This window comes from Chanodichthys erythropterus, chromosome 13, assembly GCF_024489055.1.
Source record: "Chanodichthys erythropterus isolate Z2021 chromosome 13, ASM2448905v1, whole genome shotgun sequence".
In the NCBI taxonomy this organism is placed as follows: Eukaryota; Metazoa; Chordata; class Actinopteri; order Cypriniformes; family Xenocyprididae; genus Chanodichthys; species Chanodichthys erythropterus.
The window spans coordinates 10,385,542-10,529,720 of NC_090233.1; the positions used below are offsets into that span (position 1 = coordinate 10,385,542).

The 144,179-nt window shown below is 39.0% G+C and overlaps 4 protein-coding genes across 6 annotated transcripts; all 4 read right to left on the reverse strand.

Annotated features, from left to right (window-relative positions):
* Positions 1 to 14,271: 14,271 nt before the first annotated feature.
* On the reverse strand, positions 14,272 to 52,709 carry LOC137034929 (phosphatidylinositol transfer protein beta isoform-like). The gene is made up of 11 exons (XM_067408176.1): positions 52,690 to 52,709; positions 51,218 to 51,248; positions 49,740 to 49,885; positions 49,508 to 49,599; positions 49,166 to 49,173; positions 43,979 to 44,053; positions 43,576 to 43,659; positions 40,553 to 40,630; positions 37,526 to 37,636; positions 36,877 to 36,999; positions 14,272 to 14,448 (listed from the first exon to the last, which is right to left on the reverse strand). Exons 1-11 carry the CDS (start codon positions 52,707 to 52,709, stop codon positions 14,272 to 14,274), a joined length of 945 nt encoding a protein of 314 aa, XP_067264277.1.
* An 8,626-nt stretch (positions 52,710 to 61,335) lies between these two features.
* On the reverse strand, positions 61,336 to 74,008 carry kat5b (K(lysine) acetyltransferase 5b). 3 transcript variants are annotated; one of them, XM_067407259.1, is made up of 16 exons: positions 73,973 to 74,008; positions 73,823 to 73,889; positions 72,567 to 72,635; positions 72,312 to 72,448; positions 72,098 to 72,166; positions 70,069 to 70,242; positions 69,791 to 69,862; positions 69,196 to 69,258; positions 68,570 to 68,818; positions 67,876 to 67,929; positions 67,360 to 67,449; positions 66,909 to 67,049; positions 65,262 to 65,355; positions 64,918 to 65,077; positions 63,557 to 63,629; positions 61,336 to 63,413 (listed from the first exon to the last, which is right to left on the reverse strand). In XM_067407259.1, exons 1-16 carry the CDS (start codon positions 73,985 to 73,987, stop codon positions 63,279 to 63,281), a joined length of 1,662 nt encoding a protein of 553 aa, XP_067263360.1. In that variant the 5' UTR covers positions 73,988 to 74,008; the 3' UTR covers positions 61,336 to 63,278. The 3 variants fall into 3 exon arrangements, with proteins under 3 accessions (XP_067263360.1, XP_067263359.1, XP_067263361.1); XM_067407258.1 differs by having other exon boundaries at positions 63,557 to 63,638; XM_067407260.1 differs by lacking the exon at positions 67,876 to 67,929 and having other exon boundaries at positions 63,557 to 63,638.
* A 2,707-nt stretch (positions 74,009 to 76,715) lies between these two features.
* On the reverse strand, positions 76,716 to 91,869 carry fermt3a (FERM domain containing kindlin 3a). The gene is made up of 15 exons (XM_067407500.1): positions 91,720 to 91,869; positions 90,747 to 90,871; positions 90,280 to 90,513; positions 90,025 to 90,141; positions 88,777 to 88,945; positions 87,523 to 87,625; positions 86,882 to 86,989; positions 86,642 to 86,770; positions 83,907 to 83,953; positions 83,544 to 83,668; positions 83,362 to 83,468; positions 81,458 to 81,673; positions 81,195 to 81,319; positions 79,986 to 80,127; positions 76,716 to 79,852 (listed from the first exon to the last, which is right to left on the reverse strand). Exons 2-15 carry the CDS (start codon positions 90,868 to 90,870, stop codon positions 79,673 to 79,675), a joined length of 1,926 nt encoding a protein of 641 aa, XP_067263601.1. The 5' UTR covers position 90,871; positions 91,720 to 91,869; the 3' UTR covers positions 76,716 to 79,672.
* Positions 91,870 to 95,682: 3,813 nt separating this feature from the next.
* On the reverse strand, positions 95,683 to 115,405 carry stip1 (stress-induced phosphoprotein 1). Its single transcript, XM_067406364.1, has 14 exons — positions 115,328 to 115,405; positions 110,938 to 111,147; positions 110,675 to 110,816; positions 106,873 to 107,014; positions 106,409 to 106,574; positions 106,197 to 106,323; positions 105,065 to 105,167; positions 104,792 to 104,912; positions 104,585 to 104,681; positions 104,335 to 104,459; positions 101,982 to 102,018; positions 101,781 to 101,884; positions 101,489 to 101,661; positions 95,683 to 96,537 (listed from the first exon to the last, which is right to left on the reverse strand). Exons 1-14 carry the CDS (start codon positions 115,334 to 115,336, stop codon positions 96,465 to 96,467), a joined length of 1,629 nt encoding a protein of 542 aa, XP_067262465.1. The 5' UTR covers positions 115,337 to 115,405; the 3' UTR covers positions 95,683 to 96,464.
* Positions 115,406 to 144,179: the final 28,774 nt, after the last annotated feature.

Consider the following 144,179-nt stretch of genomic DNA (forward strand, 5'->3'; position numbering starts at 1 on the left):
GGATTTTCCTCCACCTGCCGGATTAAACTTTTCATCGTGTGTGCCTTCGACCTCTTCTGCCTTGCCTGCTTCTCTTACGATCCAGACGCCATTCCAACATGCTTCGGCCGTGCCCGCTACGCCAAACTTCAGTCTCTCCACGGCTGTTCCAGCTCAAGAGTTTGGTAGGAGTTTTGTTTCACCTGCTGCAGTAACGGTGTCACCCCAAATAAGAGCTAACATCATCCAAGGTAAGAACATAAACCTGGCAACCTTATTGCTTCCTTCACCTGCAGCTGACAGACAAATGGTTGACTGTGGTGACGTGGCAGTCTTTCTCAAAACGTCCGATCCCAGATCACAACGAAATCTCTCATTTGGCGAATTCGTTATTGCTTTCAGCATCTACCGAGACATTCTGTGCCAAGTGTTCCCAGATCGAAGGGAAGAGCTCGATCTTTACCTAACCATGATGGCGGATTTTAATCAAAGATATGGAGGAACTCTATTTTACGAATATCACAAATCTTTTTCTGCCAAATCCGCTTCTTACATTTGCCTGTACAACACAAAACTGAACTGGTCAGTTACCGACACCGAACTGCTCGTCCGTCATTTTGGCGGTCAAAAGATCTTAGCATGCACTATATGTAGCGCTCACGGACACTCGGCTTCATTCTGCCCTAAAGCATTCGCTACTAAAGACCCGGCCGCTGTCCATAGTGCTGAAAACGTAAGCGCTCCTCTCGACCGTAAAGGTCGCCCTATTGTGGAGTTTAACGGCATTAGCCTATGTAATAATTTCAATGAGTCTGTGTGTTCCTTTTCTCAATGTAAATTTGCTCATATTTGTAGCTTTTGCAAGGATCCACACCCGAAATCAGTCTGCCCTCGCCGGTACAGGCCAGCAACCCGAGGGAAGACCCAAATTCAGAAAAAATTCTGAACAGACACCCATCAACACCTATTAATATTCCAGTCCTCTCTAGCTACCTCTCTTCTCACCCCGATCCAACTTTCGTTGATTACTTAACCACCGGTCTGTCTCAAGGGTTTCGGGTGGGCATCCTTTCCCATCTTACATCTTCTTTTGTGACAAAAAACCTTCGATCCGCTTTATCAGAGCCTGATGTGGTTTCAGCTCTGTTAGAGAAGGAAGTAAATAAAGGTTACGTTATTGGCCCTTTTGCTTCTCCTCCCTTTTCTCCTTTTCGGATCAATTCTATCGGCGTTGCTACTCGTAAATATTCTGGTAAAAAACGTCTCATCTTCGACATGTCTTCTCCTCATTCTATTCATACCGCAAGTGTTAACGAACTAATCCCTTTAGCTCCGTTTTCTCTGCATTATGCTTCAGTCGACCATGCCATTCATTTAATCAAGATAGCCGGTCAAGGCGCTTGGCTGGCTAAAGCCGACATTACTGATGCTTTCAAGACTATGCCCATTCACCCCTCCGACTGGCCATTATTCGGCGTTAGATGGGAATCAAAATTTTACTTTGCAGTGAGGCTCACGTTCGGGTGTAGAAGTAGTCCCCATATTTTTAATTCTCTTTCTGAAGCCCTGTGTTGGATCCTGCTAAACGCCTGTAAACTTCCATTCGTTTTACATTTGCTCGACGATTTTCTGCTGATCGATTTTCCTTCTTCCCAATCTTCAATTCTCGACACGCTTAAGCAAGTTTTTAGTGATATCGGCGTTCCCCTTTCAGAGGAAAAAACCATGGGCCCCTCAACTTCGCTAGAATTTCTCGGCATCTTACTCGATACTGTCAACATGCAAGCCTCTCTTCCAAACGAGAAGCTTTTACGAATTAGGGAGTTTCTGGAAACTTTTTCTTCGTTACCTTCCGTATCTAAGCGCGACATGCTTTCTCTGCTCGGTCACTTAAATTTCGCTATGAGTATTATTCCTCAAGGCAGGACATTTATTTCTCGGCTGTTAACTCTCGCGCACTCCGTGCCAAAATTAAGCGACCCAATTCAGGTAGACGAAGGGTGTTTGTCTGATCTCAGCTTTTGGTCTCGCTTAATAAATCATTGGAACGGTATTTCCTTTTTCTATAATGATGTTCCTGAATCATCCATAGATTTGCAATTGTTCACTGACGCTGCCCCTTCTATCGGTTTCGGGGGGTTTTTTAAAGGGCAATGGTTTGCCGAGGAATGGCCAAAAGCATTTCCCAAGCCTGAATCAGGTTCCGTCTCTTCCGCTCTTCATGAAATCTACCCTTTGGCGGTAGCCAGTGTTCTCTGGGGCTCCGAGTGGTCTCGCAAACGTATTATGATGTTTTGCGATAACGAAGCCACGGTCGCTATCATCAACAAAGGTAGATCTTCCTCTCTGTTGATCATGCCAGTTCTAAGACGTTTAATTTGGCAATCCGTCGTTCATAATTTTATTATTTTGGCCGCGCACATTCCTGGTCACCGTAATATCATTGCTGACTCTTTCTCGCTTTCGTTTCCAGGCTTTCAGACGGCTCTGCCCTTCAGCCAATCAGGATCCAACACCATGCCCTCCACTAGCAAGGATCATATTAAATTAGACCAATTGCTCAAATCGGCTAGTCACTATATCTCCAAAGGCGTGGCTCCTTCCACACTTAAAGCTTATACTTCAGCATGGTCTTCATTTCTTATGTTTTGTTTTTCCCTTCAGATTTCTTTATTTCCCATTCTAATATCGACCGTCTGTGCTTTTCTAGTTCACAATTTTGAAAATCGCAAACTTAAAATTTCTTCCATCCGTAGGTCGCTCGCAGGCATTCAATTTTATGCAAGATATTTTAATCCTAATTACCCAAGTCTTTTCTCCGTGCCATCCATTCGCTTATTACTCAAAGGGATGGCTAACTCGTCCAGCAAACCTCCAGATCACCGCCTTCCAATTACTTTGTCTATTTTACAAAGATTAATTCTTTCCATCCGCAATGGTCTCTTTTCCCCTTATATTAACATTTTGCTGGAAGCAGTGTTTCTATCAGCCTTCTACGGTTTCATGCGCCCAGGGGAATTTACTTCAGACTCTAAACATTTCAATCCTGCCCTTGGTCTGTCTTTTTCTGATTTAGGTTTTTCACCCAATTTATTTACTCTTTTTCTGAAGCATTCTAAGAATGATTCTCAAGGATCTGGTGTCACTCTAACCTTTTCTAAACTTAATAACAGCTTCTGTCCTTTCAATTCCATGATCAAATATCTCAAAGTCCGGCCTAAAACTCTCGATCATTTTCCCCTTTTCCTCTTACCTGATGGAGCACCCCTCACTAAAGCTTGGTTCAGGACTCATTTAGCTACCACCATAGAAAGCTGCAGCCTTTCCCCCTCGCTATATACTGGTCACTCTTTTAGGATCGGGGCTGCCACCACAGCAGCCCAACGAGGAGTTTCATCTTCAGCCATCAAGCTCCTGGGCAGATGGTCCTCCTCTGCATTCGAATCCTATATTAGACCAGATTCTAAAACCATCCTCGAAGCTCAACAAGCTCTCTCAAGTCAAGTTTAAGGTAAAATCATGCAAATACTGGTGGTGGTGTTTTCGTATTTCATTTAATCATTTCCAGCTTCTATAGCTGTTCAATTTTTGGGGGCTCGTGCGGCCTCATCTCTGTGTGGCCTATCGTGGCCGTGTGACCCATTGCGGCTTTGTCTCTGTGTGGCCGATCGCGGCCTCGTCTCTGTGTGGCCTATTGTGGCTGTGTGGCCCATTGCGGCCTTGTCTCTGCGTGGCCGATCGTGGCCTTGTCTCCGTGTGGCCTATCGTGGCTGCGTGGCCGATCACGGCCTTGTCTCTGCGTGGCCGATCGTGGCCTTGTCTCCGTGTGGCCTATCGTGGCTGTGTGGCCGATCGCGGCCTCGTCTCTGTGTGGCCTATCGTGGCTGTGCGGCCGATCGCGGCCTTGTCTCTATGTGCCTATCGTGGCGTGTGGCCGATCGCGGCCTTGTCTCTGTGTGGCCTATCGTGGCTGTGTGGCCGATCGCGGCCTTGTCTCTGTGTGGCCTATCGTGGCTGTGTGGCCGATCGCGGCCTTGTCTCTGTGTGGCCCATCGTGGCCGTGTGGCCGATCGCGGCCTTGTCTCTGTGTAGCCTATCGTGGCTGCGTGGCCGACTGCGGCCTCCTCTCCGTGTTGCTTGTTTTCCTTGTCGCTCTCTTCCTTTTACGTTTTAATATGTTTTTCTCTGTTTCAGGAACTGCAAGATTCTTCTCGGGTGGGTATTCATTCCCCCTCACAGTTTTGAGGGGAAGTGGGCTCCGTCCCGGCAGTCACGTCTCACCACCATTTTTGGGGGTTGGCTACGCCCCTGCCTTCAGCTTCAGGCAGGATACGCAACGTCTGCAACCCTCAGTATCGTGAGCTACGGACGGGGCCTACGCCAAAGATCATAAACTTTCTATATATTCTGCTTACCGTTCGGTAATAAATATCAGTGTTACGTCATTTTGCCTCCTGAGTCTTTCTGGTAGAAATGAAGCTCTAGCGCAAGTTCTGCTGGGAAGACTCAAATGTTACGTCACTTATCAATTCAGATCTAACCAATCATTATCTAACACTTGGAGTATAAAAGATCAGCACTTACGCTTGTCTGAGTTCGCAGATGCTGACGGAAACTTTCACCTCCATCCTCCCCACCACCACCAGGATGGTCCCTGTCCATACTCCTCGGGGGTTGGCTACGCCCCTGCCTTCAGCTTCAGGCAGGATACGCAACGTCTGCAACCCTCAGTATCGTGAGCTACGGACGGGGCCTACGCCAAAGATCATAAACTTTCTATATATTCTGCTTACCGTTCGGTAATAAATATCAGTGTTACGTCATTTTGCCTCCTGAGTCTTTCTGGTAGAACTGTTATTCAGTTCCAAAACAAATTTAAAAATTTGGGAGTAATATTTGATTCCAATTTAACATTTGATCTTCACGTATGAAATACTGTTAAAGTTTCTTTTTTTCATCTCAGAAATATATCCAGATTACGGTCCATGCTGAGTTTTCCTGTAGCTGAAAAATTAGTTAATACCCTGGTTTTCTCTAGAATTGATTATTGTAATGTCCTGTTAGCAGGAGCATCAAAATCTACTTTGAACAAACTACAGTGGGTTCAAAACTCTGCTGCGCGTATTTTGACTAGGACAAGACAAAGAGATCATAACACCTATTTTAGAGACCTTGCATTGGCTGCCTGTCAAATTTCGTATTGATTTTAAAATTCTTATGTTAACCTACAAGGCATTAAATGGACTTGCTCCTCAATATCTTGCTGAGCTTTTAATACCATACATTCCGACACGTGAACTTCGTTCGGCTGATGCTGGTTTTTTAGTTGTCCCGGTAACACAGTTAAGAACAATGGGTGATAGGGTGTTCTCTTCAGTTGCCCCAAAGTTATGGAATTCTCTGCCTTCCGAGATTAGAAATGCAGCATCCCTAAAAATGTTTAAATCATCACTTAAAACTCATTATTTTAGGGAAGCATTTGGGTGAAAAGTGATTCTTGTGGTTGTCATGGGATGTTTTTTTTTCCCTATTGTTTATAAATATCTTTTGTAATGTGTCTTTATTTTGCTTATTTTATTTATCTTAATTTTTACTTATGTAAAGCGATTTGAGAAATGACTTTAAAAGCGCTATACAAAATAAAGTTATTATTATTATTATTATTATTATATTAGCTGTGTGAACTTTGTTTACGCAATGATAGAGTCGGGAGGGGGCGGAGAGCGCACGATTTAAAGGGGCCTGAATCGGCACATTTCTAATTATGCCTCAAAATAGGCAGTTAAAAAAAATAATTAAAAAAAAATCTATAGGGTACTTTAAGCTGCAACTTCAGACACATTCAGGGGACACTTTAGACTTATATTACATCTTGTAAAAAAAAAAAAACATTCGATGGCACCTTTAACAGACAATAAAACTGGTGAAAGTCTGAGGGACACTATCAAGTAACCAGTGGTGTAAAGTATTTGAGTAAATGAAATTAGTTACAGTACTTAAGTGTCTTTATTTGCTACTTTGTACTTTTACTGAGTATCAAAGATATTAGCAACGTTTACTTATTTTAAATAAGTAACATATTTGTAACGAGTAATGCAATTACTCATTAAATTTTACATGACAACTTTTTCTGCAGCAGTTTATTTCTGTTAAAAAAGAAGTGATATCGCCATCTTTTGCCCACAAGGCTACTTTATGGCTGCGTTCCAGTTCATTTTTTTTATGCCCTTCCCTCGCTAACTTCCCTCAGCCTCATCGACTCGGATGTACGTCATTGCTTACGTTGCATGAGCGCCCACTACTGGCAGAACCTTTTTAATTGGCTGAATTGGAATGTCCTAAACCCTTGATCACTTGGAATCCGCTATGGAGTTGATTATTTTTATTTTTTCCCTTACGAAATTGTTTAATGCAGCATTCTATAGGTGTGTTTGGGCTGTTTTAATTATATTTAAAAAAAAATAATAAAAATAATATATCATAGAGTTTTTGTGGTGGAGTAAATTAAATGCGATATGCGGTGACATCACAATCGTATTGCATTGTGGTATATGGTGCTGACTGAAGTGTACATATGAAGTAGACTCACTCTCTCTGTTAAAATGGAGGCAGCGAGGGTCTGTCCATAAACTTCCCTCATCCACTTCACGAAGTGGAATGCACTTCAAAATGGCGGCAGGGATTCCCCCGAGAGGAAGTGCTTAGGGAAGTTTGTGAGAGCGTGTCTAAAAGTGGAGTGGAATGCAATGCAAGTGCATTAGCAGGTAGTATCGTATATAAAATGAGGACACGGATGCAGCCAGTAACGAGGCCAAAACCAGCACGTCCGGTGCAAGTAAGCTTTGACTATTTGATCTTTAATAATTTTATCTATCAAGAGACGTTTTTGAAGGATATTGTTTTACTTATGCCATGTTTGAGCACTTGGGCTTAACTGAGACTTGACTGTTTGTAAATGTTTAAGAGGCTGTCGACTTTGATTTATTGCAATATTGAGGTGTTCAGGTTTATTTCGATTTTAGAAAATAAAAATGTGATTGCTCTCCTCACAAATCAACTGTTCCTTGTTTTTCAGTGTCATGTCAGTTATAATCAGACTTGTAATAGTCATTTTCGCTGCAAGGTATAATTTTTCTTAAGTATAGTTTTCAGGTACTCTTTACACCTGCTAGTATAACAATGTGAACACTTAACTATAAGCAGGTCAGTAGTCTATTCATATAGACTATTGTCTACCAGTAATTTCCTGAAATTATTTCTTGCAAAATTCACTTTCTTAAAATAACAAGAATCAAATATAAGCTGGTGAAAGAATTTATCTCTGTGGCAGTTTGTACGTGGGACCAGTAAAAATACAATTCTGAGTCTTAGAACAGAGAAGTTGGCAGTGGTATAAAGCAATGCTCATCATGACACTGTTTTGGAACTGCCTGTTTTTAAAACTGATGACATCCAAAAATCCTTTCTGTTTTTTATTATTATTTTGCTCAGAGTTGTCCTTCCTTTGTGGAGGGGAAGTAGTGCAATGCAACCCTTTCTCTGAAGAATATCCAATCCTGTCAGTCAGTAGTAGTCAGTTTAGAGCTGTAGGTCAAGGGTTTAAGTATCATCTGTCATCTAAAGGAAAGCAATTGTTCACAGAGAGAAACAAAAAATGGAGAAAATGGAGGTGGAGCAACAGTAATAGAACACTTAAGCTGCATCTGAAATTGCATTCTTCCCTACTATGTAGTACATCCAGATTACATTCATACTACACATTCATACTATAGAACATACTTTTTTTATTGGTCGTGGAGTAATTGCCTATCCAAAACAAGTACCTACTCAAGAGAGTATGCGATTTCAGATGCAGCCTTAAGCCCGGGATACACTGCACGATTTTTGGCTGTCCCAGACGAAAGATTGCAATCGTTAAACAACCGTGCCGATTTCTGTGATCATGGCTCCTAATCTTCTTAAAATCTGCTAATTCTTTATTTTGATGCTCCACCAACAGACATTCTACTGACTATAAGTAATTTGCAACTACATGTCAACTTATTCTACTAAACCGAACCCTAACAGCCTAATAATGCTCTAATGAGAGTTATTGTGATTACTGAGAGTTAGTTGACGTAGTAACAAAGTTACTCATGGTTAGAAGAATGTCTAAAGTGGGCCATTGAAATAAAGTAACATTTCTCCTTATATAGAACATTTTTGACATTAAGGGTTCTTAGGGTTCTAGAACACACTGAACCTTCTAAGAGTGAACTGTTCAATTTTTTTTTTTTTTTTTTTTGACACTTTGTAGTATTTCCTCATCTCATGTCATGCAGGAAATGTTCTCTGGGACCTGGGTTCATCCTGCATGGGACCGCAGGAAGTACATCACAGCTCTAACAGAAGGCCAAAATTAGCACAGTGGATTTGTTCGACCTTAGGACTGCAGTCAGTCAGAACCGCTATAGAGGCTTTAGTTTAGTTAATGACTGTTGTCATTGATCTATTTCCCACATAGCTGTGCTACTGTAGTTTCATTTCTCTGTATCATTACACGGTCTCTTCTGTCCCATTAAATGCAACAATTTCATGTTTATTGATAGTTTTTAAATTAAGAAATCACACAATAAAAGGATTTTTATCATGAAATTCAAGCGTTTTGAAATATCATGTGCCATGAAAAATCTCCATGAAGAGATTTTAAAGAAGTTCAATATTAAGAAGCAAGAGATTCATTTTACAAACCGTCAAGGCCTGTTTAAAGATTGTATGCAAAGGTTCCATTGAGGGACGAGAAGGAGATCCAAATTCCAACACAAACCAATCCTAAATGTTCCAGTTTGAACAGTGGACAGAACATGATTTCTGCTGTTGCTCATATACTACTTTAGAAACATTTTCAAACAATCTAAGGGACTGTTCTGCAGCTCAGTTTATTTCTCTGTGACGCTCATCCAGTAAAGGGAAGATAGAGATGCAAGCCAAGAGATCAGTGGCCAGACTGAACATTCCTCCTGCTTGCTTTATGCCAACTCTTTCAGCTTTCCAAACCTATTGGATATGGGTGTTAAAAACTGACTTGATATGATCATGAACTACAGGTTACAGGGTGATATGGCCAGCAGCCATATCACCCTGTAGCCCAAGACTGGTTGCCCACTGAAGCTAAGCAGGGCTGAACCTGGTTAGTACCTGGATGGGAGACCTCCTGGGAAAACTAGGTTGCTGCTGGAAGAGGTGTTAGTGAGGCCAGCAGGGGGTGCTCACCCTGTGGTCTGTGTGGGTCCTAACACCCCAGTATAGTGATGGGGACACTATACTGACAAAAAGCACTGTCCTACGGATGAGACGTTAAACCGAGGTCCTGACTCTCTCTGTGGTCGTTAAAAATCCCAGGATGTCCTTCGAAAAGAGTAGGGGTGTAACCCCGACATCCTGGCCAAACTTGCCCATTGGCCTCTGTCCATCATGGCCTCCTAATCATCCCTATACACTGATTGGCTTCCTCACTCTGTCTCCTCTCTACCAATAAGCTGGTGTGTGGTGGGCGTTCTGGCGCAATATGGCTGCCGTCGCATCATCCAGGTGAATGCTGCACATTGGTGGTGGTTGAGGAGATTCCCCCCTCAATATGTAAAGCGCTTTGAGTGCCCAGAAAAGCACTATATAAAAATTCAGTACAACTGAACAAATACTCTGTTTACTACTATAATGTATACTTAGAATTGTACTTCACAATTAAAAATAACTAAATAATGAATAATTAATTAAAAGGACTGTAAAACCCCACAAACCTTCAGTAGACCACTATATGAAATACTGAGGGGGAAAAAACTTACAATGAAAATAATATTTGCATAATTTTATAAATATATTTGTTAGAAATTCTTTGTACAAATTTGTTTCAGGATGTTTTTTTTTTTTTTTTTTTTTATAAATGGGCAAAATGTGAAGAATTTTAATCCTATTAATAAAAAGCTTCAATAAGCCAAAATTCGTTCAGAAATATTGGATTGTGCAACAGTCCGTCTAGAATAACTGGCAAAGAGGCTCAATCAAATGATCCAGAAACCTACAGAACTGGTTTTGTGTGGTTTGATAGTCTGTAACTCTATGTGAGCAACAATAGTGATGATTGGCTTCACAAAATAACCATGAGATGATGAGACAAAATTATGTTGAAATTTAATCAACTATATTTCATTATCTTTAAGCACACACAAAAAGAACATTCTCACTATTTTGAATTTCAGATGCATTTACACACATGCATTCAAAATCACATTTTAATTCCTATAAGCATTAAACAGTAGATTTCTAAACTAAACACTTGATTTGATATTGTCTATAACCAGTCCCAATACACTATTTCTTTTTCTCTCTCTGATAACACATTTGTCTGAAGTCAGGAAATACAGTACTCAGAGTTAATGAGAATAAAATGTTACTGCTTATTCTCCCACCAGTAGGAATGTAAAAAAAAAAAAAACAACAAAAAAAAAAACCATAAACAAGCAGAAAAATGATTATCCAAGCAGGTATACTTGACAGCATGTGCTTGCGAAATTTAAATATAACCATCGCATAGACAGTAACATTATAAAAGGTGCCCCTTCGGAACTCATTTAATCTTTATAACAATATTCAACTATATTTAAATGCAGTTTGCAAACACAAAGTATGGCAGATCATTATAGGATATTAAACTCTGTAGGAAGTTCTTAGATGGAGGATTTCATATTTTGATTCAACAGTTATTTATGCCATCGTGTTACACAAACTTAAAAATACTGCTTTTGTATTCTAAATGCATCCAGCATTACATTACAAAAATGTGATTTTTTGCCAGTTGGAAATTGACTAGTTTAAGTTTTCAATGAGGTAAAAGATATTTCATACACAGAGAAAAAATAAAAAAACAAGGCAGGACAAGTCAGTACAAGCATGGAGGAACATATCTTGAAAACAGTGTAAAAGTACCTTGACAAATATACTGTAACACTGGCTCTTTAATAATGTTCATGTAATACAGATTTACTTTTTTTATTCACTTTAAGTCTTAAGATTTATTCACTCTTAAGTCATCCCAACCTCTCTGAAGTAAACGACAAAATGTTCATTTTTGGTTAATCAGTTTCTTTAGCATAGAACATAATCTTTGAACACTTTGAACACTATCTGTAATATTCCAAAAGGCCAGTGTTACAACAGATTTTGAAAAGAAGCATGCGATTAAACGCACTGAAAGCAATCATCAACCTTAAACGTCTTAGGGGAAATCACCATACAGGAATTCACACCTGGGAGTGTTGTGCATCTGTGTGTATATATATGCTTGTACAGTTGTGTTCTTTGGAGCGAAGAGTGTTTGGAAATGGGATGTTCCCAAAGTCAGTTCTTAATAAAGCCCAGGCAGGACAAGACAAGAGCGAAGGAAGTTAACGGTATGGCCTGGCCCTGCCCTGAGGGAAACGGCTGGAAAACTGCTTTAAATGATCAAGTGAATGAACAAGACCAAAAAAAAGTGCTTCAGCATTTGTGATAAAGGCACATGGGGGAGAGAAGTTTATATCTAAAATATCAGTAACAAATCTAAATGTAGAGCTCATGATTGAGTAAATCTAATGGGATTGGTTGAATTGCTTTGAGTTGGACAGGACAACGTTGTCTCTCTTCTTGAGGACAGGTTTATTATCCTCAGCCGTTGTGGTCGTGGTTGGTCTCATTCATCAGCTGCACTGGTTCCTCGCACTTGACCTTGTTTGCGAAGCTAAAAAAGAAATTGTAGAAAGAGATGTTTCTGTTTGGACAGAGTCATAGATTATGGCTCATGTAGTTGCCACAAAAACAAACATATACAGTACATTACTTATCAAATTTTGGAATTATTATGATCTTTAATGTTTTTGAAAGTCTCTTATGCTCAACCAGGTTGGGTGTTGATCATATGCTCGGTTGTTTCAACCTGTTTGGGTCAGATATGGACAAACCCAACCCTTGGGTTTAAAACAACGGTTGAGTTTGTCCATATTTGACCCAAACATGGATTGAAACAATCCAGCATTTTTAGAGTGCACAAATACTGTAATATTGTGAAATATTAGTACAGTTTAAAAGTTTTCTATTTGAATATATTTTAAAATGTAATTTATTCCTAAATTCTCAGCAGCCTTTTTTCTAGACTTCAGTGTCGCATGATCTTTTAGAAATCATTGTAATATGCTGTTCCCATTCAGTCGGTCACGTTCGACGTACGTTGGACAGACCGACGAATAGGAATCTCGCCAGAGAAGCCAATCTACTTCGAGTGTAACTAAACGAGCCAATGCACATTGGCATGCAATCATCTGCACCAGCTGCTCACCTCGCAGCGCGGGTATATAATGAGCAGCAGGTGCGTTGCATCTTCAGCTTTTCGCTTCGGAGCCGAACTACTGCAAACACGGTGGTTTCTACGAGCGAGTGTTTGAAGAACGGACTTCAACGAGCCAGCTCTCTCTCTGACTGCTCTTTTCGTCCGGTGCAGGAGGAACAGCACAGCAGCGGGGCCGATTTTTTCTTCTTTGCTTTGTGTTTTGCCTTTTTTATTTGAGCAAATTAAGCTGTGTATCAGCGTGAAGGCCGTTTTCACGGCTGGTGACGGTGCGCTTAAGAGCGCTAAAAAGCTGTTCTCACAGCTGGTAAGAGCAGCGTCTGCAAAGAGAGTGCACACGACAGGCTGCACATTCCCTGTCTGTGCTGCAGCGGCTATTCCCCTGCGTGCTTCAGCACCTAAAAGAGTCAGTCCTTGAAAGAGCTTACACGAGTAGTTCGCGTCTTTTTAAAGATGTCGTTCTACTTGTGTGCTGCTGGATGCGGTCGTTACCTGGCGCCCCGGGATGGTCACCAACGCTGTATCGCGTGCTTGGGCTTAAGGCACGCTGAGGCGGCGTTTGTGGACGAGTCATGTACCCATTGTGGGATGATGACCGTCACGGAGTTGCGGTCTAGACTCCAGTTCCTGCAAAGGGGCGGAGTCCCGGTGCCGTTGCCTCGTTCCAATCCTCCTCAGAGGGTTGCTTCGGGCAGCGGCACTGGTGACCTGAGGATCACGGTGAGCGCGCTTCCTTCGGGGAACCAACCCCCTAGGAACCCTCATCCCTCCTGCACTCCGCAGCCAGTAGAGCTGCCGGGGGAGCGCGGTGGACCACTCCAGAGGTGTGTACCATCCGTATCCTTCGGAGCTCCCCAGGATGACCGGATGTCGATCGCTGCATCGGAGGGTGAGCCTGATACTTCCGGGGATGACGATTCGGCGCAGCTGCCTCCCTCGGGAGTGACAACTGTGCCCGATTCAGACCCGGAAATGATGGCTATGCTTTCCCGGGCCGCCAACAGGGTCGGGCTCGTGTGGAATCCTCCACCGTGTCCCGAACCCTCGAGGTTGGACGATTGGTATCTCGGGGTGGCAAGGGCTGGTTCTCAGCCCCCCACCCCAGTGCCTTTCTTCCGGGAGGTGCATGAAGAGCTCACTGGCACGTGGACGGCACCTTTTACTGCCCGAAACCGTGTCGGTGGGTCCTCCTCCCTCACCACACTTGACGGCGGGGCAGCGAAAGGTTATACGCGCGTACCCCCTGTGGAACGGGCCGTTGCTATGCAACTGTGCCCTAACTCCACCTGGCGGGGGGAGCCGTCTCTCCCTTCCCGGGCCTGTAAGCACTCGTCGGATCTTACCGGCAAGGCTTACCAGGCCTGTGGGGAAGCTGCCTCTGCCCTACACGCTATGGCGTTGTTGCAGGTCCATCAGGCCAAGGCACTGAGGGATCTGCACGAGGGTGGTCATGACCCACAAGTTCTTCAGGAACTTCGTGCCGCGACGGACCTCGCGCTTCGTGCGACGAAGGTTACGGCGCGGTCAGTGGGTCGTGCGATGTCCACACTTGTGGTCCAGGAGCGCCATCTCTGGCTGTGTCTCGCGGACATGAGGGATACCGACAAGGTCAGGTTTCTTAATTCCCCCGTGTCCCAGACCGGCCTCTTCGGCGACGCGGTCGAGAACTTTGCCCAACAGTTCTCGACTGTACAGAAGCAGTCTGAGGCCATCAGTCATATCCTGCCGAGGCGGTCAGCTGCTGCTCCACCACCGCCCGCAGCACCTCAGACTGCTCGTCGCCGAGGGCGCCCCCCTGCGGCCGCCCCCGCTCCCGCGCCCCAGCAGCAGCAGCCTCCGGCTAAGCGGCGCGGTGGAGCCGGTCGCGGTCGGGGTGCCCAGCCCGTCCCGCCACCCCCCAAGAAGAAGGGTGGCAAGGCCAATTCCAAGCGGCCCTAGGACGGGCGACCCGGAGATGGAGAGGACTGCTCTACAGGAGGTGGTGACCGCACCGCTCCTTCCCCCGGAGGAGGGCCGGGTGGAGAATCTTTTGTTTCCTTCTGTTTTTGATCCGCCGCTGGCCCAACAGCCAGCGGTACCCAAATTCTCAATAAAAGAGCAGTTTCCTCTATCTGCGGGTCCGAAGAAGGCTCGGAGAGCAGTGGGAGGGCAAGAACCTCACCACTCTCATCCCCCTCTTCTCTCGCCAGCGGACAGCAGCGAGCAGCAGGCAGTCAAAGCCTCGACTGCTCCCTCTGTCCACCCGTGGAAGCAGGTAAGTGTTGCACAGCACACTGTGACGCCGCGTCGGGCCGCCTCGCAGAGAGAGCCCCCCGGGCCGCGTCCCTGCGTTCCACCTCGCTGCGGGTGCGCCTGTGGTTCCTCTGGTCCCGCTGGTACGGTCTCTGGGGGCCTGGTTAGCGCTCACCAGTCCGTCCCGCTGGCTCATTCGGACCATCAGGCTCGGCTATGCGATTCAGTTCGCCCGGCGTCCCCCCAGGTTCAGGGGTGTCCACTTCATTGTAGTGAAAGATGTCGATGCCCCTGTCTTGCGTGCGGAGATCGCAGTCCTACTGGCGAAGGATGCGATAGAGCCGGTCCCTCCAGCCGATATGAGGTCAGGGTTCTACAGTCCCTACTTCATTGTACCCAAGAAAAGCGGCGGATTACGACCGATTCTGGATCTGCGCGTCTTGAATCGGAGCCTTCACAAGCTACCGTTCAAGATGCTCACGCAGAAGCGCACTTTCGAATGCGTCCGTCCCCGGGATTGGTTTGCAGCGATCGACCTGAAGGACGCGTACTTTCATGTCTCGATCCTTCCGCGACACAGGCCTTTCCTGCGGTTCGCGTTCGAAGGTCGGGCATATCAGTACAGAGTCCTACCCTTCGGGCTGGCCCTGTCTCCCCGCGTCTTCACGAAGGTCGTGGAGGGAGCCCTTGTTCCCATGAGAGAACAGGGTGTTCGCATTCTCAACTATCTCGACGACTGGCTCATTTTAGCACAGTCCCGGGATCAGTTGTGCGAGCACAGGGATTTGGTGCTCAGACACCTCAGCCAGTTGGGGCTTCAGGTCAACTGGGAAAAGAGCAAACTCGCCCCGGTGCAGAGGATCTCTTTTCTCGGTATGGAGTTGGATTCGGTCGAGCAGATAGCACGCCTCACAGAGGAACGTGCTCGGTCAGTGTTGAACTGCCTGAATACGTTCAACGGCAGGACAGCGGTCCCACTGAAGTTCTTTCAGAGGCTCCTGGGGCATATGGCGGCTGCTGCGGCTGTAACACCGCTCGGTCTGCTTCATATGAGACCGCTTCAGCACTGGCTTCACGGCCGAGTCCCGAGATGGGCGTGGCAGCGCGGCACGTTCCGGGTGTCAATCACTCAGGAGTGCCGCCGAACCTTCAGTCCGTGGTCGGACCCCTTGTTTCTTCGGGCAGGAGTGCCCTTAGAACAGGTGTCCCAGCATGCTGTGGTGTTCACAGATGCTTCTGCCACCGGCTGGGGTGCCACGTACAACGGGCATGCAGGTCAGGGGTTTGGACGGGACCCCATCTGCATTGGCACATCAACTGCCTCGAGTTGCTGGCAGTACGCCTTGCTCTGAGCCGCCTCAAAGGCCTGCTACGGGGCAAGCATGTACTGGTCCGTACGGACAACACTGCGACCGTTGCGTACATCAACCATCAAGGTGGTCTACGCTCCCGTCGCATGTCGCAACTCGCCCGCCATCTCCTCCTGTGGAGTCGGAAGTTTCTGAGGTCGCTTCGCGCAATTCATGTCCCCGGTGTGCTCAACCGTGTGGCCGACGAGCTATCACGAGCTGCGCTGCCAGGAGAATGACGACTCCACCCCCAGGTGGTTCAGCTGATCTGGAGAGAGTTCGGAGAGGCTCAGGTAGACCTGTTTGCCTCACCAGAAACCTCCCACTGCCAGTTGTTTTACTCTCTGAGCAGGGGAACACTCGGGACAGACGCACTGGCACTCAGCTGGCCCCGGGGCCTGCGCAAATATGCGTTTCCCCCAGTGAGCCTACTTGCACAGACTCTGTGCAAAGTCAGGGAGGACGAGGAGCAGGTCTTGCTGATTGCGCCTTACTGGCCCAACCTGACCTGGTTCCCAGAACTCGCACTCCTCGCGACAGCCCCTCCCTGGCCCATTCCTCTGAGGAACGACCTTCTTTCTCAGAGACGGGGCACTCTTTGGCACCCGCGTCCAGACCTCTGGAAACTCCATGTCTGGTCCCTGGGCGGGACGTGGAGGTTCTAGGTGACTTACCCCCCGAGGTACTTAACACCATCACTTCGGCTCGCGCACTGTCTACGAAACGTGCTTACGCCTCGAAGTGGAACCTGTTCGTCGAGTGGTGCTCTTCTCGCCGGGAAGACCCCCGAAGATGCTCGATCGGTGTCGTGCTTTCCTTCTTGCAGCAGGGGTTGGAGCGTAGGCTGTCCCCCTCCACCCTCAAAGTCCATTCTGCTGCTATCTCCGCTTACCACGACCACATAGATGGCAAATCTGTTGGTCAGCACGACCTGGTCGTCAGGATCCTTAGGGGGGCGAGACGGTTAAATCCTCCTCGTCCCCCCTCCATACCCTCTTGGGACCTTACTCTGGTGCTCAGAGCACTTCAGATTGCTCCCTTTGAGCCTTTGCTGTCAGCAGACTTAAAGATTCTGTCTATGAAGACTTTGCTGCTGGTGGTATTGGCCTCCGTCAAGAGGGTAGGGGACCTGCAGTCATTTTCGGTCGACGAATCATGCCTACAGTTCGGGCCGGGTGATAGCCATGTGGTACTAAGACCCCGGCCTGGCTATGTGCCCAAGGTTCCTACCACTCCCTTCAGGGACCAGGTAGTGAGCCTGCAAGTGCTGCCCTCGGAGGAGGCAGACCCAGCCCTGGCTTTGCTCTGTCCAGTTCGCGCCTTGCGACTGTACATAGACAGAACTCGAAGCTTCAGGACCTCAGACCAGCTCTTTGTCTGTTACGGAGGCCAGCAGAAGGGAAAGGCTGTCTCCAAGCAGAGGATGGCCCACTGGATAGTGGATGCCATCGCCCTGGCTTACCAAGCTCAGGGCGTGCCCTGCCCGCTCAGGTTGCATGCTCACTCCACGAGAGGTGTGGCATCCTCCTGGGCGCTGGCTCGTGGCGCCTCGCTAACAGACATTTGTAGAGCTGCGGGCTGGGCGACACCTAACACGTTCGCTAGATACTATAGCCTTCGTGTCGAGCCGGTCTCCTCCCGTGTTCTCGCCTCAGGTCAGAGGCACGGAGAGGCCCCGGCTTAGTGGCGGCTTGCTGCGCTACAGGCGCGTTCTATTCTCCAGAGAGTCCCTACGGGCAGACCCTGTTGAGTCCTCCGGTTACCCTTCGGCAGCCGACGTGCGGAGCGTCTGGCGCCAGGCCTATACTCCGTTGTATCCTTGAGAACCGGATTTAGGCTGGGTTACATATGTGTGACCCTACGGGGATCCCATATGGCTTTTTCCACGGCTGCTCCTAAACGAAGCCCGTGTCTTTCCCTCTGGGAGAACCCATCTCTATCAAGTTGGAGTCACCCCAGTTCTTCCATATGTAGCACAGCCCTACAGGGTTAGTCCATATGTACTTCTCCACATAACTCCTTCGGGGAAGGATGTGGCTTCCGCAGCGTTCCTTCAAACGAAGGTTACGCTTTCCCAGCGTTATCCAATAGTCTCACTGAATGGGTTTTGGAACAACAGTGATCGACCCTCTCTGTGTGTTAGCCCTGTCCCACCGTCCGCAGGCAAGGGGGTTCAGGTGGCTTACAACAGAGCGCTGGAGGAGGGCAGCTCCTGTGGCGCTTTGGTAGGGATTCCTATTCGTCGGTCTGTCCGACGTACGTCGAACGTGACCGACTGAATGGGAACGTCTCGGTTACATAGGTAACCCTCGTTCCCTGAAGGAGGGAACGGAGACGTACGTCCCGTCGCCACAGTTGTTGTCCTGCTGTGCTGCCGCCTGCTTGGTTCGGCTCCTCAGCGAAAACCTGAAGATGCAACGCACCTGCTGCTCATTATATACCCGCGCTGCGAGGTGAGCAGCTGGTGCAGATGATTGCATGCCAATGTGCATTGGCTCGTTTAGTTACACTCGAAGTAGATTGGCTTCTCTGGCGAGATTCCTATTCGTCGGTCTGTCCGACGAACGTCTCCGTTCCCTCCTTCAGGGAACGAGGGTTACCTTTGTAACCGAGACGATTTGGTGCTCAAATATTATTGGTGCACAATTATTAATAATGGTTCTTATCAATGTTGAAAACAATTTTTGCTGCTTAATATTTTTGGGAACCATGATTTCTTTGATAAATAGAACGTTCAGTGTACAGCATTTATTTGAAAAAGAAATTGTTTGTAACATTATAAATTACGGATGCATGATATAACAGCCACCATATCGGTATAGGCCTATATTATATTATATTATATTATATTATATATATATATAAAAAATATAATATAATATATATATATATATATATATATATATATATATATATATATATATATATATATAATGAATAATATATATATATAATATAAGAATAAATCTGTCTATATATATCTCTGTCTATCTCTCTCTCTCTCTCTCTATATATATATATATATATATATATATATATATATATATATTATTTGAGTCACTTCAAAAAGGAAAATACAGTTAAAGGATTAGTTCACTTTCAAATAAAATTTCTCATAATTTACTCAGCCCCATGTCATCCAAGATGTCCATGTCCTTCTTTCTTCAGTCGAAAAGAAGGTTTTTGATGAAAACATTCCAGGATTATTCTCCTTATAGTGGACTTCAATGAACTCCAAACGGTTTAATTACAGTTTCAGTGCAGCTTCAAAAGGGCTTTAAATGGTTTAAAAAAATACAACTGTATATGCTTTATAAACACAAATGATCGCCTTAAGTGGTTCCACCAAAACCGCACTTTCGTATTCTTCAAAAAGCTTACATTGTATGTAAACATTTTACTTACGGAAAAAATGGAACTGGTGCTGCGTTCGTTCCATAAGTTGAATAGGGAAGGCGTAGGACATACAGCGTAAGCTTTTTGAAGAAAATGAAAGTGCGGTTTGGTGGAACCACTTGGAAGGCGATCATTTGTTTATATAAAGCATATACATTTACATTTTTTTTGCTAGATAAGACCCTTATTCCTCGTCTGGTATCGTTTAAAGCCCTTTGAAGCTGCACTGAAACTGTCATTTTGACCTTGAACCGTCTGGAGTCCAGTGAAGTCCACTATAAGGAGAATAATCCTGGAATGTTTTCATTAGAAACCTTAATTTCTTTTCGACTGATGAAAGAAAGACATGAACATCGTGGATGACATGGGGGTGAGTAAATTATCAGGAAAATTTTAAAGTGAACTAATCCTTTAAGTGCAACATGTGCAGCGCAAGTCTGTCGTATAAGCTACATAAAATTATAATGAGAACATTATAATTGTGTGCTTGGGACATGGCTTTTAATGATGAAACTTTTATCTTTGTAATCAGGCTCTCAAAAATAATATAAAAATTTGGATTCAGATTTATCAGCCAATATATATCGGTAATCAGCTTTCAAATATAAATAATTATGGGTTATCACTATCAGCAAAAATTTTCATATTGGTGCATCCCTATTATAAATGTATTTACCGTCACTTTTGATCAATTTAATGTGCAATTTAAAAGAATTTCTTTCTTTCTCCTTTTTTTTTTTAACTCATACATACCCCAAACTTTTGGATGGTACAGTTTTCACCATAAATATTAAGCAGCACAACTGTTTTCAACATTGATATTAATAAGAAATGTTTCTTGAGCACAAAATCAGCATATTAGAATGATTCCTGAGGGATCACATGACACTGAAGAATACCAGGTTCTGTCATGAAACTCTAGATGACGCAGACTGATTTTGGCAGCAATCGCATCTCTTTCCACATTGTGCAGCTGATTGGTTGCTGCTGCATCAGTGGCCAATGAGCTGCGGCTCAACATTCAAATACTGGTAGTGTTTCCTGTTAGCTGTCTGCAGTGCACTTTCAGAAACGCTCCACCTTCCCCAGCTCCACCTGTATAGATCTGCTACAGGGGTTATTTCATGTATGTTATATGTGCAGAAGCAGCATGTCTTACATGCTCACAGCAATGTTTTTGAATGTATTGGCAGCAGCAAGTCTCAGTACTTGATCTGCAGCAACAGCAGTGTAGCAGATCTATTCTGCCAAGACCAAATACATTAACATTGACATATACATTACCATGCCAATCTCTCCAAGAGTTGTCATGACAGAACTGGAGTAATGATGCTGAAAATTCAGCTTTGCATCACAGGAATAAATTACATTTTTAAAATATTCAAATAGAAAGCAGTTCCTAGAAATTGTAATAATATTTCACATTATTACTGTTTTATTGTATTTTTTATTTTTTTTATCAAATATATGCAGCCTTAATGAGCATAGAGACGTCTTTCAATACATTTGTGTGTGTGTGTGTGTATTTCTGTGCAAATGACAGGAAGAACCGACTTGAGTTCAGGACCTTGAGCTCAAGTCGTAACAAAGCCAATTACTGGCTGAAATTGGTGGTGCTCGGTAAGAATTCTTAAACAGACAAACGTTAATATCACCTGAGCAGAAAGCAGTGGGAACTAACCCGTCCATTCCTCATTTGGAATCATGGCACAGGTGCTTTTCAAGCACAGAAATCCATTTGTATGTTAATGAGCCCTCATGAAAGTTGAAGCATGCCACACATGCTCGACACACATCAAGTGCGCACAGACTGTTAGAGCCCCAGAAAACCACAGACATTCTGTTAGTGTCGCACAGAGGTTGGACTGAGTCACTGTTAGTCAATAACAGACATTCTTTTCCCAAGCAATGGACCAGCTATTCTACCTTTTATCCATTCACCCTCTACAGACAACAAAAATTGCTCTCTGAAGGAATTCTATTACTTGGTAATGGGTGAGTGTCTTCTTGTTGAAAACATGCTGCAGATACATTTCCACTGTGATAAACTAATTCCAAGATTAAAATGTGAAGTAAAGTATTATATACAGATTTTATTTATTTATTTATTGCCAATGCAGATTGAACTGGGGAAATTTACTGTGCATAAATATTTCTTGCTGGCCTTGAAACTGTACTTTGCAGTTATTGCTTTTATTAAAAATATATGTTTGTCTGTAGGACAGTTGAATTTTTTAATTGTTTTCTTTTCCTTGCATATTAGTGACAAGGATGAGCCATGGAGCCATTGTGATTTTGTTCCTCATTTATTTGTTTTGGTGACTTAATGTAAGAATTATAAAACATTTGTCAAAAAATCCTTTACGCATCCTAGATAAATTTCTGATAGGAGATGTCACACTGAGGTCACAGCATAACAAATGTTTTCATTTAAACAGTTTGATTTGACTGACTTGAAACAAACAAAATAAATGAATATATATACAGTGGGTACGGAAAGTATTCAGACCCCCTTAAATTTTTCACTCTTTGTTATATTGCAGCCATTTGCTAAAATCATTTAAGTTCTTTTTTTTTTTTCCTCATTAATGTACACACAGCACCCCATATTGACAGAAAAACACAGAATTGTTGACATTTTTGCAGATTTATTAAAAAAGAAAAACTGAAATATCACATGGTCCTAAGTATTCAGACCCTTTGCTGTGACACTCATATATTTAACTCAGGTGCTGTCCATTTCTTCTGATCATCCTTGAGATGGTTCTACACCTTCATTTGAGTCCAGCTGTGTTTGATTATACTGATTGGACTTGATTAGGAAAGCCACACACCTGTCTATATAAGACCTTACAGCTCACAGTGCATGTCAGAGCAAATGAGCATCATGAGGTCAAAGGAACTGCCTGAAGAGCTCAGAGACAGAATTGTGGCAAGGCACAGATCTGGCCAAGGTTACAAAAAAAATTTCTGTTGCACTTAAGGTTCCTAAGAGCACAGTGGCCTCCATAATCCTTAAATGGAAGACGTTTGGGATGACCAGAACCCTTCCTAGAGCTGGCCGTCCGGCCAAACTGAGCTATCGGGGGAGAAGAGCCTTGGTGAGAGAGGTAAAGAAGAACCCAAAGATCACTGTGGCTGAGCTCCAGAGATGCAGTCGGGAGATGGGAGAAAGTTGTAGAAAGTCAGCCATCACTGCAGCCCTCCACCAGTCGGGGCTTTATGGCAGAGTGGCCCGACGGAAGCCTCTCCTCAGTGCAAGACACATGAAAGCCCGCATGGAGTTTGCCAAGATGGTGAGAAATAAGATTCTCTGGTCAGATGAGACCAAGATAGAACTTTTTGGCCTTAATTCTAAGCGGTATGTGTGGAGAAAACCAGGATCTGCTCATCACCTGTCCAATACAGTCCCAACAGTGAAGCATGGTGGTGGCAGCATCATGCTGTGGGGGTGTTTTTCAGCTGCAGGGACAGGACGACTGGTTGCAATCGAGGGAAAGATGAATGCGGCCAAGTACAGGGATATCCTGGATGAAAACCTTCTCCAGAGTGCTCAGGACCTCAGACTGGGCCGAAGGTTTACCTTCCAACAAGACAATGACCCTAAGCACACAGCTAAAATAACGAAGGAGTGGCTTCACAACAACTCTGTGACTGTTCTTAAACCCAATTGAGCATCTCTGGAGAGACCTAAAAATGGCTGTCCACCAACGTTTACCATCCAACCTGACAAAACTGGAAGGATCTGCAAGGAGGAATGGCAGAGGATCCCCAAATCCAGGTGTGAAAAACTTGTTGCATCTTTCCCAAAAAGACTCATGGCTGTATCAGATCAAAAGGGTGCTTCTACTAAATACTGAGCAAAGGGTCTGAATACTTAGGACCATGTTATATTTCAGTTTTTCTTTTTTAATAAATCTGCAAAAATGTCAACAATTCTGTGTTTTTCTGTCAATATGGGGTGCTGTGTGTACATTAATGAGGAAAAAAATGAACTTAAATGAATTTAGCAAATGGCTGCAATATAACAAAGAGTGAAAAATTTAAGGGGATCTGAATACTTTCCGTACCCACTGTACTTTGGTTACCTCTGCCAAAAACCATGTGTACATTTAAAATGGAATATTTTAAAGGGATAGTTCACCCAAAAATGAAAATTTCCCCATGATATACTCACCCTCAAGCCATCCTAGGTGAATATGACTTTCTTCTTTCAGATGAATACAATCGGAGTTGGCTCTCCCAAGCTTTATAATGGCAGTAAATAGAGGATGAGATTTTGAAGCCCAAAAAAGTGCATCCATCCATTATAAAAGATAACCACACGGCTCTGGTGGGTTAATAAAGTCCTTCTGAAGCAAAGCAATGCATTTGTGTAAGAAAAACTGGCTTCCGGCAGACAGCAGTACACACGTCGCCTTACGACAAAAGAGTAACCCCTTATGTGATGTAGGAGTAGCGTAAGCTTTGGTACCTCTCACTGTTCAAACAAACAGGGCTGGGCAACAAGTTCCTCTTCTCCTATATTGAAATTCTCAAACATTTCTCTTTAAAAATTCTTGTTTTAGACTTTTAATTCGTGACCGGTGTTTTGTTTTGCTCTATCCTCTGCACTTCCGCGTTTGTCAGTGCGTAATGCGGCAGGTTAGAGTTCACTCTTTTGCTGTAAAATGATGCATAAGGCTGTCGGTCAGAAGCTAATTGTTTTAGTTTTTAAAGTTTTAAATATGGATATTTTTCTTACATAAACGCATCCTTTGCTTCAGAAGAACTTTATTAACCACCCGGAGCAGTGTGGTTATCTTCTATGAGGGATGGATGCATTTATTTTATGCTTCAAAATCTCATCCTCCATTTACCACCATTATAAAGCTTTGGAGAGCCAGGAAATTATTTCATATAACTCTGATTGTATTCATCTGAAAGAAGATAGTCATATACACCTAGGATGGCTTGAGGGTGAGTAAATCATGGGGTAATTTCCATTTTTGGGTGAACTAACCCCTTTAAAGTCTACAAATTATCAGTCATAGATCAAATATTTTACATCAAAATTCAACAACAAATTTGTTTATTTAGAATCTCCTTCTCGACAATTTAATGGTGTGTGTTTGTGGGAGGATTGCTTTGAACTTGAAAAGGGACAAAATCACAAAACTATTACACCATGTTTTATTGTCCTTGTAAAAGTATCACATTTTGGGGCTGGTCTCCCCAGGTCAATCCAAACTGTTTACTCTGTGTAACTCTGAACAGAAACTCTGAATAAACATAAAAAGCCTAAACTAAATCTATTTATCATATGAAGCGATTGTGTCTCTTCAGAAAATTTGGACTAAACTGGTCAATTCATAGTTTTACTCTTTATTAACTTTTTGAAGTGTCAAAATGGTAGTTGCTAAGACTGTCAATTGAGAAGATATTTAAAATATCTTCATTTATGTTTCAAATATGAACAAAAGTCTTACGGTTTTGGAACGACATGAGGGTGAGTAAATGATGATAGAATTTTCATTTTTGGGTGAACCAACCCTTTAACAGTAGTCAATAACACACAATCACCTATTCCATCTGATGCATATTGCACAGACAAATGGAAAAAAGCTTTGCAAAAATTAAAACATCCAATCAGGGGTACGTTTTCCATCCAACGACATAACTCGCAGCTTAAACACCATAGTACAATGCATTGTTGGAGAAACTAACTAGCTAGTCACAAATGTTTCCCGAAAACTTGTCACACATCCGTTGTTCGAACCACATTGGTTCAACAATAATGACGTTACACAGGTGGTGGAGTAATAGAGTGGTGTAGGTATGACGTCAGAACCCGCAAGTTTAATTCGCCACTGGTTCCTTCGAGATTTTCCTTGGGGTTTTTCAATTTATAACCAATTATAAAACCCCATAGAAAAAAATCTCAAAGGAACCATTTCCATAATGACAAACGCAATATACCAAGAGCAGTGCAAATTTGCAACTGGTTTAAAACATGCAACTGGTTTAAAACATGCAACTGGTTTAAAACATGCTTTTTAGGGTGCATTCACACTTGTAGTTCGGTTCGTTTGGTTCATTTGGTCCGGACCAAAAAAGAAAAAAAAACATTTAGTCCTGGTCCGGTTAGCGTTCACATTGGCAATTTTATCACCGAACCAAAAGATACCGAACCTTCAGGCATAGGGATACATTCACAACGTGATTGCTCGGATTTTATGACGTATTGCCTATTTCGTTGTGTGTGTGTATCGGTCCGTAGCCTGCATGTGATGGTATTTTGGCCAGCTGGAAACTCGTGAAGAGCTTATAAAATGTGCAAAGTAGTCAAAACGGCAGCGGGAATCCATCCGTCATACACACAAATGATCTGCTGCGTGGAGATGCGCGTCTGATGCCTGTCATGGGCAAACTCGTGACTATGATGAGAAAAACCGACATGCGTGAGGATTCTGTCCATTTTAGGGTCTCGTCTTTCTGTTTTTGGTTTGGTTACATGTCTTTGGTCCGTGTTGCGTTCATATATCATTCGGACCGCACCAGAGTTCGTTTGGAAGCGGACCAAGACCCATCTTTTGGTGCGCACCAGGGTTCGGATGGCAGTGTTCACATATGTTCAAATGAACCGCACTAACCGAGCAATCGCACCAGGGTTCGTTTTAATCAAACCAAACATGACAAGTGTGAACGCACCCTTAAGCATAAAAAATGGTGCAAATACCAGTAAATTGTCTAGCGCAAACTTTAGTAAATCACCTTGCATGATTAATTTATATACTCTCCTCCCATAAATTTTGCATCTGAAAGGGAAACTCCTCCAAATCCATATGCAATAAAGTAAGCCACAGAAAAAACTGTCTATGCTTTTTCAGTGCTAATTTTGCACTGCATGTCTTCCTGGCAGTCATTTTTTAATGCCAAAAGAGGGTTTGCACGATTAGCAAATCTGGCCCTATGTTTCCAACCAAAGGTCGAGAGACATAGTTCAAATCACACAACGCGGTTTGCGAATGTTCGTAGGAACTATGGTTTTGGGAAACACCAAATCTTTAAACTACGCTGGTAACGATGGAACTTGCGACCATAGTTGGCTAACAATGCCTTTGGGAAGCGCACCCCAGATTAGTTGTTTTTTTTTTAACACAATTTCCAAGAGTCAGATGTTACATCTGACAGAGTTTGAGGTTAATGAAAACATAAAATCATTGAAAGATATGCAAAGTTTGGGCCACTTTGAAGTAAATATTCATATATAAGCACAATTACATTTTTCTAAAGGAACTGTGTACATTGTTTAATTTTTTGCCATTTTCAAAGTGAGTTACAACATGTGCCACCAATTTTAGAATGACCCAACAATATATTGTGCAAAATCCTTTTATAGACACTACATACATAAATTTGAATAAATAAATAAATTTGCAACATATATCTGAATATTGATACATCCGAAATTCAAAACAGAGTCTGTCAATCCTTTGGACAACTCCATCAAGGGTTATGAAAAACTAAATACCTCCATCTGCTCAATTTCATCTCATCTTTCTTTCCAGTTTCTTTTCTTTCCCTCTCCCTTCTGCTTTCATCTAGCCATTATTCGTCAGTGGATGGCAGAAGAACTGCATTTGGACTGCACTCCAAAGAAACTCAGCAAGCATGCTAGGTTTGGAAGCACCACAAGACAATGCTATTTTTGTTCTGTCTGGATTCATACTGAAGGCTGGGTGGTCTCTAGGCAAACGATTACAGGCCAGTGCACAAAATCTGGCTTTTTACTAGCTTCATATGGATTCAAAGCCAAGTACGATGCAGTTACAGTTTGCAGATGCGTTCAAAAGAATAACTAGTACACTAATAGTCACAAGTTTTGACATGCTGGAGTGAATTTAAAAACCTTTATAATCTACAATCTAATGCTGAAGTTAGATTTGCAGAAAAAACAAACTTTCTTTAAAAAAAAGTGGATAGTTAAAGGGTTAGTTCACCCAAAAATGAAAATAATGTAATTTATTACTCACCCTCATGTCGTCCTAAACTCGTAAGACCTTTTTAATCTTCGGAACAAAAATTAAGATATTTTTGATGAAATCAGTGAGGCCTCTATTGCCAGCAATGTCACCGAACTTCTCAAGGTCCAGAAAGGTACTCAAAACATATTTAAAACAGTTCATGTGAGTACAGTGGTTCTACTTTAATATTATAAAGTCACGAGAATACTTTTTGTGCTCCAAAAAAAAAAAAAAAAACTAAATAACGACTTTTCATCAATATCTGTCAGGGAGCGGACAGAGGACCCAAACGCAAGGTACAGAAAACAGAAAAGGTTTATTCAGTTTGGTTCAATAAATAACTCAGGCAGTCTGCCGTCCAAAGGCAGAAAGGATGAAGCAGGATGCAGAACTGGTAATTGACTCATGAAAAGACTTGGTAACTCAGGAAAAGTCTCGTCACAGACAGCGTACTTGAACTCGCAGCACCCAGGTAGTAATGAGCAGACAGCCCCAGCAGAGACACACAGCACCTCAGTCAGCGTCCCAACAGAAACACGACAAGACAGACTTGACTCGACTTAACTGACAGACTTCTTGAACTGCAAATAAACAGCAATAACGCATCCAACAATAAACTGGCAAAGAGGCCAGAAACAGGGCGACATTAAGTGAAGTTCCTAAACGTAATTTAGGGAGGAGCGAGCCCATCTAATCTTCCAATCAACAGCCAGAGTATATTAGCAGCTGCTAATATTCAGTCTAATATTCCTCTCTTCAGTCTCAGCTGTTCCAACATCTCTCCACCTCCCCAAACTCCACCTTCATCTCAGGTAGCTTGTCCTATGTAATCATATCCTATTATTTATTCACTGTGGGGGTATATCACAGCTCAAGCTGAAGCTGCTTCATCAAGCCCCTCATCAGTGAACAGCAAGCCAAACTAGCTAACCCAATACCTTTAAGATTATATGGGCAAACAAACTTGTTTAAATAGCACAGGAGAGGAAAACAAAGAGAAACAGGTGCAATTGCAATCAGTGGGCGCGCTGACTAAGATTGCCAACAGCAGACCTGCCAACATGTACGCATTTCGCGAACGATTTGTCACTCTATACTACGCAAAAACCCGTTGAGTCCTCTGTGCGCGCGTAGTACTCAAATCCAGCAAAAGAAAGAGTTTGACCAAACATATGGCTGGGTTCATTTTCCCAAATAGCAAGCGGGGATGAATGACAAATGCATACGGCCTATCAATAAAAAGATACCGCAAATCGACAGCAACACAAAAAATTCTGCGCGATCCTCCTTCCACTCCCGCCGTCTCAGTGACTGAATTCTCAGGCGAGGACAGTACAGCAGTCACGGTACTTCTGACTCCTTGAGGTAAACGGGTATAAAATGCTCAAGTAATGTTGAACAACAAATCTAAATAAAATTGAAATCGCTATATGGCTTAGTGATTATGAAAGTGCTGTGATGTGTGACTGATTGACAAGAGCGAGTCAGGAGAAACGGGCGTTTATTTATTTATTGTCAGTGTTGAGAAACGTATAGCCTACATGTGTTGCGTTATTGTGTTAATACTAACTAAAGTACCTAATTATGTTACATAGCCTACTTATTTTGTATGAAAACTAGCTCATTAGTTACTTATGCATTTAAAAGCACTGTTGTCTCAGTGCTGCGCGAGCTCTCCAGGCCTGGACTGGTAATCTGGCATACCGGGCAAATGCCCGGTGGGCCGACGCACTTGAGGGCGGGGCCGCTATATGATATGATTTTTTTTTAATAAACATAAAATTGACCAACGACCGGCCCATAAAGCAGGGACAGCGGCCCATTGGTTCATTTTCCATACTGACACTGGGCTGGCCCAATCACATCTCTTAACAGACTCCACCCCGTCCCCTCTGTTTCGCCAGAACATCTGTGGATTAGGAGGATGGAGAAACAAAAGTGCAAATGCAAGTGCAAGGGGGGTGCGGAGAAGTTGCGGGCAAAAAAAAATAAAAATAAAAAAAATAAAAAAAATGTAGAGGTTGATGCCTCAACGTGCAAAAATTACAGGCATGTTTAGTGCGGTTACTATAGCTTCAGTTTCCAAACTTACAGTAGGCTACCTGACGTGCAAAAACAGGTGAACATAGAAGACAATTGATGAGACCTGTATGGCAGAAGAGCAGTGAAGCCAATGAGGGACAGAGTAAGCAGGAGAGTATAATAGAAGCGGTAAGCAGGGTAGTTACATGATTAACAGCGATGGACTCATGATGCGACGACGACGATGATGCTTAAATGAATGAATATTATAAGACAACATAATCGTCGTCGTTATTATAAAGTCAGACTGTCACCTATAGGCTACTGCACTGGTCACTCAGTCAGCTAAAGTCAAATAGCACAGCAAAAGTTGTTTTGCACTGTTTTTTGTAGTTAGCAGTGCCCTTGTAGCTATCAGAGTTCACTTATGCAGTAACGGCCCTTCTCATAGAAAAACCTGCAATGATGCAATTTGATTTTTCAAAAAAAAAAAAAATCAGGTTATTATTATAATGTAATATTACTGATGATGTGTTTATTTCACAACGAGACTATGTCTATTTATAGCTGTTAGTCGTGATGATGGTCTACTAGATCTCACTTTTCAGCTATAAAAAGTTATGTTTTGTTGCTCTTGTACCCTATTACTCTGGTGTGAACACTTGGTTGTTTATGGCAAGTGAATAGCATTAATTATCATTTTATTAGGACGTTTTTTGTGAGTAATTTGGTAGTATAGTTTTCTTTTTCATTGTGCTATTTAAAACTAAGTATATTTGTAATTGTAAATTATAGTTTTTCTGCTGTCTGTTTCAGTGAAAAAAAAAATAAAAAAATTCTTTATAGAATTATCAGTATTCTACATCCACGTTCTAAGGGTTAGCTTTTATATCATGGAGCACATTGTCCATCTAGAAATCCTACTCTTACTAAGTGTACTTTTAATAACTGTACCAAATAATTGTAATACTCTGGGTGGTGTCCGACCGATTGTGGTGGGCCGGTCTGAGCAAAAATGCCAGGGCCATTTTTTTGTCCTAGTCCAGCCCTGGCTCTCTCTCATACACACAAGCGCCAGCGAGCACAGAGAGGGAAGATCATTGTAAAATGAAAATTGCCGCGGTTTAAAATTTGTTCTTGCTTGTGTTATTTTTTTGTCAGAAAACAATTTTAAATATAGCTGCAAGCAGCAATTACGGGGCCAAGCACAAAAATGGCACAAGAAGCAAGCCAACATGGCTGGGAGCATCAGACCAACAGCAGTAGTGAGCAATTAGAAAAAAAAGTTATTAGCATTTTTGTCAATTTTGTTATATCTTTTGACCACAAGGTGGCGCTGGTCCGAAACTTCTCAGGCTCCTTCAGTGCATTGTCCTGATGACCCATACCAAATTTATGAATTTTGGTCAAACCCATCAGAAGTTCTAAGCAAAAATGGCATTTTTAATATCTCCACTCCAGTAGGTGGCGCTGCGCCGAAACAGAGTATGCTGCCTCAGGTCATGCTTGTGAAGACACATACCAAGTTTGGTCTGAATATGTCAAAGCACTGAAGAGATACAGCTTCAAGAGTCGTTTTTGCATCATGCCTCAAATTCTTTGCTCTGGTATACGAAAACGGTTTGACATATCGACTTGAAATCCATAACTTTTTGTCGGCATGGTCTGACGATGACACGGTTCAATTTTGGTGAAAATCGGAGCAACGGTCTAGGAGGAGTTCGAAAAAGTAGGTTTTTAAAGAAAAACAATATGGCGGACAGGAAGTTTAGCTGACTATGGCAAATTTGATATCTTTGTTCTCAGCATGACCCAAGGAATCTACTGAGACCAGTTTCATTACAATTGGTGAATACAGTCAAAAGTTATTAGCATTTTTTGTAAATTTTGTTATAACTTTTGACCACAAGGCGGCGCTGTGCCGAAACTTCTCAGGCTCCTTCAGGGCATTGTGCTGATGACCCATACCAAGTTTTGTAAAGATACGTTAATGTGTTCGTAAAATACAGCATTTTAGCACAAAATTCAAAATGGCCGACGGCCAAAATGGCCGAATTGGGAAAATTGGATATCATTCGACTCGGCATGATTCCCCGAATCCAACGAGACCAAATTTTTGGACAAACCCATCAGAAGTTATAAGCAAAAATACCCATTTTTCATATCTCCGCACCAGTAGGTGGCGCTGCGCCGAAACACTGCATGGTACCTCAGGTCATGCTTGTGATGACATGTACCAAGTTTGGTCTGAATACGATAAAGCGTTGCGGAGATACAGCCTTACTTCTGTTTTTGCAAGCACTACGTACAATTCGTTCGTTAGTTTTTCGAAAACGGTTTGAGGAATCAACTTGAATTCCATAACTTTTTGTCAGCATGGTCTGAAGATGATCTGATTAAATTTTCATGAAAATCGGAGTAACAGCCTAGGAGGAGTTCGAAAAAGTAAGTTTTTCAGAAAATTCAAAATGGCGGAAAAATTTTCATGACGGAAAATGACGTCATATGGTGCGTTCGATTCGTCTTGAGCCAAGGAATAGCCGAGGAATTGTGTTTCTAGCCCTTATGGTTCAAAAGTTATTAACATAAACATAAGTGCAACTTTGGACAGCTGGTGGCGCTAGAGGGATTGAGTTAGAGTCTCCAAATTTGCTATGGACAAAGGTCAGACTGTCCTCTGACTGTGTGCCAAATGTCACAACTTTCCCGCAAGCGGTTCTATGGGCTGCCATAGACTTCAAGAGCGGAAGAAGAAGAAGAATAAAAAAAAAAAAAAAATTAAAAAAAGAACGCTAACAATAACAATAGGTGCCTCCGCACCTTCGGTGCTTGGCCCCTAATTACCCACCCGTGTTTTTAAGATTCGGTAAATGGCGGACTCTTTAGTTAACACAACCCCTCGTTATATAACTAACTTCTTTATATTCTTGAATACTCGATTCGTTTTGCACGTATGGGTCCTGTCTATTCACTGTTTACTGTTTTCTATAAGTATGTTTGTATTGGCTAACCTTTAATCAGCGAATGTTTGTCTTCTTCAAATACAGCATGTTACAAATAGATACCTTTTTTTCTGTGGGATTTAGTATATCCAATATTATTTCAATGTCCAAATATTTTAACATATTTGGATATTGGAATAATAAATTAAGTATTTTAAATGAATCACATGTAAACTCAATGTTTACTCTTTTCTAAGGGTTTCTTAATTTTAGACTAGTTTTCATTACAAAACCTGTGTAAAGGACTCAACTATCAGGTTAGTTGAATGTAAATAGAGCCTACTTGAAATTGCAAACAAAAATGTTTAGTCCATATTAAATATGTGAATGTGATTCACTTGTGGTTGTCAGTTTGTATAAGCACACATTATGCAATGCAATATTAATCATGAATAAAAAAATGCTTTTGAGCAGGTGTAGTGAAATTTTTAATTGTGTCAAATTATAAAACTTTAACAGTCAAAATTAGATTAACGAAGATGGGTGTATGTTTGTGCTTTGTGTATTGTATTCTCAAAAATATAAAATGTCCTGTCCCGTCAAACTGGTACTCGAAAAAATTTTCCAAGGTTGGCAGGTCTGCAGCAGGTGGGCCAAGTGAAGGAACGAAGCAGGGGGAAAAGAAAGGGAGAGATGGCAGATTTGAATGCAAGTTTACTGTCAGTTGTGAAGGAAATATAGTCCCACCCTCTGCCGAGACATAGTCACAAAGAGAACGTTGTTGCGAGGGGGAGGTTAACATTTTTGATTAAATATTACGAGTGCACATGCAAAAAAATAAGGATGTGCACAGATAAATCATTAAAAAAACAAAAAAAACACAACAACATTGCAACATTCTGAAAAAAAAAAAAAAAAAAGAATTTTCTTTTTTTATTTCATGGTAACTTTAACAACTGTGACACCTGTCAAAATGTGAGCATTGCGTCATGTTAAAGGCACAATCTGCAAGATTTTTGGATTAAAGTATCCAAAAACCACTAGAACAATGTTGTATATTTTGTTGACTTGTGTAATTACATTATCTCAAATATTTCCAAGAATGTTTAAAATCCTGAGAAATAAGCAATTTTAACCAGGACACGGACTGTGTCCGTGCGTTGTTACCCCACATACGCTAACTGCGTTACCCAACATATGCCGGAAGATGACCGTATGACCATATGACCGGAAGAAGCGGAAGCATAATACTGCGACATAATAAAAGCTCCACTGCTCCCGAGACGTGTGTCTAAGGTGGTAAAACTAAGTAAAACTTTTAAATATTAAACTAAAACTGCCAGCAGGCGGCAGCAAGTCACTGTTTTTATGAGTGAGTCATTGAGTCATTCATTCAGTAACGAAGCAAGTGGCTGTGAATGAATCACTGAATCATTGACTCTCACGATTTGTTCAAAGCCGCAGAATTGTTCGCGAAACACAGAGGTGTGTTGTAGTTCTGCTGTGGTTTTCGTTGTTATTATAAATTATTAATTTATAATAACAACGAAACAAACCGATCGTTTCGTGTCTTAGGACATCAATGTGTTGTCACGAGCCGCAGGGTTTAATTTGGAATTGTCTAAGCATATTTTTTGACTCTGATAAATTGTGTTACCATTCATTCGCATTATAAAACTGACAGACGGCAACGGTTGGAGTTAAAAATCATCTTTTGTGTTCGACTGAAGAAACAAAGTCACCTACATCTTGGATGCCCTGGGGGTAAGCAGATAAACATCAAATTTTCATTTTTTGGTGAACTATCCCTTTAACTGCCCTCATATCATCTCTTTAATATGGCTTAAATGTGTCAGTGCAAGATTTTGTGACAGTCACAACATCTTTGACAGTGGGGAATGCATCTCTATAATAACCCTTATAGTAAAAAGATACATGTGCCTTGTCTTTAAGCTGTTATGCATAATAATGGGCCAGATATTCACCTTTGCATTAATGTCATTACACTTGTTAGTGAAAGAAAAGATGGACAGTATAGACTGTCATTCACACAAAATGGGTAATGCTGCAAAAGAACCACATTAATTAACTAGCAAATTGTGCCATGTTTTTTTTTTTTTTTTTTTTTTCCTTAAATTCCCTTAAAAGTGATTATTTGTTAGATTGATAATCAAAGATTGTCTGGTGAGTGGTTCACAATTGTCTCGACTTAATTAACAATACTCATGTTGTCTTGTTTTCTGTCTTTCAGGTGAAGACAGAGATGAGGAGGCATTTCTTCTCTTAGATGAGGACACTATCAAAAATTGTGTCCCTCAAGTTCAATCCAGTTATTGAATGTTGTCAAATGTTTGAGAGAGAATGAGTTGTTTTTCTATTTTTTCTAATGTCTAATGTTATTACAGTGTGACCTAAGATAAATAGGTCTAAGTTTATGTTTGAGCTTATGTAGAGTTTAATTTAATTTAATGCAATAAAAATGTCTAAGTGTAAAAAAGTGCTTGAAGTGTGTAAGTGCCTGAAGTTTTATTTTCTGAAATAAGGCATACTTGCATAGTAATCCAAGTTAGGTTATTTTTGACCTTTGACCTATGGTTAAAAAGGGACCTACTAATTTCTGGGTTATTTCAACCCAGATATTGGGGTTGCTCTTTTGACCCAGAAGTTGGGTTATATTAACTACAATTTTGGGTTATTTTAACCCAAAATTTGGGTCAAAAAGAATAACCCATTTTTCTGGGTTGAAATAACCCATAAATTAGTTGGTCCCTTTTTAACCCAGGAGTTTTTAGTGTGTACCAACTCAATTTCTGACACGCTCCATGCACATGAGTCTGTCGACAACAGGACAAATGGAAGAGTAAAAGAATCTCTGCTTTGACGTGTCCTGTTTTGCGTTACTGTACAGAGTTCAGAAGGATCCCAGCATCAGAAACAAGTGGATGATTTATTTTTAATGACGTCCTGGATTGCGTCTAAAGATTAAATGTTTGTTCAGAGCATTTGACTGCAGCTTTTGTAATGGAGAGTTTTTAAAGAAACCTGTTGAAAGCTGAAGCAGCCAACTGTATTGGACTTGACAGCAGCCAACCGTAGTAAAACCATACGTAAACAATTTCAATTGTTTGTGGAATACTTTGGGGGGGGGGGAATACTTTGGAATACTTTTTCCAAAGCAATGATGTTAAACAATCATAACAGTGGCTGTTTACTGACAGCCTTAAGTCTTAAAGGTGCCCTAGTACCAGTTTTTACAAGATGTAATATAAGTCTAAGGTGTCCCCTGAATGTGTCTGAAGTTTCAGCTCAAAATACCCCATAGATTTTTTTAAATTAATTTTTTTAACTGCCTATTTTGGGGCATCATTAACTATGCACCGATTCAGGCTGCGGCCCCTTTAAATCGCGCGCTCCCTGCCCTCCCGAGCTCTCGACTATAATTCAGTGCACTTACAAAGTTCACACAGTTAATATAACCCTCAAATTGATCTTTACAAGATGTTCGTCATGCATACCGCATGCATGCTTTGGATCATGTGAGTATTGTATTTATTTGGATGTTTACATTTGATTCTGAATGAGTTTGATAGTGCTCCGTGGCTAAAGCTAACATTACACACTGTTGGAGAGATTTATAAAGAATGAAGTTGTATTTATGAATTATACAGACTGCAAGTGTTTAAAAATGAAAATAGCGACGGCTCTTGTCTCCATGAATACAGTAAGAAACCATGGTAACTTTAACCACATTTAACAGTACATTAGCAACATGCTAACGAAACATTTAGAAAGACAATTTACAAATATCACTAAAAATATCATGATATCATGGATCATGTCAGTTATTATTGCTCCATCTGCATTTTTCGCTATTGTTCTTGCTTGCTTACCTAGTCTGATGATTCTGCTGTGCAAAGATCCAGACGTTAATACTGGCTGCCCTTGTGTAATGCCTTGAACATGAGCTGGCATATGCAAATATTGGGGGCGTACATATTAATGATCCCGACTGTTACGTAACAGTCGGTGTTATGTTGAGGTTATGTTATGTCTTTTAAACAAATGAGATTTATATAAGAAGGAGGAAACAATGGTGTTTGAGACTCATCGTATGCCATTTCCATGTACTAAACTCTTGTTATTCAACTATGATTATAGGGCACCTTTAAAGGAGCTGCTCCTTAAAAAGCATATCATTCTGACAGAGGCTCAGAATGAGGGTTGAAAATAATAATTTTTCTGCATATATTTTTTTGTGTGTGATAAAAATGTTATTAACATTATAAGTGATCCTCAAGGAACAGCATTTTATGCTACGTTTTATAATATTATTAAACTATTATATTTAAAAAAAAAAAATTGCTTATTATGGCAGATGTATTGTACACCCCTACAAAAGTTATAAACCCTGAAAAGTATTCTGGGAGAAAATGTCTCCTAAAACAACATTACTTATCTGGATAAAACTAAAATGGAAAAAAAAAAAAAAAAATCATACTAACCAGCGCTTTTCTACATGACAGCTAAGTCGGGGTTTGACTACAGATTTAGCACAATCTGTGTAATGTGTGAATGTGTATGAGTATACGCACCTCCTCCAGCTCTTTCTGTGTCTCCTCTTCCATCCTTCTGATATCCTCCATGTTGAGCTCTACCCACTTATCAATCCAGCAGAACAGCTGCCGGTGGAAGTTGGTGAAGATTCTCTTCTCTTGCTTAGTAAATGACCAAAAAACAAAACACATAAATCCCAAACTATTCCACAGAATTATAACCCAATTCAGACAAACAGTACATTTACATGATAGAATTACACTTACTCTAAATACATAGTAAAATTTTAAGTAGGAATGTCAACATTAAAAGGATAGTTCAGAATGATCGCAACCAAGTAGAACTAGCCCCCTATTGACTACCATATTATTTTTTCCTACTATGGTAGTCAATGGGGGGTGAGATCTGCTTGGTTACCAACATATATAGAATATTGTCCTTTGTGTACAGCAGAACAAAGACATTTATACACGTTTGAATCAACTTGAGGGGAGAAAATGATGACAGAATTTTCATTTTTGGGTGAACTATCCCTTTAAAATGTTAAAATTATTAATAACAAATATCTCAGAAAAGTGAAATTTGGTAGAGTTGTATTCCTAATATACAATAATAATTCACTTTAGATGGTATTAAATTAAAACCACTTCTAATATATATGAGTTAATGCATTTCTGGAGATCTTACCTTGTGAATGAAGCTTTCTACCCTGTTCTGCAGGCCCCACCATTTAAACTTGACCGTGACAAGCTTGTAAGCACACATTCGTGGGCAGTCAGGGTTATTAACCAGTTCTTTCTGTGAGGTTTCAAACATACATTAATGAAACTCTGTCGACCATGCAGAAATTAAATTTTACCTCAAACACTTATACAGTACAGAGGTCCTAAAATCAAATAATTACAGTATAGAGATACATTATGCAGATGCTTTACTTATAGAAGATGTCCAGAATAGATGAGGTAATAATTGGCAAAAACACATAGATGCTCCACAATCTAACAAGCCTTGTGAAGATTAATCTAATCTTCAGTACACACAAGTGAAGACAGCTCTTATTCATATTCATGTGGACACGCACATGTCTTAGTTTGTGCCAATCACTGTGATGCCTTTTACGGTCCATCAAAGCGGAGTGATTCATCTTCATTAGTTCTTAACTGCAAAACACTTCCACTAATGCACTCATTGGTAATTTACACAGGGGTCATTGCAGAAATAGCACTGTACATTCTTACTGAACTATTATTTTAGATTGCACTGCGGTTTAAATTCACAAGACCAGGAAGAAAACCATGCAAATTAAGTTAACTTAAAAAATAAAAGTGGCCCATACAACCCGCCTGTGTGCTATAAGTGTGATAGCTTTATTTGAAGAATGGACTGAAATCATTATTCACTGAAAACCTTGACATTCAGCCCATCTCTCCCTGCTGTGTGTGCACATGCGCATGTGTGTGTGTGTGTGTGTGTGTCAGGGGTGTTTCCTCTGAAGGAGGCAAGGGAGGCAGAGCCTCCTCAAAAAAGTGGATGAGAAAATAATCTATATTACAATGATAACAACACAAATATTACAAAATGTGACATTAAAATGATATAAATATCTTGTTTTTCTAAAGTAACACTGTCCAACAGCGACACCCGCGGTGCATCTCTCTTGCCTCCCCTGAGCCCATTGACTTTTAACAGACCCCCAAAGGGTTTGACGGGGGGTTAGTTGAGAATGAACAGGGGAAAGTCACATGAGAGGAGGCAGTGCCTCCATCACACTGTGATTGGTTATGGTTTGGTTATGAGTGGCTCATGCGATAAATTCCGCCTCTTGTTTTCGTGCGCATAGAACATTAATTACATATAACGTAAAAATACAAACTAAAATTGTATTTGGTTTATTTTTTGTTTGTAATGTAAAGTAATGTTTATTTAACCAGGAAAATGTGACAACATTATACTGGGACATGAATTTACATTTGATTTAAAAACAAACAGCTGAAACATTCAAAGACTGAACTGAACACACATACCGATTGTTTCCTTCGACTGGAGCCGATTTATATACTCGCACATGGAATTTGAACACCGACTGTAACGCAAGACTGAACGCAACTGGCTCTGACTGGACGTGTTTGAGGGCGATCAGTCATAAGTATCAATTTACATTCATAATCGGCCTTACGATCGATAAGTGTGTGCGTGGCTTAAGTGTGGACTTTGCCTCCTAATGTTTAGAACACCACTGCATGCCACTGTGTGTGTATGTATGTATGTGTGTGTGTGTATGTATGTGTATATATATATATATATATATATATATATATATATATATATATATATATATATATATATATATATATATATATATATATATATATATATATATATATATACATACACCGCGTTCCAAATTATTATGCAAGTGAAATATCAGTAAGGTTTCAGTACAATAAACATTCAGATTTTAGTTCTTCTAAGAAAATGTTTGTTTGTTTATTTATCCATGTCTTTTTAGATAACTGGTATCAATCTCAGACAAAATTATTTGCCAGGTTTATGGAAACCCTACTTAGAGGTTGTTCCAAATTATTAAGCAAGTCACAGTTCTCATGCAATGATGTTGTGCGTAAAGATGCATTTCAGCCACTCCAAACCAAACCTCACAAAGAGAAACATTTACAGTGGGTGTAGAAATACATTTTCAAACAGTTTTATTGCTGTGGTATGCTGTGGTGTGGTTTTATACTATAGCTGAAAATGGCCAGTTCTGAACTCCGAGGGTATTAAAATGACTTTTGCAAGATATGTGGAGACCCTAAAGGGACCTTCCATCTTACTTCACAGTATTCCAGCCCAAATCATCACCCTCCAGCTCCTTGCTGACTGACGTCACAGTCTTGTTGGAACATGGTGGCCATTCACCAACCATCCAGAAATCCATCCATTTAGACCATCCATTGTAGTACGCATTAGTCAGTGAATAAAACTATTTAAAAATGAGTCTTCATGTATTTCTACACCCACTGTAAATGTTTCTCTTTGTGAGGTTTGGTTTGGACTGTCAGCCTGCATGGAGAGGTTATCAAGACTCCAGAGTCACCAGCAGCTTCAAATACCTGTTTGCTGCTCAACACTGGCTTTTTTATAGCTGCCCTTTTAATACAATAAATTTTTTTGACAGGAACTTTCATTAATAAGCCTTTATCTGGCTGTGCTCTAAATCACTCACAAATCTTATGATAATTTGATAATCTCCATTCAGTTTCACACAATATTACTTGTTTTCATGCCTTTTGCACAACATTGCACCATTTCATGCTTTTCATCTTCAGAAAGATCTTTCTTCCTCCCCATATTGCATGAGAACTGTGACTTGCTTAATAATGTGGAACAACCTCTAAGTAGGGTTTCCATAGATCTGGCAAATTATTTTGTCTGAGATTGATACCAGTTATCTAAAAAGACATGGATAAATAAACAAACAAACAAACAAACATTTTCTAAAATCTGAATGTTTATTGTACTGAAACCTTACAGATATGTCACTTGCATAATAATTTGGAATGCAGTGTACATAATATATATGATGCCTTTCTCTCTTTTTTTAATCCTTTACAAACTCTGGTCTTCATTCATTGTAACTGCTTGGGGGGTTATTAAAAAAATAAAAAAATAAAGTCATATGGTTTTAAAATGAAGGGAGAGAAAAGGGGTCCCTACCATCCAATTGGGTCCCAATGGTCCTCTGCCGGTCTTGACTGACTTAAAAATAGCTGGATCCTCATCTGCCTTGTAGTCCTGCATATAACAGATGACTAGGCTTAGTTTATGTATCTAAAATTTTGTGAATTAGACTTGATCATCAACATCAGTGAATTAACTATAAACTTTCATTTTGTGGATACTCACACTCTTAATCAATATAACATTTGGAAAGCTGCTGCACTTTTTTTGAAGAGCTTATTTACTTGTCAAAACTGCAAAATTTAAACCCTTAGTAAGCAGATTCATCAGGGAATATATGTCAAAACTTGAGTCAAGTACGCCCATATAGACTTAGGTTATGCCTAATAGAGCCCAAGTCATTAAAAAGTATTCAAGGACAGATGCAGTGAAGCAAGAAGTTAAGAAAAAACAGGGAACAAAAAACAGACTTAATAAACCTGAGAGGGTGGAAACTGGGAGAGATGGTGAGAAAAACAGCTGCTGGTAAAATAAATGGACGAAAAGCATTTAATTTTAACTGGACCTCCAGGGTCTCGCAATTGTAAATAAATCATGATACGCCTCCGGCAAAATAACAACTTCTCAGTTTCTGTACAGTTAGAGAGGCAAACAGGCATTGAGGGTTTGTGCACACACACACACACACACTGTCACACTGAGAACAAACCGACCTGTTTAATACCAAGTGTGCTGTCTGGAGGCCAAAGCATGATGATACGGTAACAATGCTTGGTGTGAATTCATGTAAAGCAGAGGTTTGTTTGTGTGCCAGGCTATATAAGCCCTTAATTACTCGAACCCAACTCACGGTTCTCAGCACAATGCCTGCAGCCATGCCTGAGGCCAGAGTCTGATAGGGCCCAAAGACACGGACAGCCAGGACACCAGAGAAAACTGCTTCATTAGACCATAATCCCTCTTTCCCCTCACACAAACACTCTTAACTAGCTAATCAATGGCAGAGAGGGCATTACATTAAAGTTATTTTCCACCCTCTCACATGTACGCATGATTCTTGAAACCGAAGACCTTGTTAAATTGGTTTTGCTTTCTTATATTTGTCATTAACTTTACTTAATAAAATTATTAGTTAGAAGCAAAATCTAAAGTAATAAATTTGCATAAAAGAAATTACAAAATAAATTACAAAGTAATTTATTGCTGTGATGCAAAGCTGAATTTTCAGCATCGTTACTCCAGTCTTCAGTGTCACATGATCCTTCAGAAATCATTCTAATATGCTGATTTGCTGCTCAATAAACATTTATGATTATTTTCAATGTTGAAAACAGTTGTGTACTTTTTTTTTTTTTTCAGGATTCCTTGATGAATAGAAAGTTCAAAAGAACAGCATTTATCTGAAAAACAAAGCTTCTGTAGCATTATACACTACCGTTCAAAAGTTTGGGGTCGGTAAGAATTTTTATTTTTATTTGTTTGAAAAGAAATTAAAGAAATGAATACTTTTATTCAGCAAGGATGCATTAAATCAATCAAAAGTGGCAGTAAAGACATTTATAATGTTACAAAAGATTAGATTTCAGAAAAACACTGTTCTTTTGAACTTTCTATTCATCAAATAATCCTGAAAAAAAATATTGTACACAAATATTTTGTACAATTGTACACATTAAATGTTTCTTGAGCAGCAGATCAGCATATTAGAATGATTTCTGAAGGATCATGTGACACTGAAGACTGGAGTAATGATGCTGAAATTCAGCTTTGCATCACAGGAATAAATTACTTTGTGAAATATATTCAAATAGAAAACAGTTATTTTAAATTGTAATAATATTTCACAATATTACTGTTTTTACTGTATTTTTAATTAAATAAATGTAGCCACTAATGCACTAATGCAAACTGAGCCGTTTTGAGACACTGAAAGATCAGGAGCTTCTCTTAGGTAAAAAGAAAATAGTGCCTTGCTTCAAGCACAAGCATTTTTGACAGCTTTTGGCATGCTTTTCATTAAATCCCCCATGGCTTATTGCAGACTCCTGTCGGACATCTACATGCAGATAAACTGATGTCAGATTATCTGCCACTTCCGTGTGCTACCTTTTGTCAGGACTCTGATATGTGTGAAAAAAATCTCATGAGTTTTTGAGCAGGTTAAGGGCCTCAAAAGCCTCTGAAACCTTGAAAAAAAAAGTATAATAAATATAGTTGGAAGCAGCGATGAGGAGCCCAAGCACTACAGTACCACCCGGTGGATTTAGGAAAACAATGCACGATAGACACACGGATTTAACCTCTGGTAGAACTTTGGTTGTTAGCTGCCAAGTTTGGAGATTAATTTTGTCGCACTTGATGTTATGTGAATTAAAATTGGGAAAACAAGATTGGGAAAGGCTAAATGGTCCCAAAAAAGTCATACTTGTATTCATACATAGTAAACAAATTGGAAATATGGAAATAAAGAAGTGGGGAGGGGGGATACAATGTACAAATCAGCCTGCTAGCAATGTCATGTTTTTTTGTTTTTTTTCCCCAGGGAATGCATGAACTGATAAAATGTATATTTTCAATGCAATAAGTCGCTTTGAATAAAAAGGTCTGCCAAATGCATACATGTAAATAATACACTATAGTACTTTATCTACCAGACTAATTCAAAACATTTGAACACTAATAAGACAAAAACATCTTGACATTTGAAGATGTCCCATTGGAAACCATTATGACATTTTTTCCACCTGATGAGTCTGTTACGCTCAACAGACTGACTGATGCTATCATACTGGCTGGCTTGCAAGCAAGTTTCACTGTAGTCTATAATATTTCATCATCTACAGAGTATTCTTTGTAATATGTTTATAAAGAATAGAGAATTTATTAATTTTGACAACTTTTTCAGGAAATCACACCTGTAAAAATTTCTTGTTAATACCAGGTTTTCTTTCTCATGGGAACCCTGATGATTAAATAGGTTATAGATGTTCAAATAGGAAGTTTTATTTCTGTTTTGTAATTATATTGAGTGTAGTAGCTCAATAAAACAGGGTACTTACACCAGGGGCTACTTGTTCGTTGTCTGCAATGTCAATGGGTGTGACCTCCACAGACTTCCATGTAGAACTGTCCAATTTGTGAACCTGTTATTCATAGGTTAGAGGAAGAAGAGGAGAAGGTATAGGAGAAGTTTAGAGGAGAAGCTATCCAAATAATAATCAATATAAACAATAATCCAAAATTTATGTCAATTTTCTACCAGTTTATCATGTATTGTTCACCCTAATGATAACATTTAAAATGGAATTTGATCTTGATATAATTTACATTGACCCTTACCCAACCTCAGGACGTAACCAGTTTGATAAGTATTCCCTCTTATGAGCCCACTGAATTCACAGATTGCATGTTTCATGAAAACACAGAATACATTTTCGAATTAATATATACAAAAGCACTCACATTCTCTAGTGTTCCAAGGTCAGGTTTGTGCCATGTCTCAATCTTGATGAAAAAATCATCCTTCATGTACTCATTCTGGGAGAACAAAAATCAAAATATTTTATTGTCTTTACAGTAAATAACCATATGGTAGGTCTATGTGCATACAATATGAAATAATATATAGGCTAATATTTCAAAACAGATAAATTCCTAAAAGATCTCTTAATTTGATTCAGTCGCAAAGCATCATGTTTGCAGGTTCAATTTCAAATGGGGTGAATTAATGAGAACTATATCAGCTATCAATCAAAAGGTTGGGGTCAGTAAGATTTTATTTATTTCTAATCAGTCTAATATCACAGGATCATGTGACACTGAGTTATGACTGCTGAAAATTCAGCTTTGAAAAATAAAATTACATTTTAAAACATACTAAAATAGAAATGGATTATTTAAATTCATATTTCACACCATTACATTTTTACTGTGTTTTTAATCAAATAAATGCAGTCTTGTGGAGTACAGGAAACGTCTAGGTTATGTAACCCTCGTTCCTAAAAGGAGTGGTGGGAACTTTGGGCACATATCCAGGCAGGGGTCTCAAGATAATGTGCAAGTTGGCCAGCCTGAATTCCATGTATGCTTCATCAACTCATAATGCCTGCAGGTCCCCGACCCTCTTAACAGATGCCCATGCCGTCAGGAGCACTGTTTTTAAAGAAAGAATCTTCAGCTGTACTGAGAGCAAAGGCTCAAATGGAGCTCTCTGAAGCGCAGATAGAACCACTGTAAGGTCCCAAGAGGGCCCCTCTCAGGTACCTGATAATCAGGTCATGTTTCCCAATAGACTTAGCCTCAATGAGATCATGGTGACCCGTAATGGAAGCCAACATAGACCTTCAGGGTGGAAGGAGACAGCCTTCGTTCCAACCCATCTAGAAGGAAGGAGAGCACTGACCTGATTTCCAGGGGTCATCTTGATGAGAAGAACACCAAGAGACAAAGAGGTTCCACTTCAAAGCGTAAGCCTGTCTAGTAGATGTCAAGTGATGGTAGCTAACACTTGAGGAGGCAGGGTACCTAAACCTTCCACGTCCCATCCAAAACCCACATATGCAGGTTCCAAAGATCAGGATGCGGGTGCCAGAGGGTGCCCCCTCTCTGAGAAAGAAGGTCCTTCCTCAGAGGAATTGACCAGGAGGGGCTGTCGTGAGGAGTACAAGTTTGGAGAACCAGGTCCAGCCGGGCCAATAAGGCACAACCATGAAGACCTGCTCCTCGTCCTCCCCTGATCTTGCACAATGTCTGTGCAGGAAGGCTCACTGGGGTAAATGCATACTTCCATAGGCCCTGTGGTCAGATGTGTGCCAGAGCCTCCGTGCCGAGGGTGTCCTCAGTCAGGGAGTAAAACAACTGGCAGTGGGAAGTGTCTGGAGAGGTAAACAGGTCTACCTGAGCATCTCCGAAGCATTCTCAAATCAGCTAAACCTTCGTGAAGACACGGGGAGACGAGGACAACCCGAATGGGAGAACCTTGTATTGTTATGCCTGCCCCCCGAAAGCAAACCACAGGAACGGTCTGTGTTGAGGAAGAGTGGAAACATCAAAGTATGCGTCCTTTAGGTCGATCGCTGCAAACCAATCCATACGACGAATGCACAATCGTATGATCAAATTGCCCATGATCATAGAGCGAACACCCTGAAACCAGGGGGGATGCCGGATGAACTGAATCGCATTGATCGATTGGATGAGCCAGCGGGGTGGACTGGGGAGCTCTAGCCAGGCCCCCAGAAACCAAGCCAGTGGGGTCAGAGGAACTACAGGCGTACCCACGATGGGACAGCATGGTGGAACAGAAGGCCCTGACATGGGAGGCATAGCATCCCTTAGTGAGGGCGTGTGTACACACGTCTGATTCCACATAATGGCAGAGGGGGCGTGAGAAGGCATTCTCGGGCTGGCTCTTACTGGTTACTGGCAACCGAGGAAGAGGGGGATGAGAGCTGCGAGGTGTTATGTCACCTGCTTACATCCGTGCCCTTTCAAGCCACGGAGGTAGAGAAAACAGCTCTTTGATTGAGAATTCAGGTGGAACAGAAAGAAAACGAGAACAAAAGATTCTCACCCGGCCCTCCTCCAGGGGAAGGAGTGGTCCTGCTACCATCTCCTGGAGAGCTGACATCTCTAGAGATAAAGCCGAAGACGGGCTTGTTAAGGTGTTAAGGCATCAGCAGGCCACCAGGGCAGAATATGTTTGATCCCCTTCAGGCTACTTCTGAGCAGCCGAGAATTGCTGGGCGAAACTCTTGACCGCATTGCCAAAGAGGCCAGCCTAGGAGACGGGGAGTTGCGGAGCTAAGTCCGATCAAACTCCCTCATGTCTGACAGGTTTAGCCATAGGTGGCGCTCCTGGACCACCAAAGTGGACATCACCTGACCAAGGGACCAACCAGTGACCTTCGTCTCCCGTAGAGCGAGGTCGTAGCAGTGCGCGCCTCCGGCATGAGTCCCTGGTCAGCACTGCCCTTGTGCAACTGTTTAAGCACCTTGGTCTGATGTACTTGCAGGATGGCCATGGTGTGCAAGGCGGAAGCGGCCTGACCTGCAGCTCTGTAAGCTTTGCCAACAAGCGTGGACGAGAAATTACAGGCCTTGGACGGGTGCTTGTGATCGCCAAGCCAGGTGGAGGCGTTCTGAGGAAACAGCTGTATATCAACAGAGCGCTCCACTGGGGGGATCCCCACATACCCCTTGGCCACTCCCCCATCAAGGGCAGTGAAGGTAGAGGTAGCCCCAGAATGGTTTCAGACAGTTAAAGGTGCCTTCCACAAACTGGTGACTTCCTGATGTACCTTCAGGAAGAATGAAACTGGTAGGGGGCGCTGGTGATCAGCATGTACATCCCCCAGGAACCAATCATCCAGCCTTGAGCCCTCGGGATACGGTGGAGGGTTCCACTCGAGCCCAATGCTCTCAGCTGCCCAGGAAAGCATGGCCGTCAGCTCGGTATTTAGACTCAGGCAACGCTGGCATCCCAGAGGAAGGCAACGCAGCCAAATCCTCATCTCCCAAGGACTCAAGCCTGCCTTGTGGTACTGTCGATCGACATCTGGTTGTCCGCCGGAGCCCCGAATGAGATGCTGGGACCCTGACGAGAGGGATCAGTGAACTCAGCCAGAATCTCCACAGCTTGCGGTGTTTGCTAGGGGGGTGTGGCCCGAGGAGGCTGTCTCATCACAGAGGCCCACACCTTCACCTTCAGATCACCCTGGCCACCAGCCAAAGTAGCCCCTTTCACGAGAAGAGGAACTAGATTGGGGCGTGGCAGAGGGGACTCTACCTCATTTGAATGGTCATATTTCCACAGTGGGAACATGAGTCATCCACGAACGCAGCCTCAGCATGCTGAAAGCCTAGACACGTGAGACTTGAAGCACACAGGGGAGACACAGAGCTGGAACAGAAGCAGGAAACTCTTCCAACAATCTCCGCTGAACCGCACCGTCACACCAACACCACTGAAGACTCGTAGATGCACACTCTGGTGAAAGCACAGCAACAATGAAGTGCTCAGTGAAAGCTTAAATGAGAGTATGCTCTCGCTGCTCCTTATATACCCACAGAGTGGTGCAGAGATTGTGATGCAAATTCCGCAGACCAAGGTACTCAGTGTACCATTGGCTCATTTTGTTACCACTCTAAGGTAATTGGGCTCTCGGGCGAGACCCCATTCGTCAGTACGTTCTGATGTAATGTCAAGCGTGACCGACTGAAAGAGAACCATAGTTACTATACCATTGGGCATTAAAGACCCAGTGAAATCAAGATCAAGATTTTTTTTTTTGCTTTTAGTCAATATCTATTAACTTTGTGGCATGCTTTCTAAATGTTAAAGCACTCCTAAAAGTTGACTAAGGCCGTGTGTCCACCTAAGCGTTTTTTTCCAGCTGCTAGCGTATTTTCAATTGTTTTCAATGGGAACGCTGCATTTTTTAAACGCCAGGAGCGTAGCGAGGCGCTGAGCATCTTTTTCATGCTCAAGCGCTGAGAGCTCGGCGTTTTTTACAGGTAGCCTCGAGTTGAAGAATGTTCAACTTTGAGTAAAACGCTGCGCTCATCACTGTCACTTTTTATCCAGCCATCCAATCAGAGTGAAGGAGGGGCGGGACAAATACAACACTGGCCAACTGATATTCCGTATCATAGCAACAAAGCGTCTCATTAGAAAAAAACGCTACGCTGCAGAAGCGCTCTCAAGCGCTCACAGACGGGCGTTTTAAGCAGAGCGCCTAGCGTTTTCACCTGGCTAAAAACGCTCTGGTGGACACACGGCCTAAAACTTGATGCAAATAAAACGTACAGTCTTTCAGGAAAATGACCAAATAATATTAATGAATCATCTTGTAATAATAATTAATAATAATAATTCCTTACATTTATATAGCGTTTTTCTGTGCACTCAAAGCACTTTACATATTGAGGGGGGAATCTCCTCAACCACCACCGATGTGCAGCATCCACCTGGATGATGTGACGGCAGCCATATTGCGCCAGAACGCCCACCATACACCAGCTTATTGGTGGAGAGGAGGCAGAGTGATGAAGCCAATCAGTATATGGGGATTATTAGGAGGCCATGATGGACAGAGGCCAATGGGCAAATTTGGCCAGGATGTCAGGGTTACACCCCTACTCTTTTCGAAGGACATCCTGGGATTTTTAACGACCACATAGAGAGTCAGGACCTCGGTTTAACGTCTCATCCGAAGGACGGTGCTCCCCATCACTATACTGGGGTGTTAGGACCCAAACAGACCAAAGGGTGAGCACCCCCTGCTGGCCTCACTAACACCTCTTCCAGCAGCTACCTGGTTTTTCCCTGGAGGTCTCCCATCCAGGTACTAACCAGGCTCAGCCCTGCTTAGCTTCACTGGGCAACCAGTCTTGGGCTACAGGGTGATATGGCTGCTGGCTTGAATGCGTGTATGCAGTTTTTTTGTCTAATAAAATGCCTTTTGGAATGAGAAAAAGTATGGTTATGTCCTGCAATGACATTTACTTAAGCACTTGAAGAAATTTCAAGAAAACTGTGTTTGTCAAACCATTTAACAGGGTTTTGAAATATGCCATTTCTTACACATGATAAACAAAAAGAGGCCATTTAATTTAATACAACGAACAAACAGTTTTCAGTGCACTTACCGTTACAACTGTGGCAAACATGTATTGCAAAAAAAGAGAAAAAACATATATATTAAACATATATTAAAAGTAAACTTCATATGAATATAAATTCTTAAAACCTAAAAAACTGAAACATGATTGATCAAACATAAAGAAAGTGCAACTTACTTAAGGTTGAATGTTTAGAATAGAAATTTACTGATGAAGCCAAAAAAAAAAAAAAAAGTATAATATGACTTTATAATTAACCAATTTAAAGCATTTATTTCACTGGGTGGTGCATATCTTTACTGTGCACATCTCTAACCTGACAGTCTGTGATGCATAACCGATAAGCTTGTATCAAAGTTTTCCACCCACTTGTTCTGCAATAAGGGTAGGCATTCCAGGCCTTTTCATGGAACACAAGTGAGCCTTCAGGAGCAATCACCTTTACAAAGCCTGGTACTTTGCTGGGCAGCAGAACATACAGAATGAAAAACACAAATGATGTTCAAATTAATATGTTGTCAAATTGTACTGAAAGCCAGGCTTTTTGTGAAGTCATCACTGGTATGCATACAGGTACACCCACATCTTCATATGTATATACCTTTTGAGATGGTAGATTTTGTGCGTGTACTGTCCTTTCTCGCCAGCCTTTTCATAGGGCTCATTCTTCAATATCTCTATGCCCTCTCCTCCGCCGGTCTCATTCTTGCTGGCTTCTGCCACAGAGTACAGCTGACCTACTTGATACTGAAACAAACCATAACAACCAAAAACATTTAGGCTATGTTCAGAATGGATTCTACCATACTGCTTACTGAATCTGGTGACTGTGGAGGCCATTTGAGTATAGTGAACTCATTGTCATGTTCAAGAGACCAGTTTGAGATGATTTGAGCTTTGTGACATGGTGCTGGAAGATGTCATCAGAAGATGTGGTCATAAAGGGATGGACATGGTCAGCAACAATACTCAAGTAGGCTGTGGCATTTAAATGATGTTCAATTGGTACTAAGGGATCCCCCTCATCATTACACCACCATCACCAGCCTAAACCATTGATGCAAGGCAGGATGGATCCATGCTTTAATGTTTTTTACACCAAATTCTGACCCTACCACCCGAATGTCACAGCAGAAATTGAGACTCATCAAACCAGGCAACGTTTTTGTAATCTTCTATTGTCCTATTTCGGAGAGCCCATGTGAATTGTAGCCTCAGCTTCCCGTTCTTAGCTGACAGGAGTGGCCTTCTGCTGCTGTAGCCCATCTGCTTCAAGATTCGATGTGTTGTGCATTCAGAGATGCTCTTCTGAACCTCGGTTGTAACAAGTGGTTATTTGAGTTACTGTTGCCTTTCTAGCAGCTTGAACCAGTATGGCCATTCTCCTCTGACCTCTGGAATCAACAAGGCATTTTTGCCCACAGAACTGCCGCTCACTGGACATTCTCTGAAAACCGTAGAGATGGATGTGCGTGAAAATCCCAGTAGAACAGCAGTTTCTGAAATACTGAGACCAGATCGTCTGGCACCAACAACCATGCCACATTCAAAGTCACTTAAATCATCTTTCTTCCCCATTCTGATGCTCAGTTTGAACTTCACCATATCATCTTGACCATGTCTACATGCCTAAATGCATTGAGTTGCTGCAATGTGATTGGCTGATTAAATATTTGTGTTAATGGGCAGCTGAACAGGTGTGCCTAATAAAGTGGCCAGCATGTGTAAAGTGATAATAAAAAGTATTCACACCCCTGTTAAAATTGCAGCTTTTTTAGATGTAAAAAGTAGCTAATGCTATGGGGAAACCCTCTTACACCACCATACTAAAGCCTTATTGAATCACACCAGTGTAAGTATGCTGGCCAATGGCGTTCAAATAGTATTAATAAAAGAGTAGGTCTCCAGACTATTGACTGTATGCTACTGTAAATACTTCAATATGCTACTGTAGTAAAACTATAACCTATGTTCACAGTCTTTCACAGAGGCATGAGTTAAAGAATTTATAAATTAATTTGACAGTATAGATTTATATTTAGCTGCACTATTTAAAAATAAAAGCAATAATAAACTCACCTCTTCAACAGTGCATGGCAAAACAATGTGGCTGAAACACACCGAGAGATACTGAAATGAGACTTACATACAGACAAAAAGACAATGCAATACAATTTACACATAGCATTCTTGGTGAGTCAAGAACATGACAGGCACAGGGGATATTGTAGCTCACCCAAAATGAAAATTATATATATATATATATATATATATATATATATATATATATATATATATATATATATATATATATATATATATATACTGCTGCACAATATACTGAAGTTATCAAAAGTGTATGCTATATAAAGAAATATTATAATATTGACCACACATCTTTGTTGATGCTAATTTATTCATTCTTGAAGTGAACTTTTGCCCGTAAGACTGCATGAAGATCGTGTGCAATACCAGTAGCTGTATCTCATATTGAAGGCTGGTTCTCCGGAGGTCACATTTCTCAGCAGTATACGTCATCGAGAATGTCTCATTTCAGAAAAGTAACCATTATAAAATTAACTGTTATTCTTTGTGAGACGTAATTTCAGTAATTTCTTTCTTACTTAGGATTTTAATGGTTACTTTCCTGAAATGACAAAACCAGCATTTTGGGGGGGCTGAAATTCGACATATTTAAGCTGTGAATATTACAACTGAAAACATTTCACACACAATTTCATTATTAAAAAATTCAATAATGCATATTCACCTTTCAAACTTAAATTTACAAAATGTTCTGTTTTTTTTTTAAATACCACCTATAATATTCAGAGGGCAATTTTTGGTCCATTTTATTTTATTTATTTTTTTACAGTAGAAATAAAATGGGATGGCATAAATGAGAGAATATTTTCACTTTTGGGTGGACTATCCCTTTAAGGAACAAGAATGAACAAAGTGTTTAATGTGTACATATGCCTTCTAATGTACTTTATAAGGCAACTTCAGATGTACTCACTCAGTTGCTTTTTTATTGTTAACTTATCCATGTGCTATTATTAAAAAAAATCATTATTATTATTTTTCAGAATTCATAAAAATCTAATTTACACACACATTATATATAACCACTGCTAGAGAAAAAAGCATTTGCAGACTATTGACTCAAACCATCATAGCCTATAGACCCTGTGACAACTAGCCCCGGTCTACCCTTAAAACAAAACTTCCAAGCAGACAAAGTTACAAATGAGCTACTAATAACTCTTCGCCACTTTTTTGAGATAATTTACGTCATGTAATAGAGGAAAGCAACAGTAAAGGTGATGACCAACTGCATGTGTTTAGTTGCTGTCAGAGCCGGTAGGCCAGACCTGAGTTCACCGGCATCACACACACACATTATCACACAAACGCACAACATCTAAAAGTCACGCAAACTATGTAGAGACTCTGTAAAGTGCAATAAAAACTATTCACTGTGTAATAACGAAACAGAAACGTCCATAAAATAAATAAAAAAAAAAAAAAAAATGAAATGTAACACTTACTATTCTTTGATGAGCACCATCTTCACCTCCGCGGCTGCGCCACTATACTGACGTCACATGCGCTTATAAAGGCGCTGCCTCTCTCTCTCTCTCTCTCTCTCTCTCTCTCTCTCTCTCTCTCTCACTGAACAGCGCTTTCTTCATTACGTCAAATTCTTCTCATAATAGCCACTTATCATCCTTTATTACAACGTTTTGACTTAAAAATGTTGACAATTAAGAGTAAAAGGTAGACATATGCCAGCAATATATATATATATATATATATATATATATATATATATATATATATATATATATATATATATATATATATATATATATATATATATATGAAGAGTTCAGATCCAAATATATTATATATATATAAATGCACAAATAACTAAATAACTAAATGCACAAATACCATAACCAAAATACTGTATAGGATTACTGTAAATATTCAAGTTCTCAGGAAAAAAGTAGGATACTATTAAATATAATTATTTAACATTATTAAATATTGTCCTGGATTGTGACAGACAATTCTAAGGAATATTTTGTTATCAAAGATAACAGCTACTTGAAGTCCTTTAAAGCATGTGTTTGGAAGTCTGTTGGATGTGGAATTCTGGCGAACAAGCCGCTGTTTTTAAGAAGATTACTGTGAGCATGAAACAGAGATGCCTTTGTGAACGGACACGTCACTGTTTTTTTCTTTCTTTTTTTCTTTTCATCATACAATTCGTGGAGGAAAACAGTGCCTATACCTTTGACAGGGAAAAAATACTGCACTGTTTATAGTATAACAGTTATGAAAATGATAGCCTATGTTATGAGACTTAAGTGAACTTAATGAAACTTAAATTACTGTTGATACATTTTAAGATGGAACAAAACAAACCAAATCTTCTTTTGTGGTCATAAGAGAAAACCGTGAAATCACCTGGTAGTCACTTTAGTCCTGAGGATAATGAACTCTCGACAGTGAGTCTAGACGGTAACATCTTTTGAGCTTGTTCACAGTAGCATCACGACAGTCTAAAACAGTGTTGTAAAAAGGACTCTTAACTCCATGAGGTTGTGTAAGGACAGAGCTATTGCAACTCTGGAATTAACAGAATTAACAGCTTTTCTAATTCTGTGTATTAACATCTTAAACATTCACAGTAGGATTTACTGTTACTACACAGGCAGTGGAGACTTACTAAGTTAAAGGAATAGCTCACCCAAAAATATGTGGGAATGATAATCCATTCTAACTTAAGTGGACATAATGTGTTTGTGTGTTATAATCATCATACTGTTAAAAGTTATAACCACACATGGCAAAGTTGTATAATGTTGGTATGATTATGCATGAGATTATACAAGATTTGTGAAGATTTTTTTTAAGGCATTTTGCATTATAAAGGCTTCATAGAAAGTGTTACCAAAGGGAATTTAAAGTAGTTTAGCATAAGGCATAACAAAATGTGAAAAATCCAGGGGTCTGAATACTTTTGCAAGGCACTCTAAATAGTCAAAATGAAGAAAAAAGTATTGTGCCATTTGGTTATCTGTGTATCTCTTATATATTTGAGAGATTTATTAAGTCAGCAGGTTAGCGCTAAGATGGCTGAGTAGGCAAGACAGTGTTGTAGTTGAGACCAGTGTCCTGTTGCATGAAGCTAGCTGAACAAACTCTAACCCCCAGTTTCACAGACATGACTTAACCTCTTCCACTCTGAGGCATTTTTTAGATTTCCGCCTGAATTTGACAAACCCAAAGTTTAAATGTTCGCCCTTCACACATACAGTGAGAGAAATGTAAAATATTGGTGTCATTGTAAAGAAAACCTCTCAAAATAACAAAATCAGACTGTAATACTTCAGAAATTACATTGTATGCATTTAAAATACTGTAATAAGCACTTAAAAAATAGGCGATTTTTGTTTTTTTTGTTTAAAATCCTGTTTTTGAAAATCTGTAAATCAGGTTCTGTTTGCTCTAGGGACCTGCTGATTGTTTTCTTTGATTCCACTAGGTGACAGCTTGTACTAGAAAAAAATATTTTGAATCTATCATCTTCTAAACAGAAGTTATTGAAATGTAACTGAAGGGAGGCAAAATGATATTTTAGCGTATGCAAGTGTTCTTTGGATTGTCCTTTGCAAAAACATGTTTTACAGACTGCATTACCCCAAAAATCCTATTTTTATTATATGGTATAGCACTTTATTTTATTATTTATTGATTTTCTTCATTTTCATCTTTGTTTCTGAGATGCAAAACAAGTACTATGCTAAAAGGCATAAAAGAATGAGATTTTGTTTAGCGTTTTATACTTTTTATTCTCCTTTCAGGTGACACAAGACAGTATAACACATAAAATAAAATGTATGTGGTCTTTAACAATGTAAACATGATCTACATCCTCCACATTTTTATCATTCTGTGCATCACTATAATATTTTGTCCCTTGTGTTGAGAGCATCACCTTCCTCTGGCCTGTCTTGAAGATGTGAAGCTGTGGACCATCTTTGCCGGTGTTGCAGTCGATTCTGTTCCCTTTGGAATGTGTGTTCCCCCTGCTGACTGCGCATGCGCCATGAAACACCGCTGGATGAACGGAAAGCGAAGGAGGACAAAAATATTGGCGCTACGTTTAAATGTCTTGCACTGTAGCATAATAAAATGATTCTCACTGTCCAGTTTTATTTCTGTGAATTGAATTAATCTTGGACTTGTTCATAGTTTATGTATTATGCCTGTATTTACTTTATTATGCCTGAATTTATTCAGTTGAATTGTGCCAACACAAATTAGCTTATGTCCAAACTTGATGCCTCATATTACTGCATTTTTATTTTTTAGCATTATTATTATAGCAAAAATACAGAGATGACATGTTTATGATATACAACAACAGTATACAAAATGTATTAACAATGTTCACTGTTTCCAAAGTAGCCTACACATGCTAAAATTTGAGTTCCTCAAATTATTGTCACAAGGGAAACAGATACTATGTTATATTTTGTTCCTTATATAAAAAAAAATGAATAAATATATATGGATACAATTATATGTTGTCATTATTGCCTTCTTTAATATTTTTCACATGCAAGATGCAAGGGTGCAATATAACATTCTTAACAAAATTAATGTGTAATTTCAAAGGGCACTAATGAAATCAATCAATCAAGAAGAAAAAGTGTTTGGAGGCAACAAGGTATTTTTCATGCAACACAATCAGATGTAGTGTTATTGTGAAACATGTATGCTTGAAAGAAAACTCTTGTTTGTAGAGCCCTGATGATGGCAAAAGGTGTCTCAGTTTCACACTGGGTTTGTGAAAGCCTGCCTCACCCACTTCAGAGGGACACTATTTCATGTGGCGTGTTTGCTTTGAAGGTGTGATAGCATTATATAAAAATATTAAATGTCCATTGAAATGGTACAATACTTTAAAGTTAATTTGTCTTATTACTTCAGTTTGCAGAACACATTGTGCAAAATTCTACAATAAACTTCTCCAGTGAGCCACAAGACATAACACGGTTCAGAATGGAGATTGCTTTAACACTGCTACACCAATCTGGTATGGCTACTTATGAATACCATTGATGTGCTTTTTGGTGTGCACCTTCACTAGTGTTGTACCTCCATAGATGACCTAAGTGAACTGTGCCACTTTTGTGGAGAGGCAGAAACAGTTGAAGACACTGGAGGAGAGACTGAAACATTTGAAGACTCTGAAGTTCTTTTATGTTGACAGATTGCTTGTGACTACTGCGGGCGGTGGTTCCATTTAAAACGTGTGGGCAATCCATCTACAGAGAAAGAATACAAATGTGTTTCTTGCAATAAATGACTCAGTTATGAAGCCTTTGTTTTTGGAGGGTTTTTTTCTCAATTTTCACTTTGGGTAAACTCTTTTCTTTTATAAAATTTGCCATTTAAAATCACCTGTGAACTCCTTGTGGTTCAAATAGGCCTGCAATGGAGGCTTCTGTACTAACCAAAGCCTTAATAAACATGGCATTAAAATCTGTAGTGCATTTTAAATTGGAAAAGGAATAAAGATTTAAAAAAAATAAATAAATAAAAAATGCTTAAAAAAAAAAAATACCACCTTCGAGGGGAAAAATAGTTTTTTGAACCTTTTGGGTCCCCATGCTTGTGAAAAGGGGAACACAGATTCTGAAGGGAACAATCAAATTTGCAATAATGCTAAATGGTAATATGAGGCATAAAGTTTGGACATAAGCTAATTTGTGTTGGCACAATTCAAATTTATAAATTCAGGCATAATACATAAACTATGAACAAGTCCAAGATTAATTTAATTCACAGAAATAAAACTGGACTGAATCATTTTATTATGCTACAGTGCAAGACATTTAAACGTAGCGCCAATATTTTTGTCCTCCTTCGCTTTCCGTCCATCCAGCGGTGTTTCATGGCGCATGCGCAGTCAGCAGGGGGAACACACATTCCAAAGGGAACAGAATCGACTGCAACACCGGTGGTCCAGGATCTCATGCAGTATCTGAAACAAAAAATAAAAGTTGTTAGTTAGTTGTTTACAATATAATAATATACATTTGACGATTTCAAAATGTAGATTTACTCAAATTACGATTTTATTGAAGTCTGCATACTTGTATACTAATATGTATGAGTATGCATACTTATACGCAGTTTCGTCAAATGTTTTGTCAAATGTAACAGTTTATTGGCTTAGTTGCTGTGCTTTGCCATTTCAAAATAATAATTTTATCATTAAATAAGCATTAGCATTGTAAATGCAGGAATATATGAGCTTACCAGTCAAGCGCAGAGTCCTCTCGAATCCCTCGAGAAAAGCGAGCTGTCATTTTCGCCAAATCATAACACGGCGTCACTGGTCAATGCCTCATCACGTTCAAGTGCTTCAAAAACGTTTCTATCGGTGCCATTGGTACTTTTCCCTCTCCATATGCCATTTTAGAAGTCAAAACAATACACAAACTATGAAAACACATGCAAATCTTCCATCAAACAGCTCCTCTCATCACTCGCAACGCGATCACACGCCCACCACGTGAAACTGAAGCTACGGTGTGATCCCGCCTGTCTGCCTCAATGATTTGTTGAATATCTCGCCATCTGATTGGACTAGAAGTTTGATTGACATGTCCCTGGACAAAAAGGATCTTTAGCTTTATACACATGCCTGATATGTATATCATCGTCATCACTGAAGGAAGCCAGACCGTTTGGATGATGGTGTGAAGATCGCGTGTTTCTTCATTCGTCTCCATTTTGTGTTTCGGACAACCGCGACATAACAGTGGATTATTTACCAATATAAGCTCACAGAAAAGTGAAAGTAGGCTCATTTGAAAGAAAACTTAATAAGGTAAAAGATGATATAGAGTTTGTGGCTGATTTTATCTTAGAGAAGCATTGAAAGGGGTAGAAATGTGACGTTTGTGTTTGTTTTTTCCACATTTATCAAATTTATTGCGCGATTCTTTTGAAGATCGTTCAAATGATGTTGTTAAAACAATAAAATAAACTATATAGCCGAATTCCTGAGAACGAGAGCTTTCTTCTGATATATGACATGTCTGTTTTATGAAATATGCGAAAAATTCATATTCATATTTATATTTCCTCATCGTAGTCAAGGGGAGGGGCGTTTTTGGCATGATTGTATATTTAAGCTTTATCTTACTAATTTGTGTAACATAAACACAGAACTAATTATATTCTTTGTAAAGATTAGATTCTAAGCTTTCAAATGGTACCATATATGGGTTGGTAGTATCTCCAGAAATTTTAAAACAAAATAAGTGAAAATATTGTGACGTCGTTTCGGCCCGCCCACGGGCCGGGAGAGTGGAAGAGGTTAAGCTAGTCCCAGACTAAAATGCATGTTTGAGCTGTTGTAACTGAAAGCAAATTGCACGGACATATCTTAAAACATCTCAGTGCCATTGTTTTGTCTCAAGATGCACACCAGTAATATTTTTTCTAAGGCAAGTTTATAAAAGCCACCCTTATTCAACTAAGGTCTAATCCTGGCTTAATCTAAGCCCCGTCTGTGAAACCAGGCCTGAGTTTTAAGAGTAAGTTTAGAGTTGACAAAAGAAAAACTATACATGTACTACCTGGTTTAGATCAGGTTCAGCGGGCTCAAAATGCTTGCTATAAACACTCAGAAACTGTGATAAATTGGAGTACACGCACCTGAAAATGTGTGATGTGCAGTGAACAACCAATCACACGGAACATGGAGAGCATCAGTTTATTCGACTTCTCGTGAGAGATGTTACAATTCAGCAATAAGATTTCGAGGTCATTATTAAAACTTTCATTTAAACGCATTTACAAGGCAGAAATAAACTGCTGCTGCAGCAAAGTAATGAAGTAAACCAGTGGTTCTCAACCCTATTCCTGTAGCACCCCCAGCAGTACACATTTTGAATGTTGCACAGTTTGCTACAATGTAAAGTAGTGAGTGTACAGCTTGTATAACAGTGGAAATTTGCTGTCCCCTCAAAATAACTCGACACACAGCCATAATATCTAAATCGCTGGCCACAAAAGTGAGTACACCCCTAAGAGAAAATGTCCAAATTGGGCCCAATTAGCCATTTTCTCTCCCCGGTGTCATGTGACTCGTTAGTGTTACAAGGTCTCAGGTGAGAATGGGGAGCAGGTGTGTTAAATTTGGTGTTATCGCTCTCACTCTCTCATACTGGTCACTGGAAGTTCAACATGGCACCTCATGGCAAAAAACTCTCTGAGGATCTGAAAAAAGGAGTTGTTGCTCTACATAAAGATGGAGTAGGCTATAAGAAGATTTCCAAGACCATACAGCGGTTTAACAGGACAGGTTCCACTCAGAACAGGCCTCGCCATGGTCGACAAAGAAGTTGAGTGCATGTGCTCAGCGTCATATCCAGAGGTTGTGTTTTGGAATTAGACGCATGAATGCTGCAGAGGTTGAAGGGGTGGGGGGGGTCAGCCTGTCAGTGTTCAGACCATACGCCGCACAATGCATCAAATTGGTCTCCATGGCTGTCGTCCCAGAAGGAAGCCTCTTCTAAAGATGATGCACAAGAAAGCCCACTAACAGTTTGCTGAAGACCAGCAGACTAAGGACATGGATTACTGAAACCATGTCCTGTGGTCTGATGAGACCAAGATAAACTTATTTGGCTCAGATGGTGTTAAGTGTGTGTGGCGGCAACGAGGTGAGGAGGACAAAGACAAGTGTGTCTTGCCTACAGTCAAGCATGGTGGTGGGAGTGTCATTGTCTGGGGCTGCATGAGTGCTGCCGGCACTGGGGAGCTACAGTTCATTGAGGGACAGTTCCATGAATGCCAACATGTACTGTAACATACTGATGCAGAGCCTGATCCCCTCCCTTCGGAGACTGGGCCGCAGGGCAGTGTTCCAACATGATAATGACTCCAAATACACCTCCAAGATCACCACTGCCTTGCTAAAGAAGCTGAGGCTAAAGCATGTCTCCAGACCTAAACCCTATTGAGCATCTGTGGAGCATCCTCAAATGGAAGATGGAGGAGCGCAAGGTCTCTAACATCCACCAGCTCCGTGATGTCATCATGGAGGAGTGGAAGAGGACTCCAGTGGCAACCTGTGAAGCTCTGGTGAACTCCATGCCCAAGAGGATTAAGGCAGTCCTAGAAAGTAATGGTGGCCACACAAAATATTGACACTTTGGGCCCAATTTGGACATTTTCACTTAGGGGTGTACTCACTTTTGAGGCCAGCAGTTTAGACATTATTGGCTGTGTGTTGAGTTATTTTGAGGGGACAGCAAATTTACACTGTTGTACAAGCTGTACACTCACTACTTTACATTGTACAAGTGTCATTTCTTCAGTGTTGTCACATGAAAAGATATATTTACTTCTGTGAAATACTGTATGTAAATTTCGCAAGCTTATTTTGTCCATTAGATCGAAAGATCTGAAAAAGCCCATACATTTTCCCGCCCATAGACCCTCCCCTCGAAGAAATCAGGACAGAAGAGGTTGAAAGTGGACAAAAGAGACGGATTAAAACACCAGGTGCCTGTACCATGAAGCTGGATTAGCTGGCTAGCCAGGTAAGTTTCAGATTAGTTTGCGCCAATCCTGGGTTTTAGATACCATGAAAGTAACTTGACTTTTAGTGGTGTTCATTGCCATAGTAACTTATGTTCCACGACTAACCTGCTCCGGGGCAGGTTATGTTCTGGGTTAGAGATTTCAAATTGAAATTGGACCAATCGGTAAGCTGAGTGACACTGACACACCCAACGTAATAGTCACTCCCCCAGTTTCTCTTCCTCTAAATTAAAGATCACTATATAGTAAAAACAAATATTTAACGATGAAATTGTCTGGTTTTAATGATAATATAATTTATATATTATTTGTATAATTATATGATCTATATTTTTTTATTAACCCATTGCACACACGCAAATTTAGTGTAACAGTAGTTATTAAGCACTTAGTTTCAATGAATATTAATATATATAGATCACATGTAATATAGGCCTAAATACGGAGTAAATATACTCTTTAAAAATTACTACATGTGACCTTGTATGTTTAAGTCTCTATCGCTATATATTATCAACTATATAAACTAACTCCACAACTTTCACTTGCACTGATAAAGATCATTTCTTTTATTTGTCGTCTTTCACAGACAAGTATTTTCCATTAGTGTAAATGCATTTAAATTCTTCATTTTCAGTGAGAGTTTGAATCGCGCTGGCTCTCTCACAAGAAGTGAATCACATTTTATTTCTGTTGCAAGGCATGTGATTGGCTGTTTGGCACTGATGTCACAGATTCATGTGCACACACTTCACAAACTCAAGATCAAAGACTGAGTTGATAGAGAAAATTGATGATCAGCATCATGGCACCAACAAAGTCGGATTGGAGTGGTTTGGTTTTGTCAACTCGAAACTAACCCTATAACCCTGAGTTTGTTCAACTACCATCATGGTACAGGCCCCAGGTGTAGATGGGAATGTGTCTCCCTCGTCTACTTGTGATCCAATCGACCAAAACGCATCTTAATACCAGGTGTAAACAGGGCCAATAAATGTGTGTGAGAGCAGCTGTGGCTAATTTGCACTCTTGATATTTTAGAATTCATTGTAGATTATTTGTAGATTTGAATAATTGCTCTGTATTTTCACATTTTTTCATATTTCCCATTAATTTCCTATCACAGTTATTTTTGACTGAACAGTGCAAATGACTTAATACCATTTAGTAATCCGTCCACCAATTTTTTTTTGTTCAAATAGCAAGTACAAGTCACAAAAAAACAGAGGGTTATACAAATTTTAAAATGACAGAAAATGACTTTATAAATACTTTAGAGCTACTATTTCTATACACATTATCATTTACCTAAAAGACAACAATTTTGTGCAGCGTTTGCTGGTTTACATTCAGTAAAAAAAAATTATAATAAAAAAAAGTAATAAATGTGCAGGTATTCAGATACATCCATGTGCATTTGACCCTAGACACATATAATACCAGTATAAAAAAGACATTTATTTTAAGTGTAGCATATTATGTACAGACACAATGACACTGTAACGCCCCATTTAAGCCCTGTTCACTCCACCAGCGATAAAGCGACATGATTGAATTAATTTTCAATGGAGAGCTGCCGACTTCCAGCGTCGATGTAGGCATGCACAGCAAAGCAAAGCTGAGTAAAGTTTAACTTTATGCAAACAAACAGCGACTTTCATGTGTCGGCAAAACAAAGAAGTTAAACATATGCAGTAGTTTAATTAAAAAAAATGTATTGCCAGGTGTTTATCAGAAATGCCTCTGTGTGGCCGCATATTCATAGCTGCAATGGCAAAGGGTGCAAATTGTTTATCTTTTTTATATTTTATATTATTTATGCACAGATTCCATCCAAATAACCCTTTCCCTCCAGAATGGTTTTTCTTTAGGGGAAAGAAAACTGATTCCATGTCAACAACATGGAACAACATGATTAACTTCTCTGTCTTAACACACATTACAGTATCTGGCATGTGACGATCACATGTGCACTGACTTCACTGCCATGTAGTTGCTCCTGAAAACCGCTGCTTATTTACATAAAGTTTCTTTTAACTTTGTTGCATAGCTGGGTACGCCTACATTTTGTACCAACGGGTTGTATCACCAGAAGTAAACAGCTCACCAATGAAAACGAATAAGGTCATGTCTCTACAGAGTGCTGATAACTGTGTGCAGAATACTGTTATTGGTCAAAGTAATAAAACATGGCATGGACCATAAATATAGGAATCTAGGAGGATCTTTTGAAATGGTGGGAGAAAAGTACATTAAAAACACATTCTTCCATTCTCACATACAGACAATTAACAGACTAACATGAATTTCACACAATATGAAATTTGTAAAAGTAGGTCACATAACATGCAGATGTGGACAGTGGAAACTTTTAACAACATTACACTGTTTTTGTTTTTCAAGTCAAGTCTGTTTGTGGAACAATTACAGTCTCTTGAATTGAATTCCTTGAGCAGCATGTGGCATGTTAGCTGGATGCTAGCAGTCCTCATTGTCTTTACCACTTGCCCCTCTTGCTCCAGTCTTTAGGAGTGAAATGCAAACATTTGGGGTCAATACGAAGGTGACGCTTCTGCATGGCCCGCTCGTGACCTTCCACTATGTCCTCTGATAGGGTGAGGATATACTGACCCTGCAAGGAGATCAATCAAGCTGAACTCAACTTAAGCAAAAATTAGAAAACCACCAATTGTAATGATATTAACATGCTACATCAAATTAGGGTGGATGGGAAATCTGAGAATGAGGAAGCAAACATCCCAATTGATCGCTTACCTTATAATAATTGATGAGGTTGAGGTATTGAAGAGTTGATATCACATCCTCTTTCTTGACACTGGTAATCTCACTGATTTCACTGAGAGAATCATAACGTTAAAAACAAAACAACTACAAATTGATTTCTTTAAAAGCTTCATTAAAACTGAGCCATCAAAATGGATATGAGTAAGAAGAAAGTGAGTTGGGAAGAAAATGTTGGTTCGTATTTGACCCCAAAATTAAAGGAAAAAATTATATTTTGCATAAAGTTGTATTTTGCATTGTAATATATGTTATGAGAATTAAACACATTAAACAAGTTTATCATTAGATTATCATTATTGTAATTTTTTTTAACATCTGCATGAAATAAAGGCAGCACAACAAATATTACCATGATGCATGCTTACAATTTAATATATCTCTGATGAAATTTTTTTTCTCCTTACAGTAATGAAAATTGGGCGTGTGGAGGTGTCACAATACTAGAATTTCTTTGGTACAATATCTTGAAAAATATTCAAATTTAATACCATTTTTTATTCCACAGGGGAAATTGCCACAATATTAAGACTAAATAATTTGAACAATATCAAAGCTAATTTATTTTTGACCATAATCAAAGTACTTTCTTATCTGAAACTCTGCTGTCAGATTCCTCGGGCCCAGTAGTTGTGGAATTGTAATAATTTTAATAATGATAATAACATTATTAATGTAATAATAATAATAATAATAAGACAGAAATATATTACTATTGTAATACAACTGCACTGTAAAATTAGAAAAATATTTCATAAGTATATGATTATTACTACTTTAATTAGTAAAATTACAATACTTATGACTTAATTTTTCACTTGCAAGACTTAAACCCTCAAGCTTTTATATTGGCATATATCTTTAAGTGTCTGAGTTTACGCCCACTTCTCATTATAAATCTCTGCCATGATCATCTGCCCCCAAAATTTGGAAATCATGCAAATTTGAAAACTGCCACACATTACACTCCCCAATGCATGCTGCATCAGCACTTGCAGAGCTGGAGTGTGATACATTTACTGTGAACCGGTCTGAGATTCTGAAAACACCACATCATAATCTGCTCGCTTCTAAGAATACAGTGATGCTGTACAACTGTCATGCAGACTATATACTTCTTTAATTAAAACACACTACAGTGCGTCTCAACTAGAAGTCGGAGAATGCTAGGGTGTACGCCAATTGCCAATAAAATAATGTTATAATGCCAAAAATATTAATGTAAATTTCTTTACGAAAAAAGGAAAAGAAAAGAGTGAAATTAAATAAAACTCTCCCACATACACTTTTTGGTTGTGATTTTTGATAGTGAAGTTAAAGAAGAAGATACTAACTTGATGGTGATCTGTGGCCGTTCTCCATTCTCCGATTTGAGGTTCATGAGGATCTCCAGAATTGTTTGAGACCAGTAAGAGCGATAGGAGAGCAGACCCAGATCAGACAGAGGCTTCTCTGGTGTACCTGTCTTTCCTTCCACTTTTGATAGCTCATAACCTGACAGATGCGAACAAGGCCCAAACATTCAGGGTTTTTTTATTTAAGGTTAGCTTGTACTACCTTACTCATTATTCTGAGATGGCAAGCGATAACTTTAAACGCATAGTAAAAATACAATAATAAAAAATGTGATCACATTCTATGTTCCTTAGTAAAAAGTCATAACTATATGATTACTCACTAAACTCAATTAGTAGTTTGCCATAGCCTCTTCTCTGGTACGGTGGTAAAGTCAAAATGCAGGCCACATTATAGTCTTCTGTTGATTCCTTTTCCTTTAATGGGAGGAAAAAAACAAAGACAATGGAAACACAATGCAAGCAAGCCTATCATATAAAAAACAAACAAAAATAGGACTAGCCAAAATGTAAAACAATTAGAATATCAGTGCATTGATGCAAGCAAAGCTACAGTTGTGGTCAGAATTATTGGCACCCTTGGTAAATATGATCAAAGATGACTGTAAAAATAATCACGTTATGAAATAAATGTTTTTCTCCAAAACACGGTGGCCACAATTATTGGCACCCCTAGAATTTTTTATGAGTAAAATATCTCTGAAGTATATCATATTTACATTTTTTTTAGCACACCAGGGTGATCATGAACCTGAAATTGTTCAGCCATGACTTCCTGTTCCACAAGAGTATAAACATGAGGAAACACAAATGCCAAATTCCCTTAATTATTCATCACAATGAGTAAAACCAAAGAATATAGTTCTGATGTGAGCAAAAGATTGTTGAGCTTCACAAAATAGAAAATGGCTGTAAGAAAATAGCTAAAGTATTGAATATCCCCATTTCCACCATCAGGCCAATAATTAAGAAGTTTCAATTAATAAACTAAAGATGTTACAAATCTGCCTGGAAGAGGTACTGTATCTAAATCGTCCTAATGCACGGTGAGGAGGAGAGTTTGAGTGGACAAAGACTCTCCAAGGATCACAGCTGGAGAATTGCAGAGATTAGTTGAGTCTTGAGTCTCAGAAAGCCTAAAATTAAATTATTAAACAGCACCTACATCCCCACAAGTTGTTTGGGAGGGTTTCAAGAAAAATCCTCTGCTCTCATCCTGAAACAATCTCCAGCATATTCAGCTGTCAGACAAGACTGGAACTTCAAACGGGACCGGCTTCTATGGTCAGATGAAACTAAAAAAAAGAGCTTTTTGGCAGCAAACCCACCAGATGGATTTGGTGCACACATGGATAAGAAGTACCCCATGCCCATGGTTAAATATACTATTCCATCTTTAATGTTGTGGGCCTATTTTTCTGCTGGTATCTGACCGCTTCTGCTAGAAATCTTATAAAGGGCTGTGGTTGGATTGTTCATCAGGACAATGATCCAAAACAAACATCAAAACCAACACAAAAATGTGTCACTGAGCACAAAATGAAGCTTCTGCCATGACCATCCCCTGACCTGAACCCTAAAGAAAATGAGTGGAGTGAACTGAAGAGAAGCACCACCAACATGGAAGTGGGAATCTGAAGGATCTGGAGAGATTCTGCATGAAGGAATGGTCTCTGATCTCTTGTCAGGTGTTCTCCAAACTCATCAGGCATTATAGGAGAAGACTCAGAGCTGTTCTCTTGGCAAAAGGAGGCTGCAAAAAGTATTGAATAAAAGGGTGCCAATAATTGTGGCCAACGAGTTTTGGAGAAAAACATTTATTTCATAATGTGACCCCCCCCCCCCCCCTTTTTGCTAAATTTTATGAATTGAAGATCAAAAGGATAAACAACGCAGATTTATTTTTACAATCATCTTTGATCATATTTACCAAGGGTGCCAATAATTCTGACCACAACTGTATATTGTACCTTGGAGAAGTAGCCGACTATGTGGAATCCCTTTGAGTCATACTCTGTCATAACATAGAAGAGGAAAGGATCTGTGTCATAGTACAGGGTCTTGTGGTCCAGGAAGCATTTGGCCAGTAAACACAAATTTTGGGAATATGTCTGTGCAATAAAAAAGAAAAAAACAACAGATTTAACAGGCCATCATGAAATGTATTTCCACAAACATGTCCCTCACAACCCTAACCCTCTAAATCAACATGTTCAGTTTAACCATGTGCTACAGTAAAGTAAGTGCTGGTCTACTCTTAATGCTATAATTTGTAGGACTTCACAATTTCAGATGACCTAGATTTTTAGATAAAATAGCAATTGTCTCATATTCATGAATATATTCCTATTTCCACAAATACACTGTATACATACATATACATACACACACTTTAATCATTTCAAACTAGAAGTTACCCACCTTGTTTTTCCTGCCATCTATTTCAAAAAAGGATATAGTTCCTTTGCGATAGATCTCATTTCCTGGTGGGTGTCGAAGGTTGCATTTCGTCTGTAACAGTTATAGACGGGTGACAGTTATCTGAGGGCATGTTGCTTAAGCCAAGTGCACACTAAAGCTTGACGTTTTAAGTGTGTCTGTGCTCAGGTGCTTGCTAATCCAAATAAGAAGTGCAAGTGGCAAATATAGAAGGTAAATTTTCAAAAAATTAAACTGATTATGGTAATATAAATTTACAATAATATTGGGCTTTGATTGGAAACATCTCATTAGACTGAATTTAATTTTTATACCTGTAACGAAATCAGCTAAATAATGTAAGAACATCGCCAGATGCAAGTAGAGCTTGACAAATTGAACTGTAAGAATAGTTTAACTTGCACAAATAAAGGACATGAGCAATTCAAATATAGTACAGCCTATAAAACAGCTGTTATATCAACTGCACCTTAGAAGCAAATTTGGTAGGCTATATACCTCGGGGTTTTTTTGTTTGTTTGTACATTCTTGTGCAATATTGCTTGCAGTAAACTATCAAAACAAAAATATGAAGAAAAAAATATTACAACAGATACACTACTGTTCAAAAGATTTTTTTAAATGATTTGTAAGGTTTGTCTGCTCTCAAAGGCTGCATTTATTTGATCAAAAAAAAATATATATATTGTGAAATATTATTAGAATTTAAAAATAGATATTTTCTTTTTAAATACATTTTAAAATACTATTTATTCCTGTGATGCATAGCATAATTACTCCAGGTTTCAGTGTCCCATGTTCCTTCAGAAATCATTCTAATATGCTGATTTGCTGCTCAAGAAACACTGATTATTATCAATGTTGAAAACAGTTGTGCTGCTTCATATATATTTTTTGGAAATTATAATTATTTTTCAGGATTATTTGATGAATAGAAAGAAAAGCATTTATTTGAAACAGAAATCTTTTCTAATATTATAAATGTCTTTATTACTTTTGATCAATTTAATGCATTCTTGCAGAAAAAAGTATTTTCATTCAAAAAAAAAAAAAATCTTTACTGACTTTAGAACAGTAGTGTACGTCATTTTTGGTACAGTTTTACTGAGACAGAACCAGACTCTCATATTTTGCTGTGAGAGAGTTTGACATTTTTTCTAAAGCTGTCAAACATCAGTCCTTAAGTTCTTACCAGGTGCCTCTGGAGACACTTGAGGCTCTTGAGGTACTTAAGACAAAATTCACAAAGGTAGAGGATGGGTAGGGTGGTGAGCTCCTGTGGATATGGAGAAAAGTACCACGGCTTTAGCCTGTGCCGGCCCAGCTCAATACAGTCTATGTTCTTCATTCGCGTGACGATGTCATCATGACTGCGGTCCGACACCAAACTACCAGTCATGCGAGGGGCAGAGGGGATACCATCAGAACTGTCCTGGGAATCCTGAGAGCAGACAGTAGAGTTAGAGAGATGATGGGAAGGCATCTAACAGCAGTGAACGTCCTGTGCATTAAAAAAAAAAAAAAAAAAACATCTCTGAACTTTATTATATTGCTAGGGCAATTGGTTACACACTTGCTATCACACCTGCAAATATCAGGAAGTACTCATTTATTATTACCCAATTACCTGAAAAAGAAAATGAAATACTATAATCTTCCATAGCCTAAGAACAACAGACTCTTGCAATTATGAGATCCAATGACTTTTTAGCTGAATTTCTATAGTTTGAGTTTCATACTTTTCTCTAAAAGCCTCTCCTAAATGCCTCCACTTTAACAGACACACAATCAAGGCAATGGGAAGTAAAGGAGCCGGACCTCTCCTGGCGGCAAATAGACGGTGGAGCAGCGAGGGTTGTTATTCTGGAACACCTTTACCATCTAACAGAAAAACACAAGTGGATGCAAAGCTTTGGGACATTTTACTTGAGAGTGGAGGAAAACAGGTGATAGCAAAAAAAAAAAAAATCTGATAATTATGAGTAGGAAAAAAAAAAACATTTTAAATATTTGATGATTAGGGGACTATGGGACTTGCGGCCTCATGTTTTAATTGTTTTTTAACAGCCCAGAAATGTAGTGCTTAAAATGTTAAGTAGAAAGAAAAAGAACCAAAACCTTACATTCAATGTTTTTTGATCACTTTTTTTTTTCTTTTATACCTTCTTTTGAAGATACACACACCCACATTAAACACATTTATGCTACAAGATATGCTAACTTTATGCCAGCCACTTTTAGGCAAATAATGAAAAATTTGATATTTGATTGTAAGAATGTATTTAAAAATGAGTGATCAATACATGTGATTCAGAAATTTTAAGATTCGATAGACATAAAAAAAATAAATAAAAAAAAAGAAGTGCATCATGTAGTGCTAAGAAACATCTGTAAATCAAGTTGCAGATCCTACCTCATCAGTCCCTCCGCAATTTTTCCTTTTTCTCCCCGGCTGGGAAGGAATAAGACGACGTGCTGTGCCATTCTTCAAGAATAAAAAAAAAGCAAAAGGGGGAAAAAAGTCCAAATTAAATTTATATAGTTAAGTTTTATTTATTTTTTTCAAATAATGTAAAAAAGAAAAAAAAAGAAACTTTTTTTGTATTCTGGTAATTAAATAATAGCTATTTAACTATTGCGACAGATTAAACTAGCAGAGACCATGTTTTATTCATTTCAATTTTTTTTTACCGTGGTGAGAGAGGTGAGTGGTTCATGTTCTTCTCTGGATTTAATGCTGAAGGAAGTGTCCCTCATGGCTGGATAAACCGAGGCCTGACTTGCTTCTGCAGAACTAGGAAGTGAAGGCACTGGAGTTGCTGCAGTAACTTGTGTTGCCAAAGACACAGATTCTGCTTTTCTCTTCTGAAAGAGCAATCAGAAAGACAAATAACTTTTTCTCTGCAAAGAAAAATCACATCATTCTTAAAATAACTCCATAACAATTTCAAAGGTCTTCATTACAACAAAATAAAAGTTTGGTCTATCTTGAAATTATTTCAGAAATTGCACAGTAATAACATACTTATTAATTACATGAAGCAAATTTCAATTGATTACATTTAAATCTAAATGTATTAACTTATTTGATTACCACAATTTTTTAAGTTAATTTGTATTTGTCCTTACATATTTATTTCCTGTGCTCCTGACAGTAAAATAAGATATAATAAAAGGTTCAATAAAAAAAATAAAAAAAGGTGATATACGTGAATCTTAAAAAAAGTTTACTTAAGTTTATGGATTTGAACAAACCCCTAAACCCAAGTATGAGTAACAATAATCACCACTAAAAGCTGATGAATCATAATTGAGTGAATTCCAGTCACTTACCTCATGTTCTAAAATAGATATTACAGGGAGTAACGAGTATGTTGGTAATGAATGATGAAACTATATTATGATCAATATGGAAAATGCTTTCATATTCACTAGCAGTGAAAAATTTGATTTTTTTTTTAATATTGCCTCTTATGTTCACCAAGGCTGCAGGTATCTGAACAAATATTATATAATCAGTAATATTGTTAAATAATATTACAATTTCAAATATAAAACTATTTTTGAAAAATAAAAAAATAAAAAAACTAATTTTTATTTAAATATATTATAAAATTTAATTTATTCCTGTGATGAAAAAGCTGAATTTTCTGCAGCTTTGTCATCCAGTTGTTAGTCTCAAATTATATTCCAATATGCTGTTTTGGTGCTCAAAAAACATTTCTTATTATTATCAAGGTTGAAAAAGTTTTTTTGCTGCTTAATACTTTATAACCAAACTGTTTTTGACACTGATAAGAAGCATTATTAATAACTGAGCACCATATCAGTATATTAGAATGATTTCAGAAGGATCATGTGACACTGAAGACTGAAGTAATGATGCTGAAAATTCAGCTTTGCACCACAGGAATAAATTGCAAACTAAAACACATTAAAAAAAGATTTTAAAAAATATATATATATATATTTCACAATATTAATGTTTTTACTGTATTTTTGATCAAACAAATGCAGCTTTAGCTAGCAGAAGAGACTTCTTTCAAAAATATTAAAATTATTCCAAACTTTTGACTGTTGTTGTACATACATTTTGGAAAACAGCACTGAACTGATTTGCTTTAGGTGGGGAAAAAACAACAACAACAACAACAAGATACTATGAATTGAAACAGATACTATGACTATATAGAACTGTCTGGCATGGAAACTATTACCTTATTAAAATGACAGATCACCCCAAAATGAAAATTCTGTTATCATTTATGCTCATGTTGTTCCAAACTGGTCAGACTTTCTTCTGTGGAAGATCTTATAAAGAAAACACAAAAGAATCTTGTCCATACAGAAAGTCAATGAAGATCCAAAACAACAATGAACTCCACTGACTTTCATTGTATGGACAAAAAAAAAAAAAAAAAAAACTTATTTTATGTTCCACAGAAAAAAAGTTCGAAACAACATGAGGTTGAGTAACTGATGACAGAAATTTTATTTCTTTGCGAACTAATCCTTTAACAGTGGTAACATTATCATTACATAAAATGTTCAAGCTGCTTGACAATAAGCAAATGTAAATTGAGTCGAGGCAAAAATTGCATCCCTCACACTTGTTGGAAAGTGTGATGAGCTTTTTCGAACTAAACTCAGCCCATTGATTAAAAGCTCTCGCTTGACAGATTGAGTTTTATTAGTGTACAATGGGCGGGTTTGTCTGTACCGGTGTGGGGAGGGTTTTGCCTCTTGATGGAGCTGAAGCAGACTGAACGTTGAGATCTAGACTCTTCCTCTGAATTTGAACAGAAAGGAAGAGAGGATGGAAAAGGATTACATGGCACGTAAACAATTGTTTGTGACACAATGTTTCAAAACAAAGGGCAACCACTGATGTGGGGGCGTGTCACATTTCATCACAGAAATCCTAACATTCTTACCACATCTCTCTCTGGGGAGCTGGGGCGAGACCCTGGCAGGCCGTTCTTCGTAGGGGTCTTTGCCTCCTTTTTTGGAAACTGGAGCTTTTTCAAGTCCAGCCGGTCTGGAGTCACCCATTCATCCAATCGCTTATTAACTTTCCAAAAAAATTAGAAAGTAAATAAATGTTATTTTCTTTGCAGTTAGCAAACAGTATTAGTGAGATAAGTATTATTATTTATTATCTAAATGTCAGGCAAATGGTTAATACTCACAGTCAATGTAGTGGACATAGTAGAGCTTTCTCCCAGGAATGTCTTTGACACTGAGAATTTCAGCCAAAGCTTTGAAGGAATAAAAGGATAAAGGAGCATTCAAACAGATGAAAGCTTAAAGAATTAGTTAAAAGATAGAAAAGTTACTTTCAAATATAGATTTCCTGATAATTTACTCACCCCCATGTCATCCAAGATGTTCATGTCTTTCTTCAGTCAAAAAGAAATTAAAGTTTTTGATGAAAACTTTCCAGGATTATTCTCCTTATAATGGACTTCAATGGTCTCCAAATGGTTGAAGATCAAAATGACAGTTTCAGTGCAGCTTCAAAGGGCTTTAAACGATACCAGACGAGGAATAAGGGTCTTATCTAGAGAAACGATTGGTCATTTTCGAAAAAAATACAACTGTATATGCTTTATAAGCACAAATGATTACCTTGCACGGGCTTCCGCTTTCCGTATTCTTCAAAAAGCTTACGCTGTATGTCCTACGCCTTCACTATTCTACTTATGGAACGAATGCGGCGCCATTTCAATTTTTTCCGTAAGTAGAATAGAGTCGTCGTAGGACAAAGCTTTTTGAGGAATACAGAAATGCAGTTTTGGTGGAACCACTTGGAAGGCGATCATTTGTTTATATAAAGCATGAACATTTACATTTTTTTTCTTCAAAAATGACCGATAGATAAGACCCTTATTCCTCGTCTGGTATTGTTTAAAGCCCTTTAAGGCTGCACTGAAACTGTCATTTTGACATTCAACCGTTTGGAGACCATTGAAGTCCATTATAAAGAGAATAATCCTGGAAAGTTTTCATCCAAACCTTTATTTCTTTTCAACTGAAGAAAGAAGACATGAACATCTTTGATGACATGGGGGTGAGTAAATTATCAGGAAAGATTTTATTTGAAAGTGAACTAATCCTTTAAAAATAAGGAATTAAACACTGCCATGTGTTCACATCACCAGTCTGCCATCTCTCTAACAAAATTTACTATAGTACGTTACAGCAATGGTGTTTTGTATGTTAATCTTGGAATATGTAAATCACACATCATTCAGTTCCATATCACATACAGTAAAGCATCACCTGACACCATCACAACATTGCGTTTTATAACAATTTTATAACAAATGATTAACGTTCGAGAGAAATAGTGCCTTATTAAATAAACCGGCAGAATAATTTAGCCTAATACACACTGCGAGTCCTTTGTTTACATTCTGAACGGATCCCTCAGGCTGATACTCACGCCACTCGTCTTCATTTTCTTGATTTTTTCGCAGCACGGGAAGACGACAGCCTTCAATGATTTCGACCTATTGGGACACAACGGCAAAAGAGCAAGCATGTTTTAAAACAGCATTCAGACGACATAAAACAACTGACTGGAGATGCTTACCGAGGAGTCCGCCATCTTAGTCACAGAACACCTCCAGCGCAGAGAACTGTGGGTAAAAAGAGAGCGCCGGATTGTTGCTCCAGGGGGCGCGCTTGACGGCAAGCCGTTTGTAGTCGAGGCATCCGTATGCTGAAATGTATCGTCGTTTAAACGTATTAGCTACAATGATTTTTATAATGACATTAAAGTAAAAAGAAATGGATCCTGCGATATTTACAAACTTATTTATTTAAGCAGTGAACACAAACGATTGTGATTGGTCCATCATAGCCAGCGCGGAGAAAAGTAGCAAGTATCACGTGATAGCAAACTGTTTGTGGTAATTAGAGTTCTGAAAGAAAATACGTTTTGTAGTCCAGTGGTGTAATATCATTAAAGTATGTCACTTGTTAGTATGCATTAAAAGACGGGCCATTCCACCGAAAGGGTGACATTTGCTTGTTGAAACTCTTCAAAATTAAATTTTATTTTTTATATTTTTTCAACACTGTATCTAATAGTACACATATTTAACTATTCAAAATGTGTATTGGTCAATCTCAGGCAACTTTATTTATTTATTTTTTACAATGTTTCAACGCAGAAGATGGATGCATGTTTTCTCAGTCCTGTTACCAAAACTCATGTGCTGTTTAAAAAGCATGTTAATTAATTATTTTGTATTCACCTCAAGAAAGTGTTTGTTTTTAAGAAACTGTTGGTTATTTGTTCAAATAATTGATATTTGTGACAAAAAAAAAAAAAAAAAAAATTACTTTATATTAAGACAAAATATAATGTGGGTTCGATTCTCAGTGCTGGCATGAAACGAATGAGGTGCCCTTGAGCAAGGCACCTAACCCAGACATCCCAACCTGCAAAAAGTAATTTCAGGGAGGTATCATTTCAGCAGAAGCATATGTTGAAAAATAATAAGCATTTTATTTTACAAGGCATGTCATTAATTGTGCAACCTGAAAAACAAACATAACAAATCCCTTTATAATGAACAATGGACGATTTTAAAAGTTTGTGCAGGAAAAATGTAAATTTTTCAAATCTCTTGACCAGTAGGTGGTGCTGTGCCGAAACTGCAAGTACATTCGAGTCATGATTGTGATGACAGATACCAAGATTTTTGGTCACAGGTCACAATATGTCATAACGTTGCTGAATTAGTTGATGCGCTATATGGTTTGATCTATTGAACAACTTCTTGCCAGCACGTCTGAAGATGATCAGAGCCAATTCTGGTGAAAATCAGACTAAATAGGGAAAGTTAAAAAAAAGTACGCTTTCAGAATATCAATTGACTCGGCATGAGCTGAGGAATCAGAAAAAATAGGTTCTAGCCCTTATGGTTCAAAAGTTATTAGCATAAACATACGTGCAACTTTGAGAAGTTGGTGGCACAAGAACTAAACTTAAGGGTTTAAGTTAGACACTCCAAATTTGCTGTGGATCATGATGAGACAGTCCTCTGTCTCATCCAAATTTTATAATTATTGGCTGCCATAGACTCTAGAGTGGAAGAAAAGGAGGATGACTAACAGATACAATATGTGCCTTTTCACCTTCTGTGCTTGGCCCTAATAATAATAATAACAATTAACAATAATAAAACAAAAAAGAACACTAACACCCAAAATTTAACAAAATGTATGCATTACAAAAATGCATTACATTATTAATATTTATAAAGTTCAACATATTTATCAGTGTTAAACATCTCTCATTTATCTGAAATATAAATAAGATGCTAAAATTGTATCCATACAGAAATACTGTAATTCATTGAAACGGATGACACTGTGGTGTAACAGAGAATTTGCAATACAGCGAATGACAAAAACATTACCCTGAATGATGAAACTTCTACTTCAGCTTATATTGCAGGCTATCGACTGGCCACCCATATGACAAATATTTAAGAGCAATAAACTCACTTTGCTGCAGTACCACACGGTCTTCAGGGCTTATTTTGATTAAGTCGCAGACTGTCGAATGGCTTAGGTTGCATCTGAAATCTTGTACTCTCTTGAGTAGGTACTTATTTTGAATAAGTAATTACTTTGTGACTGCTAAGAAAGTACATTCTATATAGTATGAATGCGTTTATGAATGTAATCTGGATGTACTACATTCCCTAGAGCTGCACGATCCTGGATAAATTAAAAATCACATTTTTTGTTTTTAAATAGCATTCACGATTCTCCCACAATTCTGAACAGACATCTAAACAAAATAAGTAATTTACCAGAGGTCCTAACAAAATGTTAATTGCTACAGTCTATTTGAAATGTTTAACTAATTTGAATGAACAAAAAATAATAGGTTTGAATGAATGATTCAATGACTCACTCGTACTTTACAGTCTTGTTAGTGTTTGAACAAATCTCTTGAATGAATGATTCACTGACAAATACATTTTATAAGTCATTTGTCGCCACCTACTGGTGTAAGGATGTAATCGTTATGTCAACTGCTCTCTCTGGGTCAAAGAGGAGACGTCCCCTCCCCATTTTGTATGTGCATCAAATTACATTTACAAAAGTGATTTTATATACATAGAAAACACATTACGTCCAAGTAAAGTGTATACTTTAATATTTTAAATAACTTTTGTTAAAATAAAATGTCGAAATATGGGTGAAATAATGCTCCAAACTGCAAAATTGTAATGGTAAATAGATTTTACTATTTAAATAAACATATAAAATACCAGTTATATATAAAATATATATAAAAATGTATATAAAATATATATTTGTTTTCTTGGCATGCTCAAATAAGTGTTGGCTGTGATATATTTAAAGGACTACGTCTTACTGTTTTCCTTAATGACCAAAATAACCAGGGGACTTTTGTCCCATATGCAGATTTTTAGAGGTCATTCAGTGTAACAGGATCAAGAAGCCACGTTGAAATCATATAAAAAACTGATAGGCTGCATCGGAAATCGTATACTTCCCTACTATATAGCAGACGAAAAACAGTATGTGACATGTCGGAATTCACAGTACTCATAAAAGAGTGGGCAAAAAGTACCTGGATGACCTACTACTCCCAGCGAGATTCTAAAGTGTGCATTGAATGAACACTTTACTATCCCATGAGGCCACAGGGCAGGATTAATGAATGGCAGTGAAACTGACGCTGGTAGGTCACATGATAATGACAACATGGCGAATGTAGAAGATCTGGATTCATACAAAATTACGTACAAAAGACCTTCATGATAATAAACACATTTTTAGCAAAACAGCAGAACGAGAAATGGGACACAATACAAAACAGCTCAAAAGAATATCACTGGAATGAATGTGATGGATCCGAAATGGTCAATATTCATATTCATGCACTTTTATTAATATTTATTTTTAATCGTTTATGGCTTATGATTTATCAGTTTCACTTTTGATTTCCTATATTTATGTACTCATACTTTATATATATTAATTCTTATCATATTTTCAAGGATTTACTTGTTATTGTACCCTTATTTTATATTTAAGAGTATGCTTGTTATGTTCAGTTGTTCTTCAAGTGCTCCAGTGTGACAGGTCACGCTGACACGTTAGTGGTTAGACATTGGACGCCTGCCAAATACGGCAAAAGTGGTGTTTTTTCAGAATTAATCAATGTTTGCTGACATTTAATAGTGTAAGATTTGCAAAATTCCCAAAAGGGGATAAAACAACTAATTTTGACAGTAGATGACGTAATGGGTGAAATTAACCTTTTCTTTTAGAACAAAAACATCAATTTGTGTGGGATGTAAATTTCCCTATATGCTCATGGTATAAAGCTGACCGAGTCATTGATAATTCAGCTTTTTCCTCCTTTGCTCTCCTACTTCTTGTCTCTTATCTGCAAATTTCTTAATTATTGCTCTTTTTGATCTTCATCTATTAGATACAATACTCTGGATTTATTAGAATACTCTAAATTTATTATTAACTATTGACTGATACTTTATGATGGTTATTTTACCTTTTGGTTTTATTAGGTATTTGCATTATCAATTAAGGTTTGCGTGTGAGGCTAAATTTAATTGTAATGAATAAATAATTTTTCATTAACTTTATCATCCGCCTGGATCTCATTTTCACAAGTTTCTGCATCAGAATGTTTGGGCAAAACGCTTTAGGACCCGCGTTTATATTAGAAAAGCTTTCCAGCGCTGGAGAGAGCTAAGTGGGAAGGCCTGAAAACAGATGCGGAGGCTGCTTTGATCCCGCTTCTCATGTGAGTAACACTGGGTTTGATTGTCTGGAGCTCCTGTGCTGTTTGCGACTAACAACGGACACTTTGTATTTATTTTGTGTACTGTATGTTCATTTTTTGTGCTTCCTTGTCATTCGTTCATCAACTGCGCTTTATTTTTCGTGAAGCATTTTGTTGCGCGTCAGCTGTGATAAACAGACATCCACGTGCATTACGTGTGTAACAGAGGCCAGATAGTGGGAGTTATGCAGTTAAACTATACTGCACACTGACGATAGTTACAGAATGCGGTGCTTAGCATCATTGTTAGTGCATTTGTCTCGCATGCCAGCCGTGATCAGTTCAGGGTTCCGAGACCGACTCTGAGCAGGGTGGTTAGGATTGGATGGTGAGTTTTGGAGGCGGAGCAATGAAGAGAGGGGTGCGTTTGTTTGGGTTGATTTCAAATATCAACAATGTCCAACAGCGTAGTTCAAGATCTTCTTACAGAATCTTTAAATGGTAAATTCCTAATGAAGAACCAGGTAATTCTATGCCCATAATACTGAAAGATGTAACTAATTAATATCAGTAGAGTGGTGTATATTATAAAATATATTAAATATAGCAAATTAATACATTTTATATTTGTATATTTTATTTATTTATAATATATATTATAAAAATATTGTATATAAATAAATACTAATTGTATTAGTATAATATATTCACCATTTTAAAATAATATACATATATAATTGCAATTCGAGTCTCCATCGTTTAAGCATACTTGATTAAGAATAAATTTTAGTGCACAGGATGCTGCTTTTCATCGTTTGCTCTACGCAGTGCTTGTGAAACTTGCATTGCGGTTTCCTGCGCCAAATTATGTTGCCACAACATATCCTTTTTAACACTTGAGCTGCAGAGTCGATCATTGTATCCCGGCCCGGCACCACTGAACACCATAGCCTTTCATTGATGCTTAATACAAGAACCCAAAAGCTGGAACTCTGAAGTTGACCTTTGAGCTTAATTGAGAGAGATATACTCTCTCTCTCTCTCTCTCCCTCTCCCTCTCCCTCTCTCTACCAATTTAAATATAATAGAAATCCAACAATAAGAATCAGATGCATCAGAAACTAAACTTTAAAAAAGTAAATACCTGACAAGGTTTGATAACTACAAAAAAAATTAAATTTAATAACTACAATAGAGAGAATAACACTGCAAATAACCTACCGTAAGAATGATCAAAGCTAAATAAGACAAAAACAGAGAAATCCCACATAGCTAAATGTCACAAAATGAAACACCTCAGGTCTCACAAACCAGTCAAGACACAATAGTGTTGTTTTTTTCAGGTACATATTCATGAATGGTTATATCAGTATGTGAATTTATACTTTGGTGGTTATTAATAAACATTTATCAGTTTTTATTTGTTTGTTTTTGGCAGATTTCTCTTCATTTTGTATTTCATCAGTCCATAGATTTACAGATTTTTTTTCCCCCTCATAGAGCTTCATGGCCGCCTGTCAGTTTGTGAAACAGCTCCTCGTTCAGGGTTTCGCTCTGCTCTCGACCTCGTGTGGACATGAAGATGTAGCCGCCGATGTACTCGTGGACAATCTTACAATCTGCAGTTACACAGCTAAAGGCGATGTTCACATTCCCATCAAACTCAATGGCAACCTGGTACAGATATGGAAGGGATTTATTATTTGACATAGTGACATTATCAATCCGAGAACTTGGAAGAAGCTTTTGCACTTCAAAAATGGACCAATCTCATAATATACATAAAGACAGATTATAGGCAGATTACCTGTTTGATGTCCCAGTTGACATTCCATTGCCTCATGGTGTTGTATCTCCAGGTTTTCACAACATCTCCAACACTCAGGTCAATACGGATTAAACGATTATTGGCAATGCCAAGCACCTCATCCTTGCGGCAACCCTTAAACCTGCATTTATGTGGACAGAAATTGTACATGTTGTTTCTGATGTCACTTACAACCTGATTGTAATTGATTATTTTGCTTAGATTCTTTTAGTAGCAATATCGTTATTATTAATAATACAATTTAAGCCCTGTTTCAACCTGGTATTAAGATGCGTTTTGGTTGATCGGATCACAAGTGGACGATGCTAAATGCAGGTGTAAACGGGGTCTAAAATGTTTTGAGCTTGTCCACTTTCAACCACTTCAAGAGGTAGTCGAAAATGCATTGGACTGGATTGCTTTCGTAGTGTACGTCATGTGGTCAAATGTGTTCAAACGCCTACTCTCTGCCTACTGACCTAACCCCTAAACAGTATGGGAAACGCGGTAGCCAGATGGGATTTAAACTTTGTCGACTGAAGACTCAAGTTTGGTTTGATGAAAGAAGACAAATGTATGAAAAAGATGAAAAATGTACCAAGCACAATGTTCTCTCACCATTCCTGATTTCTACACACTCACCGTATCCATGTGACTCCAGTGGTATGCGCGTTGGAGATTAATATTTTGTAAATAAAATGGTAAATTAAGTTTTTTTGTGCAAAGCACTCGTTTCATTAAAATTGAGGTTAAACAAATGGAGTCACATGGATTACTTTAATGATGTCTTTACTGCCTTTCTGGGGTTTGAAAGTGTTAGTTGTGTAGGCTGTCAATGGAGGGACAGAAAACTCATTAAAATGATCTTCATTTGTGTTCTGAAGATTATGTGGGTGAGTGATTACTAATTAATGACAGAAATTTCTTCTTTTTTTAACCCTTTAACGATTAAATGTTTCAAGATAGACCTACCTTAAGGTTATAAATCGATGGTACATGTTTCTGTTGAAGCCATTAGTCAGCGGGATTGTCAATGTCAAATTATTTTTGTATATTTTATCAGGATCTAAACCCATCCCCCATGCATAATAAACATTATTACTTTGCATAATTACACCACTAGACTACCATGACTCACAGTCTTAAAAAAAAGTGCATGCCACTAGTGCATGACAGGTTCAGCCTACAAACAAGTTTTACTAAACCCACCTGACTACAATATAAGAGAGGCCAAAGTCAGGCAGAGCCTGCCAGATCTGAAGGAATTTCTGAATGGCGTCTGTTAATGAGAGCTGAGCTACATTCTGATAGGCCTCCAGGATCCTCGGCGCGAGCTGAACAATTGGAGAGAAATGGAAAGAGAAATAAAGTTCAAGAGGAACAAAAAAGCAGAAATGAAATGCCACACTCAAGACTAATAATGTAGTAATTAACCAGTTCAAGTGTATGCCAGTAACCCAGAAACGTGGTACCTGTTTGGGTTTGTACTTCTTCTGGTAGCGTGGAGAGACAAGGCTGTGTGTATTAATACTTTCATCTGTTTGAGCTGTGTTAGTACTAGGTGTGGTTTTCTGCATGGCCAAGAATGACTGGATGCTCTGCACTTCACTAGAGAATGAGCTGTCAGCCAAAGTCTTGCCTTTCGAGGCCAAACGACATGCTGCCATCCATCGGCTGTACTGTTGCTCCTGAGAACAAGACCGAGTTACAGTTTTTCTTGGTTTTTGGTACCAGACAAAGCCACTGGCACCAAAGCTCTACAATCTAATTAGGCTTACAATGCTTTTATATATATATATATATATATATAAACAGCTCTGTCCATTTTCTACTATATGAAAACCCACAGAACACAGAACTGCAGCTCACATGAGTTCTTTGTAAACTCTAGAATGCTGGAAAGTGAAAACCAGCAATATTAATGGTTGATTAATTGTACACTGATTAATGGTACACACTTGGGGAACATATTTCAGTGGAAACTAAGCAATTTAACAATTACATTAGAAAAATTTAATTTAGTTTAATTTTTATATAGAATATATTTATATGTGGGATTTATACTTAAGATTTAAGATTTACAGATAGAATTTATATTTGACATTTAGATTTAAATTGAAGATTTAGATTTTGGGCTATTTTGGTTCCTTAACTTCTTTATGACTTCTTCATTTTTCAGAATAGTGGGGGAAAAATTTCAAAAATTCACATTTCAGTGTTTTTTGTTGTTGTTGTTGTTTTTTACACTTTGTCTATGTGCATCTGTACATTTCAGTTATAATACATAAAAGAAGTTTTCTCAAAAAAAATAAAAAATAAAAAATCCCCCCCCCCTCCACTTAAGTACATTTACTCCCGGTTTCAAAGACTAAAGCCTAGTCCCAGACTAAATGCGTGTTTGAGATGTTTTAACTGAAAACAACTTGCACTGACAATTCTTAAAATATGTCAGTGCCGTTGTTTTGTCTCAAGATGCACACCAGTAATGTTTTTTTGTTATTGTTGTTCTAAGGCACATTTATAAAAGCTATTTAAAAGCCCTAATTAAGCTAAGGCCTAATCTAGCCAGGCCACACTCTTAGAAGAGTTAACCCTATATTGAACCATAGGGTTATTGACTCCATTCTTCTATTAATAAAGTTTATGAGCTGCTTAATTCATAAAATATAACAGATTTAATTAATTAAAACTAAATCCACAAAATCATCCTATGATGGAAACCCTAAAAGATTCTATATATGAAATGCCTGACAGAACCCTTATATATAGAACTTTTAAATTACACTTAAGATCACCAGGTCTGAAAGCCTTTATGCTGCCATTGATTAATAATACTGATGTCATAGCTGATGTTTGCTTACAGAACGACAGCTGGCTCTGCACCGCTATACCTTAACTCACTACTTCAGACTTACGCACCCTCCAGAAACCTGCGTTCTGCAAGTGAACGGCGCCTTGTGGTGCCATCACATAGGGGCACAAAATCACTCTCACGGACCTTCTCCGGGACTGTTCCTGGCTGGTGGAATGACCTGCCACGCTCTATCCGAGCAGCTGAGTCTCTAGCCATTTTCAAAAAAATGCTAAAGACGTATCTTTTTCGTCAGCACTTGACCCAGTAATAGTAGCACTTACCTTGACTAATATTCTTCTCCTATCTGTGTATTTATTTATTAAAAAAAAAAAAAATTGCTATGAGCACTTTACTGAAATAACTGTGACTTCACTCAGCACTTACATACTGTTGTTCTCATGTTGATTTAATTGATTCTACTACTCTCATTTGTAAGTCGCTTTGGATAAAAGCGTCTGCTAAATGACTAAATGTAAATGTAAATGTAGCTGAGCTGTTGTACACAGATAATCATTGACTTACCTGCTCACAGCGCAAGTAGACCTCATTCATGCCCTCTGGCCCAGGTATTAGCAACCTGATACAAAACTTCTGTCCAGCAACACTCACATCAGGGGCCACCTCACAACCTGTGTTGATGAAAGACTTGTTGTTCATCTGTGTGACGTGTACATACATGTTTTAATTGATGAGCGTGTGATTACCTTTAAGGTTCATCTGTTGAATTGGTTCTTTACTGCTTTCCTCTTTACTCTTGTAGTAGGAGATGGTCGTATCTTTAAATGTAAACCAGTATTGTTTATATCCTTTCAGTGTCAGCCTCTTCGGTCTGAGAAAAAAACAGGGATATTTTAAAGAGTCAGGGTTGTTTGTATGGAACTTTTCACCATACACATTGTGAAATACACACTGTGATAAGGAAGAAAACACTTCCTTGGATGCAGGAGGAGAAACAAAAAACCTGGTGGGCCAGTTCTTCTGGCTACACAGTTTAAGCATAATATCAGCATTAGTTAGCTAGGGAGATTTAATAATATGAAAATTGGAGGCTGGGATTTGTTTCTTACCTGAATATTTTCAAGTAGTCATGTAGTTCTGGTGCTGTCATCGTTTCCTGCATGGACATTTGAGATGTTAGTGATGCCAACAGTCATTTCAGATGACCCATACATGTAAGTGACTGAGTGACTATCACCAAAATAGTGTAATATGAAACATCAAATTACAACTCCAATGTCATCATATTTTATGACATTTATGACAAAAAAATAAATAAGACCACACTGGCGAAGCAAGAGTCAACCATAAAATGCATGGTTTTAGCTGAAGGTTGAACTGTGTTCTCATGACAAGAGTATTGTTCATGAATATCAGTTTTGGGCAAGTTTTCAAATCTGTTTTAAATGTTATTTTTAATTAATTTCCTGACAAATATTTTTACTTTCATTTTTGCATAAATAGTTTTGTTTTCATAATAGCTTAAATTATGCTAAAAAGTCATCTAAAAGTCAATAATTGTCAGGACTTGGGTTTGATTGCTGCCTTCTCTACCTTTTCTTAGCTTTGTTTTTGTTTTCCTTTCTCCACGTGGTGGCAGAACACAGCTGATTCTCACCATCAGCCATTGTTTTTTTTGTTTTTTTTGACTCGTTCTTGCTTCTCTTATTATGCTCGCTCTATGCTTCTCCAGTGCCAGAGTGTTTCACGAGTTCACACTTACAAATAATCAGATAAATAGTATGCATATTTGGCTTGCTGTCTGAGGAAAGTATTTGGCCCGAACCCAGAGTACTCCCCACGTCTTATAGGTCTCCACTCATGCTGATTGGGTAGACATGTTGATTGCTGACTGCTGGTTGGAGTGATGTGATGATTAGTTAGATCATTTGAATGTGTTCCTCCCGGACTTTGTTAATAAAACATCATTTTGTGAACTTCCCTGGTTTTATCCTGATCCTGTCTGTCCTTTCTGTCATCTGTCGTCACAAGCTCCTGCTGTGTCCTTGCTCAGTTCACTGGTGGTATCCTGGTCTCCTGACCGTCCTGCCTGGTGTCATCCTCTGATCATCCCTTGTATTCAGTCACACTGGTGGACTGTTTTCTGGTATGGATCTCTGCCTGTTTATGACCCTGATTCTGACTCTTACTTGGTGCCTTCCCTTGATTAGACAGTCTTCCCGATACTGACCTTGGCCTATTTCGACTTTCTTTCATTCCTCTGCCTAGCCAGCTGGAGCTCAGCTCAAGAACTTAGCGACTCGCTGTTCTGTTTTCAAGTGACTCCCAATAAAGTTTCTATACAGTATCTGTATACTGAACGGACTTCACATACTGGCCAGTATGGATCCGGCCGAAGGATCTCCTGCCCGCTCAGCGGTGGAATCCAATATTGAGCTGTAATGAGGAGGAGATTACTTCTGCACATCTGACTGGTGATACTTGGGGCGCCAGCCCCTCTGACTTTTTTGCCACCGCCGATCGTTCTTCGCACGAGCCTCGGATTAACAACTCTCCTGTTCATTCTGGTGAGCCTGCTGGTCAGTCCTATCTTATTATCTGCAGATGGTCTTCAGTCAGTCCCAAGCCGCCTCTCTTGCCCCACACATGACTGTGCCATATATCTTCTCCCTGGTACCTTGAGTGCACCACTTTTCCATGTTTGCTCCTGAAATGGTGGCCATAGCAGCCGGTATCATCTGTCACTCTGTTCCCAGTTGGGTTCTACTTCACATACCTAGATGATATTCTCATCCTTCTCCCTCTCTCCAGGTGCAGATCCAGCAGGTGAGGTTGGTGTTCCAGAGGCTGCTGGAAGTACTCATTTCATTCCCAGTCAGTTCTCATCCTGCTTCTCCAAGATGGCCCACTTTATTACCTTTCCCAAACTCCTGTATGCTAGAGCAGTGGTTCTTAAATCTGGTCCTGGGGACCCAGTGAACTACACAGAACTATGTCAAAGCTTTTGAACATTTCCCTCATAATTGCCCAGGAAATGCAAATATAGGTCATTTAACACACAATGACAATATAGCATGACATTTTGTGAAACAGAAGACTTGCCCCATATGAACTACTATAGGAGAGAAAAACAACTGAACTACCCAGCATGAAATATATTTTTTTTACTAAGTAATTATTAAGCTTTTTTATATCTGTAATTAACTCTTTCCCTTCCATTGACAGAATTTTCCATTATTTATGAGAAAGAGTAGAGAATCACATGCAAAAGAGAAGAAACAAGTGATAAAAGCATTTCTTTTGGACATTGTAGTCTGTAAAAAAATGTTTTTTTTTTTTTTTTTTGTTGTTGTTGTTGTTGTTGTTGTTGAACATTGCATAGTGAGATATTCATACAACAAAATATTTTGGGGGCCATAAAAGTTTTGTGAAAATGATGAAAAAAAGCTGGCAGTGGCAACGTTTTTATATATATAAAAAATAATAGTAATGCTGGGGGGAAAGTTAAAAAAAAAAATATATATATATATATATATATATATATATATATATATATATATATATATATATATATATATATATATATATATATATATATATATATATATATATATATTTTATTTTTTTTTTTTTTTTTTTTTTAGCTAGTCTGTAGAAGCCAGTTGAAGACTGGAACAATGCAGCGAAAGTAAGGAATATAAAAACATTAGCATGCGACTGATTTGGTGTAGACTTGTCCTTTTAGTTTGCATTTATTTTTTGTGAATATGTAAATATGTGCCTGTGCTCTAAAAGCTTAGTTCAAAGTATTGTTGCAGTGGTGTGTATATGTCATGAAACTGACCAGCATGTCATCTGCACTGCTCTCTCCTTCCATTTTCACCTCCAGGCACTGTAGAGCTGAATCTAGATCGTCCATAGCAGGACAAGATGCCACAAACTGCTCTGTTAGAGACACTTTCCCAATGTGGTACTGATGTAATCACACACACACATACACACATAAAGATCACAAAAACAGATTATTATATAGATAATTGTTCATGTGTATGATGAATTGATATCTGCTCTCCATCACCTATACCTGTAAGGCAGCAAAGACCATCATCTCCTCTTCAGTGCATTCAATTTCCTCTAACAGGAGGGCCCACCTCGCCTGCTCATACAGCTGTGTCAGACGTACCGCATCTGCCTGGCAGGTACGGGGGGGGGGAGAATCACTATTTAGATTTTACGGTTTATAAAAAGATTTTTGTTAAAAAAACAAGTATTGCTGTTTTTACTATCTATAAGATTATGCATTTTATGAAAAATACTATTTAAAAAACAATGTTCATTTCTGAGGTGGTGGCATCATCAAAGTCTGACCACTTTAAGTTCAAACAGAAGTAAATTTCTACAACAATATTTTCAGTGTTGTATTAAGTGTATTCTTATATTTACAATGTCAAATTCTGTTGTTGGTGACATCAAAGTAATCGCTTTTTTACAGATTACTGTACAAAATATTATTGTGAATAATGTGATGTGTTGTAATGATATTTACTGGTTAAGGTTGTTATTTGATCATTTTGCACTTATTTTATGCTTATTTAGCCAAACACTATAAGACTAAACAATAAATAAAAAATACAGTTTGTCAAGAAAAACCTTACATACTAAAAATGTAAATCTGTTTTCTAATTGAGAAACACATCAAGAACAGAGTGATGGTGTCATGCCTACCTGTGGTATGATGTCGTGAAAGCTATAGTATTTGAAACGCAGAATAAGTTTATCATTCTCTTTGACTCCCTGTTGTAGGAGAGAACGGGACGAATCCAACCACCTGAGCAGAGATCATATCACCATTACAGCAGATTCTCACTGATTTTCACAGCAGTCTCACAATGCAACTGTAGCTGGGGTCATTAATGTACTGATAAAATCCTAAATGTGCAGGTAATGTGTGATGGTATCAGATTGGTATCACACTGATGGTATCACATTGCTGAAGAGAATGAATGAATGTACCACTGTATTTACATGTTACCAATAATACCTAAAAAAAGTAAATGTCCAAACAATATAATTTTTTTTTTTTTTTGCTTATAGTAAAATAGTGTTTTCAATAGTAAAACAGTTCATGTTTGGAAAATGTACAGTGGATTCAGAAAGTATTTAGACCTCACTATTAGTTATGTTGCAGTCTAATGCCAAAATGATTTCCGAACGATGATGCAAAGATCTGGGACTAAAACAAATTCTGCTGCATTGGTTTCAAAAAGCATAGTGGCATCACTAATTCGGGGTGGTTGATTATGATTTAAATTTTTATGATTTCAAACTTTAGTCAGTGTGTAACGTTGTTGTTTGAGCATAAACAACATCTGCAAAGTTTCAATCAACAACGCTCAGAGTTTAATGCAAAGGGAGATATTTTCTAAATAGTTCTCTGTTTAAGGACTACAACAAATGGCTGGTAGGGACTACAACAAGATTCTTCCTGGGTTAGTGACATCACTAACCCTAATATTTACATAAACCCCACCCCGAACACCTAACAATTACTGACATTACTGACAATCCTCATTTTGGCTGCGTGAGATTCTCCAGCGTTGTTGATGTTGAGCAACCGAAGCGCGGGATGTTAAAGCTCCACCCTCTTTTGGAAAGGAGGCGGGAATCAGCAGCTCATTTGCATTTAAAGGGACACAGTGTGTTTCCGCTCACACCCACATAGGTGCAAATTTGACAAACTATAAAAAAATACTGGTTCTTTATTTATTTTTTTCTGTTACCACAAATCTGTTTTTGCTTTGTGGTTATGGGGTATAGTGTGTTTTAGCATAAGCCTGCAACAAAACAAAATTTAAAAAAAAAAAGGGGGTTCTGAATATTTTCTAAATGCACTGTCTAGAACCATTTCACACACAGTATTCAGTGTTGTGTGTTTAGTGGCCCTGTGTACTTGATGTTGCCTTTAGCGTATTATCCTACCTGCCGTTAATTTGTGCTTTCTCTGTTACATTAGTTGTCCGGTACATCTTAGCAATGGTCTCTGGGGCCGGGGCAGGCTGACTGACTGCCAGCATCTTGTACACAGCCTCAGTTTCAGGTGATTCAGCATAGAAGGCAGGCATGCCATTGGCAAGCTTCAGGATGGTGGCTGCAATTGCACAAATTAGCAAATATCTAAAATATTTCTATATAACTAAACATATACAAAATGTTCAATTTTAGACCAGCTTTACATGACCTTTACTTGTGTTAATAAATATATTGTGCCGGTATTATATTGATGAAAGGTGTTTGTATTGTAAAAAGCAATATACAGTACACATAAAATGTAATTATTTTATTATCTGTGTCTTTCTTTTACTGGAAACTCCTGTCACCATGTCAAAATCCTTTTGTGTGTGTGTAACTATACCTGGAAAGAAAGGTCATTCTGTTTCCATTTCTGATTCTAGCAACAGTTAAGTAGGCTAGATAAGGCCATGTTTATACCTTGTATTAAGATGTGTTTTGGTCAATCGGATCACAATTAGACGCTGCTAAATACAGTTGTAAAAGGGCTCTAAAACATTTTGAGCTTTTCCACTTTCAACCAATTCCAGAGGTAGTCAAAAACGCATTCAAAAACGTTAAAAGGGCTCTAAAACATTTTGAGCTTTTCCACTTTCAACCAATTCCAGAGGTAGTCAAAAACGCATTCAAAAACGTTTGTTTTCGTAGTGTAGACGCTCATGTGGTTGAATGTGTTCAAACAGACACAAAACAAAGTTGGCTGAAGGTTTGGTTTGAAGATGAAAAATGCCCCAAGCACAATGTTCTCACACCATTCCGGATTTCTAACACATACTCACAGCGTTTGCTGTGTTCTCACAGCTGTCAGAGCAGAAACAAAAGCTGATGTTCTCTATGTATTTTTCTGTCATCTCTGGTCACGTTTATTTATAAATTGCGCAAGCTTATTTTGTGCATTAGATCGAAAGATCTGAAAAAAACATACATTTACCCGCCCATAGAAGCTCCCCTCGAAGAAATCAGGACAGAAGTGGTTGAAAGTGGACAACAGAGATGGATTAAAACACCAGGTGTGAACGGGAATGTGTCTCCCTCGTCCAATTGTGATCCGAATGACCAAAAGCATCTTAATACTAGGTGGAAACAGAGCCTAACATTGGGTCTTATGTTTATGTGAATTGGTTTGGAATTAATATTTTCTGTATATGTATTGCTCACTTGAAGGAAGCGGTGCGCATGTGATGTCATACACCTCTTCCTCAACATCTTTATCTTTCTTTTTCTTCTTCCCTTCTACTGGCCAAAGTAGGGATAGTTCCTCTGGGCGGCGAATATCTAAAGAAGAGAAAACAAACAGTAACGTACAGGTACATAGCAATGTACATAACTTTAAGGGAACCTTGCCAGAATGTTAGGCAAAGTTGATGTTCTCAAATGATCTCAAAGCCAGAAGCTAGAAGAGCTAAAACTCACTCAAGAGTTTGCAAATGCCCATGACAGTGCGGAACACAGGGCTGGAGAAGCAGACCCTCAGGCGGAGGGTGGTGCCATTGGGTATTAGCAGGCGCAGGGGCTTGTGCTGGGGCGTGAGGCAGAGTCGGGCGTCTGCGTGAATTCCACATTTATCCAGCGTCCAGGACGGTTTCAGCAACCACTGCTGCTTCTGTTCCCACCACAGAGCATGATCGGACCAATCCTTCTTTATTTCTACAGAAGAGAAGACAATTCTGTCATCACCCTCATCTCGATCGAAACACATATGGTTTTATTTGTTTGTGGAACACAAAAGAAGATCGCTCTGTATGCTTTTCATTGAACGGGGTTGTGTGAAAATTGACTTTGACTTTGCTTTTAAAGACTTGATTTAGACTCAACAATCCGAACACCCCTTGCAAAAGAAAACACAACATATTTTAATAAATCAGACATCAAAAACTCACGTGACTTTTCCACAACTTTAAGGATGACTCCACCAATATGTAGATCCGAAGTGACACTGATTTTAAGAGGTGGGGCCTCTGGTCCCAGTTCCTCTACACTGATGGACAGGTCCCACACTGCCATTCTGATATGAATAGAAATGCCATATGATATTATGCTTCCACAATCTCAGTTATTTCCCTTTTCTATAGTTTTGCATGTTATCTGTTTAACCTGCTTTCAGTTTGGGCTTGCTTTGATCAGCACAATTACATACAACTGGGTGATTGTCAAATTCATGATTAATTGTTTTAACATCAAGAATTTACGGATATATATATATAATAATATATTAAGTTTAAAAATTAAAAAAAAAATGTGTGTATATATATATATGTAAACTATTCAAATATAATTTAAATTTTGAAGTGTGTGTGTATATATATATATATATATATATATATATATATATATATATATATATATATATATATATATATAAAACTATTTAAATCAAATTTAAATTTGGAACTGTGTGAAAGTACTTTGCATAGGGACTTTTTTAACTTTCTCAGCATTCTTGTTCTTCTCTAAAATTTGCTTGATAGTTTTATTCTGTGTGCTAAAAAATAAAGTCAACTTTATATTAAATTTAAGTTGCATAATTTTCAAAAACATTAATTAGTGAAAAAAGAAATAAACATGCTGTGTGGATTTAATGTGATCAATGACCTTTGCTATTCGATTCAATATACACACAAGATCTACGAAAAAGATAAAAAATAAAAATGTTGGTTAATGTAGCAAGGTGCACCAATTGACACTTAGATATTTAAAAAAAATCTTAAGAAAGAATCATGTCAAATGCAATCCATCTAGGCCTGAAGGCCCATGCGTGCCCACCCCTCTCTCCATTTCTAAAACTCACAACAGTCGCCAGACAAAACATCCCACCCTTCCTTTCTGTTCAGTTTCATTTTTTCTGTTTCTTACCTCGTTTAGTTGTGGTTCCAAAAATCTTAAGCGATGTACAGGCTACGCCCTTAGTCTCTAGCACTTTCTATCTCTCTGTCTCTCAAGAAATTTGTGAGACATGTGCAGTCACTTCCTCCCCTATCTTTCTCTGTGGAGGTTTCACCTCGTCTGTGCTGCTGTACAAGTGAATAGCTGTTCTCTTTTTTAGACTGATTTCTTAAGGGTTCAGCTGACCATAAATAGGTTTCTCTTCCTCTTCCTGCGACGGAGACTGGAGATGCTCTTCTGAAATGAAACAAAGCCAATTATTAGTCTCCCTTCTGCACTCGTACTCATATTGATATAATGGTAACACTTTACAATAAGGTTTCATTTGTTAACTACATTAGAACTAACAACAAACATTACTTCTAGAGCATTTATTATTCTTAGTTAATGCTAATCTCAACATTTACCAATACATTTCAAGATCAAAAGTTGTATGTGTTAACATTAGTTAACAAATGAGACCTTATTGTAAAGTGTTAACGATTACATGGCTGTCAGTGGGATCTTGAAAACTTCTGCTCTCTCAAAGTTGAATAAATTTGACTTTTCTTAAGATTACTACACTTATATAGCAGCAGTTCTAGTATGCTGGTAACTAGTATATAGTGCTCCCTGCTGGGTAGATTTTGAAGCACTGCAATAAAAATAGATGATCAGATATGTTGGCTTCACTTTGAATGTGCACCATTTCTTCTGCTTGAAAGTTTAGATGACTTGACTGTTTTGCAATCTAATAAAATAATTAATAAAAAAATGATTTGAACCATGTAAATAGCTATAAAAAACACCACTATTGTAGCATAAATTGTTCAGGAAGACGAATAAGATCCAGCAAAAGGTTTTAAAAATACTGTACCTTTAAAGCTACAAAATAATTGGCTTCTGGCGGTAAAAATTAAAACTTGCATTAGAACATTGTTTTGGTTGTGCTTCGGCTCTGCTTCCTTTGTGGATGAATATGTTTCGATTTTTTTTTTTCTTTTTTTTTCTATTTTAACTCTCAGATTCCCTGGAGGTTTGCCGTGAATGATTCGTTTTCTTACTAGTTCTGACAACAAACCTTCAGGTACTTTTCTCCGTGTATGGATATGATTTGACACGCGCAGGCGACTGTCATCTCTAGCAATTTCCCGCGAAATCCGTCCCGACAGCTCTAAAATGTAAATCATTATTATAGTGTCATTTATTAAAGAACTACTTAACCTTCATAGCTTTAATTATCCTAAATGTAATTTAAAATTCAAAGTGCCTGTGAAGCGTTGTTCTACAGTCAGAATATTTCCTTTTTTTAGGTAAACTAATGCCTGGATTGCCCACAATATGCTGCTTTTACCTGTTTTGCTGGTTTCTACCGGTCAAAAGTTTAGAATAGTTAAATAGTCAAAAATGAAAATTCTCTCATTTATTACTCACGCTCATGTACGTCGTTTCACAACCGTAAGACCTTCGGAACGCAAATTGAGATATTTTTGTTGAAATGAAGGAAGCAACATTTCCTCTCTCAAGATCCATAAATGTAGGCTACTAAAAACATATTTAAATCGCTTCATGTGGTTCAATAATATTATAAAGTGACGAGAATATCTTTGGTCCACAAAAAATTAAATAAAATAACTTTAGTGATGGCCATTTTCAAAATACTGCTTCAGGAAGCTTTGGAGCATTATGAATCTTTTGTGTCAAATCAACAGTTCGGAGCGCCAAAGTCACGTGATTTCAGCAGTTTGGCGGTTTGACACGCGATCCAAATCATGATTCGATACGCTGATTCATTGCTCCGAATCTTCATGAAGCAGTGTTTTGAAATCAGCCATCACTAAATAAGTCATTTTTTTGGTTTGTTTTGTTTTTTTTGGCGCACCAAAAATATTCTCGTCGCTTTATAATATTAATATTGAACCACTGTACTCACATGAACTGATTTAGATGTGTTTTTAGTACATTAATGGATCTTGAGGGAGGAAATGTCATTGTTGGCTATATAGGCCTCACTGAGCCATCGGATTTCAACAAAAATATGTTAGTTTGTGTTCTGAAGATGAACGAAGGTCTTACGGGTGTGGAAAGGCACGAGGGTGAGTAATAAATGACAGAATTTTCATTTTTGGGTGGACTAACCCTTTAAGATTTTGTAACGTTTTTGAAAGTAGTAGTAACCAAGTCACCAAGTTTTTTTGTTGTTGTTTTTTGGATAAAAAAATATACTAAAAATGTAATCCTGAGACTGGAGTAATGATTAATAATTCAAAAATAAATTACATTTTAAAATATCAAATCTAAAAAAAGTTATTATAGTACATTAAGTTATAGTTTAGTAAGTTATAGTAAAAAGTTATTTTACATTGAAGTAACATTTCACAACATTACGGTCTTTACTGTATTTTTCATTAGGTCTCTGATGCAGGTTGACCCAGCTGGTATACCAGGATGGTCCCACTCCATTAAGAACAACAACAAAACTTACACCTGTAATGGTGATAGTTTACAGTCTTGCACATTAGTACTACCACTAAATAGTACAAAAAAAACACCCACAAGCACGGCTCGATTTGAGGAGGGATGGCACCCCCTTGTTGAAAAAAAAAATGACAAAGCATCACGTGGCCCTTATTTTCGGACTTTTGAAATCTTTTGCTCTCACCCGCCCAGTCAACTCTCTCCTTCATGAGATATGGAATCACACCAAACTTCACTGAGATTGGAGTACGTTTAGGGTGTGCTCAGCAAAATTGAAATTCTGTCTTAATGACCATAAAAGCATATAATTAATAATTATACAAGACCATTAGTAAAGGCTGAATTCGTTTTTTAAAACGAGAACACGTAAGTGTTAGTATTAAAATGTCAAATTACAATGCTGCCGATGAGAACTGATCTTTGAAAAATTGCGATCTGATCGAGATCATGATGACAGTCCGATATATCGACATATAAGTTCTTGCAGACGTAAAATCTGAAATTTCTGTACTGTAAAGAAAGTGAATTTAGAACAAAATTGAGATCTGATCTAGATATTTATGATGATCTGAGATTCTTCTGTTTTTCTGGTGCGTTTCACTCCTTCACCTCTGGTTCTTCTTCAAGGCCTCCCATTTTCCTACAAGGTCTTCGAACTTCTTCACTGTGTGCTGAAAAGGCCTAAAGGGAATGTGGGCCTTTTCCCAAAAGTCTTGGACCTCCTTCATGGTCTGCACTGATGCTTCATGCTTCATTATACCCTTTTTTCCCTCCATTCGGTGCAGATATACTTGAACATTGACAATGAAAGGGGAAACTGACATGTGAAGGCCATGGTAACCTATACTCAGAATTTATCCTCTGTATTTAACACATCCAATTTAGTGCACACTCATTAGGTTTTTGTGTTCACTAACTGCAAACCGTGGACATGCTCTGGGCAATGTTCTGCTGGAAAACCCTGGGCCATTAATGTGGATGTAAATTTGACACGTGCCAAGCACTTAAACACAACCAGGTACATCCCTTCATGGTGTTCCCTGGTGGAAGAGGCCTCTTTCAGATGGATAACTCACACTGCAAACATTGTTCGGGAACGATTTGAGGAACATGATGAAGAATTCAAGGTGTTGCTCTGGCCTCCAAATTTCTCAAAACTCAATCAAGTTAAGCATCTGGGATGTGCTGGACCAACTAGTTCAATCCTCAGAGCTCCACCTCACAACCTACAGGACTTAAAGGATATGCTGCTATCATCTTGGTGCCAAATATCACAGGACACTTCCAGGGGTTTTGTAGAGTCCATGCCTCGGCGGGTCAGTTGGCAGCATGCAGAGGACCAATAGCATATTAAGCAGGTGGCCCATGATGTTTTGGCTCAGTATTTGAACAAAGTTCACAGATATGCACAATACGCATACTACAGAAATAATGACAACACATTGAATGAATGCTGAGTTACAAACATCACACGACTTCATGGATCCAGAACTTTATTAAACTGATGTTGCATTTCAATATGGTGATGCTGAAATCACAGTCAGTTAATCGATCGCAAAGTATGAACTGAAGCAAAACAGGTGGGAGGCAACTGAGCTTAAACAAGCCCACTGAGCTATGAACCTCTCCCTCACAAATAGAAGTGCATTTATATAGTACAATAGCAAAGCATTCAGATTCAGAGACAGACAGATTTCTAACAGGCCTACTATGTGAAAATAAATCACTGATGGCAAGCTAATGTCATATCACTCCCCTCCCCACTTCTCCTCCAATGCAGGGAAAACAACAAAACCCCCACGTACAAAAATCGTAAGAGGACAGATTCAGAGTAACATCTGCATTTAAACATTACGAAATTATATTAAGAAAGAAAAAAAAAAAAAAAAAAAAGGGGGAGAAAAAGGCAATAATAAAAATGCTTTTAATATGAAGGCTCAAAACCTCTTTTAACACTCTGGTGTCACTAAGGCTAGATCTTTTCATTCCATGAACACTGAAATGCATGAAAACCATGACTTGTACAACTGACACTGGTCAATATAGTGTGGAGGGAAGACCAATTGTGTTGATTTTCAATCCAATTAAGGCTTAAAAAAAAAATACATTCCTGTTTGGGAAGAGTGGGAGGAGAAGGGTTAGAGTGCCTGTTAAATTTGGCGAAGTAAATAATTTGTTTGGAATGCCGCCATCCTTCGTATTCTTCTGTTGTTTTTCTGTAGATGAATAATGTCCTGGTTTTCCTCTGGTTCCTTGGATCACCGAATAGCTATTAGCCCAACATCTATCAGTTTCTGAATTTTCTGAGCGATGACAGGGTTCTTTAGATGACTGGATGGACAGAGAAGAGATTGAAGAAGAAATACATTTTAAAATGTATATTATATTATAATTATATATATATAAAAAAATAATACTTACACATATACACACCTATTATATTATATTATATTATATTATATTATATTATATTATATTATATTATATTATATTATATTATATTATATTATATTATATTATATTATATTATATTATATTATATTATATACCCCGATGAGCCATTACATTATGACCAACCCCAGCTCAGAGCAATGAGCACGCCTGGCAACCAAACGGTACCACAGGTGCAGTTCACAGAGCAGTATATATATACACCACCCGAGGACCGGATTTTGGTTAGTAGAGTGTTCGGTGTTAGAATAGGAAAAGCTGCCAAGTTATCTGACTTTGATAAAGGACAAATTGTGATGGCACGGCGCCCCGGAACTTTGATCTTGGAAACAGTGTGCCTTGTAGGTTGTTCACATGCTGCTGTATAGAGTATGTATGGCACGTATGGCCAAACGACAAACCGTCATTCAGCCGTGTGTTGTTCGCATCTCATTGATGCCAGAGGGAAGCAGAGACTGTCGTGCATCGTTCACATTGACCGCAGGGCCACAGTGCGACAAATCACAAGCAGCTGCAACAGTGGTGACCAGGACAATGAGTCACAGCACACAGTTCATCGCAGACTTCTGCGTATGGACCCCCAGCCGGGTCCTCGTGCTAACCAGATGCAATCGCCAACAACGCATGAAATTGGCCCAAATTATAGAGCTCGGCCTGTGGATGATTGGAAGAAAGTGGCCTGATTTGATGAATCAAGATTCCTGGTCCATCATGCGAAGGCTAAGTGTGGATATGCCAATTACCAACAGAGGACATAGCACCTGGATGCACTGTTGGGTGGACACAGGCTGGCGGCGGTGTTATGCTGTGGGTGATGTTTTGCTGTGGGCAATGTTTTCTTGGGACACTTTAGGCCCCATTATCCCAACAGCACAATCCTGACAGCTATCAGGTTTCATTTGTACATTGAACATTGTTACGGACCAAATGCACCCATTCATGGCAACTGTGTTCCCTGCCGGTGATGGCCATTACCAACAAGATATGTGCCATGCCACACTGCCAGAATAGTCAAGGAGTGGTTTGAGGTGATGATGGTGAATTTCTGTTAATGCCTTGGCCTAACATGAACCCAATCGAACATTTGCGGTTTGACTTGGAAAAGCAGGGTCGCACTACATTACCACCACCCCGCAAAGTATGGAAACTGGATGACCTGCTGCCAATTATGGTACCAGATATATGGAAGTAAATTAATGCCAAATGTTTTTGAAATAAAAAGCTTGTTGAATTGCTCTAACTGAAAAAAAAAAATGCATTACATTAGCTGTACTTACATTTAGATGCACTGTATTTTTAAGGCTTGCATTTTTATGGGATGAAATTCAACACAGTCGTATATTTAAGCTGTGAATATTTCAATTAAAAATATTTCACACACATTTTCATTATCAAAAATTAAATAATTCATATTCACATTTCAAATTTCACTTCCAAGATATTTATTCTGTTTAAAAATACAACCTATAAAATTCGACTAGCAATTTTCAGTCCATTTTATTTCACTTTACAAATTCGCTTCCACAAATTCAGTGGCTCAAATTCGGCAGAAAATTCAACATTTCACATCCGGGAACTGCAGGAAGAGCAGTAGAGTGCCGATGCATCATCTCTATCTGCTGTTAGTCTTCTTCACCAGCAGGTGCCGCTAGCGGCTGTTTAGGAAGACCAAAGCAACGCTAGTAAATCATTCATTCATAAAAACGGATTTACAGAATTAGAGCAAGCGGTAAGTGAATGTGTGATGATTATCAGGGCCAGTATAAATGCAGAAAAGCTGATAAAGACACAAAAGCTGCATTTATGTTTAATTCAGTGTCTTTACGCTTACTTTCCCTGTGTAGCTACAGTTTTCTCTACAGTGAACAAGATAACGTTATTGCCCGATGCTGGTGTATAGATCAAACGTTAAATCTGAGATATTTCTCTCTGTTGTTTAGTTTCCTTAACTTTGTATCGCAGCGCTGTGTTGTAATACTAGGGCTTCCCTCATCCGTCATAGCTGCCATCAGGACATATAAACTCTTAACACAGCTTAATGGACTCGTACAGTGATATAAAAGACCAAACTCGCACCTCATTTGTGATGTAGGTTAGACTATATAGGCTCCAAGAAAGCAGATACTGGCATAAAGTTGATTTGACGCTGAACGTTTGATTATGATATTCGCAAATTTAGGGACCGTCTCTAAAGTTACGACATTCTGTATTCACGTTTCTACCTTCTACCAAACTCTTGTAGACACACATGCACATATACATATTCAAACACACCCCACTCAAAGTACATGCATATATACTATTTCTTTTTTTTTTTTTTTACACGTTCATCACACAATTTTTTTTTTACTTTGTTCATTTTTTATTTTACCTGATCATAGATTATCCTGCTTATACAAATTTTAAATTAAATTTAGAAATAAAATTAACTAAGTAGAACTAATTGTGTGATGAATGTGTAAAAAAAAGAAAAAGTATATGTGCATGTACTTTGAGTTGAGTGTGTGTGTGTGTGTGTGTGTGTGTGTGTGTGTGTGTGAGAGAGAGAGAGAAAGAGAGAGAGAGAAAGAGAGAGAGAGAAAGAGAAAGAGAAAGAGAAAGAGAGAGAGAGAGAGAGAGAGAGAGAGAGAGAGAGAGAGAGAGAGAGAGAGAGAGAGAGAGAGAGAGAGAAGGGTGCATCACTCTTCGACCTGGCACCTATAGATGAACACTTCACAGGTAGTTTTGGTGACTAAATCATTCTCATCATATGCTATTGAGCTTTAAATTATGGCATTTTTTTGTATGATCCAATACAGTAGTGAAATACATAGCAATCTTTACATATTACTTGACAGTTTATTTGGAAACACTTTACAGTAAGGTTCATAATGTATTAACTAATGTGAACTATCCATGAGCAACACATTTGTTGTTGTATTTGTTAATCTTTGTTAACGTTAATAAAAATACAGCAGTTCATTGTTCATGTTACTTCACTGTGCATTAACTAAAGTTGACAAATACAACTCTTGATTTTAATAATGTATTAGTAAATGCTGGAATTAACTTTAACAAAGATTAGTAAGTGCTGTAGAAGTGCAGTTCATTGTTCGTTCATATCAACTATTTAATATAAAGTGTTACCTTTTATTTTAATAACCATCAAAAATCTAAAAGGTTTGCATTATACCTGACACCTAGATGAACAATTTACAGTTGGTTTTGTGACTAAGTCATTCTCTTTAAATGCTATTGAAGGTAGAAACGTTAATACATAATGTTGTAACTTTAGAGACAGTCCCTAAATTTGCGAATATCATAATCAAACGTTCAGCGTCAAATCAACTTAATGCCAGTATCTGCTTTCTTGGAGCCTATATAGTCTAACCTACATCACAAATGAGGTGCGAGTTTGGTCTTTTATATCACTGTACGAGTCCATTAAGCTGTGTTAAGAGTTTATATGTCCTGATGGCAGCTATGACGGATGAGGGAAGCCCTAGTATTACAACACAGCGCTGCGATATAAAGTTAAGGAAACTAAACAACAGAGAGAAATATATGTCTATCTCAGATTTAACGTTTGATCTATACACCAGCATCGGGCAATAACGTTATCTTGTTCACTGGAGAGAAAGCTGTAGCTACACTGGGAAAGTAAGCGTAAATACACTGAATTAAACATAAATGCAGCTTTTGTGTCTTTATCAGCTTTTCTGCATTTATACTGGCCCTGATAATCATCACACATTCACTTACCGCTTGCTCTAATTCTGTAAATCCGTTTTTATGAATGAATGATTTACTAGCGTTGCTTTGGTCTTCCTAAACAGCCGCTAGCGGCACCTGCTGGTGAAGAAGACTAACAGCAGATAGAGATGATGCATCGGCACTCTACTGCTCTTCCTGCAGTTCCCGGATGTGAAATGTTGAATTTTCTGCCGAATTTGAGCCACTGAATTTGTGGAAGCGAATTTGTAAAGCGAAATAAAATGGACTGAAAATTGCTAGTTGAATTTTATAGGTTGTATTTTTAAACATGAATGAATATTTTGGAAGTGAAATCTAAAAGGTGAATATGAATTATTGAATTTTTAATAATGAAAATGTGTGTGAAATATTTTTAATTGAAATATTCACAGCCTAAATATACGACCATGTTGAATTTCAGCCCATAAAAATGCAAGCCTTAAAAATACAGTGCATCTAAATGCAAGTACAGCTAATGTAATGCATATTTTTTTCAAATAGTGCAATTCAACAAGCTTTTTATTTCAAAAACATTTGGCATTATTTTACTTCCATACAGATACCCCAGGTGACCTATCACCACCTCATCAAATCAATGCCTTGCTGTGTTGCTGCTGTTTTGCGGGCTTAAGGAGGTCCTACAGGTTATTAGATAGGTGGTCATAATGTAATGTTTCATTGGTATACACTGTATATACATTTTTTTTTTTTGCTTAAAAAGGAAGCCCATTGTTGTATAATTAGGTTTTTTTTTTTTTTTACATTTGACATTCTCATGCCAATTAAGTTTTATCCCTAATTGTCATAACAGTGATGCTGGATTATTTTCATGTTGCATACTTAAATTATGGTAGTACTGTTATATTTCTACCTTTAAATTTACAGCCCAAAAAAGGGAAATTCTGCATAGACTTTTTATTTTAAACAAATTTGTTTTGAGATTCACCCGTTTATATTTTAAAAATCGAGGTTTATCAATGCTCTCCCTTCTCCACACTACACATTTTATGCTTCTCACTAATCTGATACACCCAGCTCAATTGTAAAATGCTGAAAATAAATAAATTAAAAATGATAAAATATTTGATGCGTGTCTTACTCGCTGAGGGCCTGTGGGTCTTTCTGCATCTGCTCTAAGATCATGCGCATGGCAGGATCACTCATGATCTGCTGCACCTCTGGGTCAGCCATGGCCCTCCGTTTCACATCCTCTGGACTGTCGTTACGTGTTGCTTGGCTCACCATACAGCGTTGCAGACCCTCTGTGGCCTCCTGTAGAGACAGAAAGAGAAATATAATGTTAGTTGTGTGGAGCCATCTTCACCAGCACAATCCTCCTAAAAAGCTCAGAGATGCATTAGTTATGCCATCAAAGAGCAGGTCATGCATACCTTTGAGTTGGAATCGAGCTCTAGAGCTTTCTGGTACACATCCATTGCTTTTGAGAAGTCCTTCATAGCCTCCAGTGCTGCTCCCTTGCGTGTGTAACCCTTAACTAAATAAAGTCAGAGTGATAGTGTAAAAGGTTTTTGCAGGAAACATTAACTTATTGTCACAGAGAAGTAGAGCAAACAAAATGTATAAACACTTACTGAAGTTAGGGTCCAGTTTGATGCACTCCTCACAGTCCTGATAAAAAGACCAAGAGTTGATGGTTAACAGAATGGTAAACTAGTCAACAACTAGTCGATCTCAATAATTCTATAATTTTCCCCCCTTGTTATTGACTGTTATGGGTAATGCTATTAAAGTTGCATTTTAATAAAAAATAAATAAATTACCATAATTACGAGATTTTAACTTGTAAAAAGCTGTCACTTTCTCGTAGAGCTTGTAATTACAGCTTGTAAGATGGAAGTTCCTGAGAGCTCCTACTTGTACGACGTGACCGTTGTACCACCTGACTGGCGCAGATTCATTTAGGCCAAATATAATGTTAATGTTGCCAAAGAAATGCATAATTCCCAGTCTGAGCTCTGAATGTAACGTCACATCTTGGCATCGAGACTACTGTAATAAGGATATTGTGTGAACGCAGCATAAAGTGTCATAAAACCCGCCGTTTTAGGACCGGTCAAAATAATAATATGATTTTAATAATAAACTAAACTATATTTTGGCTTAAAATATTGTGTTATGATACTGAACTCACGATAGAGGATACTGATTTCTATCAAATTGTGACATGAGAGTATCGTTACACCCTTACAGTTAAGGTGAAATTCCTTAGCTGGTGCCCCAAGGTAAAAGGAGGAAGGATTCAGCAGATGCTCTCACACTCCCTGTATGTAACATGTGACCAAATCTCAAAATGTGATCTGGTGTATCATCATGCCACCACACAATTGGTGTCCTACCATATGCATTTCAAAGAACCACTGTGTTTGTGTGTGTACGTGCATGTAGTCTAGAGGCCTGACACAACTAAATGGTTGCATTTTGCTACCTTTTTTCCTGCCGGTGTGACAATTTTGTTAGAGGTTGCACTGGTGCCACTACCAATTTGACTAACTGGTAAGCGCACCAAAGAGGAACGAAACAGAGCTACTCATTTGAACCGTGCCACAAGGACCATTTATCAGCTCGGCCCAAAATACAGAGCAAATGCATTTAGCTGCTTACTGGTCTTGATCACGTGACCATTAAACAGTGTTGTGAGAACCAACAAGAAGCCTTTAAGTTTGGCGCAGAGTTCTCAGATACAAACCACTGATGTCTTGTGATTTAAAAAGTAGACTCTCTCAACAACCCTGATACAGAAACCAGTAGAAACATTGTGCCACAACGATCCAGTTTGAAGGCTTTTTTAAATCCACAAAAATCACCTGTATCCATGGTATTGTGGCAGAAATGTGTGATATTTATATAGAATTTTTAACGTGTTACATGTATTAAAGGTGAAATGAAATATAATTACAGTATTTTTGTTATTAAGCTATAGCCGTTTGTGCATTTATATTTATACTAAATGACCCAAGGCTACCTTTTTTTCTTAAATACAACAGAAACCATAGTTACTTTTTACTAGGGCTGTACAATATATCACAATTAAACCGCACGCGATTTGGCAAAGGCTGTGATTATTTTATGAGTTGTACGGCACTGTGATCAGTAGTAAATGCATCTCCATCTGAAAGCTCTTGCGCAGAAACTCTCTAAATATGCCCTGCCACAAAAGTAGATATCACGCGTCATATCGCTATATCTGAATAAACAGAAGATTGAAACACTTTAATTAAACATGACTAAAACACACGACTGCCTTATTCTGTGTAAGAAGCCACATCTCACAGAAGGATGCTCAACTGTAGTTATGAAGTGAGTTTGGAGTAAAAACATGATTAACATAAGATGTTAATAAATGCTTCTCATGTCTGGAAAGATGTTTGACATGTTGGAGCCATAATTCATTGACAAGCTACGCATAAAAAAATAAATAAACAAATCGTAGCCTTTGTGAATTCATAATTGCACTAAGAATCGCGTTTAAGCAATAATTGAGTTTAAGTTCAATGTTATGTTTTGTATCCTGGGATAAATTGTGCAGCCCTACATTTTTTGCCATTGTAATGAGGTGCTATGTGTGGTTTTAAATGTGGTTTATCGTGATCTACAAACGTATGAGACCAATGGTTCATTTTAGTAAGAGTAGAGTCTTGGTTCATTTTAGTAACTCGTACAGTCAGAATATTTAAGTTTTACTTTATATAAATGAGGTTTTTACAGGCGTTACCGATTTTGTTAATGAAAATAAATTTGTATCTAAATACCAACTAGCTCAAGCTACTGTCAAATGTGCATTTCTAAGAAACAAAGCATGTAATATTATTGATATTATATGTGCGGGGTTACCAAATCAGCTGCTAGTGCCACCATCTGTAAAATTAGTGGCACCGGTGCCACTGCTCTTCAATGTTAGCCTGGAGCCCTGATGTATGATCGTACCTTTAGGGCCAGCTGGAATTCCAGTAGTTTGGTGTAGCAGGCAGCTCTGTTGCTGAAGAGTTTTGCATCGTAAGGGTTTCTCTTGATGGCCTCGGAGTAATGTTTCATGGCCAAAGGATAGTCACCTACACAACACACACCAACAGAACAACTCAAATCACAATCTTAACCATTACAAAACATCTTACTTTTAAATGGGAATCTCCTGTGTGAGGTTACAGCAATGTCTGGATTTGGTTTGTATACACACCCTTCTGGAAGGCATCATTGCCCTGGTTTTTCTCTTCCAGAGCCAAATCTGGATTGATGTAGGCTTGCTTCTCCTGTTCCTTCAAAAACTTCTCAGCCTGCAAGATTTCATCACTTTAATTTTGAGGTGCATTATGACCAGGACACCACAGTAACAGGAAAGATATATTAAGTTATCTATATGAATTTTTCAACAAATCTCAATGACCTGTTGGCATTTCTTGAGGACGTCAGGTGTGCGATGCTCCGTCAAACTCTTGTTAAAGAACTGGATCGCCTCTTTGTACTTCTCCTGCTTATAGTAGGAGTTACCGATCCTGGCATATGCCCTGCAAAAGGACAGGAAAAAAGATTTTGTACTTGATGTAAAGTTGATGTATAAAACGTTTACACTTCTAATGGAAATCAACTTCGACATTAGGCCATAACCAGAAATAAATTAGCACTTATTTTTCAGTTTTGTTGCAAAAAACCAACTTACTTGGCAATCTGTCTGTAGTCTTCTCGGTTCTCTCTGCCCACCTCAATGGCCTTCTCACAAAGCTCTCTGCACTTATCAAAATCCCCCTTTTCAAAATGTACAGCTGAAAGAGCAAAAACAAATATTCTGAATCAGAAGTATCCACTTACAGCAGTTGTGTGTTTGTGAGAGCAGTTATGGTGGTTTTATCCCATTTTAGACTTTAAAATAAACTCAACACCAAACCTTTTATTTACACACTTGAACCAAAGCTAAGTGGAAGGGCAAGGGTCAACAAACACAATAATGAGCACAAAGGATGCATTCTTATTTTGATGCTATGCACCTCGCTGTTGTTTTTAAGTGGTTAAATGGTCATTCACAGAACATGCTTTTGCCTTCTGCTGCGCTGCTTATACATTGTTTTGTAAAGCCAACATCAGGTTTATTGTTAACTAAAACCAAACTATTAAACTATTAAATGTTTTATTAACTGAAATACGCAGAGTTGAAATAAAATATAGCTAACACTTCACAATAAGATTTCATTTGTTAACATTACACTAAGAAAAATACTTCTACAGCATTTATTAATCTTAATAATTAACTTTTCTTATTATCAAAAGTTCTATTTCTTAACATTAGTTAATACACTGTGGACTAAGAAACAATGAACAGTTGTATTTTTTTATTAACCAATGTTAACAAAGATTAATATACATTTCAACAAATCTATTGCTCATTGTTAGTTAATGTTAGTTAATGAATTAACTAATGTTAACTAACAAGACCTTACTGTTAAAGTGTTTCCAAATATTAGATTCATTTTATTTTTTATCAACATCAATGCTGAAATCAATCTGCAGCAGTCAGGTTGTACAAGTTAGAGGTCTTCAATTGTTTACGTTTATTATTGTAATTGTATGTGCTTTGAGATATGAGGTAATTTAACACCATCTCTCGTGACGCTTCGCAGACTCTGCTCTAGCGAAGCACGTTAATGCATTTTGGAGGAGGCGTGGCTTTGGAGAGCGATTTGAAGGGAGAGTGGGATCTTGTGCTTTCAAATCTAGCTTGCTTTTGCTAGCCTCTACAAAACTGCACACTCTAGCTTCAACCACTGCACAACGTCTCTAATATGTATAATTCTTACCTGCTTGGTTTGACAGATAGGTCATGTTGGTGGGATCATGCTTTAGAGCTTCTTCATAATGCTTCAGTGCAGTATCAAACTCTTTCTTCTTATACGCTGCGTTTCCCAGCTCCTTCTCCTTTAAGGCCTGGTCAGAGTCAGACACGAGCATTAAGCCACTTCAGTCAGAGTACTACATGTTACACCAAACCATATGTTTTGACAAAAAGTACCATTCTCTTGTTCTCTGGTAGGTCTTCCTCTTTAGGAGGGGGCGGAGCTGTCTCTTTGGGTTTAGGGGGAGGGGGCGGAGTCGGTTCCTCATCTTCATCCATGCCAGACAGATCCAGCCCCAGCAGCACTGAGAGAGTGGTCATCACACGAGGGTCCTGCAGTTTCCTACAGGTCAAAACAATTGAGAAAAAAAAAAAAAAGAAAAAAGAAATGACTAGATATTATAACATTCTTAGAATATGCTAGAAAGGACATACTACTCACATTTACTGGAAAACATGGTATGTGCAGAGTATGACAATTTTCTATATATCCAGATAACATCAGATAATCCAATATTTGCCAAAGTGTGCAGTACACAGGGTCTCTGTGTGAGATACTGTATCCCATAATGCAATATATGATCGACCACTATACAAGAGACAAAGAAAGCGAGCAGCGGAAAGGCACAGAAAGCACCTACGTGCCAAGCTCCGAGGGCTTGTTCCTGAGCTGCTCCAGCAGCTCCCTGTAGCTGGGGTCAGACAGCAGCGCTCGGGTTCGGGAGTCACCCTCCAGCTTTTCATACAAGTTGGGAATGGAAAATGGGTTCATCATCTTCCTCTCTGAAAAGTACAAGACAACATCAGTTATCACAGTAAATCTGAGAATGAATTTCTTGCCATGCTCCACCACACGCTACAAATAACCTTTTAATCTTACGAGAAAAAAAGCTAATAAAAAAAGACTTTGGTACAGGTGGAAACTAGGTGGAAAAAAGGATTTGTGGAACTATTAGGCTTTTTTGACCCAAAGAGGCTTAAAGTACACCAGTTTCAATGGTATATGTGCTTTAAGGCTTATTCAGACTGAGTGAATATTTTGACTTGAATAAGAAAAAAACACAGTTGGAGGTTGTTGAAATCAGTTTTTCAGAGTTTTTCCTGGTCAAAAGTGGTCTACGGTGACGGCGGACGAACACGGTCATTCACACACAGTACAAAGTACCTTACCCATGTGAATCAGCTTCAATCTCGCATTTAAATACAGTTGTCAATCCAGAAACTTTGCAATGTGTAGTTAGCAGTATGAAAAATATATACACATGTATTATTAGACATTATAATCACTGAAGCTGTCAATTATACTGAAGCCGTTCAACGCGAGGTACACAAAGCTGCACTCTTGCAAAACTCCTGTTATAATCAATGAAGCTGTCTATGCTCTGCAACGGATCTCTTATTGATATTGTGATTATACTTTGTTAGTTATAATTAGGGCTGCCCTTGAGATATACACACACACACACAGTATCACACAGAAGTGAGTACACCCCTCACATTTTTGTAAATATTTTATTATATCTTTTCATGTGGCAACAGTGAAGAAATGACACTTTGCTACAGTGTAAAGTAGTGAGTGTACAGCTTGTATAACAGTGTAAATTTGCTGTCCCCTCAAAATAACTCAACACACAGCCATAATATCTAAATCGCTGGCCACAAAAGTGAGTACACCCCTAAGTGAAAATGTCCAAATTGGGCCCAATTAGCCATTTTCTCTCCCCGGTGTCATGTGACTCATTAGTGTTTCAAGGTCTCAGGTGAGAATGGGGAGCAGGTCTGTTAAATTTGGTGTTATCGCTCTCACTCTCTCATACTGGTCACTGGAAGTTCAACATGGCACCTCATGGCAAAGAACTCTCTGAGGATCTGAAAAAAGGAGTTGTTGCTCTACATAAAGATGGAGTAGGCTATAAGATTACCAAGACCCTGAAACTGAGCTGCAGCACAGTGGCCAAGACCATACAGCGGTTTAACAGGACAGGTTCCACTCAGAACAGGCCTCGCCATGGTCGACAAAGAAGTTGAGTGCATGTGCTCAGCGTCATATCCAGAGGTTGTGTTTGGGAATTAGATGCATGAATGCTGCAGAGGTTGAAGGGGTGGGGGGGTCAGCCTGTCAGTGTTCAGACCATACACCGCACAATGCATCAAATTGGTCTGCATGGCTGTCGTCCCAGAAGGAAGCCTCTTCTAAAGATGATGCACAAGAAAGCCCACTAACAGTTTGAAGACCAGCAGACTAAGGACATGGATTACTGAAACCATGTCCTGTGGTCTGATGAGACCAAGATAAACTTATTTGGCTCAGATGGTGTCAAGTGTGTGTGGCGGCAACGAGGTGAGGAGGACAAAGACAAGTGTGTCTTGCCTACAGTCAAGCATGGTGGTGGGAGTGTCATGGTCTGGGGCTGCATGAGTGCTGCCGGCACTGGGGAGCTTCAGTTCATTGAGGGACAGTTCCATGAATGAGCAGAGCATGATCCCCTCCCTTCGGAGACTGGGCCGCAGGGCAGTGTTCCAACATGATAACGACCCCAAACACACTTCCAAGACGACCACTGTCTTGCTAAAGAAACTGAGGCTAAAGCATGTCTCCAGACCTAAACCCTATTGAGCATCTGTGGAGCATCCTCAAACGGAAGGTAGAGGAGCGCAAGGTCTGTAACATCCACCAGCTCCGTGATGTCATCATGGAGGAGTGGAAGAGGACTCCAGTGGCAACCTGTGAAGCTCTGGTGAACTCCATGCCCAAGAGGATTAAGGCAGTGCTGGAAAATAATGGTGGCCACACAAAATATTGACACTTTGGGACCAATTTGGACATTTTTACTTAGGGGTGTACTCACTTTTGTGGCCAGCAGTTTAGACATTATTGGCTGTGTGTTGAGTTATTTTGAGGGGACAGCAAATTTACACTGTTGTACAATGTAAAGTAGTGAGTGTACAGCTTGTATAAGTGTCATTTCTTCAGTGTCACATGAAAAGATATATTTACAAAAATGTGAGGGGTGTACTCACTTCTGTGAGATAGTAGTCAACATTTGAAGTGGATCAAAACCTTTCAAAGTTGTCCTAAAACTTTCCTCTTAGGACAACTTAGTTCTTAGGACAATTTTGATTAACTTTTTTGATCCACTTCAAATGTTGACTACTGTGAGATTATTATATATATATATATATTATATATATTATATACACACACACACTAATCAGCTATCAAGCTTGCCACAGCACAACGACATGATTATGAATGTTTTGTGAAAAAAAAAAAAAAAACAGCAAGGAGACAGTCTAAACATTTTAATAATTCATTGATCATGTTTTCGGCTGCAGAGATTAAGCCAACAATGCTGACTCGTGATTTCCACGGAAGTGGATGTACCAGTATGCATGTTTCATACGGATCATATTACATCATCTGAGAATATTTGTTTTCTACTTGAATTGGTTGACAATCGCTTGTCATTTCAAGCTTCCTATAGATATATTTCTCATGTTTGTGAGGCATTTATACACGGTGTTTTGGGTTTTTTTTTTGACGCACTCAAGTTCACAGAGACTATGACGGCAGAAAGCGCATCCTGTTTTCTTTTACAAAGGCATAATGTTTTCTTGTTATTGTGAGTTTACATAAATAAAAGTAGAAAGAATGATGTATTACTCTTGCCTGTATGACCAAAAATGATGGCGTATTTTAAGTTTTCCACTGTTATCAGGAAAAAATGCAAGTAATCGCTCCAGCGCCTCTATGCCATGCAGTAAAGCATGCTATACTTCAGCTTTCACACTCCGCACAAACACTTGGATATGCGTCTAATAATAGCACACATTTATCTAGGTTAACGTTAGAGTAGACGCTACTACTTACACGTTTCAAGTGATAAGCCATATTTGAGGTCGACAAATGACAGGCGAACGTTTGGATTTCCTGACAGACATAATGTAATTATCACATGGACCCGACCCAATCTGTCCCTCATGGACTGCATGACTTCGCCACAAGGTGTTTTTTTTCTGCAAATAACTGACTAACAACATTTTTGGTTGACTAAGCCTCTTATAGTCAACTAACGATGAAAGGATTCGCTAGCCTGCAGAAGTCGCTCTGAACAAAAACTCAGCCGTTTTAAAAGGTAGTAAGTGGATTCTGAATAACTTGAACACGTCTGATTGGCCATTGCATTCACAAGCTCAACAGGTAGGCCTATGTCTGTAATTGTCTGCAAAAACAGGTTGCAAATAGAAACCTTTGACACTTACACAGAGCACTTACACAAACACTCACAGGAGTGTTTTAAAGCAGATCATCGAGTACCAGTACTGCAGAACAGCAGCTAACATTACATTAAATGATCAAACAAATATTTTAAATGCAGGAAAAACCCTGGCTTTGTGGCAGTTTTTCCAAAATCATGGCACAAGCATGAAAACATTCTTTACCTGCTAACCGTGCTTCCATGTTTTGAAGTCCCTCCTTGAGTTGCTGATTAGACGGCTCTTGACGTAAGCCCTCCTGATAGGTCGCTTTGGCATCCTCTAGTCGCCCAAGAAACTCCAAAGCAGCAGCTTTTCTTGAGTAACCCTTTAAAAAAGGTAAAATACAACACATGAAAAGTGAAGAATGGCTCTGGAAGAAGAAGAGAACAAAAGTAGAAATGGCAAAAAAAAAAAAAAAAAGACAAAAAAAAAACAAAACAACTCACCTTGCCCCAGTCTGGCTTGATCTTTATTGTTTGGCAGGCATCTTTCAGGGCATTGTCATAATCGCCCTTCTTGGCATAGGCGGCAGACCGGTTGCTGAAGAGGACATGGTTGGAAGGGTCTAATGTCAGGGCCTCTGTGTAGCACCTAACCGCCTCATCAACATTTCCTGCGCTCAGCGCTTTGTTACCTTGATCTTTCAGTTGTGATACCTAGTGACAAAGATAGACAAAAAGTAAAAATTTACATTTAATAAAGTTTTTTAATACGTCAGGATAAGAACAGCAGCAGCATTAAGTATTTAATTCAACAAGAAACGGGTCAGATGCACCAGCTGTGCTTAAGTTGCAACTTAGCCTAGTTCTGTCGTAAAGGAGCACAAAGTTACGCAATACTAAACATTTTGCACCATTATACTTGAAACATAACACTACTTATAAACTAAATATTTATGTAAGCCGCTGACCAGGAGTAACAGCTGGAATAAAACAGCAGGTTGACTGAATTGCATCTGTAAGCACTTATTTTACCTGACAGACTTCACTTCTTTAGAAACATGATAATGTTGATATTTAAATTTTAAGAGAGCACTGTGAATAACTTACTGGTCACACTTTAAATTAGGGTCCAATTCTCAATACTTACCAGCAATTAACTATGACTTTTGCCTCAAACTCTTAATTACTGCTTATTATTAGTTAGTAAGGTAGTTGTTAAGTTTAGGTATTGGGTAGGATTGAGGGATATAGAATATGGTCACGCAGAATAAGGCATTAAAGGGATAGTTCACCCAAAAATGAAAATTTGATGTTTATCTGCTTACCCCCAGTATATCCAAGATGTAGGTGAATTTGTTTCTTCAGTCGAATGCAAATTATGATTTTTAACTGCAACCACTGCCGTCTGTCAGTCAAATAATAGCAGTAGATGGGAACTTCTACTGTAACAGTAAATAAAACTTGCTTAGACAAATCCAAATTAAACCCTGCGGCTCGTGACGACACAATGTCCTAAGACACAAAACGATCGGTTTGTGTGAGACAACTAACAGTATTTATATCATTTTTTACACCACTATGTCCAACTTCGTTCAGCTTCCTGTTAGTGAGGTCAAAAAACCCGCTCTGCTGACGGCAGTGATGTCTCGCCCATATACTTCAATGAGCGAGAGACATCACTTCCGTTGTCAGAGCGCGATCAGACCTCATTAACCGGAAGCTGAACGAAGTTGGACATAGTGGTGTATTAGAGGTAAAAAATGATATAAATACTGTTCGGTTTCTTGCACAAACCAATCGTTTCGTGTCTTAGGACATCAATGTGTCGTCACGATCTGCAGGGTTTAATAAGGATTTGTCTATGGAAGTTTTTCTCAACTCTTATTGTTCAAGTTCCCAATCACTGCTATTATTTGACTGACAGACGGCAGCGGTTGCAGTTAAAAATCATAATTTGCGTTCGACTGAAGAAAAAAAAAGTCACCTACATCTTGGATGCCCTGGGGGTAAGCAGATAAACATAAAATTTTCATTTTTTGGGTGAACTATCCCTTTAATATGTGCTTTATAAGAACTAATAAACAGCCAAATCCTAGTAATATACATGCTAATAACCAACTAGTAAATGAATGTCACTATTTTCAATAAAACCTATTATAGTTTTTGTTAAGATTTTGAATCCAATTAGATTTTTGTTTTTAGTTTTATTTTTTTGTTGTTTCTAAACATGTCTGTTTACTTTAACTATAAACGTGAATGCAAAAAAAATAAAAAATTAAATTAAAAATCAGTCAATGTATTTCTTTACTAATCCTTATTAATTTCAAATACAGTTTCTGAATGTTATTCACATTTAAAATACTTTAGTATTGTATTTCAGTGGAAACATTTTACTGTTAGATATGCGAGGTAAAAATGCTCAGAATCAAGGATAAACTGAAATGCATGACATCAACACTTCTAGGGTAAATCATTCAATGTTATAATGCGACTAATTTACGAAGAGCTTACGACCTACTAGCTACGTCTTGCCATGAAACAGAAGTTGCATCAGTGTTTTCTTCACTATTGTAATGTATATCTGTTTGAAATTGCTTCTCAAACGAGAAAAAAAAAGTAGGGCGGGACTTGATTTTGTCCATCGGGAACTGATTGGATCGTTGGATTGTTGCGGTTCGCTATTGGTCGATCTCATGTAGACTTGTGCCGATATTCGGTAATGCGATAAATCGCGATAATGAATATGCACGATATTGTAATCGTCGGCACTTCAGAATACCGTAAATAATAATTTATTACCAATTATTAATTTTTTATAAGGCAATTAAGAATACTTTACCCATCAATCGTATAAAATGCACAACACCGCTGTATTCTGCGTCAAAAGGACACGTGCTCAGACGTAAACAATCCCAACGTGCACGAGAAGCACATGGCGGAACGAGTGAAGGAGACGAGCTGAATGAAAGTGCGCGTTCACTCTCTGACAGCAGAGGGCGCTGATGGAACAGCAGCGTGCAGCGGTTACCACGGAAACCGTGCAAAGTAACTGCGCTAGTGAAGTTTTTAAAATGCTTCAAACAGCCATTCATTTTTTTTGTAATCTCAGTGTTGTTCATCACAGCACCAAATACTGATTACTTAAAAAAAGACTTAAAAGGATATTTATTTTCAAACCTAAACATTTTTATATTTTAATCTGGACTACAACATGCCCTAATGATTAGAAATGTTCTGATTATTTGTTATTTTTCAGTAAAACTTTGAAAACATACAGCTTTATTAGTTAACATGTTAATTCATTATCATTAAACTGACAATAAAAATACTTATTAAGTATTAATTATTATTAATTAATGTTAATTTCTTAGTTACTGTTTAATAACATTACTAAAATCAAAATAACTTATTTAATGGACCTGAGATAAAACTAACAATGATCAGTTGTGTTTCTAAACTAACATTAACAAAAAATAACACTTTCTGTAACAAATGTAGCTATTGCTCAATCTTAGTTAATGCATTAAATAGAGAAAAGTGTTATCTGTTGTTCTTTATAGCCTAATTCTTTTGCATTTTAATCTGTTTGAAAATTTCAGTCAGAGTTGTTTTTGTTTTATTACAAAAAGAGTTCTTAAACCTGTTAAACTATGACAAAAATGGTTTTGCAACTTATTTTAATATCGTGATAATACCGTATACCGTGATAAAAGCTTCAATTAATCGTAACATGAAAATTTGATACCGTCACATGCCTAATCTCATGTGAGTGACAGGTAAATTGATTATTATTATTATTTATTTTATGGTGACTTTAAGAACAAATGGTGCAACCAAATAAAGTACAGAGATACTTACAAACTAGCCAGTAGTTACTAAGACGTGTGGACTTGTGTGTGAACTTATTAACAGCTGGGAAATCCCATTTTGGGTTTCATTTTTGCATGAACCAATCCTTTATTGATTGTACAACTGATCCTACATGAATTTGCGTTTGTTTGCCGTGGTTTTAAACGGAAGCTCTAAGAAACAGTGAATTGTGTGAGATGTTCAGTAGCATCTGTTGTCGAGATTTGACATAAACGTCACTGACAGGTGATGCCAACAACTTACATTCAGGCACTTTTCAACACTTCTCCCTGCAAAGTCATTGCTTAAAGTCTTCTTTTTTTTCTCGCTTAAATTATTTAATAGCGACCCATACGAATTGCATAATACCAAAAGAAATGAAAGGAAAGAAAAAAAGACACTACGGGATAAACGGGACTTTTTTAACTATCCTTTAAGTGCAATAAAAACAACTCATTTTAATTAGTGTTATTATGATAGAATCCTATAATAAGACATGCCCAATTATGATTCTTTGGTACCGAATTATGTAGACCTCACAATCCTATTAATATTTCTAAAGGACACTTTGATTGGAGAGCCATATAATAATAATTTAATATAAAAGATAGTTTAGTCTTAGCACGAGTAAGTTACCTGAATGAAGTGACGGTCCGCCCTTCACACACAGAAGTCTCTAGATCTGACATGAGCTTAGGCTAACTTGCTAACTGATGGAGGAGATCGACCAGATGAATAAACCTGCATTACTCACACAGAACCTCATCTGTATTTATAATGATCATTTTCTTTAAGATAACCACTGCAGACGAATCGTTCGCACAGATTGCAGGTTAAAGCACAGCGTGACATATTCAGCTGCTAACGCGTTGTTAGCCAACTAACGTTAGCCCTTACTATCATTGATGCGGTTTATACTGAGCTACACTGACTACGTCTTTAAAATAAGCAAAACACTTTTAACAGTTTATTTTGCACGATGATTTAAAAAGCTATTGTCTTCTTCATAATATATAATACAGGCTGTTCTATATAAGTTACTTACTTTCTCCATCGCGTGGGCATGAGGTTCCAGAATCTACCAAGACACTAGCGTCGCTCCGCCTCTCTGCCTATATCAATGTAGCCGGGAGAAGGGTTGCCAGGTACTCTACTTTAACCCCGTCAGTGAGTGCGCGTAACGTGTTATGTCACAATTGAAAGGAAATTACTTTATACAAACTATTCGTAGGCTCACTTTCTTATGTATTGTAATTTGTGCATTCATTCATATTAATATCTCATAAAAGATTATTTTTGTAATTATGAAGCAAAATTAGCCTCCAGAAAATTCTGGAGCAAATGTACGAATCTGTGCTAAATGCGTGGCAACCGAATGAAAGCGACATATGAGAAGTAGAACTGGAAAGTGTTACTTTTCCAACCGTAGTAGCAGCGCTGCCGTCTCTGATTGGATTAACGGTTGATTGTTGAGGAAACGAGCGATGAGGTTGATGAGAAAAGTAATGTTGAATGTTCCAGAGCTGTTCTGGAATTATCTTCGTTTCAAAATGCCATGATGTCTCTATGGGACATATTTCTCAGTATAACGTCGTTTTTTTTTTTTTCTTTCTAAAAAATTCGCAAGCATACATTCAGATTTAAATAAATAAAACATATTTGTATTAATATATCGTAAAGTTCATAAATATATAAAGTTCAAAATATATAAGTTTATTCCAGTGAATATTTCTCACATTTAGGTTTGTTTTTGAAGCACATACTTTTAATTCAGATATACTTCAAAATCTTGTCTACAAAAAAGCTACTGAGACATTTTTACCGTGATACACATGCCATGGTGACCAATAGCGGAGCATGTTGTCACATGGAAATAACCACTAAAAGCATGCTATCCAGCAAAAATTTAAATAGTTTAAATTGAAAAATAAATACATTATGATGTACACAAATATAAAACCATTGTTTTGGCTAAGGGTCAACAAAGACTATTGAATAACACTTAAAGGGACTTTGGGGTCAATCCATATCAAGGTTGCTTGACCACTTTTAATTTTTCTTTATGCAATTAAATCTATGTATTGGTATTGCAAAAACAACAGTTGTTGTTTTACTTAGTTTAACCACAGCTGCCTTCTCTGTGTGAAAGCCTACAGACTTTACGGAAACTATACCTCGGCTCAGAATGGTCCTTGCTCAAAAACATTGATTTCTAGTGCACATTCAAGGTTTTGCAAATCACAGGAACACACTGCAAATAAATCACTTTATTAAAAACCACCTATTGTTGAATGTGTGTGTCTGCTTGAGTAGAAGTGCATGATTGGGTCCATCCTGCCAAGTTTGGGGTCTCTATGATTTAAAGGGTTAGTTCACCCAAAAAATGAAAATTCTGTCATTTATTACTCACCCTCATGCCGTTCCACACCCGTAAGACCTTCGTTAATCTTCGAAACACAAATTAAGATATTTTTGTTGAAATCTGATGGCTCCGTGAGACCTCCATAGTCAGCAACGACATTTCCTCTCTCAATATCCATTAATTTACTAAAAACACATCTAAATCAGTTTCAGTTCATGTGAGTACAGTGGTTCAATACTAATATTATAAAACGAAAAAAAAATATTTTTGATAAAAATGCAAAATAACGACTTAGTGACGGCCGATTTCAAAACACTGCTTCAGGAAGCTTCGGAGCATAATGAATCAGTGTGTCAAATCAGTGTGTCGAATCAGCGGTTCGAGTCACGTGACTTTAGCGTTCCGAACAGCTGATTCAACACACTGATTCGACACAAAAGATTCATAACGCTCCGAAGCTTCCTGAAGCAGTGTTTTGAAATCGGCCATCACTATATAAATCGTTATTTTGTTTTTTTTTTTGGCGCAGCAGAAATATTCTCGTCGCTTTATAATATTAATATTGAACCACTGTACTAGCATTAACTGATTTAAATATGTTTTTAGTACATTAATGGATCTTGAGAGAGGAAATGTCATTGCTCCCTATGCAGGCCTCACGAAGAACGAAGGTCTTACAGGTGTGGAACGACATGAGGGTGAGAAATAAATTACAGAATTTTCATTTTTGGGTAAGGTCTCTGATGCCCATATACTTTCAGGGCAGAAAAATAATGATGAAGAAATAATAGAAAAATAATGAAGATGAATAAGAATATCAGAAGGAACACAATAGGGTTCTCATCATCCAGTAACAGTCTTTTTGTAAAGCCTGCACTGCATTATTACAGTTTCAAGCTGACAACTACTACAGGAATAGTTCAACCAAATGACAATTCTGTTGTTATTTTCTTATTTTATTTTATTTTATTTTCTTATTTTTCTCACCATTTTCTTTTTTTATATCCCCTATCCTTAACCCTACCCCCAAACCTACCCATCACAGAAAAAGTTCTGCATTTTTACAATTCCAAAAAACACTTATAAGCACATATAAATAAACACATTTATAAGCTGTTTTCCTCATGGGGACTATAAAATGTCCCCACACGGACAAGGATTTTGAATACTGCTGTCACGTTTGTTTTTGGGTTTTGAATTACATTTAGCTTGTTTCCACCGAGGGGGAAACCATTCATGTTGCTGTTCTGTGTATACCAGGAGTGTTGTGATGACCATTAGCCTTGTGCCTGCATATGCAAAACACTCTTGCTCCTGTCATATTGCTTATAGCGATTTTCTTGATAAATACTATAGCAGCTGTTTTAATGTTCAGCCTCACAATTGCATTACAGTTTTTATTACTTGCTGCACCTATATGAAATGAATGGCTGGAAAAAAAGCTCTGCTGGGAGGGATTGGAGCAAAATGGACTTAAGGTGTCTTTGAAACCAGAAATGTGTGATAGGGCGATTAGAGTCAAGTGGGTCATATGCCTGTGAACTTCTGAAATGAAGGTAGGCTAAGAGGGATTGGTATGGCTGAATTGGTAGGAGATTTTACATTTGATCTGTTTTGGTTTGCTATATAATGTAAGAGATGGTTTCGTCGTCAAACACTGATAAATCTGAGATTTTGGGATGGACTTTTGGATTGAAGCTGGATGTGATGGTGAGTTCTGAGCATCTGAGAAAAAAGCCAATATCAACACTGCATCAAGTATGCGGGTGGTTTTGATGGAGTGGTATCCTCGGCAGAGGGTGGAGATACATTTGGTGTGTATTTCTAAAGTTACTGGTTGCCAGCTTTCTGGACGGGTGGGTTGGGTTCTTTGGATACCTTTGATGAGCACAGATGTCTGTGAATCGGCTATTTCTGAGGAGGATAAACTGAAAATGGGTAAACTGAAAATTGGATTCCGCTTAGGTAACCTTTGATGGAGTTGGTTTGGGCGTTCTTGGTGATGTTGAGATGAGAAATGAGTGAAGTGATGGCGAGCAGAGAAAATTCGGGAAAAGGCAGGGTGTTTGTGGAGTATGTGGAGAAAGACTTAAAACACTTCCATGCAGTTAGGTAGGATTGGAGGGTTCTTGGAAACGGCTTGATGAATGGAACTGAGAGAGGCATAAAGGAGGGGTTTCAGTGGGTGGTTTATGGGAATATCAGCTCCAAATAGTGAGCTACTGGGGCTGGGAATGGGTCCGCCTCTGGTGCCAGCAGCCGTGGCCCAGACTGGCTGAAGGTCTGCTTCTGCGGCCTGGCGCTTGCTGTAGAACTGATCTTGCAAGGGAGGGACTGGAGATTCTTTCTCGCTTTGTTAGCGGCTTTGGAAGGTGGTGTGGATTTTGGAGATCGGAGTGCTGACTGCAGTGAAACTTACAGGTTGTATAGCTCTATCTTATTCATTCTCCTGGAAAAATGGATGTCTGCGCTGATTAGTGCTTGTCTTATCCCCAACACTGTCCATTTTTCTAATGCAGGGGTTGTAGGGTGTGCCGATGTGTAGGAGGATGCTAAAGCTGATAGTGAACATCTTGATGATAAGGGGTGAGTGCAACCTCGGTGTCTTGGGGTTATGAGAAGCGACACGGCTGGGACGAAGGCTGCAAAATGTTGCTGGAGGCTTGGTTGCGGTGGGTGGGATGCGACGAAAGTTCCTGGTCAACGAGGGATTCGTCATCAGATGGGAACAATTCAGTCTCGGACATCGTAACAAACGGTTGGGCCAAACGCTAAATAAAATGTCAAGGAATGTAGGTGAGTCGACTGGGCTTCCTCTCATGCTGCTAGGATAGACATGTTAATTGCTGATGACGAGTTGATTTGATAGATTATTTGCACGTGATCCTCCCGAACTTTGTTAATAAAACGTCATTTCAAGTCCATGTTTATGTTCATGTTTAATTTACAGTCAAGCCATGTATTAAGTCACGTTATTTCAAGTCTACAGTACGTTGTTGGTTTAAAGGTGCATTATGTAATATTTGATGTCCACTAGAGGTCGCTAGAGGCCTATTCAAAACAAAAGCGTAGCTTGATGACGCCAAGTTTTAGAGCGAAATATTGGGACATGTGGGCTGCGTTTAGCCCCGACAAAATGTTGCAAAACGTTTTTTAAACGGAAACGGTGGTGCGTTAAACACCCTGTTCTAATGAAGCAAGAGTTGCAACTATGGCAACTGAGAAGGCCATTCTTTGTGTTCTTTTTGAAGAATTTTTGGAGCCTGATTAAATCGGTATAAATACACTCGATGTTACAGTCACTGCTCTTTCTGTTCAGGATAAAAGAGAAAATCCCAAACAAGTGAAGGGATTTGTGGAAACTACTAATTATTATGATACAACATTTGCCTTGCATTTCAGCATGAAAAAAGACAAACATTTCAGGTGAAGGATAATCCACTTCTTACCTCCGAGACTGTATTGATCTATATTATTTTATTGTGAGTATTAGGCTTATCATTACTGCTGATCACTGTTGTTGTGCTATGATATTGTAATATTTACTATTATATAATCAGAGGAGTATAGAAAAATGTATTAAAGTGTCACTTCACAATCCAATAGCAAAATATTTAAGTATAGCATTTTTATGTTACATTAATACCCATTGTGCGAGCTGTCTCTTTAATACCGCGTGGTTTATATACAGGTTGCCGCTGATTGGGCTGACATTTCTGACACACCCACCAAACAAGAGAAAACGTATCTCAAACCCGTTGCACCGTTTCCAGGAAACATGTCGTTCAACCTGGAAAACGTTGCGCCCCGGTTTGAACTTGAACGTGCCCGTGGTTTTCACATCAATGGCCGGTGGAAAAAAATTGGGATAGGACTCAGGAAGAAATCATGTTCATGGATGTGATTATTAACGTTATTGTAGTATGAAGCAGAGCAGGAGCGAGTGTTGTGGGAGCTGAACGAGGAGCTGGAGCAATTGCGCAACACACGCCGCAAGCAGCAGGACTTTTATTATGCCACAATCGCCGGCGCACACAGCTTAGATACATACATTAGATACATTTTTAAATTATGTTATAACATAGATCTATTTTAGAATATCATATTAAATGCTGGATGGCTTGTGTTGATAAATGACATGCAATTATTTTTTAAAACGTATGTATGATGGAGAAAATGCTGTCTCACTGTTACTACAAATAAAGCTGCTTCTGATTATGCTATGTTAGCTACTTCACAAAATAGTGTTTTTCTCTGAGACATGGTAAAGCATGGTACTTGCAAAAATCAAGAAAATTACGTTTAAACAATAAGACTAAACGTGTTCAGATATATAACAATAATTAGTTTTCTGTCTATAAATATATCAAAACAGTTGTTCCCTTGTCTATTAAAACATGTGAATATTAAAGTGTCTTTGCCGTTTCCATGGTTTCTACAAAATAAAACTGGAAACCGAGGGTAACGCAGGTATGACGCAATTGACAGGCGACTCCTCACACGTCCCGGAGCCTTGGTTAAAATTGCATTTTTCTCACGATTTACAAATAGTTGCAAACATTTGGGATGTTGTAAGTACTCAAGTGAACAAAATATATAACACTGGCCTAGTGGTTTTTTTTTTTTTTTTTTTGGATATTTTACTGCAAAACTTCACATCAATAAACTGCACCTGGGTTCTCGCTTTCAATTCGCCTCATGACCTCAGTGGATTCATTGCCTTGATTGTGGGGACATTTTGTCCCCAAAACGTAGTGAATACTTGAACACACATTATCATGTTATGTTCCTTCCATAGACATGATGATTTTTGTACTATACAAACTGTAGCCTATACTCAATCCCCACAGAAAGCTTTCTGCATTTTTGCAGTTTCAAAAAAAATCATATAAAATGATTTTTACGCTGTTTTCCTGATGGGGACAAAAAATAAATAAATAAATAAATAAATAAATAAATCAAAGATTTCTGATATTACTATTCTTGTGGGGACATTTTGTTCCCATAATGTTGGGAATACCTGAACACCCATCCCCCAAACACACATCTATTAGTGTGGATGATTAAAGACCAGCTTTCATTCACAGGCACTTCACACAGTTTCATCAGTGTCAGCACTGCATATGCAGGCAGCAATCAATGCTGTGGAATCAGTCTGTCTACTCTACTCAGTGCCTGTCACCACCTTTTTGTCTGTCTGACCTCCTGCCCGTCTGTCTCCCACCAGAAGCTCTGGAGTTGACTTTGGTGTGACAATCTCTCTTTCCCAAAGAAGCTTGGGTGGAGTAAGCCAATTTGAACTATCAGCTATGACACCCTGAGGCCTCTGGAAGCGTGAAATGTTTCAGAAAGATATTTTTTTTTACAGTGGTTCATCAGCAGAACAATCCAAAAACACATTAAATAAAAGTACAAACCACAGAAGATATGTATATCTATCCCTCGCAGCCTCACTTTCATTCCTGTACAAAAATAAAAGATGGCACTGCTGTGAATCATGTCTATCATCAGGTTAAGTGACTTTTCGCAATTTCTTTCTGTTGTCTTTTCTTCCATACTCATCATCACTCCTTTTCATGAACATCTGCAGCTCCATGTAACTGTAGTTACAAGTATCTTACAGCAGATGGCAGTCACAGCATGTGGTTGCATCTGTATGTGCGCGCACAGGACCATGCGATATGTATTGTGTATTTAAATAATTCAACTTAATTATATAATTTTTATCACGTGTATATGCACACAAATTATGCTTAAGCCAAGACACAAACACAATAATAACAGGATATACTGTGTGCACTATGAAAGTCCCATGTTTTTTTTTTTTTTTACATTTTGCAATAATAGGTAAATACAATGAATATCATTGTTTCCCACAGTGATTAACATGAATGGCAATTCAGGGGCCATTGTTATTTATTTATTTTTTCTTACTTACTTCATTTGTTTGTTCCTACACTGTAACAATAGATAAAGTCTTGGGATTTTGTCATGAACCTTGCATTAAATTTTGGCTAATGTATAATTTTCTGTCTACTCAATACACATTATAAACCTGATTAGATTGACAATGAATTAACATCTACAAATCATATAGGCTATTTTAAAATGCATTCAAAGCTATACATATGCAATCAGTGGATGTTTGTAGATTTCAAGAGCTTGGCAGGAAATCCAGCTTTCACCATATCAGAGTTATAAATGCTGACATGGGGATGTTTGCCAAGTGAAGTGTCACAAGTAAATCTGCCATTTAGTCTTGGCCTATAGTGGTTAGCAAATGTGATTTGACACAGAGCTGGGGCTCTTACTAGCCCATGTGTAAAGAACCCATCTCCAATATACACACCTTATTTTACAACGCGGAAGTAAGCTATTTTCTGTGAATGTGTGAGACTTCAGATTCATTAGCTGCTATAGGTAAATAACAAGAAGAATAACAAAGCACAGTAAACAATACAAATATGGCCACTACAAATCAGTGTGTTCCTGATTATGATATTCAGTTAAAATAATATAATAACATTCTCCAATATCAAGCAGCATAACAGACTGTTTTTGTACAGACTGGAAGCCAGACACATTTAAGTTCAAATGGCCAGAATTGCTCTTTTATCAAAAGTAAGGAGGATTGTGACCTGTATATATGGTTTTCTTCAGCCATTTTATCATCCACCAGGCAAAATTCATAAGTCTGAACATTTATAAAAGCAATAGCACACCTTTTCCCAACAAGCTGTACGTGGTTTGAGGTTTCATTTGGTCTTCAACCTCAAAAGCATGCAGCAGGACGAGTTTGAATTTAATATCTAGATTAGGGGTTGCCTTAGCAAACACCACTAAAAACCTGTCACTCAGATGTTTAAATTCACAGTCCTTCCACACCACTTTTCTGTCTAAAGATTCTGTCCTCAGAAATGTCTCTCTCAGTGTGTGTGTGTGTGTGTCCTGTGCACATTGATGTGATTGGGAGTGACAGACTGAGAAGGGAGAGAGCCTGTAAACAGCAGAGGACCTGTGAAATCAGAGCTGGGAGGTAAACCTGTGTTCCCACTGCACCAGGATCAGTCATTAAAACCAAAGCAAACTTGTCCCAATGTAGTCATGCTACTCCTTTGTAGAAATACGCCAGAAGGATTAGGCCATTTTTTAAATGATGCTTGCTAAGGTTCATACTTAGGGTAAAGAAGGTGCAATCACATTAGTTCTACCAGAAAGACTCAGAGGTGAATGTCAGTGGTGTGCAGTGGTGTTTTCCATATCCGTCCTCATTTATGTTCCTGTTACACAATTTTAAGTTAACATTATGTAAAAAGAGACCAAATACAATTTCTATTTATTAAAACCAAATATAAATTTAATCAAGTTAGTGTTTTTACTCATTTTTACATTTATTCAAAAATAATAACTAAAGGCAGTAACAATTTAAACTAGTATTTATGTTATTATTAACTAATATTCAGCTTTTCTTTTTAAGTCAGTATATTTTCAGCAGTGATCAAGCTTGTACACACTGATCACTCATGTACCTTTAATTTCACCATGCTGATTGCTCACTAAAAACCCCCGCAGTCAACATATTTTCAGGACATTTCGAGTTTGATTTTAACATGACACAAAGCGGTGATATGTAAGTGACAGTTGTTTACTTACTTTTTAATTAGTCTTCCCATTAAAGGCTTAGTTCACCCAAAAGACAAAATAATGTCATTTATTACTCACACCCGTTCATCTTCAGAACACAAATTCAGATATTTTTGTTGAAATCTGATGGCTCAGTGAGGCCTGCATAGCCGGCAATGACATTTCCTCGCTCAAGATCCATTAATGTACTAAAAACATATTTAAATCACTTCATGTGAGTACAGTCAATGGTTCAATATTAATATTATAAAGCGACAAGAATTTTTGTGGAATATTTTTCCGAACCGCTAATTCGACACGCTGATTCATAATCGTTATTCGTTATTTTTATTTTTTTTGGCGCACCAAAAATATTCTTGTCGCTTTATAATATTACTATTGAACCACTGTACACACATGAACTGATTTAAATATGTTTTTAGTACCTTTATGGATCTTGAGAGAGGAAATGTCAAAAATTTAATTTGTCTTAATTTGTCAAAAAATCTTAATTTGTGTTCCGAAGATGAACGAAGGTCTTACGGGTGTGGAACGGCATGAGGGTGAGTAATAAATGACAAAATTTTTATTTTTGTGTGAACTAACCCTTTAACGCCATCACTGTCATCATTCAGGCTGATTCAACGAGAACACGCACGAAAACAAGAGGTGGGATTTATCGCACAAACCAATCATGTCCAATCAAAACCGATCATAACCAATCATAGCGCAGTTGAGGCATTGCCTCCTCTCAAGTGACTTTCCCCCATTCATTCTCAGTTACCCCCCACTAAACCCACCACGCACTTTATTTCTGCTTTATTTCTATGAGCTGAAGGGAGGCACAGAGACGGTGACTCCTGCCGTAACTTTACCTGCGGGTGTCGCCGTTTGACAGTGTTTCTTTAGAAAAACAAGTGACTTTTACACTTTTTAATGTCAAATTTTGTAACATTTGCATTGTTTTATTTTTGTAATATTGATTATTTTTTCATCCAGTTTTTTTGAGGAGGCACTGCTTCCCTTGCCTCCTTGGAGGAAATGCCCCTGGTGAATGTTTACATGTTATTTATTCCATAAAGTATAAACAGATGGTAATGAGGTACAATGTTTCATGGTTAGTTGTACGGAAAAGTTCTTTGGCGTAGGCCCTGTCCGAATCCCGGGGATGCAGATTTGGCTGATCCTGCCTGAAGATGATGGCAGGGGCGGAGCCTACTCCCGATGGATGGACAGGGCCAACCTGGGGAGAACGTCAGCATCATCAACTGCGAATGTGAAACAGAGAATTCAGTGCTCATTTATACCAGGTGTCAAGAAATGCCACCTGGCCTAACTTATTATGAATTTTGACATGACATTAAAGGTGCCCTAGAATTAAATATTGAATTTATCTTGGCATAGTTGAATAACAAGAGTTCAGTACATGGAAAAGACATACACTGAGTTTCAAACTCCATTGTTTCCTCCTTCTTATATAAATCTCATTTGTTTAAAAGACTTCTGAAGAACAGGCGAATCTCAACATAACACTGACTGTTACGTAACAGTCGGGATTATTAATATGTACGCCCCCAATATTTGCATATGCCAGCTCATGTTCAAGGCATTACACAAGGGCAGAACGTCTGGATGTGCACAGCTGAATCATCAGACTAGGTAAGCAAGCAAAGACAACAGCGAAAAATGGCAGATGGAGCAATAATAACTGATATGATCCATGATAACATGATATTTTTAGTGATATTTGTAAATTGTCTTTCTAAATGTTTCGTTAGCATGTTGCTAATGTACTGTTAAATGTGGTTAAAGTTACCATCGTTTCTTACTGTATTCACGGAGACAAGACTGTCGTTATTTTCATTTTTTAAACACTTGCAGTCTGTATAATTCATAAACACAAGTTCATTCTTTATAAATCTCTCCAACAGTGTGTAATGTTAGCTTTAGCCACAGAGCATAACCTCAAACTCATTCAGAATCAAATGTAAACATCCAAATAAACACCATACTTACGCGATTAGACATGCTGCATGACGAACACTTTGTAAAGATCCATTTTGAGGGTTATATTAGCTGTGTGAACTTTGTTTATGCTGTTCAAGGCAAGCGTGAGCTCCGGAGGCAGGGAGCATGAGAATTTAAAGGGCCCGCAGCCTCAGCGCATATTTAATGATGCCCCAAAATAGGCAGTTAAAAAATGAATTAAAAAATCTATGGGGTATTTTGAGCTGAAACGTCACAGACACATTCAGGGGACACCTTAGACTTATTACATCTTTTAAAAAGACATTCTAGGGCACCTTTAAGTCTTCCTGGTAGAACTTGTGCTGGCGCTTTCATTGATATTTCAGGGAAATTTTGTTGGCAAAGTCCATTGTCTATTGTCAATAGTATCGAGATGTATGAAGCAAAGCTTGCTTTCAAACCAAGCAGCTTTCTGTTTGTCTGTGCTGCAAATTCATGTGACCAGCTTGAACATGATCAAAATCTGCATGGGAACTTTTTCTCGCTCTCACACAAAACTCCCGAAAGCACAATTTCCAATTGAAATGACTAGACTAGTCTATCCTATCAGCATGAGAGGAAGCCCAATTGACTCACCTCGATCCTTGACTTTTTTCAGCATTTGGCCCACCCATTTGTTACACTGTCTGAGACTGAATTGTTCCCATCTGGACAGGACACCGCACAATTTTCGGTCCCCTTGAGGAAAACGGCTTATAAATCAAACTAAATGACTTTTTGTTTGTATGTTTGTTTTTGAAAATGTAAAAATGCTTAATGTTTTCTGTGGGGGTTAGGGGATAGAATATACAGTATTTGTACAGTATAAAAATCATGTCTCTCTCAGACTTAATGTGTGTGTGTTTTCATGGCATGATTATGCAAGAAAAATCATCTGTCTCGGCTGATAGAGACACTTACCTGTAAAATTTCTTTTTCATGTGCCAAATAGCTGTTGCTGCACTGAAAGGTGTTGAGAGGCTGTATAAATCTGTATGTTTGTGTCTTGAGTGTGTATTAATGTTAGTGTGTGTATGTGTTGAACTGAATGTGTGTGTGCGTGTGTGTGTGTGTGTGTGTGAGAGAGAGAGAGAGTCTTTCACAGCCCAGTGCACAGCTAGATTGCCTGCAGAAAAAAAGACAGCATGAAGAGAAAAATGAGGGAGGCCCTGCCAAAAGGAAAGGAAGTACAGCACGCTGAGGACGGCTGTGGAGAGATAGACGAGTAGAGTGTGAGATAAACGTGTATATGAGGAGGAAAGACCGGTAGCATGCTAAAGAGAGCAGTGCATAATCACATAATCATGCAGAAAAAAACCCCCAAAACAAAACAAAAAAAAAACATTGGCTCTGATTCAAGAGTGAGCTGCTCTGCCGTCTACTGCATACAGACAGCATCCATGTAAGACAGTAACCACATAAGTGTCCTAATCTTACTAACATTTTTTTTCCCCTTTTTAAATTGTATATATCCTCATATTCTACTGGACAACATTATTAGTAATATTTATATTACTTTAAAACTAAAACCAATCGGTATAGTGGGTGAAAAGAGACTCTCTGTAATATACAGTGCCCTCCACAATTATTGGCACCCTTAGTAATTATGAGCAAAAGCAGCTGTGAAAATAAATCTTCATTGTTTATCCTTTTGATCTTTCATTCACCTTTCATTGAAGGAAAATAATTGAAAGTGGGGGGAAACTTACATTATGAAATAAATGTTTTTCTCCAAAACACGTTGGCCACAATCATTGGCACCCTTTTATTCAATACTTTTTGCAACCTCCTTTTGCCAAGAGAACAGCTCTGAGTCTTCTCCTATAATGCCTGATGAGTTTGGAAAACAGATCAGAGATCAGAGACCATTCCTTCATGCAGAATCTCTCCAGATCCTTCAGATTCCAGCTCCATGTATGTGCTTTTTCTCTTCAGTTCACTCCACTAATTTTCTTTAGGCTTCAGGTCAGGGAACTGAGATGGCCATGGCAGAAACTTCATTTTGTGCTCAGTGACACATTTTTGTGTTGGATTTAATGTTTGTTTTGGATCATTGTCCTGATGGAAGATCCAGCCACAGCCCATTATTGGAGCTGAAGCGGTCAGGTTTTGATTTTTATCTGTTGGTATTTGATAGAATCCATGACACCATGTATCTGAACAAGATGTCCAGGACCTCCAGCAGAAAAATAGGCCCACAACATTAAAGATCCAGCAATATATTTAACCATGGGCATGGGGCACTTTTTATCCATGTGTGCACCAAATCCATCTGGTGGGTTTGCTGCCAAAAAGCTCTTTTTTTAGTTTCATCTGACCATAGAAGCCGGCCCCGTTTGAAGTTCCAATCTTGTCTGACAACTGAATATGCTGGAGATTGTTTCTGGATGAGAGCAGAGGATTTTTCTTGAAACCCTCCCAAACATCTTGTGGGGATGTAGGTGTTGTTTGATCATTTTTTTAGGCTTTCTGAGGCTCAAGACTCAACTAATCTCTGCAATTTTCCAGCTGTGATCCTTGGAGAGTCTTTGGCCACTCAAACTCTCCTGCTCACTTCACATTAGGACGATTTAGACACACGTCCTCTTCCAGGCAGATTTGTAAAATCTTTAGTTTATTGGAACTTCTTAATTATTCCCCTGATAGTGGAAATGGGGATTTTCAATGTTTTAGGTATTTTCTTACAGCCACCTTCTATTTTGTGAAGCTCAACAATATTTTGCTGCACATCAGAACTATATTCTTTGTTCCCTTTCGTGGGAACTATCGACGCTACGTCAATGACGTGATGGGAACCCTCTGTATTTTGTGTTCGTGAAGCACCTCTGTATCTAACCAATGAGATAACGTGACGTCAGAGGCGGGTAACGTCACGGACCAGGAAGCTATAAAGCATATCCGGAAACAGAGAACGCTAGCTTCTGTTGTCTTCAGCAAGCGCTATCTGTTATCTTGTATGTCTTATTTGGTGTTGTCTGTCTGTTTATATATACACACAGTGATCTCTTCGTCCGAGGACAAGAGTTTCTAAGCACTATTAAGACACATTATTCACGAGAAAATGGCCGAAAGTGAAGTAGCGGCCAAGCAGCAATTTGTCAAGTGTGTGCATCCCTGCACTCGTTTTATATCTGGTGGGGACACACATGAGATGTGCGTTATTTGTATGGGAGTTGAGCATGCACAGGCAGCTCTCGAGGGGGCTGTCTGTGTACACTGTGACAGGCTCACTCTCAGAGTGCTGAGGTCGCGCCGCGCGCTCTTCGAGGAGAGTGCCGCGGCAGCGAGTGTTCCCCGCGGATCGGGTCCCGCTGCAGCCGAGGCTCAGCGGAAGCTCCATTCGTGGGGTTCACAGATGGATCTGGTGGAGAGGGTTGAGACGGGCTCTGCCTTATCTCTTCCCTTACCTGCCAGACCCAGTGTCTCTCCTTTGGTGGCGGAAGCACGCGCTGCGGTTTCTTCCCCCCGAAGAGAGACACCGGCACTCAATATATCTTCCTCCGAGGAGGTTGATGTAGAGAGTGTCGAAGCTAGGGTTGAGGAACCGCCATCCTCTTCCCCTGCACATGAGGAGCTGCTGGAGGTTGTGACCAGGGCAGTCGCTAAGTTAAAAATAGACTGGCCCGCGGAGAGAAGCGACAGTAAGCAAAAGAGTAAACTTGATGAGCGCTTTCTCCCCGCACGGTCACAACCACAGCGTCGGGGTCTGCCGTTTTCTCCGACCTCCACACCGAGGTGTCGAGGTCGTGGGAGAAACCAGTACAATATCGTGTTTTCAGCCCCCAAACATCAGTTTATAGCAATATACTGGGGCTGAAACACAACGGCTATGGGGCGATGCCTCAGGTTGAAGAGACGCTTGCGGGCTATCTCTCGCCTGAGTCTGCATCGTCCCTCAAGACACCGACATTACCCACTAAGCCTCTCAGAACAACATCGGGTTTGGTGGGTAAGGCTTATTCGGCAGCAGGTCAGGCTGCAGCTTGCCTCCATACTATGGCTATATTGCAAGCTTACCAGGCTGACGTGCTGGGGGAGATTGATGATAGCGGGGAAGCTACGTTTGAGTCGATTCAAGAGCTAAGGAAAGCAACTGATTTAGCTCTCCGGGCCACCAAGGAAACGGCCAAGTCAATCGGCCGTTCCATGGCAGCATTGGTGGCCACGGAGAGGCATTTATGGCTCAATCTATCAGATATCAAAGAGAAAGATAAAAACATCCTCATGGATGCGCCGCTGTCTCCTGAGGGCCTCTTCGGCGACGCAGTATCATCTGTCGTTGAGAGGTTCCAGGAGACAAGAAAACAATCTGCGGCCTTCCAGAGGTTTCTTCCCCGCCGAACTCCCCCCGAGGCTGCTGGGCGGGGGCAGCCTCGGCCGATAGCCAGCTCCTCAGCTCATAGAGAGCAACAGAAGACCAGTGTGGCCGCCCGGGCTCCCCCGCAGAAAGCTTGGGGACCGGGGCGGTCAGCACAGGTGAGACCTCCCGGGGGCAGGGCGGATCTGAGGACCGTCATTGTGTCCCGGAAGGTCTCGAAAAAGAAGTCCTGACGCCAGGTGCTCAGGACCGACGAGGGCAGTCCCCTCCGGAGGGTTTCGGTTGACGAGAGATCTATCAGCCACTCCTCTTCGGTGCTCACCCAGTGTGCTTCAGGGCGCAGAGGTTCCCACCGATCCTCCGAGGAGGGTCGGTTCGCACTTGATTTCTCTATCTGCCGGTGCGCCGCTTCAGATAGACGAGCCAAGTGCTCAAAAAACACCAGAGACCAGTCTCGAGAGGCTGGTACCCTTAGTAGAATATTTGGAAGAATGGAAACGTCTCCCGAACATTTCAAATTGGGTGCTGCTCATGATAGAACAGGGTTACAAAATTCAATTCAATTATCATCCGCCCGGGTTCAACGGGGTTCTTCCCACAGTGGTGACCCCAGAGCAGTCTCTGGTTATGGAACAAGAGGTTATGACGCTTTTGCGAAAAGGAGCTATAGAGAGGGTTCCTCCTCCCAGCAAAATGTCAGGGTTTTACAGCCGTTATTTCATTGTTCCAAAGAAGGATGGAGGGTTGCGACCGATCATAGATTTACGTGTGCTAAATCGATCTGTAAAAAAGCTGAAGTTCAAGATGCTTACACTCAGACAGATTATCCCACAGATCAGATCCGAGGACTGGTTTGTGGCGATAGATCTGAAAGATGCTTATTTTCATGTATCCATTCATCCTTCACACAGGAAGTTCCTCAGATTTGCTTTCGGGGGCGAAGCATATCAATACAGGGTACTTCCGTTCGGCCTATCTCTATCACCCCGCACGTTCACAAAGTGCGTGGATGCAGCTCTGGCTCCGCTGAGACTTCAGGGCATCCGCGTGCTGAACTATATAGACGACTGGTTGATAATAGCTCAAACAGAACATCTGGCAGTCCAACATCGAGATGTTGTTCTGTCACACATGAAAAAGCTTGGGCTGAGGCTCAACGCCAAAAAGAGTGTGCTGATTCCGAGTCAAGTTGCCAATTATCTGGGGGTAATTTGGGATTCTACCAAAATGAGGGCACGTCTATCTCATGCCCGTGTGGATTCCATTCTCGGGGCAGTAAATGGGGTGAAGTTAGGCCAGTCACTCACTGTGAAACAACTTCAGAGGTTGTTGGGTCTGATGGCAGCTGCGTCCAACGTGATAACTTTTGGCCTGCTGCACATGAGGCCCTTACAGTGGTGGCTCAGGACCAAGGGGTTTCTCCGAGGGGAAATCCTTTTCGCATGATCAAAGTCACGCGGCGATGCCTTCGTGCTCTGTTCATGTGGAAAAAGCCTTGGTTCCTGTCCCAGGGACCCGTGCTGGGAGCTTCTTGTCGTCGCGTAATGCTTACGACAGATGCATCCCTCACGGGCTGGGGGGCGATCATGAGTGGTCGCTCAGCTCAAGGTCTATGGGAGGACCATCAGCTCTCCTGGCACATAAATCGGCTGGAGATGATGGCGGTGTTTCATGCATTAAGACACTTCCTCCCAGACCTGAGGGGCCATCATGTGTTGGTCCGCACGGACAACACGTCGGTGGTCTCTTACATAAACCATCAGGGGGGTCTGCGGTCTCGCCACTTATGCAAACTGGCCCGTCGGATCCTCCTGTGGGCCCAGGGAAAGCTTCTATCAGTAAAAGCAGCATATATTCCAGGGCATCTGAATGTGGGGGCGGATACCCTGTCGAGACAGGGTCCGAGACCGGGGGAATGGAAGCTCCACACCGAGGTGATGGAGCTTATTTGGAAAAACTTCGGTCGAGCTCAAGTCGATCTATTTGCTACTCAGGAGTCAACCCAGTGTCCTCTCTGGTACTCTCTAGTTCACCCAGCACCTCTAGGGCTGGATGCCATGCTGCAAACGTGGCCGAGGCTGCGTTTGTATGCATTTCCTCCGATCTCGATGCTCCCGGGAGTTCTGGCAAAGGTTCGCCAGGAGAAGGCCGATCTAATATTAGTGGCCCCGTACTGGCCGACCAGAGTATGGTTCGCAGATCTAATATCTCTTCTTCACGGCTCCCCCATGGAGCTACCTCTCCGACAGGATCTTCTGTCTCAAGCGGGCGGCACGATTTTTCATCCCCGCCCAGAAATGTGGAAACTGTGGGCCTGGCCCCTGAGGGGGCAAGGCTCATAGAGGCTGGTCTTCCAACCGAGGTTGTGGAGACCATCCTTCAGTCCAGAGCTCCCTCCACGAGGAAGCTGTATATGTATAAGTGGAAGTTATTTACTACTTGGTGTAGTCAACATAATGTGGACCCTGTCCATGCTCCATTGAATTCTGTACTTCAATTTCTCCAAGGAAAGTTTTCCGAAGGTTTAACACATTCTACACTAAAGGTGTATATTGCAGCTATCTCAGCATACCATGCTCCTATTGGAGGTGTCTCGGTGGGTCGAGACCCCTTGGTAATTCGCTTCCTCCGTGGTGCATTGAGGATGAGGCCAGTAGTACGTCCTAGGACTCCAGCATGGGATCTTACTATAGTGTTGCAAGGGTTAGCTGAGGCACCCTTTGAACCCATAGAAGAAGTGCCGGACAAGTTCCTAACACTAAAGACCATATTTCTTCTTGCAATTTCATCTCTAAAAAGAATAGGAGATTTACAAGCACTTTCAGTGGCTCCTTCATGTCTGGAATTTGCCCCTGGCATGGTTAAAGCGTTTCTGCATACTCGACCTGGCTACGTGCCTAAGGTCCCTACTAATATATCAGGTCCTATCGTACTCCAGGCCTACTGTCCTCCTCCATTCGAAAATATGGATCAGGAAAAACGGAATCTGCTATGTCCAGTTAGGGCATTAGATGCTTATGTCCACAGAGCTGCCCTGTGGCGTAAAACTGATCAGTTATTTGTCTGTTACGGGTCTTCTAAAAAAGGGGCCCCTGCGTCCAAGCAGAGAATGAGCAAGTGGGTAGTCGAGGCTATCTCACTGGCATATAAAGCAGCTGGACATGCGTGTCCACTCTTTGTCCGTGCTCATTCCACTAGGGGGATGGCCGCTTCCAAAGCGTTAGTCTCTGGTGTATCATTGAGTAATATTTGCAATACAGCTGGATGGTCTTCCCAGAATACGTTTATAAGGTTTTATAGCCTAGATGTAGTCTCTGCTCCAGGTGCTGTAGTTCTACAAGACAATAGACAGGTACCTGGAGATACGGCGTAGTTGGGATAGCGTTCCCATCACGTCATTGACGTAGCGTCGATAGTTCCCACGAAAGGGAACGTCTCGGGTTACGGATGTAACCCTGGTTCCCTGAGTAAGGGAACGAGACGCTACGTCACGTCGCCGTCCCCCCAGCATACCTGTGAGCGTTTGCTTCAGACTATTCCAGAAGCTAGCGTTCTCTGTTTCCGGATATGCTTTATAGCTTCCTGGTCCGTGACGTTACCCGCCTCTGACGTCACGTTATCTCATTGGTTAGATACAGAGGTGCTTCACGAACACAAAATACAGAGGGTTCCCATCACGTCATTGACGTAGCGTCTCGTTCCCTTACTCAGGGAACCAGGGTTACATCCGTAACCCGAGACGTTTTTTTCTCATTGTGATGAATGATTACGGGAATTTAGCCTTTGTGTTTCCTCATGTTTATACTCCTGTGGAACAGGAAGTCATGGCTGGACAATTTCATGTTCCTAGTCACCCTGGTGTGCTAAAAAAAAAATATGTAAATATGAATGGGAATATACTTCAGAGATATTTTACTCATAAAAATTTCTAGGGGTGCCAATAATTGTGGCCAACGTGTATTGGAGAAAAACATTTATTTCATAATGTGAGTTTCCCCCCACTTTCAACTGTTTTCCTTCAATCAAAGGTTAGAATTTCAAATCTGCCAAGTTAATAGGTCTCCGTCAAGGGGACAGATCCATTGAGAACTATGTCATGGACTTTATTGAACTGGCACCGTTAACCTGTTTTAATGAGGTTAAGAGAAAGATCAAAAGGATAAACAATGCAGATTTATTTTCACATCCACCTTTGATCATATTTTACTAAAGGTGCCAATAATTTTGGAGGGCACTGTATATGTGACCTTGAAGTAATCCAAAAGTAATCAGATTACATTACTTTCATACTGTGGTACTTGGATTACATTAATGAATACTTTTTTTAATGAAGTAATTTGTAACGGAATACATTTTTAAAGTAACCCTTCCAAGCCTGTTTAGTACATCGTTGTTGTGTAAATGTACCCATAGAAACAGAGTGAGAAAGAACAGTTGTAGAACAGGTGCCTAGTTGTGGCGACCCCTGCTGTTTGGTTTCGGGAGTTTTTGTTGTTGCTCCACCCACAAAATAATCCATAAAATCCATTTGTAACACCTGTCGCTGCAGGTTCAGATGCTACTTTAAAAAGAGACTGTCAACTGTCAGCTTCAATGAATATTTACTTTGATTTTCATGATTAATAAAGCCTTTCTTCTTAGCCTAATTTACATGTGTCCCTCATTTTCTTGCTTCCCCTTGAGCCAGGAGTGGTAACATAAGGATGAGGAGAAAAGATGGGAAATGTTAAAAAGGACATCTTCTGTGTCAGAAAGAGAGAGAGTTGGAGAGAGAGAGAGAGAGAGAGAGAGAGAGAGAGACTGCTGGAGTGATATGTGATTGATTTATTCCATCTGCAGCAATGTCCAGACAGCTGTGTCCATGTGGGAATAGTCGTAGGATTAAGGCACTGGTTCGTGTAATTAATGGCTCGTGTGTGCCAGCGAGAAGGAGATCAACACTAAATCAAAGTAGAGAATGTGTGTGTGTGTGTGTGTGTGTGTGTGTGTGTGTGTGTGTGTGTGTGTGTGTGTGTGTGTGTGTGTGTGTGTGTGTGCTTTTGTTTATATTACATTGTGGGGACCAAATGTCCCCATGATGTAATATAAACCTGAGTTCACCTACATCGTGGGGACCAGCCAGCGGTCCCCACAATGTAAATGGGTTTATAAATCATATAGAATGAGTTTTTGTGAAAAAGTAAAAGTTTGCACAGTTTCCTGTGAGGGTTAGGTTTAGGGGTAGGGGCAGGGTAGGGGGATAGAATGTACAGTTTGTTCAGTGTAAAATGCATTGAAGTCTATGGAAAGTCCCCACAATTCACAAAAACAAACATGTGTGTGTGTGTGTGTGTGTGTTACACAAGGGAGAAAGGGTCAATACTAAATCACAAAAGCGCAAAAAAAAAAAAAAAACCAACAACAACAAAAACCAATAGGCTTTAGAAAAGAGCAGAGATTGTGTGTTTGGTGATTAAAGCATGTCTGTGTGTGGCATGGAACATGTGTGTGTGTGTTTGTATCTGTGTTGCATTAGTATGTTTTCAAGATAAGAGATTAGATTAGATTTCCTTGTGCGCACCACATCATGTTATCGGGAGCATGTTTCCACCGAGGGGGAAACCATTCATGCTGCTGTTCTGTATACCAGGAGTGTTGTGATGACCATTATACTTGTGCCTGCATATGCAAAACACTCTTGCTCCTGTCATATTGCTTATAGCGATTTTCTTGATAAATACTTGCTGCTGTTCTAATGTTCAGCCTCACAATTGCATTACAGTTTTTATTACTTTGGTGCTGTTTTCACAAGCCTGTAAAAACTCTTTGTACTAATGTCACAACAGATCATTAAGCACAAGCACAAAATCTAAACCATTGTAGCACAAAAACTCATGGCCTGATATCTTTTGATAAATACTATTTAAAACATTATGGATTTGATTTTGTCTCAGCCTCAGACGTCACAGCCACGGACCATTGGCTGAAAGTCTGAAGCATATGGCACATTTATCTGGAAACACTTCAGGATTTTCAAAGTCGTCATCTGGTTGGTTGAATTCTACAGGATGTCCGGGAGATTTGTGTGTCACGTTCTTTAATAGTCCCCCTGGAAACAAATGTAATTAGGCCAGCCCCCCTCGCAGAAGAATGCAGTTGTTTTTACAACTGTGACAATAAGCGCTTATCAGGATAGAATTGAACTCTGGATTTTCAGAAGTATGTGAAGTTGCACAGCGTTCTTGAATGAATCATTTATTAGATGCATGCTGGTCTGTTATTGTAGGGACATCGACTTTTACATTTTCATGCCTTTAAACATGATGCAGAACAAAACAAACTGTGATTGTTTGCAATACATGTCAGTCAAAGTCCTTTTGGGCAGTCTTATTATTATTATTAAAATACTATGTACTTACTGTACATCATCAAAATAATTGTTTGGTACAATTCCCTTATTGTGTTGATGTTGTACTGCAAAACACATTTTCTGACATTTATGTGGGATATGGGGGTTATGGCAGGTTTGGTGAAATTCTTCTTTAGTACAATCTATGGGTTCAAGTGTACTATAATTGATATCTTAAATACATTTTTAAATACAGAGATAGCATATTAAAAGCACATTTTAGTTCATATTTCATGGTGTCTCAAAATAGCACAGTTGAGTACACTTGGATGTTCTTAAGATGATCTTAAGAAGTACTAAAGAAGAATTTTTAGTATATTAAGTACAAAATTAATGTGCAAAAATAGAGCATTTTAAGTACATTATAGAAGTACTTTTTTGAGAGTGTGGATTAAGTGATGTGTAAGAGATGATTGTTGCAAACATGGAAAATATACTGTGATGTAAGAAAAATTTCAGACATGTTCTGACAGTAAAGTATCATATCATATCATATCAATCATATCATATCATATCATATCATATCATATCATATCATATCATCAAGTGTACTTTTTTTCACCTGGGTGATTAGGTTTAAGGGAAGGTTAAGGTGTAAGGGGAGGGTCAACTGTGTAATTGACCTTTCGCCGGGAGTTTGATTGACAAGCGATCTAACCAATCAGAACGCCGCATCCGCCATTTTGTCCGACAAAGCAGCCAGTAGTTAAAAGATTAACCTCGGTGGAGTTAAACTTGAAAAATGGTGTGTATTGACGTCTTTCCGCGTTTGAAACAACATTCATTCTCATGTTCATGGACTAATAGGAAGAGATGATCGGTTTTTACGAGCGGTTGAGCTGAGGATCAACAGCAATCTGTCACGACCATGGTCACGACACATTAAAGAGCAACAAAACGGTTTTTATTGTTTGAATTTCTTTAATAACTACACGGTTTGAAAGCTGGGACTTTGTTTAATATCATAAGTAACATGCTCTGTCTTGTCTGTCGATGTGTGGTCAGTTTCTTCTTTGTTCCGCGATGTATTTTTCACTGCGTGTGGAGTGACAGCGCCACGACTTGTCGGACAAAGCAACAGTAACTAAGGGGGGCGGGGCTCGGCGAAAAGTTAATTATAGATGTAATTACAAAAATCACAGATGTAAATATATGCAGGTATTTTTAAACATAAGCAGCTTATAAATCATGCTTGATGTTTTTTGAAAAAGTAAAAATGCAGGTAGAAATAGGTAGAGCATAGAATATACAACAGTATAAAATCATTATGTCTATGGAAAGTCCCCATTAAACATAGAAACTCAATGTGTGTGTGGCCATGGTAAATCCTACATTGTGGGGGTGTCTGTCTGTGTGTGTGTGTGTGTGTGTGCGCGCCTGAGACAACACTTGTGATTTGTGAACACAGAACAGGATAGAGTACAAGGAAGAGGAAACAAGCAATGACTGTGAAACCATCAGATTGATCAGAGATGCATCAGAAGGAGGGAGACAGATAGCAGGTAACTGCTGTATCAGATACAGACATTTTGCTTCACTATGTGCCATGTGATACTGTAAACCAAGGCCTTACCATGGGACTGTCAAATTACTGCAAGTCACCATTTCAATTACCAAAGTGAGTTAATGTAAGTCCATTTTTTAACGTGACATCTTTATTACTGTTACATATTTAATTCAGCAACGAGAGTGATTTGAAACATGTATCTTACTTTGTTTGCTATTGACTGAAACGTAGACTGAGACTAAAACTAGCTTTATCAGTTTCTTTTTGTCCTTTTTAACATCATTTCAAAATATTGCTGACCTCATTAGAAAGTAGTGATCACACAATACACATACACACAGTCGAAAATTTGTCCTTGCTAATGCTATCTTTCCATGCTTAATTAGCTGCTTTGAAATGCACTAATCAAATGAAATAATACATTATAATTCAATCCCCTCTCTTAATAAGATTTGCAAGGTAAGTAAATGCTGTGTCCTGCTCTCTCTGATGCTCCATTTTAGTTTTTTCAACCTTGCACATGGCTGTAGGCAATTCAGCCACGCTTACTGTTGTGAGATAAAAAGGAAAATGATTGATTGATTTATGAGAGTCAAATGAAGGACAAAGAGTCAGAAATGAAGGGTTGAATGAATAGACGGTTGGATTGAAGATCAGGAAACGGAGGGAGCATGGCGAGACAGAGACAAATGGAGGTCAATGAACAAGAAGACGGGGGAAAAAGTCAAATGTGTAGCCGGTGACCTCTCCCTTTTTCTGGGATAATCAATAAGAGAGAGACAAACAGTGACAGAGACAGAAGGGGAGAATATTATAACAAAAGCCGTCTTTCCTTTTACATTCTTTCCAGTCCATTCGACCTCTGTGGAATTCTTAACCAAAGTCTTTTTTAAGCATGTCAGTTCACTCGATGACCATTTTGGTAACGCCCCTGGGCTTCTAGCCATGCATGTACATCTCCTACTGTATGCTTGAATTGAAATGAAATGCAGGACTTCCTGCTGCTTGCATGATGGGCCTGTCTCGCTTGTGTAAGCAGCGATGCAGTGTAACTACATCAGTAGACTTGCATTGTGCTTTCACACTAAAAGCCAGAGCTTTTACATGCACTTTAAAAGTTTGATTTCAAAAGGACAAAAAAAAAAAAAAAAAAAAATGGGCATGCACAAAGCTTTTATATAATCACCATCTACTTTCATGTGGAAAACCTTTGTGGAAAAAGAAGTGTACTTAATTGCATTCAATGTGCACCTGTAGTGTATTTAAAATCTTAAAGTGTATTTAAAAAAAACTGGATAATATAATTGTTACGGTCACCAGCTCAGTCAACGATCATCCCTCCTTCTGCTCACCTGCAAGCTTTCAGCAATCACCCACACCTGTTTTCCATCAGCCTCATTAACAGCACCTCATAAAGGCACAGACCTCGCACCAGTTCACTGTCCAGTCTCTAGAGTATTTGGACCACTTACCTGCCGCCAGTGTTATGCTCCTGCAATATTCTCCAGCGTCTGTTTCCCTTTGTGTCACCCTCTTGTTCCTATGTGAATCTCCATACCTACCAGTCAGCAAGGTGTGCTCTATCCAGCCATCCACAATTCCCTGCATCTGTAAGAAAGGAAATTTCAGTTCCTATCCATCTCCATTCATGGAATGTATCACTGCACTGTCTACTCACCTGTTTTCTGCCATTACGCTCAGTGCTCTCAATAAAACATCCTGTTCACCTGATTATTCTGTTTCAGAGTCTGTGTCCCGTAACAATAATATTACTGAAATACTCTTACATTTAAAGAGTGTGCTTAAAGGATTAGTTCTCTATGAAAATTTCCTGATAATTTACTCACCCCCATGTCATCTAAGAGGTACATGACTTTCTTTATTCAGTCGAAAAGAAATTAAGGTTTTTTGAGAAAAACATATCAGGATTTTTCTCCATAGAGTGGACTTCACTGGGGTTTACCGGGTGGAAGTGTGTGTGTGTGTTTATTAGGGCTGCACGATATATCACATGAGATTGTCACGCGCATTTCGTCAGTAAAGCCGGTTCCCTGATTACCGCTAAATCGGCATCACCTGCTTTCAAATGGAGCGGCATTTAAAGGGATAGTTCACCCAAAAATGAAAATTTGATGTTTATCTGCTTATCCCCAGTGCATCCAAGATGTATGTGACTTTTTTTCTTCAGTCAAATGCAAATTATGATTTTTAACTGCAACCGCTGCCGTCTGTCAGTCAAATAATAGCAGTGGATGGGAACTTCAACTATAACAGTAAATAAAACTTGCTTAGACAAATCCAAATTAAACCCTGCGGCTCGTGACGACACATTAATGTCCTAAGACACAAAACGATCGGTTTGTGCGAGAAACCGAACATTATTTATATAATTTTTACCTCTAATACACCACTATGTCCAACTTCGTTCAGCTTCCTGTTAGTGAGGTCAAAAAACGCGTTCTGGTGACGGAAGTGATGTCTCGCCCATATACTTCAATGAGCGCGAGACATCACTTCCGAGTCAGAGCGCGATCAGACCTCACTAGCCGGAAGCTGAACGAAGTTGGACATAGTGGTGTATTGGAGGTAAAAAATTATATAAATACTGTTCGGTTTCTCTCACAAACCGATCGTTTCGTGTCTTAGGACATCAATGTGTCGTCACGAGCCGCAGGGTTTAATTTGGATTTCTCTATGGAAGTTTTTTCGACTCTTATTGTTCAAGTTCCCAATCACTGCTATTATTTGACTGACAGACGGCAGCGGTTGCATTTAAAAATCATAATTTGCGTTCGACTGAAGAAAAAAAGTCACCTACATCTTGGATGCCCTGGGGGTAAGCAGATAAACATCATATTTTCATTTTTGGGTGAACTATCCCTTTAATACACCGAACCGTAGATCATGCGATATATCGTGCAGCCGTAGTATATATATATATATATATATATATATATATATATATATATATAATTTTAATTCAGAAAAGAACTAATCCTTTAAAGAGTGTACACTTTAATATTTGACACACTTTGTAATAATGTCAAATTAAAACTTTAAAGTACATTTTAAATTTAATAATCTTTTGTCTTTTAAGAAATGTTTTGACTAACAAACTAAAGCATATGTAAAAAACAAACAAACAAAAAACTGTAATTGTCTGTCTGTTATTTGATATTGCATTTATAGTTAATATATTTTAAAGGTGCAGTGTGTAATTTTTAGCGGCATCTAGTGGTGAGGTTGCAAACTGCAACCAACGGCAGCTCACCCTTCCCTTTCATGTGATTTGAGAAGCTATGGTGGCCGTCTGGCCGACACAAGTCAAAAATGTCGTCGTCTGAGACAGCAGAGAGTACGTTAGCCAGTCAAGCCATGAGGTTTCTTCTTACTTCTAACAAAGAACGGTCTCTGCTTCTAATAAACCAGACGACTACTACTACTACTACTACTACTACTTCTTCTTCGTGCGTATTCAACATAGTGACAATGCAAGCTGCCTTTAAAACCCTAACGATTTAGAAGAAGAACACCATGAAACACGCTCTGTAGAGTATTGTCCATTTAGGGCTGCTGTAGATACTTACTGGCGCAAAATGGTGACATGGAGGGGGGACCCTCAGTGTATGAGATAGAAATTATTCATTCTAAGGTAATAAAAACATAATGGTTCTAGGGATGCACCGATGTATCAGCCCATTTTTGCTCAATTTACAACCATTGACATATCGCTATAGCAGGAAAAAGGCAGATATAACAAACCGATGGTTTATTAATTAACTGCGTGAAGGCACTGAGCTGTATAATGATTGTTGCATAATCCTAGTGCTGCTGTCTGCACTTTAATGTTAATCAAATAACAAAAGATCACACACTATTCTTGACTAAATAACTTTTGTAACTTTCATAAGTGATGATGACCAAAACTTTACTGATGCTTTATTAAGTTTATTGCGTCTGTTTTCACTCCAAAAACAAAAACTAAAACAAAACAAACAAACAAACAAAAAAAAAATCACCACAAAAGCTTAACAATACAGAGCACAATAGGTGTGCATTAATCTCTCTCTCCAATGCATTATTATCAACATACAGTGAATTACACAAAACACTTATTACAACTAACTGTAAATAAATACATACAGATATGCTTTTTTGGGGGTGGCGCAACTGACAAACTTTAAATCTGCAAAATATCTCAGAAGAACTGTATGCTCTCCATTACCTGTATTATAGCTCCGTAGACGAGAACACCCAACAAAATAAGAGTCCAGCAGCCTTAAAAAAGCAGATGGAGTGCAGATCTCATTCATATTTAACTTACAAATTTTAAAATGTATACAAAAACAAATTAGAAGATTAATCACCATAACGTCTGTTACAATAATGAAGGATTAACATGAATATAATTTATTTTACTTTTTTTTTTATTTCAGTACCTGAAAACTATTAGACCTACCTAAAAAAAAACTGTTTATTTCATATATATCTTTGTTCAGTTGTATTTATGTAGGCCTGCTGAATGTTAAATGGATCCAATCCATGTTCATTAAAAATTATTTGAAGATGCAACAATGAACCTTCTAGTATATTTTAATGCAGGTTTTTGAACTTTTCTTATTTAAAGGTGCCCTCGAATTAAAAATGTAGCATGTAGCATTAGCCGTTAGCCACGGAGCACAGCCTCAAATTAATTCAGAATCAAATGTGAACAATATAACAGCATACAATACTCACATAATCCGACGCATGCATGACGAACACTTTGTAAAGATCCATTTTGAGGGTTATATTAGCTGTGTGAACTTTGTTTATGCTGTTTAAGGCAAGCGCGAGCTCCGGGGGCGGGGAGCACGAGAATTAAAGGGGCAGCAGCATAAATCGGCTCATATTTAAAAAAAAAAAAAAAAAAATCTATGGGGTATTTTGAGCTGAAACTTCACAGACACATTCAGGCGACACCTTAGACTTATATAACATCTTGTAAAAAAACGTTCGATGGCACCTTTAAAACATGATCAAAGTACTATCTATTTTGATGAAAACATTTCAAATAAGAGAGGAAATGACAAATATCGGCATCGGCCAATAATTGTTTGTTAAAATCTGTATCGGCCCCCAAAAAATCATATCGGTGCATCCCTAAATGGTTCTTTATGTAAGGTCATTATATACACCACAAAAAATATAGTTATGTATATTATATTGCATTTCTGTCAATAGATCCTCCAAAATTTTACACACTGCACCTTTAAATATACTACATTGCAACTTCATTACAAATGTGTAATTATTGATATTTAAATAAATGGCAGATATGTTGCAATAAATTTAAATTTGAAATGCAAGACACGTTTCAAATCATGCTTGTTGCTGATTTAAAGATGTTACAGTAATTCAGACTACAGTTGCCATATTGGAAAATAAACTTACATTGGCTAACTTATGTAACAGACATAAAATCCATAGTTCTGTCCATTGTCTTATCAAAAGGTGTGATGAAGGTATGACATGGCCACAAAGTGCACTAGAACAGTTTGCTGCCAATACAATTTTCACTGTAAAATATGAATGAGTATATACTATAGTTGACACTTTCAAGGTGAGATACAGTAATTTGTCAGTTTCTTTGGTAAGGCCTTTATTTACAGTATCACGTGGCATACTGTAATGAAAAATGCCTGTATTTGAT

Bases quoted from the DNA above. Each gene is read 5' to 3' on its own strand.
- LOC137034929 (XM_067408176.1), bottom strand. From the start codon at position 52,709: ATGGTGCTCATCAAAGAATA. The intron at 37,637-40,552 runs GTAGGGACCCCT...GAAACCTCACAG, and splicing joins CATTGGGACCCAATTGGATG to AAAGAACTGGTTAATAACCC. The intron at 14,449-36,876 runs GTGCGTATACTC...TCGGACCCGCAG, and splicing joins CACAGAAAGAGCTGGAGGAG to ATAGAGGAAACTGCTCTTTT.
- kat5b (XM_067407258.1), bottom strand. The intron at 72,449-72,566 runs GTGAGTATTAAC...TTTTTTGGAAAG, and splicing joins CTATGTCCACTACATTGACT to TTAATAAGCGATTGGATGAA. The intron at 65,356-66,908 runs GTACAATATACA...CTCCCATTAAAG, and splicing joins TAGTCGGCTACTTCTCCAAG to GAAAAGGAATCAACAGAAGA.
- fermt3a (XM_067407500.1), bottom strand. From the start codon at position 90,870: ATGGCAGTGTGGGACCTGTCCATCAGTGTAGAGGAACTGGGACCAGAG. The intron at 90,142-90,279 runs GTGAGTTTTAGC...TCTCTTCTTTAG, and splicing joins GGGCATTTGCAAACTCTTGA to ATATTCGCCGCCCAGAGGAA. The intron at 83,469-83,543 runs GTAATCACACGC...TCATCAACACAG, and splicing joins TCAACAGATGAACCTTAAAG to GTTGTGAGGTGGCCCCTGAT.
- stip1 (XM_067406364.1), bottom strand. The intron at 105,168-106,196 runs GTAAGAATTATA...TTGCTCTTTCAG, and splicing joins CTATCTGTCAAACCAAGCAG to CTGTACATTTTGAAAAGGGG. The intron at 104,460-104,584 runs GTGTGTATACAA...TGTGTTGTGTAG, and splicing joins CAATGATGCCTTCCAGAAGG to GTGACTATCCTTTGGCCATG.